This window comes from Gobius niger, assembly GCF_951799975.1.
Source record: "Gobius niger genome assembly, chromosome: 13".
In the NCBI taxonomy this organism is placed as follows: domain Eukaryota; kingdom Metazoa; phylum Chordata; class Actinopteri; order Gobiiformes; family Gobiidae; genus Gobius; species Gobius niger.
Window position 1 is genome coordinate 16315675 of NC_136864.1, and position 123648 is coordinate 16439322.

A 123648-nucleotide genomic window follows, 5' to 3' on the forward strand; every position below is an offset into this window, starting at 1 on the left:
AGTACTTGTGGTATCCCAAATGAATTGAAAGTGAGCTTAATGTCAGAGGCTGGTTCAGGTGAGGGGAGTGCGGGGAGTCAGGGTCTTATCTCCAGCTCAGGCATCCTCTTTTACTGGGCGCGTGCGTGGGAGTAGCCGAACGCTTGCGCGCACTTGTTGCTGCAGAGCCACGGCGCCTCCAAGTGGCCATGTTTGACACTGTCGTGCACGGTGCGCGTGCGGGAGGAGGGCTTTGAGCTTGTTGCTGGGGCTGAAGCGGGACGGCAGGGCGAACGGACGGTTCTTCTAAAGGCACATCCAGCGGCTTTATTTTCCTCTTTTATTTCCCGTGCCCCTCTTGTTCTCTGGGCCGTTTCTCTTCTTGAAATGCGGAGGTAGTTTACAGAGGACCAGTCACGCACCAAGGACTAAACTTACTGGAAAAAGTTTGGGTAAGCACCAATTTTACGCACAGCGGTGTGCAGTGTCTCCTAGTTTATACCACTTTTTGTTTTTTATGAATGTCTTTTTATAGACAAAACAGGGCCGTTTTATTCCAGAGCTTATTTTGTGTCGGAAATATTACATTAATTTGGGGGAAAAACATCTTTATGCTGTGTTTCACGCACTTTTCTGTGTAGATAAGTGCTTCATGTGTCTGGATTAGGTTTCCTTGAATTGGCCTCACATCATTGAAATCAGCTATTTGGATTAATCTACTAAAGACGTTTGTGCCATGAGGATCTAACCTACTGCTCTTTACCTTACAAAGCTGCCCCACTCCTCTGGCTGGATGCTCAAGCGACTTCCAGGCAGCATGTGCGCGCGCTAGAGGGAGACAGACATACCGTCATGTAACCATAGATTTAATGAGACTAATGTACTTGACTTACAATTCATGCAAAGTGATAGGCTTCTGAAATAGTTGTGGCTTTTGAGATGGTCCTTCATGACGCCTGTAGGTGCAAAGATGCCTCTTTACATACTGAGAGCATAGTATGGTTAAGCATTTTACATTGCCTTAATGCAGTGTTTTTAATTTAATTTAAATTAGCCCAAGCCCTTGCCTCAATCTTCCTTTTCTTTGCGCAGCAGCTCGTGCAGGGCCCTTAAACGTAAAGACTATCACTTTAATGTGCAAAAAGCCAAACATCATAAGACAACAGAAATCAATTGTCTGTCAAACAATAGGCCTCCCTAAATAAAAAAAAGTCACACTATTTACAGACAGAAATATCTGAACTTACCTCTACTTGCTCTGGTTGTCCATGGATCAGGGGTCTCTAGGGGGCAGCAGAGCTATCTTTTTCCCATGGCCCTTTACAGCTGTTGCTCTCTGCTGCCCCTCTGTGTAAACAATCTGCCACAACTCAAAGTGTTCAAGTTGGTGATTTATGACAGATTCATAGATCTAAATAATAGAGTATTGCACATATGTTTTGAAAACATATGTGCATGCATTTGTTTTAGCACTATAACCTGTTGGACACTTCAGTTTTAAATGTTGCATATTTGAACATTTGAGAAACCTGTTGCACAAAATTATCGGCGGCCATTTTACTCTAAATGCACTTATATACTAATATATGTATCATTCTCTTTTATCTGCTGCTTCTGAAGCTTGTGAACACAGATTGAGGCTATAGGGGTTGTATTCAGTTATATTAGCTCAAGTAAATGTACTTGAGTAACTTTTTGAAGTAATTCCTTTTATCAAACAGTGCATTTTACTTCTACTTTAATCATATGTTAATTAAGTATCTGCACTTTTACTTGAGTAAAAAAGTAGTTACTTTTTCCACCGTGACTAAATCTTTACTTGGTAAAAGCTTCTTGTGATATTTAAAATATATGTGTTTTGTGTTTCATGCACGTTATTGTTATTCAGTATTTCCTTGTTTATGTTTTATGGATTTTCTTTGGAAATACTTACATTTTCACATTATATTCATGTTTTGTGTCTCATACTTTTGTGCTCATAATTTGTCTTTTGTGTTCAAACAATTACAAATGACTCAGACTAATCAAGTAGACCTTTCTCCAACTGTTTTTTTTCACTTTTTCCAGAGTAAATTTGGCTACTCTACCCACCGCTGTATAGAAGTAGCTCAGTCACTTCAGTAGCTGTGCAACTGTATTGATAAATCCACAGTATACTGCTATATCTATGTCTAAATAATCAACAAACTCTGTCCTCAAATCAATAAATAGACATTGGCTTTACAATGGTTTATTCAATTATATTTTTAAAGGGGGAGAAATGTAAGTCTAAAGCTTCTGGGCCTAACATTCAGTTCCAAAACACCACATACTTTACAATGATGGATCAAAAACAGCATCCATTTTTGACTTGGAATGAAAAAATAAGATAATACAAACATCATTACAAACTCTGCTGGGGACCTGAGCCAAGTCTGACCCCTGGATCTTCAATAGACCTGGTCTTGATTTCTTTTGCATTTGTATGATTTGTTTACGGTCAAACAATTTCTTTTTGTGTTTCATTTGTAAATCAATAGTCATGCTTTTGGACTGGTTTGTTGGATCCAGGGAACAGGCCAAAACAGTTACCTGAACTGTTTTCTTTTATTACATACAATTATATCATCTAAAATGTTTACCAATGTCCTTTTCTTTAAAAGATTGAGAGAAAGAGTGTTTTTCTGAAGTTGAGCACCAACGTCACCTGAAACCCTGTAATGTTCAATGCGTCTTCACGTGTCTTACAGAGGAAGATGTTGGGCTTAGAGGTCATCGCTCTCTGTCTGCTTTTCGGAGCCTTGACACACGGCCAGGTTCCAGAGTGCACCAGTGAGTCACCACACAAGGCACAATGGAGGACAGCGCGTTGAATACGATATTGGACAAACTAAAATATGCTTTTGTGTGCTGCAGAGAAAAACGAATGCCCCATAGATGTTTACTTTACAATTGACACATCTGAGACCATCGCCCTGCAGGAGCCACCCCCCGGGTCACTGGTGGAGAGCATCAAGGTACGCCCATCTCTACCCCCATCTCCTTACAGTGTCCTGATTTGACCCTATGTTGTTTCATTTACGTATTGTGTGGTGTCTGCAGTCATTCACAGAGCAGTTTGCCCAGCGTCTGGAGGACCATGAGTTCAGAGGAGCGGTGAAGATCAACTGGAACCTGGGAGGACTTCACTTCTCTCAAAGGCAGGAGGTGTTCAGCCGCATCGCCTCCAAGAACGAGTTCATTGCTGTGAGTGAGGTCCCCGTCTCTTAACTAGTGTGCAGCAGTTTTACAGTCTATAAAGTCGCTGGTAAATGACTATGCACCTGTATGGTCCTGTGTAAGCTGACTTCAACAACATTTATCTGCCATTGAAACCACACTTTACATAATATACAATACATTATCAACTTTATTCATATATATATATTTTATGTCGATCAGGAAGTTATGAATACAATTTTATAATTTTAACTTTCATTTGACATATTTTAGCTCAGAAAGTTGCTGCTTCAAAGCCTTGGTGCATCAAACAGTAGTTGATATTATACATTGTGCAAAATCTATAATATTTGTACCCAGTAGAGGGCAGCAGAGTGTTCAGCTTCAAGGCTTTCCACACCCATTGGTTCATCCACAAGTCAGCCTTTCTCTTTGGTCCTCATGGCGGGGAGCTGACATTGCTGCAATACCACCCCCTGGTGGCCGGGGCGACTCCAAAAGAAACAGAGTAAAACGGATTCCAATGGAGTCTTTGCGCCTCCCTAGCACAGCTTAAAAGCCTGGCTCCAAAGAATTTGTAGTTAGCAAAATTCAGAGAGCGAGAACAAACTTTAGTAAACGATCAAGCTCCGTTTCCCTTCACCCTGATTGGACTTGACAGGCCGGTTCACAGGAAAGCTTGTCTCATTGGTCAAAGTGATGGCTTATGTCTGAGATCAGCAAACTGAGGGAAAAACATAATTTAAGAACAACACTGACTAAAACGAACGCTTCCTCTTCGCTCTCCTCTTCTACACAGTGACATCACCGACAACCTAGGTGCTAGCAGGACAAACTACAAACTATTTCTCCCACTGTGAGTCAAACACTGTCCATGCCCTGAATATATCGATGGTCAGTCGCCAGTATTAAAGGGTGCAGGACAAACTCCATGCTGCGGAAAATATTTATATCACGATCTTCAAGACAGTTTTTAAATATCACATTTTTTTTCTCATATCATGCAGCCAAAACTAAAGCAAGAAAACATAGCAACACGGTTCACTTATACTTTTACTCACAACAATAATAACTACACTACAACTACACTTAAAAAGTAGCCTTAAATTAAATGCATAAAGTCAGCTTTCCACCATATTAAATGAAAGCAATGCATTTTTATTTAATTATTGCTTATTCTGAACGTAAAACTTGATGACGTAACATTTTAAATATTATGTCGATCACATTGTAGATCATATTTGAGAAACATGTTTGATGACTGATGTTTCTTTTTGTCTTTTCTGTCAAAAGGGGGTTTCAAACATCCGTTATCTGGGGAAGGGCACCTACATCGACTGTGCCATCACCAACATGACCCAGGAGATGCTGCGCTCGCCCACATACCCCAGATCTCTTCGGTTCGCTGTGGTCATCACTGATGGACACGTGACCGGAAACCCGTGCGGGGGCATCAAAGTGGCAGCTGAGAAAGCTCGCGACGAGGGCATCCGCATTTTTGTCGTTGCCGCTTCAAAGAACGTGGATGAGAATGGGCTGAAGGAGATCGCCAACTCCCCGGCAGCCGTCTACAGGCGGGAATTCATGGCTGTGGACCTGAGCCAGGGGAGGCCGCTCATTCACACCGACACCATGGACCAGATCATCAAAACTATGGTACTACTACTTCATGGATACGACACGTACTGACTTATAAATCACCTTTATTCTCTGCTAACAAATGCTCTTGATTTTGTTTGCACAGAAACATATGGCCTATGTTGAGGTAAGACAATGCACTTCTAATGGTCAGTCTTTTCATCATCTCTGACTTATTAATCATGTGCTCTTCTCCTCACAACACAGTGCTACAGTGTGTCCTGTTTGGAAACGACCGGGCCTCCTGGTCCAAAAGGCCACAGAGGACAGAAAGTGAGTATTTCTACCTAAAGATTTTAACAGAAATCAATATAAAAACACTAAAGCCAATGAATGTGTTTACATACAATGGAATATCCTAATCATAATAAGACAACTGGATTACTCTGAGCTAATTCACATTAGTAAGCACTGTTGTCCATTTATTTCTCTCTCTTTACCTGTTCTATGATAGTTTAGTGAAACTCATTTTAAAACAGTCTTGATAAGAAAATGATTGGTCATGTACACTGGAATATGCCATTTACAGTGGTGCATTTAATCTTTTTATTTGAAATCAGTTTGCGCAAACCTATGTGAGGCAGCTGATGTCTGTGGTAATGCAGGACAGTCAGCGCCGTTCTGTTGTACAAAAGACGGCTTTTCATGGACCTATAGTGGACAGACAAAGGTAAATATCTAGCTCTACAATTTGAAAGGACAGGAGGACAAAATTAACTTTTGGGTCAGCATAACAACCATATGGACGGAAAGCTTCAAATACTGTATTTACACGTCATTTTTCAGTTGCTTTTCTATTAGTTAGTTGAATCTCAACGTCTGACACCAGTTACCTAAACACAGTTGCTAATAATTTGACAGCCTTTTAGGCAAGTTTGGCACTATATTTTGTTCAAGCGCACCCTGTGATAGGGCTGCACGGTTTATTGATATCGAATCGCAAATCGAGGTTTGATGACTGCAATAACCAAACCTCATGAGGATGAGGTTTGTTTTTCTGCTGTCTCTGTCTTGAGTGATAGATGTCACCGATCAGAATTGTGGAGCCTCTGAAGTGTTTAGATCAGGGGTCTCCAACAGGCGGCCCTTTGATTATTCAATCTGGCCCCTGACCTGTAGGGAAAGTAAGTCTCTAGCGGCTAGAGACTAGAGAATTCATAACTCCGCACAGGAATGGGCTAGAGTCTAGCCCATTCCTGTGCGGAGTTATGAATTTTTGAAGAAATAACTAGTATGCTCACTCTAGCCACTAGGGGGCAGCTTAAATAACGAAAGGAAAGAATGACCAGCAGAGGGCACTGACATAATAAGAGATCAGGATATAAACAACACATTATAGCCGCGTGGTAAATGGACTGTCTGGCTCTGGCTACATTAGTAGCAGAGTATGGAGTGAATAAATAATGACTACAGTGTAGCAGAAGGTGAAATACAAGTATAAGTCGTTTTTATGAGGCTTAAAGTCCTGTCAGGCTCATTATTATTCATTCAATGAAAAGGGTTTCCTCAATAGTATTAACCCAATCAAAACATATTTTGCTGGAGCTATTGATTATGGATCCCGGCAATACACTACCTATATATTTTAGTCTCCAGGGAAATTTCTATCTAGACCTCTGGTTTAGATAGATGCTATTTGATTCCATCCTGGACTTATTTTAGTCATGTGGCTGTCCCCCAGAGGTACTCTGAAAACTCTGAAACTAATCCAGAAGAGGGCATAAAACCAAATATTTTTTAAAGTAGATTTTTGCGTATTATTCTAATGTGGAGCAATTTGAGCAATATGTTGTTTGACTAAAGCCTAAAAGTAACACTAACAGTGAGCAGTTTAAACATTTCAATGGATCAAACATAAAAATCTAATCACAATCGGAATGTTTGTCCAAAAAATTGCAGTTAGGTTTTTTGTCAGAATCGTGCAGCCCTACCTTGTGGTTTGTTGAAGTCCCTGTCATCCCAATCGATTAAAAAATGGTGGCGTCACATTCAGGGACTGAAGGCATGCTCGCAATGGGACGGATGAGATGCAGCTACGCCACGCTGGATCAATCGCATGTATTGATAGGCTAAGATCGGCGTCACATAACCAGCATCCGCAATGGCGACTTAATTACAGTCATTTTATTTGATTGTCAGAGTGAGAAATGTAGGAGCGCAAAGCAGCTGGGAGTTATATTTCTTATCTTATTAATTTTTGCACAATACAAAAGAACAAAATAGCAAAAAATTGCACAGAATCATCACTCAATGGAACTGGTTTGACGTTTGTTTACATTGGCCACATCATCCAATATGGCATCGGGGAGAATTTTCGTCACGTGACCAATAAACCACCATGTAAATCTGTTTCCGTTACACAGGGAGCAAAAGGGGACAACGGTGAGCCAGGACTGAAGGGAGAGAGAGGTCGTCCCGGAGACCCAGGTATCGAAGGTCCCATTGGTCAGCCTGGTATCAAAGTAAGAAACACGTCTAAGTTATGAAGACAAACTGCTTTATATACTACTACTAACCTGTGTCATTTGCGCCTTTTATTTAGGGAGAACCTGGTCTAAAAGGGGAGAAGGTATGTGGGATTGATTTATTTATAAACACAATAGTAACTTAATGCTGTGATGTTGGAAAAAATATGTTTCTCTTGTTTTTTGCAGGGAGAGTTGGGCGCCCAGGGGAAAAAGGTTGGTCAGCCATTTTAATGTTAATTATTTTATTTTCATGATATTTGTACATTTTTGTAACCAGCTTGTGTATTTTTCCTGACTTCAGGGCGCAGGTGGTATTCCAGGTCGTGATGGAAGAGACGGACATAAGGTATAGCTCAATTTTCTATTCAGAAATGTTGTTATGTTGTTGACTCTTGATACTCATAATCAGCATGTAAATTCAGTATTTTTTATAGAGCTTCATTTTTGGTTTTAGGGTAAAATCGGCCGCATCGGTGCACCTGGCTGCAAAGGAGATCCGGGCGACAGAGTAAGGCCTTTTGCTCATTACTAACATGATATAATATAACATTTATCATTAAGTATTAAGGCGGTGATTTGTGTGCATGTTTAGGGCCCTGATGGTCATCCTGGAGACGTTGGTGAGCGTGGTCCTCCTGGAACTGGTGGAGAGAAGGTTTGCAGAGCTTCACACAAAAGAAATAATACTCTGGCTTTGGATACAGCGTTAATGTTATTGTTCTGCAGGGAGATGCGGGTCGCCCTGGCAGAGCCGGCTCACCTGGACCAGATGGAGATGGTGGACCAAAGGCAAAAACTAAAATATAATAATAATGTGTTCAAGTCTTTGATGCTGTAGTGCTAAATCTAATATTACACTATTTGGTGTTCAAAGGGGGAGAGGGGCAGTCCTGGTTCACCCGGTTCCCCTGGACTTAAAGGAAACGCTGTAAGTCTATTCAATACACTTTGTTAGCATGCACTTAACACAATGTCACTCTAACTAAGCAATGTTTTGTTTCAGGGGACTCCCGGACAATCTGGGCCCAGAGGAGAGCCAGTAAGACTGTTTTTCCTGTGCATAAAACGTTTTGATTTGATATTCATTCGGTGTTTGTTGTGACTATGTAGTTATTTACAACACTAAGCCATCCACTGTCTGGTAACATTGTCTCTGTAGGGAAGAAGAGGGGACTATGGACCAAAGGGCGCTCAGGGGCCATCGGGAGGTCCAGGTGAAAAGGTGAGTTTTGTTTCGCACTTAATGTATTAATTTTTTTATGTTTCAAAAGCTTTTACACATGACATTTCTATTGATTGCTGTTTCAGGGTGAAATGGGACCAGAAGGTTTGAGAGGACTTGCAGGTGAATCTGGAAGCAAAGGGGCGACGGTGAGTTTTTGTAACCTGTCCTGGTCGGGATATGTGTGCCTCATCATTATAGTTCGAAAGCGTCGATGAGTTGTCTTGTCTTAAGCCTTCTCCTTGTCCTCTTGCTGTTACACAGGGCGACTCAGGTTTGCCTGGCCCCAGAGGACCACCAGGGGCCTCCGGAGAAACTGGACGAAATGTAGGTCATGGAACAGTCTGTGTGTGTTTTTTGAAACTGTCAACATGTAACATTGGATTGATTGCAGGGCACCAGAGGTGATCCCGGTGATGCTGGACCACGAGGCGAGCCGGGCCTTGCGGGACCAAAAGTAAATGTGCTTTTATTTTATTTTACTTCTCTGTTTGATATCTGTGTTAACTATTTGTTTCGCATCCAGGGAGATGTTGGAAGACCTGGCTTTAGCTTTCCTGGATCAAGGGGTCCACCGGTAAGAAACACTGCACTGATCATTGGATAATTATTTTTTCAAAACTCACACAGATGTGCCCTGATTGTAGGGAGAAAAAGGTAACGCAGGAAACCGTGGACCTCGTGGGGGCAGAGGAGACTGTGGGCAGAAGGGCGGACCTGGTAACAAGGGCGGTCCAGGAGAAGCAGTGAGTGGTCCTTAGAGTTTCATGTAAAATGTGGTTTTACAATCTACAGTTGTACAGTTTCCTCTGATGTTTCCTAATAGGGCGAGCCAGGACCTAGCGGTGAACCTGGTCCAAGAGGTTCGCAAGGACAGGGGGGCCGTGATGTAAGTAAAGCATAAATCTGAATCACATACAATACATTGCACTCTGATAATATTAAATTTGAGTTGGTTCCACTGTAGGGAGATCCTGGTCCTGAAGGAGATCCCGGCCTCACTGTAAGAACATTTTGACTAAACTTATCATTGACAAATCATGAAACAATGCCTGATGGGTAATGTTTAATTTGACCAGGAATGTGATGTGATGAACTACATCAGAGAGACATGCGGCTGCTGCGGTGAGTTCAGAACCTTAGAAAAACTTCAGATTTGATATTCACTCATTCTTATTTATTATTTATTATTTTATCTGCAGACTGTGAGAAACGCTGCGGGGCCCTGGACATTGTGTTTGTGATCGACAGCTCAGAGTCGGTGGGACTGACCAACTTCACTCTGGAGAAAAACTTTGTCATCAACACCATAAATAGACTGGGATCTCTGGCCACAGACCCCAATGCCGAGTCAGGTACAGCATAGAGGGCCTTATTTAGCCTCTCTCAAAGTCATGAATGAATGGTATGAACGTTGTCTGCAGGCACTCGTGTGGGAGTCGTTCAGTACAGTCACAGCGGGACCTTCCAGGCCATCCGTCTCGACGACCCCAAGATTGATTCATTGTCGGCTTTCAAGGTCTGGTCTCCCACACAAACGCATGAAACAGAGCTTTGAACTCTCTTCTCATACCTCAGGCAGACAGTTCCCCCTCTGTAATTCATCCAGATGTTTTTAATTAGTCAAATCTGGTGCTCTTTCTCTCCCTAAGTGTCAGCACATTTCCCCCGTGATGAGTTTTCACAGCAACATTTTATCACATTTACTCATAGGGCAATACAAAGACTCCAAAGTCAGTATACTTTTTTAGGCAGCCCCAAGCCACAATAAATTGCATCAGGGGGCATCTGTCTTTATGTTTTCAAGCATTTGATACATTTATACTGTACCAAACGTATTTCTCTGTTTCTTGTTTGTAGGAAGCAGTGAAGAGGTTGGAGTGGATCGCTGGAGGAACCTGGACGCCATCTGCTCTAAAATACGCCTATGACAACCTGATCCGTGACAGTCGTAGAGCTAAAGCCAACGTGACTGTGGTAGTTATCACAGATGGCCGCTATGACCCCAGGGACAACGACACGCTGCTCACCTACCTCTGCAGGTGCCTAGGACTAGAGGGAAACACATCTGGCCTTTTGAGTGGCTGCTAAGTTTAACTGTGTGGTCCTTGTGACAGTGACCCTCGTGTTGACGTGAGTGCGATTGGTATTGGAGACATGTTTGATCAGATCGAGGAGAATGAGATTCTGAAGAGCATCGCGTGTCAGAAGGACGGCAGGGTCCTGGGCATGAGGCGGTTCGCAGACCTGGTGGCCGAGGAGTTCATCGACAAGATCGAGACAGTCCTCTGCCCGGGTACACATCAGAAATCCTTCATCACCTTACTCATGTTGAATATATTTTTTTTTGTGTGTGCCTGCTTTAATAATGAGTTTCTGTCTGTTTCAGATCCCATTGTGGTCTGTCCTGAACTGCCTTGCAAATCAGGTAGGATTAACACTTTAAAAATGAAAGTATCACCAACCACTGATTGGTTACAAAGGTTCAAATATGGTTAGAGTCTGTGCCCTGATCCATCTAATCTACCCTCTGCATCGTTAATGAGGTGTCTGTGGGACAACGCCCACAATGTTATTCGCCTGCTTCTTGCAGAAAGGGGCGTAACTTGGAAAGCCCCTCCCCTATGGAAACCCCAGGCAGTGGATGGCAGTCCCTCCTTTGTGCCCACCTCAGTGGAGGGCGTGTCCAGTCTGTTGGGCAGCCTGAGTGAGCAGCAGTATGGAGTGGGCGTGGCCACCATGGCGTATGCAGCGCAGAGAGCCAAACTCGCCCACGGCGCAGACAAACACCAGTGGACTCAGACGTTCATCGACTCCTTCAAATACGTCTATGCAGACATTATGGGCGACCCAGAGAAAGCCATAAATCTGTGTTAACTGCTAACCAAGTTACCTCACCATAGGAGACTGACCGAGACATGGGTCTCATCTAATACGCTTACTGAGACATTTGAACTAATATTAGCTTTGTATCAGACAGCTGAAAATGTGCTTTTCAACAGAGCTTATTATGCATGCTGCTGATCCTTTAGTGAAGTATTGTATTTATTGTACAGAACAGGACAGGCCAAAGGTCTAGATTATTACCTCTAAAGAAAACCTTTTTTTTAAAAATAATTTTGCTCTTAGTTTTACCAACCTGAAATAGCCTGCTTAGAAAACTGACTTTGTACTGTATTATTTATTAATTCAATTTGCTGCGTGATGAAAGCAGTGGCTGGTGAAGGTCATCACTCATATCAAACTTAATACATGTTAATAGCTGTCAATATCATTACTGTATCACTTTGGTCAGATGTTGTTTCTGCTGTGAAACCTTCATTCTATTATGTTGCTCCTTTGCACATACTGTATCCCTGCTTTGTGGTACTGGAAGTGGACTTTGTGTCCATCTGTATTTGTACATGTACTGAACATACTGGAGGCATGAACAATGCTGTTTTAATAAGGCTTTGACTGGCGCATGATTTGCATGCCAGCTGATTTATATCTGTATCCATGTAGTTGATTTGTTTTCAGTAGGAATTAAAAGTTTGAAAAAGGGAATTTCTCTTGATGGTCCTTAGACTAGACTAGAGTCCTGCATGTATAGCATGTGACTGCAGAGCTTCGATCTTTGTTCTCAGACCATCTGGGTGCAAGCTGCACATATGATCTGATATGAACCTCTGTCTCTTTTATTCAGAGCCGGCTGTTGCCAGTTGTGTCCAGAGGCCTGTGGATATTGTGTTCCTGCTGGACGGATCAGAACGGATGGGGCTGGAGAACCATCGCCGGGCTAAAGAATTTATTGAGAACGTAGCTGCACGCCTCACCTTGGCCAGTGGCCCTTCAGACGAGAAGAATGCCCGTCTCGCTTTGCTGCAGTATGGCAGCCCCACCGAGCATAATCAGGAGTTTGCACTCACACACAACCTCACAGTGATCTCTGACTCTCTCGGTGGAGTTAAGTACTTGGACTCCTCCTCTGCTCTGGGCAGTGCCATCATCTACGCTGTCAACAACATGGTCCTCTCGCAGGTAACTAACGTTCTGTTGTAGTTGCATTCCATTAGTGATACATACACTAAAAGATTAAACTCTACTAGCACCATACACCAACTCTCACCAAAACCGTCACTGTGTTGCAGCGAACCCGCGTGGCTCGGCGAAACGCAGAGGTGGCTTTCGTCTTCATCACTGATGGCATCACCTCCAGTGAGCAGCTGGACGAGGGCGTGTCCGCCATGAGAAGAGCAGAGGGCGTTCCCACGGTAATCGCAATGGGAACAGACACAGATGAGGAAGTGCTGAGGAAGGTGGCACTTGGAGACACGACAGCTATTTTCAGAGGAGCTGACTACACTATGCTGAACAAACCAGCATTTTTCGATCGCTTCTTCCGTTGGATTTGCTAATGAGGACCTTTAATGCTTTCAACCAGAGTAAACAAATCCATAGGACATGCGCAGCTCCAGTGTTAATTCAAAATAACAATTTTACCTGGTGGGACACACTGGGTGGCACAAGCTACTGCTGAAACAGGAGCTAATTTAAATCTAATAGTTCCAAGTAGATCAAACCCCACACACAAATTGCATGTAATTGTTCATTTAGTTTTCTGTTCGTTCTCATCCCACGGACACAAGAAGCAACTTCACCTAAAGACAATAATACTGTCCTCGAGGAGATCTATGATTATTGAATGTGTGACTTGAGGTTTTATTTTTGTTATCATTTTAGTTTTCAAAAGGTTTCAGTTTTCAAAAATGTTTTTCACTGTTTGTCATTTAAGTCAGTATATCATTCATTAAAGGTGCTAAACAAATGAGAGAGAGAGAGAGCCACATGACTGGTTTTGAAATGTTTACTCCATAAAGTAACTGTAATTACTGTTTACATGTTTATGATGAAGACATGTCATTCCCAGGGAGGAGAGCACACACACGCCCTGCACAAAACACAAACATCTCACAATCACACCCACATTCACTATTTTCAACATTCACAAACACAAGAAAATGTCGAATGTACAAAATGTCCAAATAAAAACAATCTTGGTAAACCCAGCACGGTCTGTATTTTAATTGTTGATAGTTATATTAAATAATTATTTATATTTACAGCATATATGTAAATTGTGTGGAGAGATAATGTGATTTGTCAAATTCATTGACTCATTTATATTGCACTTTACAAGTTTGACATGCTTCTCAAAACACCACAGTGAAGCCTGAATCCTTCACTCTCTCCTCAATGGTCTTGCACTTCTGACGTCACATTCATCCATGTACATCATTAAGTGTCTTGCCCAATGACACAGCTATAATATGCTGTGGTCAATATGCAGAACAGGGATTGGACAATCAACCCTATAGTTTTGCAACATCTGTTCAGCAGCCTGAGCCACTGTGAGAATGTAGGTTCGCAGCAACTTGAATGTATGGCTCCACTCACAAAATAAACAGCAACTGATGGGCATCGCTAAATGCGTCGAAAAAGCAATAGAGCGACAAAAAAGTGACAAATAAAGCGAGATAGATCAACAAAAAAGTGACGAAAGAGCGACAACAACAAAAAAGCGACGAAACAACAACAACAATACAACAAAAACTATTCAAATATGTGACAAAAACCTGATAACGCGACAAAAAAAAGTTTGGATCAGTTTTGTAGGTCCAAGGTTTCAAATGCGACATTACACTGTTGCTCTCCAATCAAAAGGCTTTTAGATTTGGGTAAAGCCGAACTGGTGAAAATGTGCACGGTTCGGGTGTGGGTAAGTTAAACCAGGGGTGTCAAACTCATTTTGGGTCGCGGGCCGAAATTCAGCTCCCATGGCGGGTCGCGGGCCACATATAATAGAGAAAATGTTTCCAATAAATGAATAATAATAAGCTGTGATTTGATCAAAGCCCCAACTTGACTGTAGCTTCATCAATGACAACGGCTTACACTTGTATTGCACCTTACAAGCCTGTGTCACAAGTTCCTGAAAGTGCAGTAGTCATTATTCATTCACTTGGTGGTGGTAAACTTTTATTGAAGCCACAGCCGCCCTGGGGCAGACTGTCCATTTACCACATGGCTATATAATGTGTTGTTTATATCCTGATCTCTTATTATGTCAGTGCCCTCTGCTGGACACGTGTGGAACTCTATCCTTTTTTTTTATTTATACGGCCCGCGGGCCTGATGTTTGACACCCCTGGGTTAAACTATCCTACACTCAACAAAGGTAAAGGAATGATATTGTAAGTTGTTTATGAAGTTTTCAACTGCACAATAGGCTGTTTGCTGTTTTTCCTCTGATCTTCATTTCTTTTTCAGATTCAGATCTCATTTGTTTTCCTGGAGCACTTTTAAGGGCGACATTTCCTGTATCGCATTCAAAGTCTAATGATCTGTCTCCCTCTGCTGGACTTTACGACAACATTAAATTTGGCCATATTGGATACCGTAGAAGTCACATGACAACTATGAACTTCACCCACTGCTGGCCTCTCCCTCTTTTCTAAGGTGAATGAGCAGTAAACAGGGGTAAGTTGAAGCTCTAAGTTCAGCTCAGTTTTAGTGGAGGCTTCAAAGGATATTTATTGCAACCACATAATTAAAATTTGCAAGTGACACTGGCAAATAGATGGATAACATGCAACTCTTTGAATTTCTATTCTAAATGTTACTTATGACAAACGGGCTTAGATTTGCAGTCTGTGGTAATTTTCTTTCACAACTCATGCATGATAATCTAATTACCTACATTATGTTTCTTTGTGTGTGTGTGCAGAGTGCTGTCATCATGGAGGGGGACCCCATCTCATCCTTATGTACCCCTGCTCTGGTTGTGGACATCAACAAAGTGAAGAATAATGCAAAGAAGATGATTGAACGCTACAAGGAGCTTGGAGTCCAACTCCGGCCACACATGAAGACGCACAAAACAATGTAGGACAATGTTTAAACTTTATGAAACACTCATGGACTAATCGTGGCTTTGTTTTTCAGTGAATGTGCGGATATAATGACTGCTGGATCACGCAGATGTGTTGTGGTTTCCACTTTGGCAGAGGCTTCGTTTTATGCCGATCATGGATTTGAGGACATCCTTTATGCATATTCTGTTCCTTTTGACAAGGCAAGAAACCAATAATACACTGGGACAAGCTTTTTATTTTGTCTATTGAGTTTACAATACAGTGTATATATATCTGTAGGTGGAGCGCTGTGCAGCCTTGTCAGAGAGGCTGGATCTATTCCAGGTTTTGTTGGATCATCCGGATGCTTTGGAGCAACTGAAAAAGAGGCCTCTCAGGGATGGTCGTCTCTGGCACGTCTGGATGAAACTCGACTGTGGCAATGGAAGAGGTATCATGGCAAAGGGTACCAGAGGAGTCAGAGGGTCTTTCACCAAAAGTATTTCTGCAAATCAAATGCTAAAAATTCCAGATAGTAAAATGGGGAATTGAATAATATAAGCTTTTCGAATACAAAGGGGAACCACTGTCATTTAAATTGTCAACATTCTTAAACAGAAGTGTGATGCTCTGTGTGGTCTGATCTCTTTGCTGTAGCTGGTGTTTTGCACTCACAGCCTGAGTCCCTTAAACTGGCACAGGCCATTGATGAAGCTGAAGGAGTTGAGCTGACGGGGATCTATGCACACTGTGGAAACACCTACAACTGCAGAGGCGCTGAGCAGATACAAGCAGTCGCTCAGGAGACCACAACATTAACACTGGAGTTCATGGAAAAGTTACTGCAACTGCCTTGTTTAATTCATAAAATAAAGTGTACAATATGTTTATTTTCAAAAACAAAAAAAACATTTTCTATTATTGTATTTCCATAGGCTGAAGGCTGTAGGCATTACTTGTAAGTCCAGTATTGGCTCCACACCCTCCTGCAGTCACCCAGTTAAAGACATGGCACGGCTCAGTGAAGTTCACCCCGGAAATTATGTATTTTATGGTATGTCTTGACCAGCTCGGATAACTCTGGTTTAATTATTTACCGTATTCAAGAGCTTTTGGTGTTTTATAGATGTGCAACAGTCTGTGATCGGCTCATGCAGCTTAGAGGATGTGGCTGTGAGGGTTTTGACACGAGTCATTGGTCATTGTCCTCACAGAAACCAACTCCTCATCGACTGTGGATGGGCTGGACTGAGGTAACAGGGCCAGTTAATGTGATGGACACCACAGGAAGATGTGCCTTACTAATTATGTCAAATGTAATATTCACAGTCTTGATGGAGCAGGGAAACTGCCAACTGGATATGCTATTGTGGATGGACATCCAAAATTAAAGTATTTATCAGTCACTTGTTGTTATCACATTCATTGTATCTATGCAATAAGTGGGGTTTTTTTGTATTCCTGTTAGGCTGCTGTCCATGACTCAGGAGCATGGACGAGTTGAGCCCATCTCTGGAAAACTAGACTACAGCAAATATCCATTAGGCACCATGCTCAGACTTATTCCTTACCATGTGAGTGGACTACTATTTAGTGCGAAACAGCATATTATTTCTAATTCCGTGATCAATTTAGAACATGGTTGTCTATGTTTTCAGTCCTGTGCAACAGCGGCAATGCACCCTACATACTATGTCCACTCTGAAGATCGACTGGTGGGAAAGTGGACACCAACACGCGGATGGTGAATTAGTAAAATGAAGTGAATTTTCTACAAACCGTTTTTTCTAACAATGTTTTGAATTGTAGACTAATGTAATACGCCTTTCTGTTTTATTGAATGCAATTTATACTTCATGAAGCATTAAACTGCTTGGCTGTCAAACGATTTGGTATCATCATCTAAAAACTAATTTCTTTATTAATATTTTAAGATAACAATGGAGAAATTCATTTGTTACATTCGGCATTCAATAAGATCGCTCAGGGTGTGCAAAATAGACAGGAAATGTGCAAACAGTTAAATAGTAAAAACCAAAAAAAAAAAAGGTATATTATATACAATAAGTAAAAATCTTAAGGGGCGGAATTACAACAATAAGGAAACAAGAAAAAAATAAAAATAGACAAAAAGTAGAATATTGAGGTGCAAAGTTTATGTTACAGTCCTAGGATGTCTGGACTGTACATACATATCTGTAGTGATTTAAATAAAAAGAACAGTGCCACAATTTGTCCTTTCATTCTTCCAAATCATAATAACTTTTGCATGAGAACGCAATTGTAGTTTTGCTCGCAATGCATCTTGGGACACGTAGTTTCTAAGAATGCTCGCCTGTCATTGGCTGCTACATGACCCTTCACTCCTCACGTGGTTTAAAAACTTTACGGAGGTGGCGCGGAAACTTGTCACCCACATGTGATGCTTTTATTTACATCTGTGTAGTTTATTCTTCTGTTTTGGATAAATCGCTGCCGCCTGGTATGTTCGTGATTTCATGTTTCCTTCTGTCATTGACTTTTAGTGACATTAGCATCGCCGTGTTCGCCATCTACGTCGGTTCTTACTGTGTAACAAGCTAATGCGCCGCACAAAGTTTATTTAGCTTACGTTTCTACTTTGAATGTTTGTTTGGTTTTTTTTTAGCTATGAGCGCATTAGAGGTGAAGTTCATTGGGGATAAAGATGTACTGGAGCACATCGTGGACAAACATGAGGGTATGAGCCTGCAGCATTATTGTTTTTAACGGTGCAAAAGTGTGTTCGTGACTGTTACTAGTGTTTCTGCATTAAAGGGACTCATAGCAGTGGTGGGGCTGTCCAGAAGATGGTCACTTTCAAGAGTCCCGCTGGAAGACGGGACAAAGGGCAGATCGGTGAAGAGAATGAAGAGAACGAGCATCTGAATGAGAAACATTACATACAAGCTTTGACCACAGAAGGTTCTTTTTTTTTTTATCTATTGATTGATACGCTTTTGTAGTTTTTTGGGATACATGCACATCTTACTGTTGAAAAAAGTTGGGGAAAACCCAGATATGTCTTGTATTATAACCTCTCTTGTGCTTTTGTTTTGCAGATGATGAACAGGGTTTATCCAGAGTTGCAGGATCCTCCATTTTCACATTTCAGAAAAGTAGGCGTGGCCACAGTATGGCTCAAACAGGTGGGAAAACATGTTATCATTACTCTTGCTTTCAAGTCCAGCCTGTTATTTAACCTTGTATTACTTTTTTTTTGCAGCTAGTGAATTGGCTCGAACTCCTGGAAAGAGTGTTACCTTCAACACAGCACCCACTGAGCCGTCTACTCCGACCAGAACAGGACGAAGTGAGTCTGTCCAACTGCAATCTGAGGTTGTTAATGTTATGCTGTACTAATATCTTGAACCATGTGTTTGTGGTATTTGTCTCTAGATGCAAAAGCAGAAGCTCATTCATTACAGAAGGTAAGAAGTACATTTTTGTAGTTTGGAGGTGTTTCCTTTTCTATATTTGTGTGTATTTTTGTTTGACAGAAGAAAAAGGGACAGTTTGTCTCCACCACACCCCATAGACTTAGGAAAAGAATGACCGGTGAGTTTATTTTACCTACAATTTCTAATCATGAATTGTATCACCTTTTTCCACATACAAGCATTAAAGGGACTAGATGCAAGTTGGTCATTTTTATACTCACTACTGCCGCCTCAGGTCTTAGTTGTAACTGCAGCTTCTATATTAAGCTCGTGCATGTCGGCACTTCAGACCTAGCCTGGCCTTGGCCACCCGTAAACTCCGGTCAATTATAACTTCCCTACATGTACGTCTGGTTCTGATCTCAGTGGCTGCGTTACATCGGTTGAATTTCTGCCTACCATTCAGCGAGCGGGGGAGGCGGGTGTTGTAGGTGACGTCAAACATTTGCACCGCATTTGCTAGTTGTTGTTTGGCTATGGCGGCGGATACGAAAGTAATGGAAGCTCTTGAAATTGTTCTGGCTCGGCTCCCAAATATCCAGAAATTGAAATTGAAGCCCTGTAATACGCAAGGAATGCTCTCAAGAGTTAGGAGAGCTGCTTCACTCACTCGGGTGTTGGGTGTTTTATCCCTCCACCACGCAAACTTGCCTACCCCTGATGTAGGGGGAGGAAAATACTTCATTTTAACATTTTTAAACTCCATATAGAATGTTTTGATATTGTCCTGACTTTTGGATACCTATTTCTTCACATAAAGCCCCGAGCCTGCGTTCAGACAGTGACAGTGAACTGTCACCCTCTGACTCCGGAGAGGAACAAGAGGAGGATGAAAGAATGGAGACGGAGCAAAGGTCAAAGAAAGAGGAAAAGGAGAACATGAAGGCACAGCGGACGCCGAGTCGAGGTTTATCTGGAGCACTGGACAAAACTCCTGCCAAAAAAGCCAAGAACATTCCTGAACCTGCCAGTATGGTGGAGGAGTACTTCGAAGCTCACGGGAGTTCAAAAGTGCTGACGTCAGATCGTACCCTTGAGAGACTGAACACCCCTAAACTTGATAGGGTTGGTTATGGACAATGAAATATTGTCAAAATGTATAGCAGTGATATTGTATACCAACTATTTTCCTGATTTGTATTTAAGGAGACATTAATTCGACTATTAGAAGGAAAAGCATCGTGTTATGCGAGAGAAATCCAGGAACTTTACAAGAAACATTGCCGGAATTTCAGTAAATGGATGTTACAGATACAGTGAGTATAATTGTATTTTTAATGAATGTCCTACACAATCTTTAAATCCATCTAAGCAGCATTTCTGACGTTTTTCAGGTTGGGGTTCAGTGTCCTGGTTTACGGATTGGGAAGTAAGAAAGCTCTGTTGGAAGATTTCAGAGTTTCTCAACTGTCTGAAGAAATTCATCTTGTGATCAATGGCTTTTTCCCGTCGATTACCCTCAAATCAGTAAGTGTAAAACTGATTATCAAAATTTATATAGCACTTTGCAAAACCTTTACATCTTAATTGACTTTGAGCATTATTAGGCAAGGTAAAGTGCTTTATGTTTCATTATACAATTGTCAAATGTAAAACATGAAGTGGAAAAGGAATATTCATTAAGTTCAATACGTACTTTAATAACTGATTCACAATTATTTCTTACTCAGATTTTAAATTCTCTAACAAGTGACGTACTTGAGCATCAAGGAAGTTTCCGAACTCCTGCGGACCAGATTCAGTTCATCTCTCAGACGCTTAAAGACAGTGAGTTTGCTTTTCATTTTAATTAATGTTCGTATATAGGCTAAATACTCAAAACCTTTTACATGTAATATAACGATTGACAGGTCCTGATCTCCATGTGTATATTATTATTCACAATATTGATGGGCCAATGTTACGAGGAGAAAAAACCCAGAGTGCACTTGCACAACTTGCTTCTCTACCCAACCTGCACCTTGTTGCTTCTATTGACCACATCAACGGTCCCCTCGGTGAGTGCTTTCTACTTTAACGCACTTTGCCATGGTGTGTTTGTATTGACAAGTTCTTCATCTTTTCAGTGTGGGACCAGTTTAAACAGAGTCAGTTTAACTGGTTGTGGTGGGAGTGCACAACATTTCAACATTACACAGAAGAGACTTCGTATGAAAACTCACTGTTGGTGCAGCAAACGGGGGCTTTGGCTTTGTCATCCCTCACTCATGTGCTGCGGAGCTTGACGCCAAACGCAAGGTAAAAAATAACTGACTAGGCTGGGTTACCAAAAAAAATACTTTTTGTGAGGTGTCTTAAAGGAATAGGCCATCGTTCTTCCATTCTGAGATATGTTCTTACCTGAGCTTAGACGAGTTGATACGTACCTGTCTAGTCTTTGTCCGTGCCCGTGGAAAAGCGTGGTAGCTTCCAACCTCACCTCTGTTTGGAGCTATAGGAATACTTTGGGAGAGGCCAAATGCTAACAACTGGTTGTTTTACGTGACTGAGGGCACACACAGACCAGACAGGGACGCATCAACTCGTCTAAGCTAAGAACATATCTCAGTATGTAAAAACGGTGGCCTGTTCCTTTAAGAGAATTTACCTTATTTTGAAACTTTTTGCAACAACCTAACAATTACATAATTTTTTTTGTGTCAGGTTTTTGTGTGAACATGGAATATTTTTTTTATATTAATATCATTAAAAATCTGTGTATTTTTTTATTTTTATTATTTATATTTTGTACACAAATGCAACCAAAACCTAGTCTCCCCCTAATTGTAAAATTTGGCCGAGGGGTAAAAAATTTACCTTTTAAAGCCAAACTAATGTGATTTTTGGATTCAGCACATCAAAATTGTCCAATATCATCTCACAAAACTTAGACACCAAATGTGATGTAAACTAGTGTTATCTGAACATCTACATGGATTTTTTTTTTCTAGAGGAATCTTCAAATTGCTGGTTAAATTTCAGCTGGAAAACAAAGAAAACCCGTCATATACAGGTGATTTTAGCTGCAAAGATGCAGTTATCGACTTGGACCTTACGTAACGGTCACTGTGTTTCCTTTTCAAGGATTGTCCTTCCAAGACTTTTATCAGCGCTGTCGAGAAGCATTCTTGGTGAACTCTGATTTGACATTGAGGACTCAACTGACCGAGTTCAGAGATCATAAACTGATCCGCACACGCAAGGTACACTTTGGGTTTTTTTGGTTTAATTTTACAGCATTAAAGTTATTAATTTCTTCCATAGGGTGCAGATGGAGTGGAGTATTTGATTGTCCCTGTTGAAGCAAACACTTTGGTGGATTTCCTGGAGAATGAACAAATGGACTAAAATGAGACAATTCGTAAAGCATAAATTGAAAGCCATTTTGAGAATAGCCTGTTAAACCTAAACAAATGATTATTTAAAGTGACATCTTTGCAGTGTTACATCCACTGCTTGGATTTGTGTATGGACATGAATTTGTGTAAATAAAAAAAGTTGATGCAATTGTGTTTTCCTTTTTTATTTGAATAAATACAATTTGTCAAACATACATTATTCTAATAAAGGCAGAAGGGAAAGCAAGTGACAATCATTCAGCTTGGTGACCATGAGTCATGCACTTTGTGTAAGTTGATTCAAATACAATAATTACATAGTGACAACATGCATAGAGACTTCTAGACATCAATGTCCTCATTCTTTTGTGTCTGAAGTGAATTAATCATCATTTCCGAGTTCAGTGTAAACATTTGCAGCCTGTTCTGTGTGGCTGTGTGCACAACTAGAAGTTCATCCCCCTCCAAATCTTTGAGCAGGAGCAGAATTGCATCAAGTGTGTGCGACTAAAAATAAAACAAAAACACCTTAGTAACCAAATTAGTAACTTATAACTGAGGAAAAAGACATGTACCTTTCTCATGAGCGGCTGATTTTCTCTGGTTGATGGAGAAGACAGAGATGGGAACTTGTCTCTTGGAAGTGGCTTCATTCCCAATTGTTCCCTAATTTTGCTGCAAGATTTTTATTATGATTACACATTAAGCTTATTTTTGAGTTAGTAAATTGCTCTTTTAACACATACTTTGTCTCGTCCATGCTATATTCCAGTGGGTCATTTTCTGTCTCCGTGTCTGCATGACCGTTGGTTGGAGGCTGGTTTTGGGCAGACTCTGTGGGTGTAGTCACCTCTTCTCCCTGGGTTAATGCAAGTGCAACCTCCTCCTCTGTCACCACTGCACACAATATGTTTATACTTCAGGAGATGTTTGATTTTTGTAAATGATACAGGTGGGATGGATGAATTGAATGGACGGATAGATGGATAAGATACATACCTTGGTTATCCAGCTTCTGAAGACATGGAAGGCACCGCAGCACTGTGAGTCTGTAATGATCAGGGTCATTCCCACAGCAGGGATTTTCCGCCAACCACAGTACCTTCAGTCTACTCAGTGGACGCAGGTGAGACAGCTCCGAGAGTGAGGGGATCATGTTCCTCCTCAGGTAGAGCTCACACAGGTTCAGACATCCAGCCAGAGGAGCTAAAGATGTGATGCTGTTGACACTGAAGATATTACCATAGAGTGGATGAGAAGCAGCATAATAATCGGGTGTACGTTAAAACGAACAAATATAACCTTAGCCAACCTCAGTGTCAGCACCTCAATGTTGGAAATTTGGGTGAAGATGGATATCTGTGGAAGAGAAAACACAATAGCGTGGCCCTACGTTTATATGCACACTTAGCATTCCAGGAATGGAGAGTGGTTTTGTCAAATATAAAATTAAATGTAAAAACTTACTTCTGTCAGATTGCATCCCCTGCAAAAGCAATAAGTCATGAGAGAAATCAAAAAGAGCCATAGCCTCACCAAAGCAAGCAGCTAAAAGTGTGCTGAAATACAATCCTTACCAACAATTGAGTTTCTTTACGCTTTCTAGGTCCGATGCTTTGGCCTTGGCGAGAACTAGCTTTCTTGTCAGCTTCATGTCAACGTAGTATACTTCAAAAACATTATATTGTTTCACACAGTCGAACAGTAGTTGGCGAATAAGCAATCATCTCAAGTCGGCTCACTCAGGGATGTTGTCGTTCGGTACTGCGCATGCGTATATCAGACGAAGCGTCCTTAGTAACATGTCAAATTTCCATCGAGAACAACCACCACAAACGTAATATTTGTAATGCTTTATTTATAGTATAATCATAATTTGCATTTTATGTGTTATTGTTCATTACACGTATAATTGTCTCTGGCCTCCTCGATAATGAACTCAATCTCCCATAATGCATCATTAAAAAGTTGGTAAAGCGCGCATGCGCCTGTTAGGCGTCCTCTTTGGACCTACGCCTCCACTGATACGATGGTGAGCCGAGAATGTCCCTTCCATAATCCATGATAATCTGCCTCTGTGGCTTTGTTTTATATGTCCACTCCTTGTTAAAAGTATAAACATAAGTCTAACGAATATCGTCTGACCATTTTTTAAATGATTGTCGCTTTTACTCGTTGTAAAAATGGGTATGGTTGATGGGTCACCCTACCAACAATAATGGCTGCCGCCAGTGTTGCAGCGTAGCTGTTAGCCGGGTTGCTGGTTGTGAAGTTGCCTTGTTGTTTTCTCAAACGTGTGTTCAGAATAAAGTAGACCATTGATAACGTAAACGTAATCTATTTCTCTTCGATCGTCAGACATCATCAAAGTTCACAGTATTCATTGCGAGCCATTATTGTGTCGTGAAACATGTGACATGTTCGGCTTTACACTGCATAGCATACACAAGCGGCTGATCCTATTTAATTGCATCTCTAATGTCATTCTGTGTTTGTTACAGGCCAAGCGCACGAAGAAGGTGGGGATCGTGGGTAAATATGGCACCCGTTATGGTGCGTCGCTGAGGAAGATGGTCAAGAAAATTGAAATCTCCCAGCATTCAAAATACACTTGCTCTTTCTGTGGAAAGGTATGGATTTGTTAGCAAGTAGTAGAGAACATACTATGATATGAAAAGAAATGTGAATGTCTAAAACGTGTTTTATAGACCAAGATGAAGAGGAGGGCTGTCGGAATCTGGCACTGTGGGTCCTGCAGAAAGACTGTCGCTGGAGGAGCCTGGACTTACAAGTATGTGGCCATTATTTATAAACGAAAAAAAAAAGATTCTATTTTAGGGAATGGACCAAGTCCATAAAACAGATAAAACTACCGTTTTATGACTTAGTCCATTCCCTAAAATAGAATATTTTTTATATTACATGTAATGTTATTTTAGTTGATTTTTTCACATATTTTAACAAGAGTCCCTGTTGGATTCATGTGGTTCATTTGTTGCTTTAGTTTTTGTCATGGAAGGAGTAATTGGCTCAAGACACTTTAATCACTTTTTTTTAAAATGCATCTTTTGCATGAATTGTCATAAATGCATGTTCACATTTTTTTATTTAGGTGAAGCATGTGCTACAATTCCTGCTTCAATAGAATTATAATAAATGCTTAAGTCTGCTATTTCAGTTAGTTTTTTTTGGTGTCAGTTTTGGACCTAAACATGCCTCAACTTTTCTCCCCAGCACAACTTCCGCTGTCACAGTGAAATCTGCAATCAGGAGGCTGAAGGAGTTGAAGGACCAGTAAACCAGTTCAATTGCTGGTTGATTTGGGACTGTTTTCTATAACCGTACTGGACATGGCCTCAATTTCCAAAATAAAGCGGTCTGGAGCGGAATCATTTGTCTGTCCATGTTTGGGGATAATAACAAGGGCACCTTTTTCCAGGGGCTTTCTTGCCAGTTGAGTTAGTTTTGCATGTTCATTGATGCATACAAGTCTTTAATTGGAAAGTGTAAGTGTCATATTGATTTTATGCACTAACGGGTTGAATCAGCTTCAAACACTACAGATCATTTCAAGTTTTTGATTCAATAGGTTAAAAGTAAAAAAGGACCCTAACCTTAAGTCCTATCCCTAGTGCCACCAATGGTATTAATGTGTTTGTATTGTCCTCTCTATACATCTAATATTTAGTGGAACGGTGACCAAGTAAACGTTGGGTTATGTGCTGGCATAGCCAATAAATGAGCGGTCAAAGGTGCTTTTTAAACATTTGTGTAACATACAAGTGAAGCTCGGAAAATATTGTGATTAAAAGTTCATTTATTTCTACTAATATATGATATAGACTCATGACACGCTAAGTATTTCATAGTTTTGATTATGGCTTACTGTCCGTTTTCAAAATATAAAAAAAATACTGAAGGTTTATTTGCGTATTTTACAAGCAGTGAGTCATTGTCAAATTCAAAATCTCAGTTTAGAATATTGTAAAAGGGGACTACGGTATATTTTCAGCTCAAAGTGTCACCCTTTCATCAAATAATTAATCCAAAACACCTGCAAAGGCTATTTAAAAGAATGGGGACCTTCACAAGGGGTGGACTGAGGCTGGAGTCCGTGCATCAAATCCCACCACACAGAGGAATCCTGGACATGGGTTTCAAATGTCTTATTCCTCTGGCTGAAGCGTCCTGGTCTTCCGTAACACCTCAGCAGTGCCAGGCTGATAGCATCCATGCCATGCCACATTAAGTACTAAGTACTTATGCATGATTATAGTTTTCAGAGGGTCGATATTCTGTTTAAAATTATGTTCTTATTCTTTGATATTTTGAATTTGGGGTTTTTACAAGGTGTAGGCCATAATAATAAAAGCAAACAAGGGCTTGACATATGTCACTTTGCATGTCATTACTCTATACATTTTACATATTTTAAATTGGATTACAGAATTACAGAAAATGAACATTTTCACAATATTCAAATTTTCCGAGTTTCATATACTTTATTCTATATACGTTTATTCCTGAACCAGGTGAAGCCTTTCTGTGAGGAGTTATCACGTTATTGTGTCTGCCTAGGTGTTTAACATGAACAAAAATCTCAATCTGAGACTAACCTGGTTAAATTAAGGTGAAAGAGAACAGCTCACATATTGTCTTTTTGGAGTACTAACAAATTCCATAAGATGGCACCAAATCCCTGTTTTGAAAACCTTTTCGCGACTGTCCAGCAGAGGCAGGCTGGCAATACTGGGGAAGAATGGCGGCTGCAAGTGTGTTCAGACCGGGACTGTTCAATCACAAAGTTGCAATTGTTACAGGAGGAGGCACCGGGATCGGTAAAGCCATTTCTGCAGAGCTGCTTGAACTGGGTGAGGTCTTGATCACCGCATGAACGTCTGGAATCAAACCATTGTTTTTCCGATACCAGACCTGCTGCTCTGCTCTCACTGGTGTGAACTTTGCTCTGCATCTAGCAAATGAGACAATGCGCTTAGTATCTTCATTAAAATGCGACCTTAACCTTCCGTACTGAAAATAACAAAACAAATAAAATTTAGTACTTATTTCGCATCTGTTACTATACTGTGACATCATCTTCATAACCCAATATTTCTCTATATTCCACCACCCATAACACTGGAGTCCACTTGACTTCTGTACCGAATTCTTACATCATTACACAGGCACATTTAAGGCTGCGCAATGGTTGGCTCGTAGGTCTACCTGCTATGTATTTGTGAAGGATTGTTTTGTCAAAGGTAATGTCATTTGTCAGGTTGCAATGTGGTGATCTCCAGCAGGAAGGCAGAGAAGCTAAACTCTGCTGTTGAGGAGTTGCAGACAAAAATCTCTCACTCTAACCCGGCCACTGTCACCTCTGTGCCCTGCAACATCCGCAACGAGGACGAGGTAAACCATCATACAGGCAAGGCAAGTTTATTTGTAGAGCACAATTCATACACAAGGCAATTCAAAGTGCTTCACAGTTAAAGCAGCATAAAATATAAGAAAAACAAATACAGTCAATAAAAACATCAACATAAAATTAATCAATTACAGCAAGAGGCTAGAATGTAGATAAAATACTTTCAGTTATATACATTTTTAAGTTTGGATTCACTCTGTCTTGAAAACTATTTTAAGTCTTGTTTTGACTCGTTCTGTCTTGAGCACTATTACAGCATGAGATCTTTTGTGCGTTACTGGCAATTTTTCTTTTTAGGTGAAGAGTCTTGTTTCCGAGGTAATCAAACAGTATGGACGCATAGATTTCCTTGTCAACAATGGTGGGGGGCAGTTTACAAGCCCCGTTGAAAATATGTCCTCAAAAGGCTGGAGGGCTGTGATCGACACTAACCTCAACGGCACATTTCACTGCTGCAAAGAAGGTAAAAAGAGTCCATTTGCCATGGTCCACATGAAGGAAAAAAGGCAATATTTGAATATTTTATTAAAGGCACACTGTGTAACATTTTGGATTTGACTGTTGTAAGCAAACATGCTCTTATCAAACAGCTCAACACAGAAAATGTTACGTTTTACAGTGGATAATAAAGGAATGGATATGGATGTGGCCCTGTTTGGCTGCCTTTAGTCAATGTCTCCATGTAGCTGAGCTGGAGATGTCCCTGCTCCCAATTTATTGATTGGGTGAAATGTTACACTGTGTGGCTTTAAATATACTATTTCAACACTGTGTTCAAATAAACTTAAACAAAAGCAAGTCTGTTAAATTTACCATGTGTTTTTGGCGTGTCCCTTATATTATGTTTACAATAATTTGGTTTCTTCTACAGCTCTATTCAGTTCAGAGCGCGACTAAGGGTTGAAGTAATGTTTTATTCATTTTCCTACAGTGTACACCGCATGGATGAAGCAACATGGAGGGGTGATCATTAACATCATCGCAGACATGTGGAAAGGGTTCCCTGGCATGGCGTAGGTTTACCTTGCCAAATTTGTCTACAAGTGTGATGAATATCTGTTGAAAACGATTGTTCACTGGACAGTCACACAGGAGCTGCAAGGGCAGGCGTGGACAACCTCACTAAGAGCTTGGCTATTGAGTGGGCTTCTTCAGGAGTCCGAGTGAACGCTGTCGCACCTGTATGTTTCAACAGAAAATGTAGAAGCGCGTTATGTATAACTTAAAAACAGTTTTGTTGTCTTTTAGGGTACAATATTTTCAAAAACTGCTATGGAAAACTATAAAGAATTGGGACCCTCTTTGTTCAAGATGTTCATCCCAAATAGTCCGGCAAAGAGATTGGGAATTCCAGAGGAGGTAACTTTTTATTCATTTGTGAGAGGCATAACTGAATGTATGTTTGGATTTATTCAGGGAAGTTGCACACAGAACTATGATGCATGATTAGGCCATGTTGGAGTTACTGAAAATAAGTGTAAATGTAATGGATGAACCAAAGTTCAGTCAAGAGTTCAGACTCAAACATGTATAGAGTATTCAAGTTGGGTCCATTTTGATTGAACTACTGTATCAGCTGATTTCTTGATTTCACTGTGTTTAGATCTCTTCAGCCGTCTGTTTCTTGTTGTCTCCTGGCGCATCCTTCATTTCAGGAGCCACATTGAGAGTAGATGCAGGACAGAGTCTGTACCACTCAGCCTGGACGATACCTGGTATGTTGATTTGGTGCTGTATGTAAGCTGTAAAAGGCATTTCAATAAAACAATGTATTGGTCTTTCTTTTTGGCAGATCATAGCGCATGGCCCGAGGCTCCTGAGGGAGAAAATCTTGAGGCTGTGAAAGAACTGCTCAACCAACCAAAAAGCAAACTTTAAGGATAATAACTGAGGAGTTATAATCAAATCAGCTGAAGAATTCAAGATTAACCACATATTGCACAAGGAAATGGCACATTAATGAATACCTCAATGAAGAACCTAGAGAAAACTTGTGACCTTTCTCAGCTGCCTTAAACATCTGCCCTTATAATGAGATGCTCTCAGTCTAATTCATTTAAACCAACTGTACTAACTATGAACTGTTTTACAATTGTTGAATTGTGTACTATATTTTTGTGTTTTCCACAGATTTGTCTGAGACTGTTGGCTATCCTCTATCCTTATTTAAATCATTTTTGAAAAGTCACTTGGTATTTCAAAGTAATTTTTGTCGTTGATTAAACGTTTATTAAAAAAAAAAATATATATATAATCCTAGTTGACTGTTTAGTCTACAGGAGGACCGCACATTATTTACATTTACATTATAAAGCTTACACATTGTTTGATTGTGACTTCAACTAATGCAGCATACAATATGTAAAGAGTAGCTCCAAACCATAGAATTAGATACAAAGCTATCAATGAAGTAAAAAATCGCAATTTGCAAAGAGCCTCTACAAACTGTATATGTCCTACATAACGTACCGTAGTTGCCGAAAAAGTGAAGGCACTGTCGCAAAGGCTGGTCGTCAAGCTCGAGCTGCAGAGGTCACAACAACATTCAGGTAAAGCTGATATTTTCATGTTTAATGTCATAATTGTTCACTTTGTGTGATTGTCACGCTTGCAAAATCATCCCACATGAAAGAATAAGGTTGCGTATGTATTAAATCGATTTCTTTTCACTAAATTGTTGCGAACGAAATGCAGTAGCTAACAATGCTAATAGATGTACAGTCAGTGCCTCGCATCTCATAATTACTACAATGCCTTGAATTTGACAACAGTGACATTTAGGACTGGTACGCCAGAACCTTTAGATCTATGGCCAATCCTATTCAATGTAGATTTGTTGATTGTTGGTCCATTAAAAGCTAGCAAATTAGCAGTGTGAGAAGAGCCGTCAACAAGAAGAGCGTTACATTCTGACATAAACGGCCATTGTCCTGACAATTTTACCACTATACATTAGTTCACACAGTAGTTGTAGTCTATATCTTTTGATTTATTATTTTCTATATATCTTTGGTAATTTAAGTGTTGTTTTTGTTAGTTTATAAGGGGCATAGTATAGTGCAAGTCTTATCAGCATGAAACGTAAATCATAAGCTTGAAACATCTAGAGGAGAAAATGTGGATGGGTTTGAGCTCGTTTATCAGTTGCTACTATCTGTCAAGGCCATATCAGGGCTCCTTCAGGGAGGCCGTGTATTGTACAGTATACCATTTGTGGCTTCCTTCAAGCTCGGGTACCGGATTTTTTGGTGTTGTAGAATACATTTATTTTTGCCACCTCAGAGTATGTTGTAAACACAGCAAAACACAGACCTAGTTGTATTGTCTTCACCTAAAATTGTATTGATCAATGGATGATAGAAGTCAAATCCAACTCACCACTCAATACTGTATATGGGTGTGAAATTTGCATATAATTACATGGAACAATTTGAATACACAGGAGGGACTGTGAGAGCTAGAAACAAGTTGGGCATCCAATTGAGTCACGTGATCAGTGGAGGGCCACACCTCACCATAAGACACCTTTAGTTAACTTAAATATCCTTAAGGTTAGATATAGGGTTAGTTTGGATCAGTTTAAGGTTACATTTTCCTTTTTTTTTCTTTTTTTCTTTTTTAAATTAAAATGTGGTCCAAACTCATTCCGAACTTTCCCAACATCTTCACTTTATAGGCACATTTCACAACTTGCAGAGTCAACTTTCAGGGTCACTTTCTCAGAGCAGGTGCTTCGCACATCTTTTAAAATAACAGGTGCGTTGGAGAGGTCGTGCATAATGCTCGCACCATGTGAAAAATGGGATCTTCCGCTCGCTGTAAATCCAGCAAAAAAGTAATATTTATTTACATTTTGGCAACTAAGAAGTAAGAAGGCCTAATTGTGAAACATTGTAAATAAATCTCACCTTTTACATCCACTGTTTGTGAACATGTGTTTTTGTCTGTCATAGCTTTATTATTGTTTATTTAAAATATAAAATTGCCTACAACAACCCGGACGTGACGATCTCTCATATACTGACTAATCTAAAATAAATCCACTCACCTCACATTTTGTTTGATTTTTGTGGGACTGTTGGTGAGATATATTTTTTTCTTTCTCAAACTTTTAAGTTAACATAAAAGTCCATGTTGTAAAATATTTTTTTTTTCTAAGCACTACCAAGACTATTTTATTTATACGTATGTGGCAATCCCGCTTTTGCTGTGCCCGATCCCGTCAGCTCTTGGAAGCTAAGCAGGGTCTTTGAGTGTCCAGAAAAGCGCTATATAAAACCAATTTTTTATTATCTATTTAGTCATTGTTTATTGATAAACACCCATTAAAAAGCATTATTGGAGGATAAATGAAATTGCATCTAAGTACTGCAGGTACAAAGGACTGCAAGTATAAACAGTGGTACATGGATCACAGTGAGGGTGACCAGTTCTACAGTGTGTGAAACATTAATGTAACATTAACTACTTACTTACAGAATGGGAGGGGACGGACACGGCAAAGTTCCTCTGCCCGACTTGAAACAGTGGAAAGTTGAGGGAACACCGCTGGAGTTCACACAACAGAGGCTGGCTGCCAGAGGTCTGAAGGACCCGTGGGCACGGTTAGTATCTTTTATACCAAAAATACTAATAACGTTTTCTGCCATTACACTGATGTTTTTTTTATTTTCTTGCCAGGAATGAAGCTTGGAGGTATATGGGTGGCTTTTCTCGTGCTGTGACGCTCTCGGAGGTTGTCTTTAGAGGATTCAAGTGGGGCTTTGCTGCATTTGCTGTTGCATTGGCTGTTGAATATGCTGTGTTCCCACCCAAAAAGGGAGACCACTAATGTTCATACCTGCCACAGATCGCATGGTGAAACATTAAATATATTCTGTAAATTTATGTTCATTAAATATTTTTGACCAACATTTGGAACTCCCATTTGTCATTACTTACGTCATAATTATTATACATTATTGATATACGTATTTATTATTCTTGCTTTCTTTTCAACTCAACTTTATGAAGCATTTTTTTAAAAACATGTCATTACAATCATTGAAAAAACTACAGTGACACAAGGAAAGCTATGATATCCAGGCAGAAGTGCTGAATCCAGTTAATTGCATGAACAGCTTTGAGATGATTCGTCCCTTTATGCTTCATCAAATGCTCTGTACAGTACACGGACAGCTCCAGCACGTCGTCAGGCTCGTCCCGGCCTGATGGGACCAACTGGTAAAAACATACGGACTGGAGCAGTTTGAGGGTGTTTCGACAGCCAAAGTGACCAGTCCAGTCCCGGACCACTTCACCCATGGGGTCAGGAGCAGTTTGCAGACTAGACCAGTTTGGGGGGAAAGGGGAGGGGGGCTTGTCACTGCTCTGATTGGTCAGGCCTGTGAAAGGCAATAGTCCCCTTGCATATTCAAAGTTCGCTTTCTCTTCACAAATTTAAACCAGGCTCTATCATGACTTGTTCACAGTTCTTAACTTCTGTATCAGCGTCTAAAAGTAAGAGTTCTACATGGCACAGCGGATTTTTACTTTCACTGTATGGATTGAGCCGAGAGGCCGATGAGAACTGGGCTATATTAAAGTCAATTTTATGAATTAGGAAAACATTCACATATGATTTTTCGTTTCGCTGTTCAATATAAAGGGCAGGGGCGGACTGGCCATAGGTCCATTCTGGAGGAGCACAGAAGGGCTGCTGGCTTGAGGGCCACCAGCCTGCAAGGGGGTGCTGCTACCTGGCCTTGCAATTGCACAGTGAAGCAGCAAAAAAAAACCAAAAAATCTCTATTCTATTTGTTTAACAGCTCTGGTGTTAATTGGTGACACAGCAATCGCACAACAAAAATTAGGCCTATTATAAATTGATGTCAAAATATGTCTTTGTGGACGCGTGTGTTTACACTAACTTGGGCCGGGCTGGTCAGAGTCCAGGGCCACTTTTTAGTCCCAGTCCGCCCCTGTAATATGACCCCTTCCCGGGCTCGAACCCGGGACCTTAGAGTCGGCGTGTTTTCCACAAAACTGGCCGCTAAAGAAAAGAGACGACCTGCTTCCTCCACGGAGGCACCACAACGCGTCTAGCGCGCGACACGCCATGATGACATCCGTGTAGTAGACATGGCTATGGGCAGCGCCGTCCCCGGTGGTGCGATGTGGATGAGGTCGAGGGACCTGCGCTATCCGCTCGGCCATCGCACCACCGAAGAAATAGAGACCAGAAGTTCTATTTAACATTAACAAATCAAAACACTATGGTGACCATGGAAACCTCAGTTTGCTAGCTGATGATGTCATCACGCTACTTCCGGGTAGCGCTCTGTTTGAACGTCTAATGCAAAGAAATATTACATTTACTCTGGCTTTTCGTTACTAATACTTTTCTGACATTAATTATCAAATAATTTCTTTTTCCATAAACAATGAAGGCTTTTTTTTTTTTTTTTTTTTTTTTTTTTTTTTAAATATCTTCATTTTGCCTGGAGAAATACTGCTATGTCATTCTAATTAGGAGAAAAACCTGAACCAAGAAAAATGTTCTCCAGTTTTGGCATTACCCAAATCTAAATGCGTCTGGGGGGAAATAAGTGACAAAACAAGGATTAAAATGGAGCAAAATGTTAAAAAAAAAAAAAAAAAAAAGAGGGACAAGACACAATGAAAAGTGATGAAAAAGAAAAAGATGAAGAGTGGAAAAAAACTGTTAAATTTCTTGCATCTTGATGTCAACAATAGATTTAGGCTATTTGTGACTCAGTATTTGTTTAAAAGCTTTTTAACTGGTAACCTTTGAACAACTTAATGCTGTTGAAGTAGTTGAGAATAGAACTACACGTTTTATTTTTTATTTAATCAATCTCGTGTCATTATGACCCAGGGGCGGACTGGCCATAGGTCCATTCTGGAGGAGCACAGAGGGGCTGCTGGCTTGAGGGCCACCAGCCTGCAAGGGGGTGCTGCTACCCGGCCTTGCAATTTCATAGTGAAGCAGCAAAAAAAACAAAAATCTCTATTCTATTTGTTTAACAGCTGTTTAACAAAAATTAGGCCTATTATACATTGAGGTCAAAATATGTCTTTGTGTACGCGTGTGTTTACACTAACTTGGGGCGGGCTGGTCAGAGTCCAGGGCCATTTTTTAGTCCCAGTCCGCCCCTGATAAAGGGCATAATATAGAATAATTACATAGTATTTTTTTGTTGTTGTTGATGACTCAAATTACCCAAATTTTGCATATATAAAGGTGTTTAGATGCAGGACTAAAGCACAGTGATATCAAGCTGTGGTTGTTGCCTGTCACATGCATATAAATGACCATGGCCACTCCCATAACGACCCAGACCACTTTACCCTAAAGACACTTGAAACACAAACTTGCGGGCGCTGCCCTTCCCTAAATTAACCAGTCTCATGTGAACCGAACTGGTCTAGTGATGTCGAAATAGACTTTAAGTGTAGACACACCACATAGAGATTACATCCATGAGTCTGTAATTAAGTTATTGGGTACTGTTTTTGTTCAAGAGTTTGATGGCTGTGGGGGAAAAACTGACACTACAAGGTAAAATACTCACAAATAAAACCATTATTTTTTCGCATAAAAAAGTTGCATAACGCACCTTTAAGACTGTGCAATGATTAATCAAAAATGATCACAAATCGACATAAAAAATAGCAGTTATTTAAAACAACATGAACTGTCTTTTATCTCAGAAAAAAACATTGTAAACGTGGGAAACTTCTGTGCCTTCTGTCCTCCTGGATTTTGGTCGTAGTTTTCATAAATATAAATAATTTATAATTTGTGTGTGATGCAGTTAAAGCTCCAGTCCGGTAGTTGGCCTCAGTGATCTTACTTCGCAAAGCAGAAGGAGAGAGAAGAGGAGAAGCGGGGGGCGCGAATCTCCATGGCGGCGGCGGCGGCGGCGGCTCTTCTTCTTCACGGACCCTCTGCCCGTTCCGTCCCGAGCAGCTTTGGACCCGGTACGCTGTCAACGTCTTGCTACGGCAGGCCAAATCTCAGGGATCGTCAAGTAAATGTAATTTTTAACATGTCCCAAAGCGACAGCAGTGAGTCAGACGAGGCAGAGTAAGTTTGGGACGACAGTGAGTTGACGCCGGTGTCAGGATTCGCGTTTTATCGTTTAAATTAAGTCGACTGTAATAACTCGTCGTTTAAATTAAGTCGACTGTGTAATAACTCGTCGGCTCATGGTTCTGTTAACTTTTTGGCTGATCCGTTCGCGATTTTAGTAGCATCGCTTGGCTCTTCGCTTTACCAACACCCCCTTTGTGATCAAAACAATGTTTACTAAACGGAAAATGCTCCGAACAGCGGGGATCTTTTAGAGTTCGGGAAATTCCACAGTTACCATGGAGATCCACCATCTTTTGCAGCTGTTAGCAAACATTTCCATAGATTACATTAGCTAAAAACAGTATATAAAGTGGAGAAAAGAGCCGTTAGCTGCTGAGTTACTGCTGGTAAATACATCTAACTCACTGTAGGGTCCAAGTGTTTTAATGTGAACAATAACAGTATTTTAACTTTTTAAATCTCCATTTGTTTACAATTGCTGCTAATCCCATAATGCTTAGCGATAGCGATATGACATCACATTCCCAAACTCTATTGGTGTCAGAGCCATATTCACCCTTATTTAAGTTATGACATTTTTGCCTTTAGACAACAAAAAACAGGGCTAGAATACGAGCATTATGTTGTCTTACTGTAAACAATGTCTAAATCTAAATATTCAGCACAACTGGGTGAAGTGATGTCGGGAATGTGTTGTCATATCGCTAAGCATTATGGGAATTGTAAACTAATGGAGATTTTAAACGTTAAAATACTGGTGTTATTGTTCACATTAAAACTTTAGGACACCACAGTGGTTCCACGGCTTTTTTCTCTACTTTTTATACTGTTTTTAGCTAATGTCACTCAATGGAAATGTATGCTAACAGCTGCAAAGATGGCGGATCTCCATGGTAACTGAGTAAACTTGGTTCCAGCCAAATTATTCCTAGATAGTTAGCAGGTGTTCACGTGAGGCTATTTATCTACATCTATATAGGCCTGTCACGATAGTTAAGTTTGATATATTGAGGCAGGAAAATATTGCAATAAACAATATTATTGACTTTAAAGATACTCGATTCTGTCAGCTCCAAAAATGACAGTACTGTAAACCTTTGTTCTAAAAGTGCATAGTCATATCCTAAAATACCGCATGAGCTGCAATAAACATTAAATATTCTGTAAATAAATTTTCTTAGGTTAAAAATTAAAGTTTACAATGAAAAAATAGGGGGGGGGGAATGTTTTTTTAATGTACAGGTGATAATTATTGAGCCCAAAAATCTATTGTACATCTCTTATTTATTGAATGATAAGTCGATATAGTAATTACTGTGACAGCCCTACATCTATATCCGAAAGTTGATCATAGTCTGGATTTACATATTTGTCGTGATGGTGTTTGATATGTTGCTGTTTTTCAGCCTGGGAAATGATGGGTCAAATAGTTTGGAGTCATTGAGGCAAGTGTTAACCATAAAAGTAGAATATTACAGGTGAGGTTGTGCTATTATTTTTTCTATGTGTTGTCAGACTTCGGCAAAAGTCAGCAAATCAGACTTGTTCTGTTTCTATTGTAGGTCATTTGAATATTCTGTGAAGTGGAAGACACCAATGAAACCCAAAAGCAAGTCTAAACGACCGAAGACCACAAAGTCTCAAAATGACTCTTGTGGTGGAGACTCCGTCCAGCACAGGGTACGGGGAAAGAGGCAGCAAAAAGGGCCCAAAAAAGCCCCATCTGGAGACGCAAACGTTGAAGTGGATAAACTATGCACACGTGACATCATAGACTTCATAGACAGAAGTCATGAGGACAAGCCTGAGGAGTGGGACTCGTTGGTGGAGGTGACTGATGAAGGTGTTGACCATTTGGACGAGGACCAGGTCTCAGTCACCAGCAGCGTCAAGTCTGGGCCGTCCTTCCCTGAGAAACACTCTGCCAAAATAACACAGACCCTATGTCCAGCATGTCATAAACTTTACCAGAAAGCAAAGAGGACGAAAGCACCTCTCAAAGACAAACTACTAGACACCAGTAAGTACACAGTTTACTTTGTATTTTTTGTTAACGAGTAAAGACTGCAGGACTAATGTCGTATTGAATTTAGATCCCAAATCACTTTCATGTGACCAGTGGATTCTTCTTAAACCATGGAGCAGCAAGGCTACGCCTGACAGCAGAGGGTAGGAAATACTATGAGACATTATAGAGTTCGGGATGGAAGCTTATTCAACATTACCATAGAGAACCACTATGTTGTGCGGTGCCAAAACAATATAATAAAATCAAAGAAAGTCGCAGCAGATCAGCTCCAATAGCTGCCTTGTCCAAATGCTTTCATGGGAACCACAAAACTTAAATATTTTACATTTCAACATTCATTGGTTTGGAATGCGCCAGAAATCTTACAGGTTTTGACGATACAATCCCAAGCTCTATAATGCGTTCTGTGCAGTGTAAAGCAACATCATGAACAAGGCATTGAATAATACAGTATGACATTTTCTTTTCTTTGTTTGTCAGGAGTCTTTCGCAATTTATTCACAAAGTACGTGTGGTTAAAGATGGCAGTAACAAAAATAATCCACTGAGAAAGGTGTGCTCACGACCACATCTGTTTTTGCTGAGGTGAGATTTTAGTAAAGGACCTAAATATGTAATCTGTATCAGTACATATTAAATACTTGTTTCATCAGAAGTCTCCGTCGTCGCATCCGAAAGCCGCTAAAGAGGGAGAAAAGGAAGAACAAGAAGAAGAGGGCTCGAGAGGAGTCCGAGAGTCCTCGTGTTGCTAAGCAGCAGCGTCTCCTCAACCACCACCACAGGCCAGTCAGCAACGACTTTTCTGACAACGACAATATTCAGCCAGTTAGAAACGGCCTTACTCACAACGGTCCTGATCTGATGAGCACCCACGGCAGCAGCACCTCGTCCTTGGAGTGTGCAGAGGACTCTGATCTGACCCTCGGACTGTGCACAGAGTCTGTCACCTCTGAAGCAGACAGTTTGAAGGCCTGCCCTAAACAAAGTGTCTCTAAAAGAGCAGGCGGATTCAAAGACTTGCTGGCACAGCTGCGCTGCAACAGCAGCATGATCATCCGAGAGCGCGTTGCTGAGGTGATTCCAAAATAACAGTTTCTTTTCACTGAATAGAAGAGGTCTTAGTTCTGTTGTTTTAATTTATTTGATGCAAGTTTTATATATACCACCGCTGGTGGTAATTAATTGATCTATTTACAAAGTTGCAGGTTCTTCTCCATATTTATTTGTGCAATCAACTTCACTTCCAATCTTTGAGAGGGTTTTTAAACGTAAGAACCATTTTATGTTGTTCCCCAAATTGTAGTGTTTTTGGTAGTAAGAGAATATTAATAATAAATAGGTTTGTCAATATTATATGTTGCCCAAATATAAAACACAGGAATAAGCCATGCTTAAGTTACACATGAAAGCAACAGTTTCTTTAATGTCCACATGATGGCACCACTAAAGTACAAGTCGCTTCCTAATCCAGATTGACTTAAGTTGAATGTTTTCCACAGCAAAAGCTCTGTTTGTCGAAATCTGTGTATTCCTACTTTATTGAGTGTTTATTCCGAATCAAAGCGTTTGAGTTATTTTTTTAACTGTGTTTGTCTTTTGATTCTTGCTTTGATAGAGAGTTTGCAGGAAGGGGTGGAGTAAATGGTCTGGAGATAAGAGAGTTGGGGTGCCACTTTGAGAACTTGACACTTTTTGTCTGTTTATTTTTGGGATAAGTGTAATTGAAGAGAATGGGGATTTACTGACACAAACGGAAGAAGCAATGCCAGGAAATCTGTTGACTTGGCACTGAACTGATAGACAATTACTTTATGTTTAAATTACATTTAAGTTGTTTAAGTTGTTAAGAGGCTATGCAGCTCAACAACCTGACCACATTCAATGAGATTGTTTGATGCCTTTGCCATCAGGACGTCTTGACAGTGTGAATACCTGACAGAAAATGAATCCACAACTTTTGATCGGGATTGTGTGAAGGCGTCAGATCACAAAGAGGTTTAAAAACAAAAAATAATAAAGTTTTAGCACTACCCACCAAGATGTTCAGATTTCGAAATTATATTTGAATTGATGTTGAAATTCAGCATTACTGAATAAAATCAACCAAGGACAAATTCATGACGATTACCAAACCAGAAATAAACCTGAAAATGACTTTAAAATAAAGATCATTCAAAATGTGTGAGACGCGACTTTATGAAGCATACATAATTTAAATGCTTTATTCTTGTATTTCAAAAGAAGAAAAAACATAAACTCACAGACACAAGATATTTGTGCTACCTGCCTGCAGCAACAACAGAAATATTTCATCATAGCCCATAAAGTCGCACATGTGAAAAAAAAAATGAAAAAAAAAGATATCTGCACGTAATGTGCCTGAGACTTAATCAATTCACTGCAAAGGGACAAAAGTTTTCACACCCCAGTGACTTCAGAAACTGCTTATACTTGTCCAGACTAAACCGTGTGTAGAGCCACAGACGGGTCTGCTGCCACTCTTCATGTCCTCATTCCTTGCCACTGTCCCATGCCGATTACCATCAAGCAAAAGGTCCCAGGGCCAAAACAATTCATGTACGCACACACTCGACATGGCATCCTGTGATAGGATCAGCACCTGACACCTCGAAAACAGGAAAAACATTTTGCAGGGGCACAGATGTGTGGTGGGAGGGGCCTGAAGACCTCTATTTAAGCCAGTCTGTAGAGGGGACCACTGCTTTCATTCAGAAAAAGTTCCAACAAGATTCACAATGTCGTACTATGAGGTAAGACAAAAGTAATAGGCTGGTTTCATGTGTGTGTGTTTGGCCTTAATTTGTTCCTTTTGTTCAGCACATTGTTTTGGACTATGACTACAATGACACAGGATCTGGCTCTGGATCAGGAGAACTCGGGGTGGACTTCGAGGAGCCCTGTGATGCGGAGCACTTCATCACGACTGAACTACAGCAGGTGTTTTTACCTGTGGTCTATGCGCTCATCTTCATTCTGGGCATCACCGGAAATGGGCTTGTGGTCATCGTGTTGGGCTGCCAGCGCCGGTAAGATGTCCATTTAATGTAATTAGAACTTGGATCAACAACCTTATCAATATAGTGCTAATCCAGTTGTTAATTAAATGTAATTTAACCAATTTATGTATGAATTGATCATAGAGCAAGCTATAATCATAACAACAGTTGTCTATAAACTGGAATGTAGTATTTTTTCCTGTATAGTCTTTATGGTGTAGTTTGATATGTTTACATTTGAGTAAATACTGAGGCTTAATATGGATATAATCTATGCATTTGAGGATTAATGATACCCATCAGAATAAGAAGATGAATATATCTGGCCTACATATGCAAGAAAAGATCATAATCAAATTGACACTGAACTCTTGCTCTCTTGCACAGGTCTAAGTGTAGCCTGACCGACCGGTACAGACTGCACCTCTCGGCTGCTGACCTCCTTTTTGTTCTGGCTCTTCCCTTCTGGGCGGTGGACGCAGCTCTGGCCGACTGGCGTTTTGGTGCGGCCACATGTGTCGCTGTTCACGTCATTTACACTGTGAATCTGTATGGCAGCGTCCTCATCCTCGCCTTCATCAGCCTGGATCGGTACTTGGCCGTGGTCCGAGCCACTGACACCAACACTGGGGCGCTGAGGCAGCTGCTGGCCCACAAACTCGTCTATGCTGGTGAGGGTTGAGCTTCATTTTTGTCATTTTATTTCGTGGTTACTTAACATTTGATTGTGTCTAAATTACAGACAATATATATTCTAAAATTGGCTGTAATTTAAAAAAAGAAAAACGCAGTGATTTGCGGTCTCTTAGATTTGCTCTCTCCACTTGTTCTCTCTAACAAACCTCTCCTATTGTCCAGGTGCGTGGTTGCCTGCTGCATTGCTGGCCATACCGGACCTGATCTTTGCCCGGACCCAGGAAGGGGGCGAGGGGGCCACACTTTGTCAACGCTTCTACCCAGAGAAAAATGCTCCTCTGTGGGTCTCTGTGTTCCACCTTCAGCTCGTCCTGGTCGGCCTGGTGGTCCCTGGCCTGGTGCTCTTGATTTGCTACTGCGTTATCGTCACAAGGCTGACTCGGGGTCCTCTTGGGGGACAGAGGCAGAAGAGGAGAGCGGTGCGGACTACTATCGCCCTCGTGCTGTGCTTTTTCGTGTGCTGGCTTCCCTACGGCGCGGGCATTACTGTGGATGCCATGCTGAGGTTGGAGGTCTTGCCCCGTAGCTGCAACCTCGAAGCTGTGTTAGGAGTCTGGCTGGCCGTGGCTGAACCAATGGCCTTCGCTCACTGTTGTTTGAACCCGATCCTTTATGCTTTCCTCGGGGCGGGGTTCAAAAGTTCAGCCCGGAGAGCCCTCACACTGAGCAGGGCGTCCAGTTTGAAGATTTTACCCCGAAGACGCACGGGACAGTCCACCACCACAGAGTCCGAATCATCCAGTCTACATTCAAGTTAGGGTTTACTCGCGCAGCCATGTTGTAAATACTGTATAGAGTGAGTTATAAGAAAGTTTACAACTGAGAAACTGAAGAAGCAGTCTGCTGGACCATGACCTGTCTTGAGTTTCTGATGTAAATATTGTCATAGTTTTGTTTCTATTTCTGACTGATTTGATACTTAATGTTTTTAATAAAATACTGAAACATGCATAATCCATGAACTGTTTTTTTTGTGTGTGTGTCACTATAAAGAGCATATCATAAGCCACATATTATCGGTATACCAAATATCAAAATAGACATCAACAGTAAGGTAATGAAAAGAGTTAAGACTAGAAAAAGCTAAATCCCTGTATTCTCCAGCATATCTAAGGATTCACTTTTGTTTGCATAAAAAATGGTGGCTAATTGACAAAAAGTCCATATAGTAGCCCATACCTTGCCAAGCATTGTTTTAACACAAGACTTGTTCAAGCTGCCTCTTCCATGGTCTATAAAACTTTCCACTTCTTATTTTGTGCACTTGAAGTTATAGACAATGACATATATGTGTTTAATGTCTCTAGTTGACTTTCCCTACATTGGCTTTCATTCAGCCCAGTGCCAGTCAGAGCTGCTCATCCGTGGTCTGAGCAGCTGTGTTTGCCAGGTGTCTCGTCTTATCTGCACTTGTAGTTGCAGTATGTGGCTTATGTTAATGATTTAAACAGTTGTCGGCTCCTACGTGAGAGCGATGGAGGTCAGGAGGTCTATTCTCCCAAACACACTTGGCCTCCTAGTGCTTCCCATATAGTTGACTTCCACTGGGAAGAGCAGCAAACAGAAGGTGGAAGTTTATTGTGTCCTGTTTCCTAAAGGAAGGAGGAGGATGACGATGAGAGGGTGAGAAAGAGAGTTTTGATTCAGCCACACAATAGGGATATGGATCAGTGATGATTATCAATGAAGTTTGCATCACAGACCTGTAGCTTCACAACTGAATCAAAGCCGTATCAACACCACATAAATAAAGCCCATTCACTCCGTCTGCCTTGACTCCCCCCTCTCACTCAAACTGCAACACAACCCTCTTCTATTCATAGTGGCCAAAACAGGAAAGACTTCCTGCTGCTCATTTTAGGAAAAACAAGCAGCTAAAACAATCAAATACACAAACCACTTCGCTCGGAGACACAGGTTTGACTCCAGCAGGAAGGCTCATGCAGGGCCTTCTCATCTGAGGTGACCACAGTGACACATTGTTTGAAAGCCCATGTATTCTCAAGATTCAAGATTTTTTGAAATTATGTTTCTCTCACCCTTGATTGTGGAGCGGGGGAAGAGGGTTGGGAGGGAGGTTAGGGGGTTCAGCTTCCCAATGGCCCTGTGTATGAAACTGTTCCTCAGTCGACTGGAACTGACCCGTAGATTCCGCAGTCTCCTCCCTGAAGGCATAACCTTGAAGAGATTGTGTGATGGGTGCGATTTTTGATGGCTTTGCGGGTGAGACGGGTCGAGTACATCTCTTTAATAGAGGGGAGAGGGGCCCCGCCAAGCAATCTAGTGCAATTGGTTAGGTTTCTCAGAGTTGAGATGATTCACCTTTCAACAACAGCCTCTTTAACCTCCAACAATCGATCAGTGAACTCATAAACTATCAATATGAGGGAGTGGGATTGACCAGCTGTTTTTTTTAACCTTCTCACCTATTGCCACTCTCTGCTTTCCTGTTGAACCTTTTATCTGAACAATCTCAGCAACTTAGCCTTCTTCCACTAATCCAAAGGTTACCCCCTTCCACCTCAGTAAACTGACATTGTGTCGTAAGGCAAGACATCCAGAGCCTGTGTGCACTCTGAGCATGTTTTAGGGGGTGGTTTCTTGCTGCACAGCACTTTTAGCTTAGATACAAGTGCCATGTGACCACCTGTCCTTTATTGTGTTTGAAAAATAACAATTTGAACACTCCTATCTATTAGGTGAACACAATTTAACAGCACCATTTATAATAACATAAAAGCCCAGTATTTTGTTGGTGCAAGTGTATCATAATGGCAAGTGCTTTGTGTGTGATGCTGCACAGATGTTCAGGTTCATCTTGAGCTTCCTGCAGTTGAACAATCGTGGGAAAATCAAAGGTCAAGACAAAGAGAGAAATATAGCGGCAGAGAAACACTGGTCTGCGTCCCAATGGTTCACAATAACTTCCTGCTCTGAGCCACTGGATTCACACAATGAGACAGGTGAAACCTATAGCCTTCTGTGAGTGTTTATGCACCACTGCAGATGAGTAATGTGGGAACAGATAGGTTGCAGGTTTTGTCCAGATAGAGAGATAGAAAAAGAAATACTTCATAATTCTTGTAGAAAACCATTCAACAGTGAAAGTAAGTTGGCAGCACCAGACTTGAACGAGCGGTTATACGACTTCAATTAATTTGGTAGAATATTAAAACAGCAGTTCCCAACCTTTTTTCCTTGATGTCAAGTCTGCCCTGATCACACTGGTGTTGGGTCGCACTCCCCCGAGTCCAAAAAAACATAAAATAATTTAAAGGGGCTTTTTATTTGTATAGAATCCTCCTAAAAGGGGCCAAAAGCATTTATTTCAATTGGTTTATTGAGATTTTTAAGCATCTCCAGGCAGAATTATTACCTGTTGGAAAAATAAAAAAAACAAAATACTGAGCCCATTGAAGGATCAGGATTTTTCAATGTGTTTTATTCTTCACGGTGTTCTACCTGCTATTGCTGGATTTCAGGTGATGTCACAACATTCTACCAGCCCATGTTATTTAAAGATGCATTATGCACCTTTTAATGTGGAAAAAAGTTGATAGTGCGTATTTGACCTTTCAGTGACCCATGGGTCAGTGTGGCGATATCCCAATGACCTCTGTGATGCTACAGAATCAGTTTTCTGGATGGAATGTATACGTAACCATGGACACAGATCCATCAGCAGTGAAAACCTACCAGAAACCTAGAAGATTATTGGTCTTGGAGCGTCCTAAAGGCCACCGCCGGGATGGAAAGCAAAGGCGCCATGCTGACCATCCATACAGCAGCTGGGTCACTGAAAGGTCAAATGTGCAATCAACTCTTACTTTGCATAAAAAGTTCCATAATGCACCTTTAACTGAGATTTAAAAACTAATAGCCTATTGTTAATGTGATAATGGGCAATGCACATCATGAGCCTAATCACGAATATGATTGCATTTGATCATTTTCCCCATGAAACTGTAATGCAACCATTGTTGAAAGCTATCTCTTCACAGCTAGAAGGTCCCTGGTTCAATTCCCACCTGGACCGGGCCTTTCTGTGTCGAGTTTACGCGTTCTCTCCATGTCTGTGTAGGTTTCTGACCATTAGCCTGGCTTTACATCTGGAGATGGTCCCCAAGCGCCGGCCTACACTGGCTGCCCACTGCTCCTACAGGTTGCCCCAGTGGCATCGAGGATGGTTCAAATGCAGAGAACTTAACAAAGTATGAGTAAATTTACATGCTCATGACAACGGCGGGTAGTACCATTGAATTATATAGATAGGTAGTACTCAGTATATATACATATATATATATATATTTCTATTTTATATACACTGCTCACAAAAACTTAGGGCACACTCAAAAAACACAATGTAACTCCAAGTCAGTCAAATTTCTGGGATGTCAGACTGTCCAGTTAGGAAGCCACGCTTATTGTGAATCAGTTTCACTTGGTGTTGTGGAAATTAAACAGACAACAGGTGGAAATGAGAGGCAATTAGCAAAATCACTCCAAAAGAGGAATGGTTGTGCAGGTGTTGACCACAGACCATTTCCCTGTCTTCATCCTTTGTACCGTATTTTTGGAACACTTTTGCATTTGTCCAGTGTTCTCACCACTAGAGGTATCATGAGGAGCATCTACAACCCACAGAAGCTGCTCAGGGAGTGATGCTCATCCAAAATGGCACGTCCATTCGTGCTGTGGCAAGAAGGTTTGCTGTGTCTCCCAGCGCAGTGTCCAGAGCATGGAGGAGATACCAGGAGACAGGCCAGTACACCAGGAGACCTGGGGGGGGCAACCGAGGTCAACAACCCAGCAGCAGGACCGCTACCTGCTCATTTGTGCACAGAGAAACAGGAGAAGCACTGCCCGAGCCCTACAAAATGACCTCCAGAGGGCCACAAATGTGCATGTTGGTCCTCAAACGGTCAGAAACCGACTCCATGAGGGTGGTATGAGGGCCCGACGTCCACAAGTTGGGCCGGTGCTTACTGCCCAACCCAGCCCGATTGGCATTTGCCCGAGAACACAGCGATTGGCAGATTGGCCAATGGTGCCCTGGGCTCTTCACGGATGAGAACAGGTTCACCCTGAGCACATGTGACAGACGTGACAGAGTCTGGAGACGCCCTGGAGAACGTTCTGCTGCTGCAACATCATCCAGCATGACCGGTTTGGTGGTGGGTCAGTGATGGTCTGGGGAGGCATTTCATTGGAGGCCGCACAGCCCTCCATGTGCGAGCCAGAGGTTCCCTGACTGGCACTGGGTACCGGGATGAGATCCTCAGACCTATTGTAAGACCATATGCTGGTGCTGTGGGCCCTGGGTTCCTTCTGATGCCTGATAATGCCAGGCCACATGTGGCAAGAGTGTGTCAGCAGGTCCTGCATGATGAAGGTATTGATGTTATGGACTGGCCTGCCCGTTCCCCAGACTTAAATCCAATAGAGCACATCTGGGACATCATGTCTGGGTCCATCCATCAACGCCACGTCGCACCACAGACTGTCCAGGAGCTGACTGATGCTCTAATCCAGGTCTGGGAGGAGATCCCTCAGGAGGACATCCGTGGTCTCATCAGGAGCATGCCCAGGCGTTGTAGGGAGTGCATTCAGGCACGTGGAGGCCACACACACGACTGAGGATGATACAGACTCGTTTGGAGGAATTTCTACAGAATTTGGATCAACCAGTGACCTGAGTTGTTACTTTGATTTTGACTATAATTTTGGATCCAGAACTCCAGGGGCTGAGAATTTGATTTCCATTTATCATTCTTATGTTATTTATTTCTCAACACATTGCCCTACACTATGACTAGTGTAGGGCAATGTAGGGCAAGATTTTCATCCGAAAAATCGAATTGATTGACATCTAGGATGTGTTTTTTGAGTGTGCCCTAAGTTTTTGTGAGCAGTGTACATATTTCTGACAATTCTTGGAAATAATAGGACTGTCATTTTAGTTTTAATTTAATTTCCTCAGTTCTCATAATCTAGATCACAGTACTCAAGTAGCATTTTCTGCAGGTGTATTATGCAACATTTTATGTGGAAAAGAAAGTTGATATTTGTGCGTATTTGACCTTGTAGTCACCCAGCGGCAGTATGAGTGGTCAGCATTTTACTTTCGATCACAGTGGTCTCTACAATGCTCCAGGTCCTGAATCAATATTTTTGTAGGTTTTCTGTTGTGAAGGAAAACCTTCCAGACCATTAATAGATCCATGCTTCCAAACCACTGTGATGGAAAGTAAAGGCGCCAGGCTGACCACAACTCATACAACCACATCCACATACAAAGTTGCATAATGCACCTTTAATATAAATAAGTAAGAGTAACTTAAAAGAAATAGTGAATATTTTAGCTACTCTACCATATACTCTACCCACCTCTGCTTTATCTGTGGTACAACTTTACAACCAACATCCCCCTCTAGCGGTCATCTTTGGCTTCTATTGTGGAGAAGACCGAGACATGTTTTACATTATTTTCAACTCCTTAACTGAGGTGTTGAAAATATGTTCGTCTCACTCAGCATCTTTAATCATGTCTATTGTTCTATCTATTCTGTCGGACATGATTTTATGGCTGCTAAAAACTTATGAGATAACTCTTCATGTCATTATAGAACCCGCTGTGATTGGTTCTGAGCGGGAGACATTTACATGTGCTCAACCATTGGTCAAAACCGGCGCGCCAAATGTCACGTGGTGCATCTTTTCGCGCGAAAGTGCTCTCTGTTGTCAGGAGCTGAGCGTGTGTCGGAGCGGTGTGTGGAGTATCGCTGCGTTTCGTTCCCCTTTTTTCCTGAGTTTTTGAAACCTGCTTGGACATTTCGCCGACATGGATGCAGCCACAGCCACCGCCGAGACTGCCGCAGAGCTCGTGAAGGACGAGTTGGCGGAGAAATGTCAGAAGTTATTCCAGGCTTTCCTTGAAGAGTACGTACCATCAGCTTATGGCTTCTGTTGTCAGTGTCTGTCCATGCGTGTATTCTTCTGTAAACGTATCGTAATTCAGTCTACAAGCCATACCATTATTGCTCGGGGACTACGGTGTACTTAGCTGTTTTTTCTCATGTTGTTTTGTTGCAGGTATCAGAGCGTAGACGGAGAGGAGAAGTATGTCCGTGAGGCCGAGGAGCTCATCCGGCCTGAGAGGAACACGCTGCTGGTGAGCTTCACGGACCTGGAGGGTTTCAACCAAGAGTTGGCCACGACCATTCAGGAAGAGTACTACAGGTGAGCCGCACTGTCAACCTGGATCCTTCTCTGATGTTCATGAAGTAGCAACACCTTTAACCTCTTACCCCCCGCCTGAACCGAGCACATTTTCACAGCTTTTGGACTGGAGCTCAAAGCCTAATGGCCAGAGAAACGTCTCATTTGAAAGCTAAGACCTACAAAAACTGATAGTGAATTATTTTTTTGCGTTTTTGCCCCTATTGTGTTGTTGTTGCTTTTCTGTCACGTTTTTGCTGATCTTTTGTTGCTTTTTTTGTTGTTGTTTCATCCTTATTTTTATGGCTGCTTTGTTCAATAAGCTTTTCCATTTAGGAAATTTGGGAGAAAATGTGATCAGTTCAGGTGGGGGTTAAGAGGTTAAGCCATTGCCCACCTAATGATGTTCGACGTGATTGTGTGGCATTGCATGACTCACAGCTTCATATTTAGACAGTTGCGAGGGATGTAGAATTAATCGTTCAACAAGTTTGACGCCCTCGCTTCCTGGTACCTGTACTTCACTTACAGACCATATCATTTGGTTCAGAATCAGCTGTGTGCCTATGGTAGTAAACACAAACACATTTCCCCCCTTCTGTTACAGGGTGTACCCTTTCCTGTGTCGTGCAGTCCGTAACGTCGCTCGGGATCACGGGAATGTCCCCCTCAACAAGGAGTTTTACGTGGCCATCCAGGACCTGCCAACTCGACACAAGTAAGAAGCGTTGTTACATTGTTACTGTTCAGAATTGACCTGCCATCCCTTTATCTTCATCTGAATTTTCTCTGTGTTTGTAGGATCCGTGAGCTGTCTTCTATGCGCATTGGCTCCTTGGTGAGGATCAGTGGGCAGGTCGTGAGGACTCACCCAGTGCACCCGGAACTGGTATGACGCACTTATAAGAAATACACGTGGCTCTACTCTAAATGGGTTAAGTGCATTTTGTCAGAGATTTACAGAACATTATTTTACAGGTGAGCGGGACTTTTATTTGCATGGACTGCCAGGCTGTGGTCAAAGATGTCCCACAGCAGTTTAAATACTCCCCACCTACAATCTGCAGAAACCCCGTCTGCAGCAACCGAGCACGTTTCCACCTCGACACACACAAGTCCAAATTCGTTGATTTCCAGAAGGTACAGTCGGTTACTTCTAAATAATACGACAATCTTGTATTGTGTGAAATGACCACATATTTTTTGGGGGCTCAGGTCCGTATTCAGGAGACTCAGGCGGAGCTGCCCCGTGGTTCTATCCCCCGCTCCCTGGAGATCGTTTTGAGGGCTGAGGCGGTGGAGACTGCACAGGCTGGAGACCGCTGCGACTTCACAGGAACCCTCATCGTTGTGCCAGATGTTTCACAGCTTAACACCCCAGGTACAATATCAACAATGGATGATTATAAGAGTTCTAATGTCCTTTTGGAAAGCCAGAAACAGTCAACTATGTACACACCTAACGCACAATCCACTCTGGGTAGATCTTCACAATGTACAATATGACTTGTCCAGGGGTTCGTGCAGAGACCAGCAACCGAGGAGCTGGAGGACGTCAGGGCTTTGAAGCAGAGGGTTTGAGGGGACTAAAGGCTCTGGGAGTGAGGGAACTGTCTTACAGACTGGCCTTCCTCGCCTGCAACGTGGCACCAACAAACCCTCGTGTAAGTTGCATAGCTGGATTTCACATTTTTTGTTTTTTTGCATGATTTTTCTTATTTTATGTGTTTCCAACTCATGTTTTTGATAGTTTGGAGGCAAGGAGTTACGTGAGGAGGAGCAGACTGCTGAAAGTATCAAGAGTCAGATGACTGAGAAAGAGTGGGAGAAAGTGTTTGAAATGAGCCAAGACAAGAACCTCTACCACAATCTGTGCACCAGTCTGTTCCCCACTATTCATGGTGGGCAAATCCACATGTTCTTTCATTTAGAATGAAAGGGTTTTAATAGCTAATGCTGTGATGTTTGTGCAGGTAACGATGAGGTTAAGCGAGGGGTCCTGCTCATGCTCTTTGGGGGTGTTCCTAAAACGACCATGGAGGGCACATCACTGAGGGGAGACATCAACGTTTGCATTGTCGGAGACCCAAGTACTGCAAAAAGCCAGTTCCTAAAGTATGAAGAAAATCGTAACTATTTGTTTTAGTGCTCCAGTCTTTGCCGTGGTGTTGATGTTTTTTCTGTGCCCAGGCATGTGGAGGAGTTCAGTCCCCGAGCTGTGTACACCAGCGGTAAAGCCAGCAGTGCAGCTGGTCTGACAGCTGCCGTGGTCAGAGATGAAGAGTCGCACGAGTTTGTGATTGAGGCTGGAGCCCTGATGTTGGCAGACAATGTGAGTGGTGCCACTTTGATCATTCACATGGAATATGCACATCACGGGTGGAAATGAATGCTACTTATTCCTGTTTTCTTTAGGGGGTGTGCTGCATTGATGAGTTTGACAAAATGGACTTGAAAGATCAAGTGGCCATTCATGAAGCCATGGAACAGCAGACTATCAGCATCACAAAAGCTGGAGTCAAGGTATTGCATTTGTATGTACTCTTATTGTAAGACAAAAATGTTTTTAATTCATCTTAAACAAAATGTATCTCTTGACAGGCCACACTTAATGCTCGTACGTCCATTTTGGCCGCTGCGAACCCAGTCAATGGACGCTACGACCGCAGCAAGAGTCTAAAGCAGAATGTTAATCTATCGGCACCCATCATGAGCCGCTTTGACCTGTTCTTCATCCTGGTTGACGACTGTAATGAGGTATAGTTTGTCTGGGTTAGTGAAGTTCAGTTTTGATTGAAATTAAATACATTTATAATGTTAATGCTGTAGGTGACAGATTATGCCATTGCTCGACGCATTGTGGACTTGCACTCTCGTGTGGAGGAATCTGTGGACAGACTGTATTCTCTGGATGAAATCCGCAGATATTTGCTATTTGCTCGTCAGTTCAAACCAAAGGTATGCACCTTTTTCCTGATGTTTATCTTCTCAGCGTATTTTAGTTTAAACGTTCTAACACTGCTTCTGTAGATCTCGAGTGAATCCGAGGAGTTCATTGTGGAGCAGTACAAGCGCCTGCGGCAGCGGGATGGCTCTGGGGGTGTGACCAAATCAGCCTGGAGGATCACAGTTCGACAGCTGGAGAGCATGATCCGCCTGTCAGAGTCCATGGCCCGCATGCACTGCTGTGATGAGGTGTGTAGAACCTCAGAATACAATTTCAAGAATTACATCATGTTATTTAATACATGTACTTTGTTCGTAGGTTCAGCCCAAACATGTAAAGGAAGCTTTCCGTCTCCTAAACAAGTCCATCATTCGAGTTGAGACGCCCGACATCAACCTGGAGCAGGAAGATCAGATGGAGGAGGAAGAGCAGCATGAAGAAGGTACACACATTTCAGCTAATGAGAACTAAACATTTTATTTCTTTTGCATCCTTAACGGTTTCTTTTCAATGATCTTCACAGGGAACGTTCCTAACGGAGTGGATGGGGTGAATGGTGTAAACGGCATCAATGGCCACGATGAAGTGAATGGACACGTGAACGGGGTCAACGGTCACGTGAATGGAGTGAACGGCCACACAGAGAGCCAGGTCAAACCCTCGCTCCGTCTGTCCTTCGCCGAGTACAGGCGCATCTCCAACCTCCTCGTTCTGCACCTGCGTAAAGCTGAAGAAGGTCAGGCTCTAACAATATACTGATGTTGTGTAAACTGTCACATTTTAATTTGACTATTCAATCTGTTTAAACTCCAGTTGAGGAAGAGGAGGAGCTGAGGAAGAGCGCTGTCGTGAACTGGTATCTGAAGGAGATCGAAGCAGATATAGAGTCAGAAGAGGATCTGATAAATAAAAAAGCACTTGTGGAGAAAGTCATCCACAGGCTTGTTCACTATGTAAGTGTTTACCTTTGGATATTTCCGTAATCCAAACTTTCAGATCCGTTTTACAAAGTTCACACAATCTCTTTTCCCAGGATCACATTCTTATTGAGCTGTCACAAGCCGGACTGAAGGGGTCAGAGCCTGCGAGCACAGAGGGAGAGGCGGTGTTGGTTGTAAACCCGAACTACATCCTTGACGATTAAACTCTTCCGAAAACTATGTTGCAATATGGATATACTTGTGTAACTTCATATTGGTTTCAAATGTTTTTTTATGTAAAGAATACGTAACTGTAGCATTTAAGATTTGAATGAGGAAATCCTTTTACTGTCAGATCTTCTGCAGACTTGTAAATATTGTCTTTTCCACACAGTTTTGCTTAATCCTGTATAGGCCTTTGAGGCTTCAAAATAAACTCTTGTTTGTTCCTATGGGTCATGAATTGCAGCTTTTTTTCTTTTGATAAAATAAAATGACTTGCATCTAATTGAGAACTTGTCAGGCGTCGTAATGACCGCTGGGTGGCAGTGTGGCAGTGTTTTTCAAGACATGGTGACTGCGCATGCGCCTGAAATGCCTCAACATGGCGGCCTTCAGGACAGCAGCTACACGGATATTAGGGAAAGGTAAATTTGATAACGAGGTCGCCGTTCAATGTCAAAAATGCCTATCTGCTTTTAAAGTGCCAGTATCATTTGTTTGTTAGCTGTTTCAATTACAGTCAAATTGTCGCTTATTTATCTGATTCTATTTATCTTTGGCAGTTGCACAAGTTGTTTATGGATTTTTGCAGATCTTAAAGCTCTTGTTAACCACCAGCTGATGTCATGAGGTGTTCCCCTTTCTGTTCTGAAAGCTTCACGGGACTCCCTTTTACTCATTTCAACAGTCAAATGGCCTCCACTATAAATGAAGCATTGCATGCAACTATTGGCTTAGGCCTTTTAAACTGCTTCAGTAATATATCAGCCTGCAAAATATGAGATGTTTTATTACAGGAGGGGCACTAATCTCCCACCAAACCATGAGACATTTCATTAAAGCATGTTCTCTATTCTTTCCAGGTGTGCATCTTACTCCTGGACGATGCCTCCTCACTCACTGTGCCCAGCCCCACAGCCAGGTTTCCCTGCCAGCAGCTGCTCAATCCCGGCCTCTGTATCTGTCCCCTGTGTCCTCCATGTGCAGCTCCAGGCCAGCTCAACAGAAGACCCCTCCTAAACAGGACCCTAAAGCCACTGTGGAGGAGGAAGAGGAAGAGGACGACGAGGAGGAGGGGCCGGAGTATATCCCAAAGAAGAAAGCAAAGAATCCAATGATTAAGATTGGATATGCATGGTTAGTATCACAAAGTCCCATTTGTTTCAGTTGTCACCTAGTCAATCTGATGCTGAATGAATGAAACTTGTGCTGAGCTCCAGAACATTTTCCCAAATGTTCATCAGTTTGAAAAGGGTGAACAGAGATTCTCGTCATTAAATTACATTGTGAGGCAACTAAAACTGAGGGTGCACCATTTTAGAATGAGGTTGCAATGAGCCCTTTTGCAGCCCTGTAGAACCGGGCCTGCTCTGGGCACTCAGTGCAGCCACATCTGCCAACAAACAGACAACACAATAGAGCAAAAGGCTATGAAATTGTTGTTCCAAATGTAAATAAGTAATGCTGTGAATAACATGCTCAAATTGTTCAGGAAGAAGATATTTTACATACCCTTTAATAACTTATATCCTAGTTTACATTACATCAGCCAAAGACTGTTATTGTGAAAAAGTGGCCTTGGACAAAGGTGACAAAACAAGGTCTAAACTTAGCCTGAATCCGACCGAAACTAGGGCTACAATATAATTAAATTATGACTTAAGTGTTTCTTTTGTAGATTAAACTACTTAAGTAGATAAAGGCTGGCTTAGTATGGCAAGCAGCCTGTGAGACCATATTAACCAGTGTTAGGCCTATCTACCATTTTGTAAACCTGACCAATTTTGTAACAAGACTGTAGCACAACATGTTGAATAACTTCATTGCCAACTAAGGAACATCACCACTGCCCGAGAAAAGCCAGGACTTGTCAATGGGTGTGTCAATTGTGTGCCACAGCGTTGCTGCCCAAGATTTTTTAACTATTACGTTAACATGCCACTTGCAGGATGATTGGTCTGCCAACGGGAATCCTCACCTTCATTTTGACCAAGAGACAAGTGGATAAGAACAGACTGAAGCAGCTGAAGGTCCGACAGAGGATTAGTCAGTCAAATGATGGAGAATATGATGGAAGTCGTTACCAGCGGCATACTGGAACCTAAGCTGGACTGATGAGGACTATTTATGATGTAAATATTGTGCAAAATATGACAGTCTAAATAAAAATCTTTATTTGTTATGAACATGCAATCCATGCCATTGGTGTTTTTGTATGTACACAAAGCAGAATTTATGTAATACAGAAAAAAGGCTAATGCTGATTAAAAAAAAAAAAAAAAAGCAAAATTATGAACAGAACTATTAACAATGTCATTGACAACAACCACACAACTATATGGTTATTGAAATGTATAAAGTGAATACATTAACAGCAGCAATACTGTGCCAAGAACAGTCAGATAAAGACACATTCCTTCCGAAGACTTCATTTACATCAAACAGAACAAATTTACAGTCAGCCGCTACATGAAACTTCAAAGCTATAGATGATACAAATCTGCTGCAGTTTTACAAATGTGTGTCGTATAGTCACTACTAGAGGAAAAGTTAGAAAAGATGATCTCTTATTATTGAGACTTGTTGATTATAAATCCCTTAAAGCGTGGAATGGTTTGGAAGCGGCAACAGATCTGTAACAGTAGCACATTTTTATCGGTTCGAGGAGCCAATAATTTGCAGCAGGAAAAGGAAGATCTGGATGACGTCGACATAGATGGAGAGAGCACCAAAAATATACTCATCGGGGCCAATGGAGTACTTCCTGTTTCCAATCAGCAACTGAGTGTCGTACGCCAAGAACTGCAAGACAATACAAGACATCATTCAAATCAGTTCCTTTTTGTGACAAAAACTGAATAAATACTTTTAATACACACCATAGTGAAGACAATAGCTCCAATGGCGGCGTAGAGCATGTGTAGCCAATAGATCTGATGGAGCATAAGTGCAGATTTCAGCCTGACGTATGCTCAGTCATTAAATGTATATTGCGAGCACTTACGTATTTAAAGGACAGGACGATGACAGAAATGATGCTGGTCACAAACATAACGATCCCAAGGACACAGAACAAGCCCCGGCACTTGGTGAAGTCAACCTTAAAGAGAAACCACAGCTAAATACATCCATATGACCTCAACATACACTTCCCCCGTTTGATAAAATATACAGGCATTTTTGTACCTTTGTCTGGAAACAGAAGACTGTGACCGAGATGCAGACGAGAGCGGTGATGCCCAGAGCCAGGAACACAGCTTTTGTGCTATAGAAACTGAAAGGCACACAGGTAAACCATTATTTATGTAAAATGTCTTTGGTTGAGGTTGACTTAAATCCTTTAATTTTTACCTGGATATGGTTCCAGTCATGTAGGACAAGGCCAGAGTCTATAAATAGAAAACAGGTTGAGCAACAGGTTGATGTCATTGTAATAAATGGCATGAAAACGTTCTAGTCGGTTGATTAAATGTCTGGAGTTGGAAAAAGGAAAAAGAATGGAAAGCACTCACAAAGATAGAAAGCAGAATGAAGTTCCATGGATGCTTCCTCCTAAGAAGACAGCAAGTTGAGTTGTCAATACTGACTGTAATATAACAGCAATTATTGTTAACGTAGGGCTGGGCGATATGGACCAAATGTCATATCCCGATATTTTTCCCTCAAAGTGAAATGTTAAGTCAAAGTCAAAGCCAAACACACCCAGATAGCAAAATTGGTATGGCCCAGATGTGGCCCACATCAGACACGTTGATTTGGCCCACATACCGCGTGGATTATCGGCCATAACGCGGTCCACACCCGGTTACCACATCTGGCCCACAATAAACCCAGAACAGGTCCAACTCTTAGCCAGTAGTAAACCAGATTATTCAAAGGTGGTCCAGACATGGCCCACTGATGGTACACATGTGGTCGTCATTTGGCCCAGTGGAGTACCACACGTGGACACATTTTTTGGCCCACGTCTGGCCTACATATCTTACTTTTGGCTCACGTTTGGCTCACATACCGCGTGGATTATCGGCCATAACGTGGTCCATATCCGGTTACCACATCTGGCCCACAATAAACCCAGAACAGGGCCAACTAGTAGTAAACTAGTAGTAAACTAGTAGTAAACCAGATTATTCAAAGGTGGTCCAGACATGGCCCACTGATGGTACACACACTGAGAAAAGTAAAACATTGGCTTAATCTGAAAAATGTATAGAAATCATTTACATCTGCATTTTACTAGTTGTTCATAATGATATATATTCATTAGTCCAACTATAAATGTTTCATCTGTAACTGTGAATATTTTAAATTGGTTCAACAAAAAAAATGTCCTGACTTGAATGTTCATTGAGTCAATTTAAAACTCTTCATTGAGCCAATGTACTTTTAAGATATGACTCCTACATGCAGCAGAAATCTGAAGTTCTGGCTAAAGCAGAAGCTCCGTGACTTCCTTCTTCACTTCTCAGTCAGTGACTGAAGAGCAACGAAGTCTCAGCCTTTTTACTGCAAACAAAGAGCTCACTGTATTTAGCGTCATGTTACTGTCACTCATGGTGTCTGACCTAAAGTCTCATTCTGAAGAAAGTCAACTCACATTTATACTGAGAAGGTTGGAAGGGCGCCCCCTTGTGTCAGAGTGAGACTTTCGGTCAGACACCATGAGTGACAGTAACATGACGCTAAATACAGTGAGCTCTTTGTTTGCAGTAAAAAGGCTGAGGCCTCATTGCTCTTCAGTCACAGACTGAAAAGTGAAGAAGGACGTTTCTGCTTTAGACAGAACTTCAGACTTCTGCTGCATGTAGCGGTCATATTACATCATATCAAATGTTGCAATCTGTGAAGCACTTTGTGATACCTTTCGGTATGAAAAGCACTTTATAAATAAAGTTTGATTGATTGATCATATTCTCAAACACTGTAGGAAAAACATAATATATGGAAAATAATTACAATTACAAAAATGCTGTATCTAATCTATTTATTTAATTTTTTTCTTTTTTAATTTACTCTCATTTTAAAAACAAACCCTACCCATTTGTATCTGCTGTAAAGTCATGTTTGTCCCAGTTCCTCTGAGTCATGGTGGGTCATGGTGGACCATGACAGATGTGGACAGGACTGTGGTAGATCTACTTTTACTTTGGAGAAAATAGTTACTATAGTAACTGTTGAAGAAATGAACCTCATGAGCTTCTCCTGTAACATCTGTCCACATCAGTCCTGCTGCACCACGACTCAGAGGAACTGGGACAAACATGACTTTACAGCAGATACAAATGACCTGGGTTTGTTTGGGTTTTTTTTTTTTTTGAATGAGAGTAAATAAAAAAACTTTAATAGACACAGGATTTTCATCTGGTTTTAATCTTTTTGTAATTGTAATAATAATTTTCCATATATTATCTTTATACTACATAATTGAGTTTCAGAATATGATATGACTCTTGCATGACATGCAGTAGAAGTCTGAAGTTCTGGCTAAAGCAGAAGCTCCACGACTTGCTTCTTCACTTCTCAGTCTGTGACTGAAGAGCAATGAGGCCTCAACCTTTTCTCTGCAAAAAAGAGCTCACTGTATTTAGCGTCATGTTACTGTCACTCATGGTGTCTGGCCTAAAGTCTAAGTCTGAAGAAAGTCAACTCACATTTACACTGAGAAGGTTGGAAGGGCGCCCCCTTGTGTCACCTTGCATCCAAATGCCCAGAACATTGGGTCAAAATGACCCGCGAAGGCAACACGAGGGCTAAAAGTACATTGGTTCAATGGACATTTTTAAATTAGCTCATATCTGCTAATGAAGAGTTTTAAATTGACTCAATGAACCTTTGAACATTCAAGTCAGGAACATTTTTTTGTTGAACCAATTTAAAATATTCACAGTTACAGATGAAACATTTATAGTTGGACTAATGAATATATATCATTATGAACAACTAGCAAAATGCAGATGTAAATGATTTCTATACATTTTTCAGATTAAGCCAATGTTTTACTTTTCTCAGTGTATGTTTGCCACCATTGGCCCACAGATGTTTTTGTATTTTGTATATGGGCCATATTTGGTTTGCCTCTGGTTATTCCGGTTTAAACTATCCTGGAACTGCCATGTATTTGCCATAAGTGGCCCATATATGTGTTTTCATTAATGGGCCATAGTTGGTCATTTGCATGTGGGCCACATTTGGTTAACTGCTGGTTTATCTGGAGATATTGAGGCCACACGTGCCATGTCTTTGCCATAAGTGGCCCATAAACGTTATTCCATTAATGGGCCATGTGTAGTTATGTTTTACATGGCCCACTTCTGGTTTACATCTGTTTCCCGCAGCCACACCAATGCCACAAGTGCCACATCGTTTCCTGATGTGGGCCACATCGGCTTGCTATCTGGGCATACACTACAATACGCAATATATATATAATAGTAGTTTTATTGAAAACTCACTATAAAATGTTAACAAATACTGTAACAAAGGTAAGGTGCACATTTAAATAAAAATAGCCTATGAAATAAAATAGGTCAATCTTTTTCTGAAGTCAGCGTTTATATATGAAAAGAAAACAAAATAAAGTGCTCAGTTTAAGATGAACTTTTTATAAATCAGCTTGAGATGACCTGTTTCTTTTTGTTAACTTTATAGCTTATCTGAATTTGAAATATCCCAATATACGCAATATGGTCTAATTCCATATCTTATTTAAAAATATATCGATATATCTTAAATATTGATATATCGCCCAGCCCTATGTCAACGGTCATCATGATCAATAGCTCACCTGGGACCTGTGCAGCAGACCAGCACCATGTGGATGACGAAGTACACAGCACTGGAGACCAGAAGCTCATGAGTTATCATAATATGAATCAAAACCACTTCATTTAAAAAATAATACCACAAAAGTATTTCCTACTATGAAGCCCAGTAGAGCGCTTGGTTTTCCTGGACAAATGTCTTGACAGAATCCCTTTAAAAAAAAGAAACAAAGTAAAACACATGTAAAGATTATAAAACAGAATCATTCTCCAGACACTCACACAAAAGTGAAAACGGCCACAATGCTTGTGGTGACCAGGAGCTGTGCGGCCAGAATCATATAGACCTGAAAATAGAACATTACAGATTTGTCAGAACTGTATGGTGATGCCACTGACCGTGTGCAGGAGCAAAAAGAAAACACTTTTTAATTGCCAAAAGAAATAAGGGTAACACTTTATTTTACACTACCCTTGATGCACTGCACCACATTTAGTACAATGTAATGGGCTTTGTAACAATGTGTAATAACTTGTACCTAAGGGTTAGATACACACTGGAACAATGTGCATTAGTACTTTGTAGGTACCGTACATAATGTAATAAGACCCCAACTCTAACCCTAACCTTAAGTACTAACCCTAAAGATCATATGTCTTATTACATTATGTACCTGCAAAGTACAAATACACATTATTCCATTGTCTATGTACTACATAGATACAACTTATTACAGATTGCACATTACATTGTACAACATTTTTTTAGGTACAATGTTTCAAGGTAGAGTAAAATAAAGTGCTACATATTTTAATCTCCTACTAAGAAAATACATTTCACCCTGGCTGTTCCAATTTTAATTATATATATATATATTATTATCTTCTACAATCATAAAATATACAAATCGGAACAGCCAGGGTGAAATGTTTTCAGTTCAATGGTAAATGTAATTTGCAAAGTTAAATGCAGTGTATAACGTATTCTGTAAGGTTTTACTGTATATATTTGTCTGACTGGGAACTAAACTATAAGTGGGGTTGAATGCTGGTGGAAGTGCATTGTTATAGTTGTTTTAATGTTGAATGTACAAAGGCATGTGGATGTAAACTAGCTATTTAGCAACAATCTGGAGCACTACATCTCTGTCTCTAAAAACTTAATCTCTCTGTGCTTTGTCCCTTAAATACAGACTAAAACAAGTTTAGAGCAAGGTTACATTACACTTTACCTTCCTGATGAAAGCATGTCGAAGGCTTACAGTATCAAATCCTCCGCTTGCTGCAAACCCATCATCTGCCCCAGGACAAAGATATTCAAGTTGATTTGAGTCAAAATAAAGACTTGAGTTTACCCTCAAAAGCCTATCTGCAAGATGACCTTACCGTGACCAGACTCTAAAACATCATCTGGGATGATGTGTGGCATTACTGGAGGCATGGGAGGCATGGGAGGCATCCCACCGGCATGAGGCTGTCCTGGGAAAGAGCCCCCCGGACCCGGGAACATATGGGCATTTGGGCCAGGAGGGTAAGGAGCATTGGGCTGTGGACCACCGTAGGATGGGAACCCATAAGGTGGGGGTGGAGGGTAATTCCCCCCTTGAGGATACAGCGGCTTGTTTGGATCATCATACGCTGGAGGATAGTTGGACATGACCTGTGAAGAGGGAACATCAGGGTGAACCAGAAGCCCATTGCTGAAGTATGTTGCTATTCATCAAAATGGGAAAAATAGAGTGTCAACTCCTGATGAATCATCATGTTTCTGTTGAGGTTAATCCTCAGAGCTGTGTAATCACAGTCAAGTTTATGGAAACATCAACACACAACAGCTCATGAGCTGACTCCACCTAGTAATGCATTACATCACAGAGTTCCTCTAGTAACAGGGCAGTAATGCTTCATGGAAAAAACTGCTTCAGATTCTGGTACAGTCGGTGAAGTTGCCTTCGTGACGCAGAATATTTAAAACCAGTAGACAGTTCTTACAAAACCACTGTCACAAGTCACTGTCACGTGATAACCAGTGGGGTGGTTTGTTGTGACTTTGTGTTCCATTTCACCCAGATAAGTCAGCCATAGAAATGGAATACACCAGAAACAAGTTTTAGCGAGTATCCAGAGGAATAAACAAAGTCGAATATCTTGATTACATCGTTACATCTTATATTATATAGAGAGGAGTTCACATCAGTCATAAAGCAAGATGAAGACCAAAACAACGTTGACATACCAGCACACGAACCATCTGTTAGCCATCTTTATCAGTATGAGAAAACCAATTAGCATTCTTGCTAATTGGTTAGAGTTGAGTTGGAGGCCGAAAACTTTCAGCTCTAACTTTGGTCTATGGCCTCTAACAAAAAAGCCTTTTCAGGTGAGTCGAGCACCTCCACGCGTCAGCAGCGCGTGAACAACACAAACTGTTTTCAACGTTTGAGCTGTATTAAACATACATTAGGGATACTTAAAGTTTACTGCCTTATTTGTAACAATTGTATCCATTTTGAACCACTAAATGGCAAATGAAGATTCACTTACCACTTACAATCGTCTCCAAATCGAAATTCCCAGAGGGCTAGTTCAACTCGGGCTGTTAGCCACTCTCGAAGTTACAAAACGCCTTAAAACTTAGTTATTTCAAGTAAGTATATGAATGTTATCCTTTTCTTTGAGTGTTTTGAGGCTCTTTCGGCTTGAGAAACTCCGTCAATGGGCTGAGCAGTCAGTCAGATGTCAACGCAAACGGGGAAGAGCATTTCCTGGAAAAGCGGACAACAGGGTGGAGTACAGAGGAATCCGACTGCAGCAGCTGTGTGAAATGAGTGCTCTCAGCTAACAGGCCCTCGCGCTGATGGAAGCTGGCGCTAGGGGGCGACAAATGCAACATTGGGATGCGTTGCCAGCCGCCATTAAAAGTCAAAAGAAGAAGAAGAAGAAGCGACTGGAGCGGATCTGGAGCGGATCGATCAGGGGTAATTCAGGGGTTCCCAATATACAAAGTTTTTTGACTAGGACCCCAAAAATTGGCATGAAACCAACTCGGGACCCATTGTATAAGTTATTGCGCGTTATGCTACTGTAGGGGACAAAGACATTTTAAAATCAAGTTAATTATGTAGCTATTTAATCCGCTTGTTTTGAATATTTTAATGGATTTCACAAATTCTATCCTGTTTTACACACACAAAAATGAACTAAAAACAGTGGTATTTTTCTTTTAATTTCATCTTGAAATCATCTGGGGACCCCCACCCAAGGCCTTGCGACCCCCCGAGGGGTCCCGACCCCCACTTTGGGAACCATTGAGACAGCTCATCGGGATAGATCCATTGACTTGATGGGATTTAAAAGCACAAAAACCCATAATTTGTAGTAATGATTGTTTACAGTTTATGTTTTACGACAAATCACTCCAATCTTTCCTGTTGCTAAGTGGTGGTTAAAATGTGTATGTTAAAGTTTTATTTGATCAACTGTGCAAAATAGACCACCTGGTTTTGCATTTTGATATAAAGTAAGTAATAATATATAACCTATATATATATTTTTTTATGAAGTCTTGCCTTCTTGGATCTCAGCAACTAATAAGCCTATAGTGTCCTCCAGCGTCGACCAATGAGACAAGCTTTTCCTATGAACCAGCCTGTCAGGTCCAATTCCTGCTCTCCTCATTTTGCAAACTACACGGCTTTCTAGTAAAATAGGGGATTGTGTGATTGTTTACTTTCAAATTTCAATATCACTCCACTTTTGTAAACTTTCGGACTATCACTTTAAACTAGCAAGCATTTCACCAACTCTCCACTCATCTAGGCTCACCTTATTATTGAAGTTCATTAGCCAAACTTAGATCTCGATCATAGTCCCGATCTTTGATTCAAAGTTAGCCAAAAGTGCAAGCTTGGATGAAAAGCTAAAAAAGGTTATTTGGTACAGTGGGACCACTGTACCAAACCACTGAGAAACAAATCTTTGTTTACAAACTACCATAGCAATTGTAAATGGTCTCAACTTATATAGTGCTTTTCTACCTTCATCAGGACCAAAGCGCTTTACAGGAAGGAACCAGTCACACGTTCATTCTCATCACCAATGTGCGCAGACACTAGAGGCAATTGAGTTTATTGTCCTGCCCAAGGACGCAACAACAGTGTGCATCATCAGGAGCTGGGATTCGAACCTCTGACCTTCCGATTATGAGACGACCCACTCTACCAACTGCGTCACTTTTTTAAAACATTTGTTCACCTAATTGTCCAAATGCTAAATTGGCTATAGGATAAGTCTATTATTATAAAGGCTGGTATTAGTAATAGGATCACACACTACATTGTCATACAATTTTATTGCTATGAATTAGAAAAATATACAATTTTCTTTTGGGTTTTGAGGGATCAAAATGTGATAGTCTATTAAAGGCAGGCAATCAATTTCCTCACACATATCGCAGAACGACTTTCTTTGTGAGAGTGTATTTAGGCTCTGGCATCTGTTTGTAATTCAAAAACACGCCTTTGCTGACATTCCTGTTAACTCTTGTTAAAACGGTGAGGAGATCAGCCATGTCCTTGCTGCAAGAAAGAAAAACAGTAGAAAATATCAGAAGTGTTTGCAATTCTCCTAAAGCATTGTGTTAAGTACAAAATCTAAGCAATGCCTTTACCTTTGTGCTGATTCATTGAGTTGCTTGCACAGCTCTTGGATGTAAATGGACCCTGTTTTGGTGCTTCTAAAGGACTTGCATTCCGGGACAGTGGCCATGCCCAGCAGAAAGTCTGCACCCCAAGGAACAGTCTCTCCTTGCACTGGACCAGCATCCTCCTCTAAATGTGGTGGTTCGTTGGCTTCTTCTGGCTTTGGGATGTAGGGCAGAGATCCCCTTTGGTAGCCAGAGCCCTGACACGCTTGAATGAAGAACAACTTGGGCTTTCCAGCCAATGACGGTGCATTGAGACTAGTGAAGGGCTGGGTAAGGTCTCGCAGAGAAACCTGAACATCATCTGAGCCATAGACGCAGTCTTTTAGTCCATGAGACAAAACACAAACCACCTAAAGCCAATTAATCAGTGATCATTAACATTTTATAAGACATTTGAATTTTTATTTTAGTTTAATGTGAAACATATTTGATTATACAATGTATCACCATACCAAGGCATCTTCATTGTTGAAATTCCTCCTGCTCCGCTCTATTAATAGGCTCTTCATTTGAGCACTCTCCAGATTTTTGTGCATGTCAACATTGAAACCAAGAGCAGTAAATGTTTCACGAAGAGCTCCTTTGGTACAATAGAAAATGAAATATGTTTTCATCCATGCATATGTTTGAATTTGTTTTTTGAAAACACATTACATACTTTCATCCTCGTGGCTTCCACCTCTTCTGCTATTCAGTTTAAAGTCCTCATTATTGATGATGACACACAGACCGTGGGGCTTATGAGTGAGAGAGTAGAAGTCCGTCTGAACTCAACCACATGACAATGGTAAGAATACAGTCTTTTAGTATGCGTTATAAAATGACTCATGCACTTACTTCATCATCTGAAGTGCGTTTAGCTGATGGCTCCGCGTCTGAGAATACATTATCACCTGGGTCTGTAAAAATAAATACAAATAAAAAACAATTACATTTTATTCTAGAAGGTATTCATTGGAAACAGGTGAACTTACAGCTTGGTTGAGATTCAGTTACTGACAAACAAGGTTGTAACCTGGGATTTGTGTTCTGAAAGAAGTCAAGAAAATCAAATACAGAATACAACATGATGGCATTAAACCTATAAGAAAAAACAGAACTTTTAACACACCTGTTCATTTATGATGGGCTGTGGAGATGGACGAGACTGTAGCCCTAAAAACATAGTGTTACTATGGGTTTGTTTATAATATAATGTGTTCTACTTACTCTCAACAAACGTATGGACGGTCTCTGCCAGCTGCAGATCGAATTCCTTCAGAACACCACAAAGCTCATTCAAGTTTGTGTTTGACAGGAGACCTTTCTTTTCCATCGCAGCAAACACATCCAAGGATGTCTTTTGTGAAAAAATAATAATAAAAAGACTGGTTAATCAAAATGTACAACCGATGAATTAAAGAAATACTTTGTCACCATTGACATAGTAATTATTACTCTACTTACAAAACACTTTTCTGTTTGTGCTCTGCCCAGCTTGTTTTCCAATAAAAACTTCATCTTGTCAAGATTTTCCTGAGTAATGTCATCATGTATTTCATAAAGCATCACCCTGTTAAATCGAAAACACATTAATATCAAATAGCCCACAATGTTTTTATTCACTAACCAAAGCTGTACCTGTAATCTGACAGCAGAGGGTTGGCATCTGTTTCTGTGAACTGACGGTGGCCTGTCCTTAAGAGATTGACCAGGTCATTTCGGCCGATGGTTTGAAGCAGCTGAGAAAGGAAAGCAGCATTGTCCAGGAGACCCCTTTCTTCAAGTCTCACAAACAGCCCTTTACCATCCACTACCTGTTGACAAAATACTTGATCTGAGAACTATTTTAAGAGTAAGATTCTTTTTAGATGATAGGAAAATTCACATTTTCTAGACGCTTTCTGTTGACCACATCTCGGCAGAGGAAGCACAGAGCAGACACTTCTGAGGACTCCAGCTCCTCATCTATTTTGGACAAGGTGAGCCGGTCCATTGGCATCTGCGGAGACCTGAAGACAAAGCCATTGAGCAAGTGTAAGAACAAGCACTGTCTTCTTCCTTTATCAAGGATTTATATCTAGTTGCACCTAATGCTTCAAACAGTTAACAGTTAACATGCAGTATCTCAGCCGTACAGTCATCTATCCTAGACGAAGGTTTAGATGAACAACCAAGTACAGATGACGGCGTAAAACCCATACATCTGCAGCATTAAACCTGAGCAGAATAGAAGACTTTATCGAAGACTCGGGTGTGCCAGGCTATGTATTACCATGACGCAATGGTGTCAGTGTAAAATATCAGGACTTTCCTGGTCTCATGGAAAGTGAAACTATTTGTTTAATGGCATTTACTGTTGATGTTTATGTTCAATGTGGATCCACCAGAATGGATGAGTTGGGGGACGCGATAACATTATACATTTACCTAGAGTTTATTTATTTCACACATATATCTTCGAAGAAATCGTGCTGAAGTTAAAAACTTACCGCTTAGTGTGGTGCTCACCAAGTGTCTGAACAAATGAAGAATCTTTCAGAATCTCTCTTGAAATTGGAAAAAGCACATTACCAATAATACCAATATAACAGATGTTAAACGACCATAAAAACAGCAGGACAAACTTCTCAACTCTACTGTGGTAGTTTCGCTTTTCCAGACAGGAAATTAGAACATCACTTCCGTGGAAACTGGAAGCTTAGTAACACAAGATAAACAATAACTGCTTTTAAAGAGCTTTATTTCACATTTTATAAATTATGCTAAATAAACGATTTATTAGTTAAAATAGTTTAAAATAATTACATTTCTAGTTTCCTACATTTTACAAGAGTTTTGGCGCCATCAAGCGACTGAACAATGTCACGTTCTTTACTCCACTCGTCATTTTCATTGTTTCATTAAAGTAATAATAATCACAACAACAAATAATATAAATCATTAAGTGCCAAACATGTAATTACACTCTTCTGTTTTGATGACGTAAGGCTTTATTTTCTAGTGCTTCAGAGACAAAAATCACAGCAGTTATTAAGGTGTCTTGCACAAAATGTGTCTTGTTATAACTGAGAACAGAATATAACACATTTTGTATCTAAGAATCCGCAGCTTCAGAGATTTCCCTCTGACGATGCTGAGAGGCAAATGGGAGGAAGTACTCTCTGGCAAAATGAAAAACATCACCTGGTTTTCTCAGGAGCAGAAACTGCAGAAAGTCAGATATTAGAGCTGGGATCTCTGGATGGCGTCTCAGATAAGAGGCATGGTCTGCTTTCAGTTCCTCCTGTCCCAACATAAAAATGCAAATCAACATTTTGCATGATCATCTATGAATAAAATAATACTTAAAAAAAAATATATATATATATATATATGTAAAAACTTTGCCTTTCGATCCATAAATTTTGATCGCATCTGCATGTCTTCCTCCCAGGAGAGGGACATCCTCTCAAACTCTCCCACTATTACATATGGAATAAAAATTACCAACAAACAATTGGAATATCATGGCAAATAAAACTGAGTTTGTGAGTACCTCTCTCCTGACGAGATGGAAGCTGCAGAATCTTCATAACCGTTGGGGACCCAAGTTGCACTCTGGTGACCATGTGCCTAAATAGGAAATCATAAAAGTTTCAAAGCATTGTAGTTTAATTTGAATGTGCACTAATTGTTGACATATTGCCTTCAGGCTTACCCATCAGACAGGAAGGAACAGTGCCATGTTTGGGGATTGTCCTCTGAAAAGTGAAGGGTCTTTCTTATACCAAATACCTCCACACACTCTTCACCAATCTCTTGCTGCTCCACACCTAACTCTCCCTGAAGTGTTGACAAATTATGTGAGGACTATTAAATAATTGTATAAAAAATACTTTTATATAAATAAATAGAAGTTACATACAAAGGTGGCACTGATGATGTGTAAGGTTTGGTCAGTGGAGATGAAGGTCATGTTCTCTGGCACTTTTTTCTTTAGAGCAAATAAACGCATCAGCAGTAAGTTGGATCCCTCTGTGATAAAGCCCTTTGCAAAAGACATGGGATATGAAACACTTTGCCTTGTCACATCCTGAAACAAAATAAAGACCATATGCAAAATTCAGGTCGAGTACATTAAGAGGCTCAGCACTTTTTATGGTGAAAGTTCTCACCAGTCCCTCCGTTGTAACTTTGGTGATACAAATATTCCCATCACGCTGAACAATGTGACATCTGTTCTCCAAACTGCGGTCCTCAAGCTGAATAATGAATCAAAAAAGTCAAGTTAAGTTTATGCTCTTAGGACACCTCAGAAGACAGAAAAAAATACTGTTGTATATTCATGGTGAAATAGGGCTGCTGTGGCTTATAGGTTCTACAGAACATCCAAGACAGTAAAAACTATTGTAAAACGTTTAACAATTTATATAAACCGAAACTGCAGTGCCAATGTGCCTCCCAATTTAACCCCCTATTCTGACTTCCCTTACTTTATTAGACTGATGGATAATCCATTTTTAAACAATTAGTCTGCAAAAAGTGACTGCTGTGATTGCTCAAACATTTGTTGCAGGGTGAGTTGGGCTGATTTAATAGAATAGCAGCGTATATTATTGAAGATTATTATATTGATTGTAGATTATTATCGTGAATACCCTTGTCCTCTATTCTTTATATGGCTTATGTGTGTGATGTCATCAGAAGATTGAGTGGCTATCTCTTGTGTTATTCTTTGACAGTCCATCTTATGAAATATGAAATAGTATCTGCATAACCTGATAATAGGCCTAAATAGATTTTTCAAAAACCTAAACGTTTGTCAAGAGGCCAAAAATAGATATTCACATAGTATTACTTTCTTTAAAACATTTATTCAGCATTTCTTAACTTTAGAAAGTTATATCATTGAAACCGATAATGATGCCAAAAAACATGAAAGTAGATGGGAAGTTCTCAAATGCTTATTTTGAAAATGTAATTTTGATTATACATTATATGCAATCTGTTGTTGTGTTTCCTAATTTGAGTGTACATAAATGAAGGTTTGTTTTGCTGAGCCCGACCTGGACATAATCTGGACTGGACCTGGTTTTAAGAACCCTTTAAACCATCTAATTTCATTGACAACCTGGTCTTTTGAAGATAGTCCTTTATTTTAAAATAAATAAATAAATAATAATAATAATAATAATAATAATAATAATAATAATGATAATTTGAACAAAAAATAAAATAAAATAAAAACAGTTGCATATAAATATGTAATTAATGAAAATGAGTGAAATTAAGTGTTAAAGGTTAGTACTATCAGTGGACCAGCAGCACACACAATCCTATGTGCTTCACAGACTGTATCCCTTGCAGACTGCATTGATATATATTGTAGGAACCAGAATATTAATATGGAAGGAAACAACCCTTTTGTGTGAATGAGTGTGAATGGGGGTGGAGGGGGGGTTGGGTTGGTACACAAACTGTAAGTGTATCTATCTTGTGTTCTTATGTTGATTTAATAAATAAAAAAATAAAAATGTTTGTCAAGACCTGAGTGACTTCTTGTCTCACCTTTATGTACTCATAGTAGTCCTCCTCCAGCACCTCCAGGTCGCATGTAATGTAAGCTGAAAAAAGCTATGGGTTTACATACATTGGCAATGGGGGGTGCTTATTCTGATAGCACTGTGTTGGCCTCACCTGTCACTGTGGTCCCACACTGGGAGTTTACAATCACTCCTTGACTTTGTGCATGCACCAACATACATGGACGCTGGGCTCTGCAGGCAAACTCCACACTCACACTAAACTTCCCCAGGTCTCGACCGCTTTTTGACAAACTGACTAAGTTGTCTGTGAAAACACACCTTTGCAGATCTGTTGGATCTAAGGGGAAACACACACAAAAGACACATTCTAAACACAAATGAGTGACTCCTTACAGATGACAACAGCAGACCTACTCATTACTCAAAACATATTATTGAGGTCAAATTAACCTTCACAATAGTAGGAGGAAGAGGAAAACATGACATCAGATTTGGACCCATTTTGCAACTTTAGAAATATGGCCTTGATGCATCCAGGAAAACAAACAACATGACAGCAATGCAAAGTATGATATTATAGGGTCACAATTACACCATCCAGTGTTAATTTCTAAAATATTTAGTCATAATAAAGCTCAATAAAGTATTTTTTTCCTACTAAAATTGGACTAAAACTAAATGAAACGTTTTAAATGAGACTAAAACTATGGCTAAAATGTCCAGACATTTTTGTAGACTAAAATAAGACTAAATAAAAATGAAAAGAGACTCAAATCATCCAAAGTCTACTGACAGTCTGAAAGAGCCTCATGTCATGTAAATTCTCAAAGGATCAGCTAAGCTTTGTTCATGTGGAAGACGCTCCATGAAGCAGAGGACCTTGATTAATTATGATGATAATAAATGTTATTAATGTAAAGTCTACTACATTTGTCTAAATTTTCATGCAATTTTAGTCGACTGAAGCTAGACCAAAATGTAAGAGAAATCTTGACTAAACTTCGACTAAAATTAGATTACATTTTTGTCAAAAGACTAAGACTAAAACCTAATTAAATTAAACCTAATGTCAAAATGAACATATGCCACCAACTAACCCCAGAGCATGATTTTGGTCGGAAGATGTGCCAAACCCAGACGACGCTACTTTTCTCGATCTCACTCACCAATGCTGTCGGCGAAAGCTACCGCTTCTTTAGAGGCGCGTAAGTCTTTAGTATGTTGTGGATCTTCGAGGCCCGCTGAGTGCCCGCCACGAGAGAGGTTTTCCATTTCCAAATCGCCCGATCACCAATTGTTGATATATTTTTCAGTTTTCGAGGTTAACGAGTGTGTTTAGAGGCACTTGTTTGAGCGGTCTCCTTTTAGCAGCAGAGTATGCCTAGTTGTCATGGCAACGACGCTTTTTTCCTTTTACCGTAAATACTCAATTTACGTGCAGTAAGAAAAGTTGCGCACATGAATTTTGCGTAACACAAAAAATAAAAAATGACGTCACAATCCTAGGCACTGTTTCATGAATTGCTTATTGAAATTCTAAATAAGACAAAAATGAAAGAAAACAGTAATCATGCAATCTAAAACACATAAAATAATCAATAAGATTGAAAGTATACATTTTATGGACCTAAGGTATAAAGTATTCATTGCACTTGTCAATGGCGGAATGATGCAAACATAAAACATAGATAAACAAAAAATAGGATGGACATTCAAATAAAGAGGTATAAAAGATAATAAAATGAAATAACATGTAGAGATAAAAACAATGTCCATTAGGTTGTGCATCTAAAGAAAATAGAAAGCACTTTATGCTTCAGTGTGTAACGGTGACAGTAGTAGTTTCTTTCTCAAAGTGTAACGGATCTCAGGCATTTGTTTTATTTGTCCTGGTAGGTTACTGCCCTCTTTCTCACTTACATCACTGTTGACACACTGGAGGATGGAGTGGATGTCGTCACCCCTAAAATGAAATAAAGCACAACTGCTATTATTTCCGTTACATATCAAATAGCTTGTATGAATATATGGATGCAGAATTACCTTTCACACCCCTCCTTGAGCTGCTGACATAGAGACTGAATGAACCAGCTGCCTTTTACTCTGCTTCTAAATGAAACATAATTTTCAACAGTGGCTACGGCGATCAGGAAATCAGCTTCTTCAGGAACAGATACTACAGAGCCCTCGTCAGTCTCTAGGCCTTTTTCTACTACCCCACGGTGAGTACTTCCACCTTGACAGGCCTGGATCAGAAATATCTTGGGCTTTCCAGTGAGGGGTGAATTGTTGGACGCTTTAAAAGTCCTTGTCACATCTTTAATAGGTATTGTCTTCATGTCTGTCCCACAGACCACTTCTTTCTTTCCGTGAGATAAAATACAACATATGAAGACATCTCCATGCTTCGGCAGAGGCTCCTGAAGATCACCAAATCCCTTGGACCACTCCTTCAAACGCAACTTCTGCAGCTCAGAAATGTTACTCAGTGTGGAAAAGCATGTGAGAATATGAGACATCTCTGCCTCTGTTTGGTCTTCACACATCAGCACTCTGAAACCAAGCCGGCTGAAGACTTCTCCTAAACTTTCTGTAAGTCAAGGAAATAGAGTTTTCCATGAGGAGAATAGTAGACTAAAAATGACATCATTCAGATTTTTCCTTTTTTGTTATTCCCCATAATGCCGTACCAGCATCTTTTTCACTTCCAGGTCTATTCAAGTCTTCATTTTCAAAGTTGATGTTGTTCAAAATCAAGCAGATGCCTCTGGGAATGCTGTTAACCGGATAGGGCTCATCCTTCAGAGTAGAAAAAAAAAAGTTGACACATCCGTGCAGTCAAGACAATTTTGATATATTTAGTAACTGAATGTAAGTTTCAGTAAGTTACTCATTCAGTTACTCATAATGATATACATTTATATACATTTTGTGCCAAAGTTGAAAATATTTTGTGAGCAGTTAATGGATGACAATGAGAGTAATTAAAATGTTAAAACATTATAACGATTACCAGTTTTGTCTTTTTACATCTTGGACCCCCGTCATCTGTAATTGAAAAAGTAGCACAATGTTAGAGCTATAATGTTAAGCTCATCCATTAACCACAATACCAATATAAGTACCTCTGTTGTCCATTACACATGTCTCCTGTACAGGTGCAGTGATGGGGCTTGTGTGGCTCAAGTGTAATGACTTCAAATCGGGAAAAGTGCCTTTAATCTCGCTGTCTGTTTCCAGGAGGTCGAGGAAACGCTGGCATGTTTCATCCCCTTTGCCCATGAGCTTGTCCAACAGCTGGATAATGTGCCCTTCCACATTTTCATTGTTAATGCTTTTAAGATTACGGTACTCGCGGTCAGTGATTAGCTTGTGCTCGTGAACCTTCTGGAGGATCAGCTTATGGTCTTCAGACAGAGTACTCAGAAGTGATGTTTTATTGCCTCTGATGATGTCTTTTGGAAGCATGGTTACCCTAAAACAAAAAACACAATGAGTCTGCAAGAAAATCATGATGTGTTCAATATCTATAGAAGAAATGTAGTATTCAAATTAGTCCCGGAGACTCAACTCAGGCGTGTGAGTTGCGGGATAGTGAGAACTAGGACTTGAGAGATTTGGCCTGAAACCAATCACTGAAATAAAGAGGTGGGCAATATATCGTTTACAAGAAAATATCAAAATAGCTATTTGAAAGATATGTAAATGTATAATATCGAGTGTATTTCCAATGTCAAGAAACCAACAAAAAGTTAATAAATAAAAAATACTAGACATGTTTTTTTCAGCACTTTTGTAGTGCTTTTGTAGTTTAAATTAAGAATGTCGCCCACCCCTACTCTGAATATACACTTTTTTTAAGCTAATTCAAAATATTACTGAAGTAGAAGTGAAAAGAACTGATGATAAAACACGCTTTTCTCTGTGCCTGTCAGTGGTTTTGCTGGTGAGAAGGTTAGCCTTACCTGGGATCTGCGGGTGCAGGAGAAGCTTTTGGCACCACCTCAGCTTTGTCAGCTTGGGGCTCCACTTGCTTTGCTTTTTGGAGCTGCTTTGGCACGTTGCTGGCCTGATTGTCAAGGGGTTCAGGTGAAGGTCTAGATTCACTCACAATGGAGGATATCCCCTAAACACAAACATGAACATTATCACCATGACTGCTGGTGTTCCACGAGTATATCTCAATTAGAAGAGGCCTAATCTCCCCTAGTGGCCCATAGTGGGCTAGGCACAAGCATCAGTGCTCCCTCTCTGGACCTCAGGCTGGAGTATAAGGCTCAACATGGTCAGACAGATAAATGCCAGTCCATTTATACAATTAAAAGTTAACATGTATGTATGTATGGGCAGCACGGTGACTGTTAGCGCTCATGCTTCACAGCAAGAAGATCTCGGGACCTTTTTGCTAACATGCAAACTCGACACTTCCCGTGTCTGCGTAGTTCTCCTTCAGGTACTCCGGTTTCCCCGATCAAAGGCCATACCGCCTTTGCTCAGCCTGATCCCGTCAGATCTTGGAAGCCAAGCATGGGTAAGGCATGGTTGGCCCTTGGAGATGGAATGTAGTGAGTAAATGGTTGGTGGTGGTTGGAGGGGCCGATGGTGCAAATTGGCAGCCTCGCTTCCATCAATCTGCACCAGGGCAGCTGTAGCTACAATTGTAGGTTACCGCCACCAAGTATGCAGTGAATGAATAATTCACTCGCGCTATATAAAACCAATGCATTATTACTATGATTTAATAATAATAATGTATTGGTTTTAAGTAATAATTATCACTAAAACCGTGTACATTAGGGTGTGCAAGTGAAAGAAAATAAATAAATAAAGTAATTTCCTTTCCAATAAACTCAACATGCCAAAGTGGCCAATGGGCGTAAAAAAGTAGTCAAAAAAGTCAGTACCCGTGACAGGATATTTCACATAGGCTACTTACTTTTGATGGTGTTGTCTGGGTTCTGGATTCTGCAACAGTGAAAACAGAAACGTTCATTAAAAACAACAAATTAGTCGTGTTTTATTAAATGTATGTCATTCACTGTGGCAACTTTCATGGACCCGCGAATGTACTCACTGCTCCATGGAGGCGGCTCCTTTTACGCACGCACAATGGCACACATGTTTTCACCTATTCAAGCCAGTGACCTGACTGACGAAGTAACCGCGGACTTTAAAGCAGTTTAAATCGCCCATCTCACCCAGATGCATCGCCTCGTTGTTGCAGCCGATGTCCCTCAAAACAGTTACAGTTCTGCCCAGAGCTCCGGCCTCAGTGCAGCGCGACACCAAAAGGTTCCTGATTTCGCGCCGGCTGGACTTGTGCTCCACGTCTGCAGCTCTGATGCGAGGCTCATCATCAGGATCGGTCAGTTTGGAGCAAAACTCCTTAAAATCATCGTTGCCCAAATCTTTGAGAGTATTCAGGATTTCGTCCCGTACGCTTTGAAGAGGCATGTGGAGACTGTGTGTACGCGCTTCAAACTTCGAACTGCAAAGAGCTTTCGTTTTCACCGCCTGCCTGGAGAGTGAGATCATGTGAGGTGAGATCGGTGAGATATAGACCCATAGGCCATAAGGGGAGAGAGAGAGAGCGAGAGAGAGAGAGAGAGAGAGAGAGAGAGAGAGAGAGAGAGAGAGAGAGAGAGAGAGAGAGAGAGAGAGAGAGAGAGAGAGAGAAGTAGTAGTAGTAGTAGTTAGACCCATAGGCCATAAGGGGAGAGAGAGAGAGCGAGAGAGAGCGAGAGAGAGAAGTAGTAGTAGTAGTAGTTAGACCCATAGGCCATAAGGGGAGAGAGAGAGAGAGAGAGAGAGAGAGAGAGAGAGAGAGAGAGAGAGAGAGAGAGAGAGAGAGAGAGAGAGAGAGAGAGAGAGAGAGTAGTAGTAGTAGTAGTACTAGTTGTTGTTGTTTAATGATAAATGTTCATAGGGTGTTATGTTTTGCTGTTTGTTTTCGTTAATAAACTTGATTAAAGTAATGGTCACATGAGCATAATGCAGATCGTGGTAGAAAAGGCGCGAGTCCTGCACCCATCACATTATTTTGCACCAATAACCCGAAAGCAAAACTGATTATTGCGCCTGTTTTCAAATGCATTACTTCTCGTATCGCGTAAACTGGAATCCCTACTGTGGTTACAGATCCCATGGACTTACCAGCGATGTTGCCCGGAAGTAGCTTTGTTAATAATGTTGGTTGTCCTTTTTTTTTTTTACGGCGATCTGAATCCCGAGTCCAAGGTAAATGCACACCTTTACACTTGATATAGGCTTGTTGATGTTGTAACGCGAAAATCTCAATATTACTTTGGTTTTCAAAAACGTGAGCGGCTCGCCATCAACTTGTTGGAGCTACACGAGTGGTGCGCCCTCTAGTGGTAACCAAGATGAATACATGTATATCAATATCAATATAGAGGTAATGCGTGTGTTAAATGGTGTGATGTCATAGCAACAAGTGGACACTGAGGGGACAGTTTGCATTGTTATTCATTCATTTTCCACTTTATTTTCAATGTCGTAGGCACATGTAGGTAATATTTCTGTTGAGATTCAAAATGTACATACCCTTTATTGTTAAGCTTGTGTTTTACATTAAAACTTTTATACAGCCTATTTTGAAATAAGTTATGTCCAGGCCCCGTTTAGAAAACATCCTTCATGTCTCCCTTAATGCAATAACACAGTAATAATACAGAACTATGACATTGTTCAATAGTGTCTGTTCATCGTCCATCAAAGCATGGTTAATAAAAAATAAGATAAAAATCAGATAACCCCAATTAGAGCCTATTCGGCATGCACAAGATCATTTAGGAAGAAATTTGGAAGAAAGAAAAAACTTTGCTGCTTAAAGGTTTATTGGAAACAGGCATGAGAAGATATTGACATTTTTCTTAACAAAATAATTGCGATTTACGATGTTATCACAATATTTATTAAACAAGTTCTTATGGTGAAATGTTTTACCTGGTATGTGCTTTGTGAGGATATATATTTCACTAAATATCTGCAGATTATAGGGGCAATGTGTTCGGAAATTTAATCATTTGGTGCAAAATGTGAAAAGAAATATACACTTTAAAAATATAATTTGTTTCACCAAAATTCGATCGTACTGTGGAGCAAAGGGGAAGGGGCTGACGAGGGACTCTAGCTCCCAAGCTACAGGTGGAAGATGCCTGTAATGCACTGCTGTATCACTGTCTAGCAGAGCCACCTTATCAAACGGGCTGGCAGGGGCTGGAGCCCAGGGGCCTACCATAGTCAAGGGCCTATCAGAATTAAGGGTGTACCTGGAGTCGGCCCGCATACCTGGCCCAGAGGGATGCATGTAGGAGCAGCAGGGTTAGGGTTGTTGTGGGATCTAGGGTTAGGGTTATAGGTTAGAGTTAGGGCTAGGGTTTGCGCTGAGGGGGGGTGGAGGCCTACAATTCTGTTTAAGCCCCGAGGCCTATGGGTACATTAAGGCGGACCTGCTGTCTAGTCTCAGTTAAATTACTCACACAAAAAAGGACGGTTCCACTAAAGCGTTATGATGCTCTTAATCAAGCCGATTATCCGTGATTTTGTTTCCACCAGCACGATGATCTGCACAACGATCTGGATGTGCCACAAACATCAAGAATTCCTCCAACAAACAGGGCTGATGCTGACTTTCAGAAGGCTGCTATGTTGTGCACTGTTGTCAATGATGTTGCTGAAAGTGTAGTTTAACAAAGAATGGAGTTCAGAAACAGTACTTACTCCCACAGATGCAGTCATTGGGTTTATGTGGTGTGTGAGTGAGAGATTTGTTGGTGCTGCTGATCTGTTGGTGGTGGTCGGAGGGGCAGATGGCGCAGATTGGAAGCCTCACTTCCATCAGTCTACCCCAGGGCAGTTGTGACTATGTAGCTTACCACCACCTATAGTGAATGTGTCATGACTACAGTGTAGGGCTTTGAGAGACAACACAGGCTTACAAGATATGGGCATTTTCTGTCCCCAAAAATATAAATAATAAAGTGCAACATTTTCACATAAAAATCACCAGAACATGTTCAATATCCTCTTAGCATTACAATCAGTCATAAAGGACAGCTTGGGTATTTTTCCACTTTCTTATAGGCTAATTTAAGATTTTTGTTGTGTTAAAACTATTTTAATGACAAACATAAGGCAATAATGCAAACAATTTTGCATTTAGGAAATTAAACAATAGCCATTTTGTCTAAGAAAAGTATTTTATTAGAATAAGGGAGAATTATACATTAAATTAAGCTGAATGAGTGGACAGTTAGCATTGTTATGCAAACTGTCCACTCATTGACCAGTGACAAAAGTGTAACGCCTGTAACTTTGCATCAGATGCCTCCATTCATGGCCTTAACACCAGTGACGAATTTCTATCAATGGTTCCTTTTTCTTTAGTATTTCTATGTAATTCCTGAACAAAGCTGGTGTATCACAGTAAAGTTGTATAGTTTTAGCTGTGAGCCTGTTTCTTCCCCAAGAAAAATTGTATGCAAACAGCCAAAAATTGATGCAAACAGCCATGACACCAATGACATTTCAAAATGACCCTCAGTATAAAGTTACATTTTAAAGTCACTTTTTTGCTCTTAGTGATTAAGGGGCTGTTGAACCACTTTGCTCCTCTCCATGTCTTTGTATCTTTATTTAGTAGAAAACTATATTCATATTTCAGCTTTTGTTAAAGTAGTTTTTGAATAATTAGACAAAGTTTAGATTTTTCTCCAAATTGTTTTCCCCCTTAACTGTTTTCAAACATGACCATAAATGGGCAATTCCATAGATGCCGTCTGTATCTATATGACATCATCACATTATAGAACCTGAAAGCATCGTCGCGGCAACAGTACATATACGGAACATAAGGGGACAGTGATGTCATGACGACCATTTCACCATTTTGTCACATTCAGGCGTCCCTCACTGACGCAGGCAGCTGTGAGCTCAAGACTCACGACGGAAACAGCTTTTAACTTGGTTTAAAGGCTGTAAATCCATCTTTGTTCTTTAATTTCACGTTACAGGGTGCGCTTTGCTTAAAACAAAGGCAAAATGAGCAAAGAAGGCACCGCTCAGACCCATCGAGTCATGAATAACTCTGAAGTTATGGATTATTTGCGATACCAAGCTTCCCGGGAAGACCTCCTACAGCAAATCGATATGTTGATGACAAAGGTAAATGAACAACACAAGAAGATTGTTCAAAAAGACTCAATCATTGAAATCCATGAACATGTGAATGGTCCTGGGGTCAGTACACAGGTGAAAACATACGCAGAGCGCCAGGAAGAGGCCGCATCGATCCTACAGTCAACCCACAGTGACGCAGAAAACGAGGATTTGTGTATGCGGATGGCGCAGTTAACTCTTTCTGAACAAAAGCAGATCACTGACGCTGCGATGAGCAGAGTGGCAGAGCTGGAGAAAGCAGGGCCCAGTGGCTCCAACAGCCAGTACCAAATAAATGGGCTTCAGAGGAAAGTGTGGAAGCTTCAGTCTGCGCTCTGTAAAAGGAACAAGGCTTTGCAAGAAGCCGGGAGCAGAGTACAAAGTTTGGAAGCTGAGAAAGGTCACCTACAGTCCTCAGTGAAAAGTCTGCAAACGTCTTTAAGCAAACAACAAAAAGGTGCAGATGTCCAGAGCCGAGAGGAGGAGCTGAAGAAGGCAGGCATCGCCTTCGAGACTCTAGGACAAACCAATGCCCTGCAGGAAGGTGCATGTGGCCTCCAGTTGGAGGTGGATAGATTAAATGCTGAGAATAAGGGAAATGCAGAGGCTCAGAGCAAAGTCATCAGTCTGAATGGTGAGATAAATGGGCTGAAGACGGAAATTGAGAACCTAAAAATTGCCCTCAACGAGGAAAGAAGAAACCGAGTGCCCCAGAACCAATTCACTGACCTGCAAAAAAAGATGACTGAATTACAGAAAGAAAAGGACAAACTAAGCTTGCAGAACAGCACCCTTAAATCTGTGATCCGTGACAAAACCATCACGGATAAAAGTCTAAAGGACGAGAGTAGTCATATGCAGCAGGAAGTGATGAAGCTGCAGCGGGACGTGTTGAAGCTTCATGTGGAGAAGGCTGGGCTGGAAGCAGAAAGGGACCAACTACACTCGCAGATCAGCAGACAAAAATCTCTTCTCCGTGAAAATACTTTGGCAGCATATGAGGGTCTGAGAAAAGTTACATCTCTGGAGGAGGAGAGAGCGAAACTACAAGCAGAACGCGATGGCCTATGCTTGCAGGTTGGCAACCTAGAATCTGCCCTCTGTGAGAAGAACTTGGCGCTGCAAAAGGCCCAGACCAAAGATAAACATCTGGAAGGGGAGAAGGGTGGATTACAGGCGGAAAGAGATGGCCTACGGTTGCAGGTGGGCAACCTTGAATCTGCCCACTTAGAAAATAAAACAGCCCTGCAAAAGGCCCAGAGCAGAGTCAAATCTCTGGAGAAGGAAAAAGGCGGTCTGCAGTCCTCAGTGGAAAATCTAAAAACTGCCTTAACCAAACAGCAAAAAGCCACAGAAGATGCTCGCTCCAAAGTGACTGAGAAGGAGCAGGAGCTAAGAAACCAGAGGGTCACAGCCCAGGCCTTAGAGCAGAACCTCATGGCAGCGCGGGACATGTTTAAGACCATGGTTGAGAACGCCAGCACCAAAGTGTCTGCAGCCCGGGCAGACAAACAGGACATGAAGAAGAAGGCGCAGGACCTCAGACAGGAAACTGAGCGTCTAACAGCCGTCCACAGAAACCAGGTGAGCGCGTTGCGAAGCTCAGAAGAACAAAGGGTAGTTCTGCAGTGTGAGATACAGAAGCTTTCTGACGCACTGAAGGCTTCACAGGAGAACAACTCTGCTCTGCTCACGAAGAACCATGAGCTTCAGGAAACTCTCAGGACCAGAGAGGAGAAGATTCAGGAGCCTGAGAATCGGCGCAAACAGAAGTGGAAGTGGTTTGGCCGCCGCTAAACCCAATCCTACAAAGGACATCAGTAGAACTCGGCATTGAAGGCTGACATTAACACCACATGGCTCCCAAGAATCAGCCCTTAAAAATAATACCCACACCCACACGCACACACATATACCCACACATATACACAACAAAACCCATGCAAAATGGTTACTCTATTCACTTAAATTGAAAATGTTAGCTTTCCAGATGTTTCTGCACCTGCTCTGTGTGTTTCTACAGCTAGCACCAGAGGTAACAATGCTCCTGGTGATGTGGTTGTTACCTCTGGTGTTAGCTGTAGAAACACGCAAAGCAGGTGCACAAACATCTGGAACGAGGCAGAGGTCAGGAGGACGGACATAACAGGTCTGTCCGACTGACCACAGCTCAGAAACACCCCATGTCAACAGGAGCGGTGAAACTTCTGAGCGTGGCGTGCAGGTAGCAGGGAAAGAAGTGTCCATAAGTTGTATAACAGATTAAAAGGGCTCCAAACGCAACAAGACAATTGATAAGACAATAGCAATTGTATTGTGGCTCACAGGCATCACTATTAATTTGATAAATAATTTCAGTGACACAAAAATCAGATTGGCAGATTCATGTTGTGGTGATCAATTGAATCAATCAATCAATCAAAACATTATTTATAAAGCACTTTTCATACAAAGCTGTAGTGCAAAGAGCTTTACAGATTAAAACAATGCCCACCCACCCCTGCAAAGACAAGCAGACACGCACGTATAAAAACAAATGCAGAAAGGTTACTCTAAGCTACATGCCAACTCGTCTCTTCACTTAAATTGAAAATGTTAGCATTACAGATGTTTCTGCACCTGCTCTGCGTGTTTCTACAGCTAACACCAGAGGTAACAATGCTCCTGGTGATGTGGTGACGAGGCAGAGGTCAGGCGGATGGACATAACAGGTCTGTCCGACTGACCACAGCTGAGAAACACACCATGTCAACAGGAGCGGTGAAACTTCTGAGTGTGGCATGCAGTTAGCAGGGAAAGAAATGTCCATAATTAGTGTGAACAAATAATTTGGCAACAAACTAATCACTGTTAATTCGATAAATGATTTTCTAAACGTCAGATTTAATGTGTCACTGAACAAAACACATGCAAAAAAGTAACTCTAAGCTGCACTGCTCATGGCAGGTTTTAAAGCAGTACTTAGAAACTTGTTTACCTTAATAAATCCTTAATAGAAGTGTTGATGGCAGGGCTGGACTGGCATAAAAAATCAGCCCGGGACTTTTGGGTCAAGGCCGGCCCTCTAAAAAAAACAAAAACAGTCATATTCAATACAATAGTCGAGGTGATGAGCAAAACAATAAGCCTTTTGCTTGAACTAAAACAGTATAAGCTACGAATTGAGGCAATGGCTTCATGTTGTTTCTGCCAAATTCAAGCTAACCCCTCATTATTTGTTTTATTATTGAACTTAATTTAACCAGGATAGTCCAGATAGGGGAAACCGGAGTACCTGGAGGAAACCTACGCAGACACGGGGAGAACATGCAAACTCCACACAGAAAGGCCCCGTCCAGGTGGGAATCGAACCCGGGACCTTCTTGCTGTGAGGCGTGAGTGCTAACCGCTGCGCCACCGTGCCGCCTCACAGCACTCAACACTTTAATCTGGTCATTTATAACTTGAAGGAACTTTCGTAAAATTACTTAACAATCTTAAAATGTGCGCTCCGTTAATGAGGTTCCTCTCGCGACTGCAACACAAATACACTTCTCAAAACCAACCACATGATCCCACTGCAGATTGAAGATGAAATGGTAAAACTCACCACACAGTTAGAGAGGTGTGGGGTGAGAATAGAAGTCTCAAAAAGGCCACACATTGTAAATCCTTTCAATGGAAACTAGAAGATTTCCAAACTGCGCGCACAGATGACGAGGGGCAAGACAGAGTCACCTGACAACTCCCAGCATGCACTTCTTTGCAAACATTTGTCTAAAATGTATTTAAAAAAAATAGAGGTCTAAGGTTCTGTGGGTCCTGGAGGGAGGTGCAATAAACTATTTCCGCTTATTGCTGGGTTGCAGGTGACATCACAGCGTTCTAAAGGCCAATGCTATTGTATGGAGGAAAAATCATTTTGTTTTTGAGGAAATTTTTGGTCTTGTACAGAGAGATCATGGACCCAGTGATTGATATTAATGATCATTTTTCTAATTCATACATTTTCTTTTGAGCTACGACTTGTGAAAGTGTAATGCTGTTAATAGGAAAAACTGGCTCCTGCCCCCCGCTGGGCCCGATGACATCATCACATTCTAGAACCTGCAACCCAGCAATATTCGCAATTTGAGGGGCATGAGTGTTATGTCGGAGAGGCCCATTGCTCATTATACGCAATTATTATAGGCTCTTCACAACGTAAGTAGAACGCTCCGTTGATTTGAATGGGATTTCCCAATGTTCTACTGGTCATTATTTTCTGATAAAGGACCTCTGAAAAAAATAATGACCGCTGCCAATGGCAACAGAGTTCGTGCTTTCATATCACTTCGCGTGAACGTAGTAGCGGACACGATCTGTCCCCGTCACTGAGAGAGAAGTTGGGGGAATTGCTCGTAAAGTTAGCGTGAGTCTGACTTTCAACCGATGGGCGCTGGCTTCTCTGCTTTTTGACCACGAACGTGGGGGCCGCCATTGCTGTAGTACCTCCATATCGCCACTAGGCCCCCATTGAAAATCATTGGAGTTTAGACACCTTAAAAACCACTTTAACTTTATTAGACTAGGCTAGATATTCCTCCTGAGATAACGCTGGGTTAATCACAATTTAAGATAAGATAAGATGACACTTTATTGATCTTCTTATGAAACCAGGCTGTTTCTCTTTCAACATTCGTTTCGGTATCTCACTATGGGAACGCTGTTCCCCCAGAAGCCCAATTACATTACGCCAGTCTGCTGACTGGCTGTCAGACGTGACGTCGCTCAGCAGAGGAGGAGGGACTTCCTCCTACTATAAGAGCGTCATAGCACGTCATAACATTAGTCTAAAACCTCTTCTCGCTCCCAGAGGCCTCTCTCAGACGGTGAGTGGTGAACGGGATAGCATATTGTTCATAGGAAGAGCTAATCACTCTGACGCCGAACGCTACCTATTACCACGTCGTCATTTGTGAGTTTTTTGTGTGTAGCAAGTCTGTCCCCAAACAGGTGCTATTTTAGCCGCTAGTCGCAATACTAGTTGCTTGCTTCACATTAGCGAGAGATTACGGCACTACGCTTCTTCCTCACCATGGAAAAAGACGTGCTGCCACCAAAGCCGTGCAAATGTGGGAATAAAATTTCCGGGGCAGACAACCATGCTGTTTTTTGATGCGCTAGCCGACCCGGTAACCTGTGACCACTGTGCACGCCTTTCTCTGAAAACCCGCCGTCGGAGACTTGCGCGCCAAGCGAGCTTGTCGGGGGAAGATCCTGTACTGGGGGCAACCATTCCCCCTCTACAGGTGGAGCTGAAGGAGAGGCCCCGTGGAGTCACCTCCGCGGGACCTAGCTGGGCCGAGCAGGTTGATGCTGCGGACCCTCTCCTGGACTCGGACGAGCTGGACTTGGACCTAGCGGCCGCGGAGGACAGCCTCGCCGAGTTTTCTGACTCCGGTGATGAGCCCATAAGTCTCCCCTCTGACGAGGACGACGATTATATGGAGTAATTCATCCTAACACAGGCCGCAAGGCCCGGGAAGCGCTGCGGTCACCGGCAGTAGCGGATCACCAGCCCGCCTGCCACACAGGACTTGCATGAGGTTTGCCGTAGAGCAGCTGCAAAGCTAGGCATCACGTGGCCGGAGGCCCCTCTCGAGACTGCGAGGTCCCGTTACGAGGGTCGACGACTACCGAAGGCCAAAACCTCCACAAAGCAGCTCCTACCAGCCTTCCCAGAGTGCCTGGAGGAGGCCATTCGGTCCTGGAGCAATCCTTTCACCGCGAAAGCCCCCGCCCTGGGAGGGGCTGCGCTGGACTGGGATGGCATGAAGGGAAATGGTTTCACTCGCCTTCCCCCCATCGAACCTCTAGTGGCAGCTCATCTCAACCCAACACAGAGGTCCACCATGACCACTGCGGGCCCGGCTATGCCCTCCAAAGCTGATTGTTTCCAAACGACGCTGACGGAGAGAGGCTACAAAGCCGTGGCTACATCAGTGAGAGCCCTCAATGCGTCCTCCCTGCTTTTAGCCTACCAGGCTGATCTACAGGACGACATGGCGGCCTCACCCAGCCCAGAGATGTGGGACGAGTTGTGCGTGGTCATTGACCTCTGCCTCCGCCTGCACAGATGCGCTGTACAAGCATGTGGCCGAGCTATGGGAGTCATGGTTACACAGGAGAGGGCTAGATGGCTCAGTCTCTCCAGCCTCTCCCATAGAGAAAAAACTGAACTCCTGGATGTCCCTGTGGACCCCAAAGGCCTGTTCGGTTCTGCGGTTGCCACCATGCAGAAGAGATGCGAGGAGAAGAAGCGTGAGGGTGAAGCGCTGCAGCTGTGTCTCCCCAGGGAAGCGCCACCACCTAAAGCCACGCCTCAACTCCCTCCACGGCCTACAAGTGGACAGGCCTATCGCATCCCCAAACGCCCACCACAACCTCAACCACAGAGCAGTGGGACTCCAGAGCTCAAGGGTGCGTGGGCCAGAAAACAGTTTGTCCCCAAGGTGAAGCCAGGGACCCCACAAGGCCAGCCTGCCACCCAGGGTGCAAAGAAAAAGGAGCGGGCTGCCTAACGTGCACCTTCTGAGGAGGGGGAGCAGGTCAGGCCAGACGCCTCTCCCCACCCCACAGTCCAGTGTTCAAGTGGTGCATTCGAGACCAGGGAAGCGACGTGCAGAGACTGTTGCATCAGCGCTCGACGTTCACGGCCCAAAGAGGAGGACTTTTTCTGCAGAGAGCTCAGTGGAGCCACAGCAGTTGTTTACAAGCACACACCAGTGCCTTTGTCCTCTCTCTCAAAAATGTTCAATAAAAATGTGTTCTTGCAAAGAAATAAACGCCTGTTCCTTTGCACACCCAGGCCCCAGGGGGGCGCAGCCACACATGTTGCAAAACATACACATAGTGGACACAGACAGATTGAACAATACAGCGTCTCCATTAGCTCTGCGGGACCCTCTAAATCCACTAGAGGGAGCTATTACACCACTAGTGAAGCAGCCTCCACTCTCCAGGCAAGCAGACACGGGGATCAAGCCCCTCGGTCCGCTAGCGTCACACGCATCACAATGGCTGGAGTGTGGAGCGCCGAATTGGGTGCTGAAGACCATCACCAAAGGCTACAGGCTCCAGTTCGCGGCGACCCCTCCCTGTTTCAGGAGCGTGCTGTTTTCACAACCGCGAGAAAAAGAGGCTTTGATCCTACAGGAGGAAATAAAAGCTCTTTTGAACAAGGGAGCTATCCAAATACTGCCACCAGGGCAGTGCCAGGCAGGCTTCTATTCGAGATATTTCCTTGTTCCCAAAAAAGGAGGGGGTTTGCGTTCAATACTGGCTCTGCGCGCTCTGAACAAGTACATGAGAACATACACGTTCAGGATGCTGACACAAACGGCTCTAGTGCGCTTCGTACGGCAGGGCGATTGGTTTGTGTCCATAGATCTGAAAGACGCATACTTTCACATCCCTATATACCCCCCTCATCGAATGTATCTGAGATTTGCTTTCCAAGGGGTGGTTTACGAATACACAGTGCTCTCATTCGGCCTCTCTCTGAGCCCACGGGTATTTGTGAAATGCACAGAGGCTGCAATAGCACCTCTGCGGAAAAGAGGACTGCGTTTAGCCACGTATCTGGACGACTGGCTACTTGCGGCTCAGTCTCCACACCAACTCCAGGTCCACGCCAGGCTGCTCCTGTCACACCTGTCTTCCCTGGGATTCGTGGTGAACTGGGACAAAAGCGTCCTCGTCCCGTGTCAGAGCATAGAGTTTATAGGACTACACCTGGACTCTGTCACGTCCAAAGCACGACTGTCGGCGGACAGGATAAAAGCTTTTTCAGCTTGTTTGGCCACTTTCCGCCGAGGCGCGCTGCTACGTTTCAGGATGTGCCTCAGGCTTTTGGGTCTGATGGCATCAGCCCTGGTCGTTGTGCCGCTGGGCCGCCTGTACATGCGGCCTTTTCAGAGATGGGTTGCAGCGCTGTGCTTGAATCTGTCGCGTCACGGCCACCGCAGCGTTTTGGTGACTGCGGAATGTGTCCGCGCGCTGCGCCCCTGGAGACAGGAGGTTTTCTTGACCACGGGCGTGGCCACAGGCACGGTCACGGCAAGAAAACCTATTACGACGGATGCCTCTCTGCATGGCTGGGGCGCCACGCACGAGGGCAGAATAGTGAATGGAAAGTGGAGTTCACAGATGCAGCTGTGCCACATAAACTACCTGGAGCTCCAAGCCGTGTGGCTGGCGTTACAACACTTTCTCCCTCTAATCAGAGGACAGCATGTGTTGGTCGGTACGGACAATACTACGGTAGTGGCGTACGTCAACAAACAAGGGGGACTACGTTCACATCAGCTGCACACGTTGGCACACAGACTGATTGTATGGGCCAATTCCCATCTACTGTCACTGAGAGCCACACACGTTCCCGGTGTTTTGAACCGAGGAGCGGATCTCCTCTCATGGGGAAACCCTCGCTACAGAGATTGGAAACTCCACAGCGTGGATATGGGAGAAATACGGCAAAGCCGACGTGGACCTGTTCGCGTCACAAGAGGACGCTCAGTGCCACTTATATTATTCCCTGATGGATCGGAGCGCACCACTGGGGGTGGACGCACTGGCACACGAGTGGCCACGCACCCTCCTGTATGCGTTTCCCCCGTTAGAGCTGATCACTGCTATTCTCTCCCGCGTCCGGGAGAAGAAACACTCCCTAATCCTCGTGGCCCCATATTGGCCAGCGATGTTTTGGATGGCGGAGATATTCCAGCTTCTGTGCAGCCACTCATGGCCTCGGCCTCTACGCAGGGATCTTGTGACGCAGGCGCGCGGGGAAATATTCCATCCTCATCCGGAGCGACTGGCTTTATGGGCTTGGCCCGTGAGAGGTTGAACTTATCCTCTACGGGTCTCCCGGAGAACGTCATTGCAACCATACAGAGCGCCAGAGCAGCGTCTACTCGCAGTGCATATGACGGCAAATGGCGTGCTTTCGAGGAGTGGTGCGTAAACTCGGGACACGTCGCTTTTCAGAGCCCCATGCCTGTTATTTTGACTTTCCTCCAGAGTCTGTTGGATAAAGGGCTTGCTTTCTCCACCATTAAAGTGTACTTGGCCGCTATATCGGCCTGCCACATTGGTTTTGGAGATAAGACAGCTGGTCAGCATCCTCTTATATGCCAGTTTATGAAAGGAGCACGACGCCTAAAACCGGTTTCAAGGAACCTGGTCGCTCCATGGGACTTGACGACAGTGCTAAGCGCTCTGTCTCGACCACCATTTGAGCCGTTGCTTGAAGTGGAGTTAAAACTACTCTCTTTTAAGACGGTTTTGCTACTGGCGCTGTCATCAGCCAAACGTGTGAGTGACATACACGCGCTGTCTGTTAATGCGTCATGTATGCAGTTTCTATGGGGGATTCTAAGTTTTTATTGAAACCTAACCCACCAGCGGCTCCATGCGCTCTGTCCAGTGCGCGCGTTACGCACGTACGTGGATAGGACTTCTGCTTTTCGGAAATCTGAGCAGCTGTTTGTATCATGGGCTCAACCCCATAGGGATAAACCTCTTTCCAAACAGCGTTTGTCTCACTGGATGGTGGAAGCTATTGTAGCGGCCTACAACAGCAGTGGGCTTCAACCCCCTGCTGGTCTACGCGCTCATTCCACTCGTGGCATGGCTACCTCATGGGCACTCTTCCAGGGCACCTCGGTAGAGGAAATTTGTGCAGCAGCCAGTTGGGCTACGCCTCACACCTTTGCCAGGTTTTATAGACTGGATTTCACAGGCCCCTCACTGTCTCAGAATGTCCTGAGCGTGGGGGCTTCACACTGAGTGTCTCTGTAGGTTTTTCTTTCGGTCTTCGAGTAAGCTTGTCTGGCAATACGGGAGTCTCGACATCCCATAGTGAGATACCGAAACGAATGTTGAAAGAGAACGCAAGGTTAAGAAATTAACCCCGGTTCTCTGAGACATGAGTGAGGTATCTCACCAGACCGCCCTTCTTGCCTGGAGCGAGAAGAGCAGTGCTTAATTTGATCCCCCGTTTGGGGGAACGCATTTCCCCAATTAAATTTTTTTCAGGGTAAAGGATCCGGGAAATATTTTGGGGGATCCTGCAAAAAATGTATCTGATATAATGGTGTCTAACGAGAGTGTTCCGGCAAATGTTTTGGCCTGTTCCCCCAATCCATCACATCAGACCAAAAGTGTTCCTGAAAATACTAATTTACAAATTAAGCACTGGAGAAGAGGTGCGCTTGCTTAGACTAATGTTATGACGTGCTATGACGCTCTTATAGTAGGAGGAAGTCCCTCCTCCTCTGCTGAGCGACGTCACGTCTGACAGCCAGTCAGCAGACTGCCGTAATGTAATTGGGCTTCTGGGGGAACAGCGTGAGAGCGTTCCCATAGTGAGATACCTCACTCATGTCTCAGAGAACCGGGATTAATTTCTTAACCTTGCGTTTTCGTAATATGAATTTTTGAAATCTCGTACTTAATGAGGGTCGGACTGTTAGCATTGGAGCAGCGCGAGCTACACGTCACGCAAGGGCCGAGTCTACAGTGAAGATCCCGCCCGTATTGTGTTTGACGCCAAGCCATGAGGCCCGAAACAGCTTTCAGCTAACGAACACTGCTGAATATCCGACCATATATGCCTCAGATGAAGTAACGAAATATGGATTAAGGTACCAAAACTTTTCCCCATCACAAAGACGTGCGCACGGCATACTCCTCTGTGCATGCTATCTAACCCATGCGCAGAGCTCGAACAAGAGGGCACGGACGGGGTAGAGGTCGCCCTAGAATGACGGACAAGAGAAGTCGGGATAAACTGAACATGGATAAAGAAAATGAGCCGTCTGCTCAATTTACACAGTTTAACAGCGGGAATCCAGACCCTAACGTGAACTTTCACCCACGCTCAGGGGCTATCGGGGTACAAGTTGAAATGCATTCGGAATCTTTGCTCTCTACCCCGAGCCCTGCAAATAAAAAGGGAAGGACGGAACCCTCCACATTATTTGAACTTCAAGAAAACTTGTTCATGAAAATAAACGAAAGCACTGATTCTCTTAAAAGTTTGATTGCAACCAACAAAGCAGAGATAGGGGAACTAAAACGCACCTCAGAGTTCCTCTATGAAGAACTCAGAGATATGAAATCATCAGTGAAAACTATAGAATCTGTCTCTGCGGGATATGAGAAGAGAATCGCCAAGCTAGAAGAAAAACTCAATGAGCAAGAAAGACGGCAACAAGCTCACAATCTACGCTTATATGGACTACCAGAAGAAAAGGGAGAAGATTTGAGGAAGAAGATCGTCGACGTATGCCTGTCTGTGGCCGCGGAGATCAACAACAAGCTCCATTTGTTCCTGGATGTTTGTCACAGAGTGGGCCAGCTGAGAGATGGAGGACATCGGCCCGTGGTGATCCGATTCATCTCCAGATCACTGCGGGATACAATCTGGAACAACGCCAGGGAGTCCGAGTTTCTGAATAGGCGGAAACTTCACTTCAAGCTTGATCTGACTGACAAAGACAGAGAGGACCGGAATACCCTCTGGTCGACAGTGGACGCTGCACGAAAAGAAGGGAAAAGAGCCTTCTTCACGGGAGGCAAGGCAATCATCGATGGGAAAGTAGTCAGAGCTTGCGATGTGGTAAAGTAACCATTTTGAAAATTAAGAATCTTAACTCATTGGAAGTCGAGTAAGGTAGTGGTACGTCATTATATGATGGAGGTTATAGGTGTTGGAGGTTCGGCACTCTTTCTTGGTTGATTACATTTTTTTTTTCTTCTTACAACTTTTTTTTTTTTTTTTTTTTATTTTTTTTAATTTTTTTTTTAATTTTATAGGTTTATTTTTTTCTCTGTGTTGCTTTGTTTGTTTGTTTTGTTTTTCCTAATAAATGACCAACAATTTCCATAGCGCGCTAAAGATTGTTTCATTAAATGTCAGAGGTTTACGTGACAATGCAAAAAGAAAAGCTATATTTTTGTTTTGTAGAAGAAAAAAGGCAGACATTATCATGTTACAGGAAACTCACTCAGTTAAAAATGATGAGAAGTTTTGGAAATCCCAATGGGGGGATAGATGTTTTTTTAGCCATGGGACAAATCTGTCAGCAGGGGTCGCTATTTTGTTCAATAATTTTCAAGGAGTTGTTAAGGAATCGATTTACTCCAGTGAGGGGAGATATATAATTTTAAACTGTGAGGTGGATGATAAAAAGTTCATTGTATGTAATATTTACAACTTTAATAATGCAACGTTAGCCAAAGCAATGATCACACAATTTGAGGCAAAGGTAAGGGAAATGAGAAGTAGCATTTCAGATTCTCACTCTCTAATTATAGGGGGAGACTATAATGATGCACCAAGTGATTCAATGGATAGGATACCATCTAAAACAGCATTGGCCAAAAAATTCAAAAGTACAGCTTGGTTGACTGAGAAATTAAAAGTTATTGATGTTTGGAGGTTTCTAAATCCCAATTCCTTTGAATATACGTGGTCCAATACTAGTAGATCTTTACGGTCAAGAATTGATTTATGGCTGGTGTCCCCAGAATGTATTCAGTATGCTATAGAGGTGTCTCACACATATGCTCCCTTGTCAGACCATCAACTAATTACATTATACCTCTCAGGAAAAAGGGGAAACAACCATAAGACTCGAGGTTATTGGAAATTAAATATTAATCTACTTAATGATGATATTTTTTGTGAACAAGTTACCAATTTATCGCAGAATATTTTGAATGAGGATACCTTAAATTATATTCAAAAATGGGAATACTTTAAATTTAAGACTCGAGAATCAGCAATAAATCGCAGTAAGGACATTAGAAGGGACACTTTGTCCAAGGAAGATAAAATTATGGATAAATTAAAAACCCTGTTAGCTAAACCGTCTCTTGGTGAAGATGAAGAAATAGAAATAAAAAGATTGAGAGAAGAAATTGATAATTCATATGTTGAAATGGCTAAGGGCGCATTTGTAAGATCACGTAGCAAATGGTTAGAGCATGGGGAACGGAATTCAAGTTACTTTCTGTCGTTAGAAAAAAGGAACCAGAAACGAAATAACATCACTAACCTTAAAGTCAATGGGATCATGCTATCTGAAGCTGGGGATATATCTAAACATGTACAACAGTTTTATAAGAACATTTATTGTACTGCCTCCCAACCTGATATATGCGATTCATATTTGGACTCAATGAAGGATAACATACCTAATATCTCTGCTAGTTTTAAATACCAATGTGATAGTCCAATAACAAGAACAGAACTGAAAATGGCGGCTGACTCCTTACAAAAAGGAAAATCCCCAGGATGTGATGGGCTTCCTGTGGATTTTTATATCAAGTTTTGGGAAGTGATTGAAAAACCCTTATTCAATGCACTAAATCAGTGCATATCAATGGAAGAAATGTCATCATCAATGAAGCAAGGATTGATATGCCTTATTCCCAAACCTGATAAGGATCCGGTGATAATAGAAAATTGGCGCCCAATTACACTGCTTAATGCTGATTATAAAATTCTTGCAACAATTTTTGCTTTGCGTTTAAAAAAGGGCCTCTCAAGTATCATTAGTGAAACCCAAACAGGATTTATGAAAAATCGCCATATAAGCTCAAATATAAGATTAGTATTAGATTTAATAGACTATAAAGATAATATTTCTTCCCAAGCTCTGATTATGTTTCTGGACTTTTATAAAGCTTTTGACACAATAGAACATTATTTTTTGTTTAAGACCTTAGAACATTTTGGTTTTGGCTCATCTTTTATTTCATTGATTAAAACGTTGTATAAGGATATTAATAGCAGTGTGCTGTTATATCCGTATACAACATCTCGCTTCTCAATAACACGATCTGTCCGTCAGGGATGCCCGATTTCACCCTTTTTGTTCCTGTTAGCTGTGGAAATTTTATCCATTTGCGTTAAAAATGCAGATAACATCAAAGGATTAACGATATTCCAAAAAGAAATTCGAATAACACAACTGGCAGATGACACTGCTCTCTTTTTGAGCGATAGGCATCAGGTTGGGAGTGCCATTGCACTGATACACAAATTCTCAGCTGCATCCGGCCTTAAACTAAACACTAAAAAATGTGAAATTATGTGTTTGTATGATTGCAATGAAAATACAATGTATGATATCTCTGTAAAACAAAATGTAAAATACCTTGGCATAACAATCACTAAAGACAAAAAGGAAAGGGAAAGGACAAACTTCCAGCCAAAAATAGAGAAAACCAAAATGATATTGAATTTATGGAAACAGAGAGATATCTCTATATGGGGTAGGACACTTCTGACCAAAGTAGAAGGGATATCCAGATTTGTTTATCCTGCACTGTCCCTAGAGGTAAGTGAAGCTACATGCAAGGATATAAATAACTTGTTCATAGATTTTGCATGGAAAGGTCGACAACGCCAAGTTAAAAAATCTATATTAACACAGCCCAAGGGTGCAGGAGGTCTTGAGCTGCTGAACTTTATAGATTTAAATAATACTTTGAAGATCAAATGGATCCAAGCATGTCTTAGAAACTCCGACTCTTTATGGTATCTTATCCCCATTAACATCTTTAAGCAAGTCGGAGGCTTACAGTTTTTGTTAAAATGTAATTATAATCTAACTAATCTACCGCTAAAATTGTCTACTTTTTACCAACAGGCTTTGCTGGCATGGAAGCTGTGTCATACGCATAATTTCTCCCCCCATAAAAGCATAATGTGGAACAATGAATATATATTAAAACGGAATAAATCACTGTATATTAAGAAATGGGTCGAAAAAAAAATTATTCTCATCGAAGATTTGTGTGAGAATGGGGGAAATATTATGGAGTATGGAAGTTTTATAAATCACTATAATTTTCCTGTAACTCCCCAAGAATATAATCACGTGATCAAAAGTATTCCCACAGGAATCAAACAGTTAATGAAAGGGCATAACAAAACCGCCAAAGACACCGCTGTAGGTAAAGTTTTTTTAAATGGAATTGATATTAGAGATAAAAAATGCTCTAACAAACACATTAGGAATACATTTCAATGTCTTAATGCACCAATACCTGCCTGCAAGGCCTACTGGTCTGCTCAATTTTTAGAAGTATGTTGGGACGCAGCATGGCTTATGCCATTCACGTACTGTATTTACAACAAAGTTAGAGAGGTCCATTGGAAGGTACTACATAATGTGTACCCGACTAATCTGAGAGTCGCAAAGTACTCGGATAAATCATCACGTTGTACTTTCTGTGAGACAAGCGAAGAAAACCTCAAACATCTATTCTTTGACTGCAGGTACAGTCAGAAATTTTGGAAAGACCTTGAATCATACGTGCGACAGAAAACATCATTTAATATTAAATTGAATTACCAAAACATAATAACTTATTATAACCACCCCAATTGGAAAATAAAATTTATGGTGAACTTATTTATTGTCTTAGGTAAATTCCATATTCATAAAGTAAAATTTAGTGAAAACTGTAGTTATCCCCTCCTTAAAATATTCCTAAATGAAATTGAAATGTACATAAGATCTCTAAACAAAGGTTGGAATAAGAACTCGATCAAAATACTAAATATATATAACGAACTTTTTACATAATCTGTGCAGCAGCTCATATGTCGTATGGGTTGGAGTTCTGCGCTAGAAGCACTCAGGTTAGGCTCACCCCCTCTATTTGTGCCCAAGGCACACTCGCTCTATGGGACACATCCTTAGTTACTTATTGTTTTCTATATTCTTAAAACTACTTAATGCCTCTCTCTTCTGTTTGTCACTGTCTGTGTTATCAGTTTGTATTTACTTAATATTTTGTTTTGTTTTGTTCGTCTTATTACTGTCTTGTCTTTTTCTGTTGAATTGTTTGCTGTGAGTTTGTCTGGCTTGGTGTGCAACAGCAATGTGCTATGTTGAAAGGCCTCGTGCCATGTATCACCTCTGGCTGTTTTAAAATAAAATCAATAATAAAAAAAACAAAACAAAAAAAACAAAAAAACAAAAAAAAGATCCCGCCCGTATGTCCTTTTTAGGAACATGCTTCGTCAGAGCTGGGGAGGAGGAGTCTGTAAATCCGCCATGAATTCCCCCATGACCGTGGTCATTATGGTAAACGGGGAGGAGTGAGCATAAGACGTCCATTTTTTTTTACAGTCTATGCTTTCAACTTACCCAGAGATTCACCACCATTCCTCCTCTCCAACTGCACCTTCAACTAAGTAGCTAGGCTAGCTACTAGTACTGTAAGAAACTTGATTTCCGCAAATCTGTATCAAAACAAGACTTAAAAAAACGCTGAATCAGGACCAAACAGAGGCTGAAAACAAAAATCCTAACTGAAACTGAACTTTTGCTCATTTTTAAGTTTCATATGTTTTCAGTTTAAGTTTGTCGATCGCGTAATGAATGATTTTGCCATATAATTATTGTTGCTTAAAATCTAAAGGTCATGACTCCCTTCTCTTGTAAGATGGTGTGTGTGTATTTCATTCTGTTTCCTTTGTTTCTCCATCATCTGTCTAAAAACATGACAAAGATCGACATATGCAGTGGTGACCGCTCCTGAAAATCCATCTATGGCACAAATGTCCTTGTGTTTCAGGGGCTGACGATCAAACCTCTGGTGAAGTGGCTCAAAGTTCCGCGCTCCACAAGCAGAAAACCCACCATCAACGAGGAGATCCACGAGAGAGTGAGGCATCGTGTTGTTCACATGCCGTCATCAACATACTCATAATTCATTTCACATTTTCTATTCCTTTCAGGCTTTTGACCACATCCTGACCGCCGTAGAGGACATCGCTGGACTCCAGGGCTACCACCACTGGAGAGACAAGTCAGTGCTAAGATGTAGTAAGACTGAAGGGCACTAGATGGAGCTCTTGTCGTGTGTTAAACTGTGTGCAAGCATTTTTTGTGAACCATTTATGTTTGCCTTGATAATATAGACCAGTGGTTCTCCACCTTTTAGAGCCGCGCCCCCATTATAACAGTTAATTAGGGTCGTGGGTCAGACCATGGGATAAACAGGGACATTAACCCCTTAACTCCCACCTGAACCGAGCACATATTCTCCAGTTTGGCTTTACCCCAGTCCAAAAGCTTCTGGAAAAAAGCTGTGACAATAGCAACAAAACTGAGACGAAAACAATGATGGAAATGTGACAAAAAAGTGACGAAAAATTTATGAAAAAGTGGCAAAAATGTCACAAGAAATTGACAAAAAATTTACCAAAAAATTGACAAAAAAATGACAAAAATCGGACAAAAAAATGACAAAAAAATGATAAAAAATTGACAAAAAAATTACAAAAATGTGACAAAAAATGACCAAATGTTTTTTTTTTTGGGTTTTTTTTTTTTTTTTTTAAATTTGACAATAACAGACATAAAAGACAAACTTATACATTCCACAAACAAAAATGACACAATGACAATGGACAACATAGGGAGGGAAAGGAGGGGTAGGTTGGCAGACAGAGTACAACTTACAAATGCCCTACAAAGACAAAACACACCTTCCCACATATTGATGCCATACCTGTCAACAAGACAAGACAAGACAGACACATCATCATGCAAACATTCATAATTTGTTTAACTCAGACAGTTATTTTCACATTTTCCATAAAGGCCATTGATTCTATATATTTGTTTGTTTTAGTGCAGACCATACTAAGTTAAATATGTTAGGGTGCTCTTCACTCAAGTCTCCGAGTGCTAGAGCTGCTTGTTCCATGGAGAGAAGATCCAAGTATTCTCATTTATCAAGATCCAGCCATTTATCAAGCTGAAAACAATTTTGTTTCCGCACCTTCCAATTAATAAGGATAGTGCGCTTTGCTGAGAGAAACGCTGAAGAAATTATCTTTTGTGTTATTCTGGAGTCCACACCCTCCACATTTTTCCCCAAAATGGCTACTAGTGGGCATAACTGGAAATTTACTTTGAGTTTTTGACATAAAACATCTTTAATTTTTCCCCAAAAGTTTTTCACTTCAGGGCATTCCCAAAGTAGATGGATAAGAGTCCCAGTCATGCCACAGCCGTGCCAACATAAATCTGAGGCACTACTATTCATTTTATGTATTTTCTGTGGCGTGATGTATGATCTGAATAGAATCTTGAGTTGTATCAGTTTGTATCTCACGCATTTTGAGCTGTAATTTAACTGTCTTAGTATGGTCTCCCACCCTTCTTTGGTTATATTTGTCTCTAGATCCTTCTCCCATTGTTCCATAGTAGCCCCGCAACATTCAAAAAAGTCATGACTTAATAACTTATACAGTCTTGAAACTGTGTTGCGGCCATTTACTGCAGTTTGGAGTTGGTGATCCAGGTATTCATTTGTATTAGTAAATTGGAAACTAGAGAGAATAGCTTTAAGCTGCATATATTGAAAGCCATGCCTGTCGCTTAAATTAAATATTGTTTTAAGTTGTTGGAATGGCATAATTTCCTCCCCATGCAATATTTGTCCCAATGTCCTTATATTTTTATTTTTCCATGAATCATTAACAAGGGGTTGTCCACCAGCTGTAAAGAGCGGATTATTCCAAATGGGACAAGATGGAAGGGAGGGGGCATTAATTTTGAGGCGTTTGTGAATGGCTTGTGCAATTTCACATGAGAACTTGATTATAGGGTTTTGGATTCTTTTGTCACATTTTGGTTTATACCAAAGGGATGCAGTTGAGATATTTTTACAAGTATCTAATACTGTTTTCTGTTCCAACCAGTTCCAGCTGCCTATTTCACATGGCTCTTTTTTATAGGCCCAGGTTAAAGGGTATTGAGCATTGAGGGCTAGGTAGTATGTATACATATCAGGGACTCCCAATCCCCCGCTTTTACGAGGGATGGACAGTTTCCTTAGACTGATCCTTGATCTTTTTTCTTTCCATAAGAATGTTGTGAATTGTTCATTTATTGCTCTAAACCATTTCTGAGGAAATTTCAATGGGATTGAAGAAAGAAGAAAGATCAATCTTGGAAGTATGTTCATTTTAAGAACCTCTGCCCTCCCCCATAAAGACAAAGGTAGATTTGTCCATCTCCTTAAGTCCTCCTTGACATTTTGTAGAAGCTTTGGTCCATTCATTTCAAAAATATTACTTATTGGGTGTTTAATAACAATACCCAAGTATTTCATACCATTGTTTCCACACTAGGGGAGTTGAAGCTAAGATTCTTGGATGTGAATATTGATTTAATGGGATAGTTTCACTTTTGGACCAATTGATTTTGTACCCCGAGAATGAACCAAAGTCATTGATTAATTTAAGGAGATGAACAATTGACTGCTCGGGTCTTGTCAAAGTCAGAAGTATGTCATCGGCAAACAAGTTTATCTTAAACATATGCTGAAAAAGTGTGATGCCTATAATACTATCATGGGCCCTAATGGCACATGCCAGGGGTTCAAGGGCCAAAAGGAAAATGATGGGTGATACAGGACATCCTTGTCTAGTTGATCTAGATAGTTTGAAAGGCTGTGATACAAGACCATTTGTTTTTACAGAGGCTGTAGGATTATTGTACAAAGCTTTGATCCATTGTAGACATGACTTCCCAAAACCATACTTTCCTAGGATGTGAAACAAGTAAGACCACTCTATACGGTCAAATGCTTTTTCAGCGTCAAGCGAAATCGCAATCGCTGGATTGTTGAGAGTAGCAGCCTCAGAAAAAATATGGAACAGCCTCCTCATATTTTGGGATGCATTACGCCCCGCTATAAATCCTACTTGATCAAGATGTACAAGTGAGGAGATGACCTTCCCAAGACGTCCTGCCAAAGCTTTTGCAAAAATTTGATAGTCATTATTCAACAGGCTGAGTGGGCGGTAGTTACCCATTTGTTTTTGGTCTTTGCCTTGCTTTGGGATGACAGAAATAACCGCTCTGTTCATTGTGGCAGGCATAGTTTGTGTATCAATAACATCTATATATAGTTTAGTTAATATGGGAGATAATATGTCTTGAAAAGTTTTATAGAATTCAATACTATAGCCATCCTGCCCTGGTGCTTTATTTACAGATAGAGCTTTTATAGCCGCTCGGACTTCAGTCTCTTGCAGGTCAGTATCTAAAACATTTTTTTGCTGCTCACTTAGCTGAGGCAGGGGGGCATTCTTGAGAAAGTCATCGATAACTTTGGGGTTATATGTGCATTCAGTATTATATAATAAAAGGTTTGAAATGCCTCATTTACCTGCTTTGCACCACTAATAAGTGTTCCATCAGGACCACATATAGCAGCAATTGAGGAATTATTTTCAGTTTGTTTCAATTTGAGTGCCAATATTTTCCCTGCTTTGTCGCCTGATTCAAAATGTTTTTTTCTTAGTTTGTACAAGGCAGATGAGGTTTCCTCGTGGATAATTGCTTGTAATTTTGCACGAGTGAGTGCTACGTCATCTTTCAACTTTACATCATTAGGGTTACTCATGCTGAATTTCAAGCCTTTTTAATTCCGTTTCAAGACTCATTTTCTTTTGGCTTTCCTCTTTATATTTTGCTCCTCCATAGCTCAAGCACCACCCTCTACATGTAGCTTTAGAAAAGCCTTTAGGAAAATGACCAAATGTAACAAAAAAATGACAAAAAAGAATGATAAAAAATGTGACCCAAAAATGTGACAAAAATGTGATACAAATTTGACCAAAAAAGTTACAAAAATGAGTTGAATACCCAACAAAAAAATGATGGGGAAAAAAATCTGATGACGTGAGGAAAAAGATCCTCTCGGTTCAGACGGGAGTTAAGAGGTTAAACTATAAAACTCTTAAAAAACAAAGAAAAAACAATGGCTAAAACAAAAATGAATTAAATTTAGAACAAATAATGGCACCCTGGTAAAATAGCATGTATGCTACGACACTGTAATAATAATATTAAAATATATATTTTATCTATATGCTCTGGCGACCCCCCAAATTTGTCTCGCGACCCCCTAGAAGAGAACCCCTGATATAGACAGATGATCCAGAAAGTCCTAAAAAAAAACATTTAAATAAGGTCTAATAAAGATCAGAATCGGGAAGAAACCAAGTTCTAAGATATCTCTGTGTGTCCCGTTGAGGTGGGAGCAGTTTGATAAGAAGTACCTGAGTAAGCTGCTGCTGAGGAAGTCTGTGTACAGGAAGAGTGAGCTGTGGGAGGCCTACCAGAAAATCAACATCCGCGACGCCATCAGTGTCATTGACCAGGTAATATTATCATACTGGAGGCTAATGTTTGGTACAAATTGCACTTATACAACAGCATATTATCCCAAAATATAGATATCAAGAAGACTTGTGAAGCATGTGATACTGAATACACTCTAGACTAGTATTCATTTTCCTCTTTATTCAAATTGAATGATGATTTTTGTGGTGATTCTAGGGCGGTAATGTCCTGACTTCTGCGCGCCTCTCCCTCCCGTCGATGGCCTCAAGGGCTTCATTCCCGGAGTTCACCAACGTCACCAACTACCTGTGAGTCACATGATCAGCAGCAGGCTTTATGTTAAAGGTGCATAATGGAATATCTTTATGCAGAGAAAAAAAAACCTTGATATTTGTTTGTCATTTACCTCAATGACCCAATTGCTGCATGGGAGGCTAACACGGCCTCTACTTTCCTTTACAGTGTTCTCTACAAAGCTCCAGGATCAAACTTTTGTAGGTCTTTTGGTGAGAGGGTTCGTCAGCGGTCAAAACCTTCTAAACAATTGATCCTGGAGCGACAAAATAGCGACAAAAAAAGAGACCACTGTGATGGAAAGTAAAGGTGCCATAAGCTCATACAGCCCCCGCTCAGTCACTGCAAGGTCAAACAGGCAACAATATTAAATAGTTTAGTTTTTTATTAAACTTTTGAACCACATAGAATTTTGCATTAGAGGTCGACCGATATGGGTTTTTCTAAGGCTTTAAGAAACACCTAAGGCTTTTCTAAGGATTTTTTTTTCGATATTTTTGGAGTTTTTGCAAATTTGTAGCTAACCGAATTTCATCACAATGTTTCTCAGTTCCCCTGAGGACTAGGAAATTGTGGGAGGACTCGTTTTAAAGCACTCATTTTAATCTTTCCAATCCAATATTTATTTTGCTTGATAGAAAGATGCCAATAGCAGTAATTCAAAGTGTTTTCACAAAGCCCTTTTCCACCAAACTGGTGCTGGTTCTGGGCCAGTTCCAGTTTCAGAACCGGTTCTTTCGTTTTCCACTGAAAATAACGCTGGCTCTTGGTTCCAAAATCTGGTGCCGGTTGGGAACCAGTTAAAAGCTGGACCAAGAAACGAGCACCAGTGATGTCAGCGGCTGGGGGCGTGGCAAACAATCAATATTAGTTAGTGTCCTGGAGAAGCCAAAACAGTCTCTGTGGAGGAAACTAACTGTTGCTTTGCTTTATGCTCTTCAGCTAAAACAAGAGGGAACAGTTAGAAAGAAGAAATCATAATGTTAACGGCTGCTGTGACGGGAATATAAACTTATCTTTCTGTAACCAGAAGTGGCTGTAGTAAGATGTTGCTATCCATATTTTATGTTGACTTCCCAAAGCGTTGGTATGACAATAGGCACAGCTCTCATTTTGGTGGGAAACCAAGTCAGTATGCAACCAACCCGGCACCAGAACCAGCTCTGAACCAGCCCAGAACCAGCCCAGAACCAGCCCAGAACCAGCCCAGAACCAGCCCAGAACCAGCCCAGAACCAGCCCAGAACCAGCCCAGAACCAGCCCAGAACCAGCACCTTGGTGGAAAAGCCCTAACAGTGCCACCTGCTAGCATGCCCTTCAGTGAAAGCTTGTTTACTGGCTGCAGAAGCCAATATTAAGTGCATATCGACCCTCCAAAATAATGTTTTTGCTCCTATGCTGTATCTCCACTTTAAAGACTGGAGTATTATGCAAAATGTTGCAATGTTGTTCTCCCATTCAAACCCAACCTGGAGCTGTAATTGAACCCAGTCGCGCACCTTTGAGTAATCTTTGAATCTTACAGCGTCCGCGTAGTAACTCCTAAAGACTTCCCCCGCTCACTTCCGTCAATAACCTTTAGGAGTTACTGCGTGGACGTTTTACTCCTCGTATCATTACGCCTCACAATATAGTCCCCCTTTTTATCTGCTTATAAAATCGACATGTTACATTTCTGTGTAAATATACTTCGCATGAAAACACTTCACGTAACTTTATTTAAATAGGGAACACGTGGAAGAGCTTGGTAGCTTCTATCGTGAGCTTTTTTGGAGCTATATGACATGTGGGAGAGGCTGCGTATGTGCTCCGTTTGCCTGGCAGAGCGCGCGGACAAAGACCAGACGGGGATATATTAACTCGACTAAAGTGAGGTAAGAACATATCTTAGTATATAAAAACGGTGGCCTATTCCTTTAAAATTAACCCCTTAACTCCCACCTGAACCGAGCACATTTTCTCCAGTTTGGCTTTACCCCAGTCCAAAAGCTTCTGGAAAAAAGGTGTGAAAATAGCAACAAAACTGAGACGAAAACAATGATGGAAATGTGACAAAAAAGTGACGAAAAATTGACGAAAAAATGACAAAAATGTAACAAAAAATGGATGAAAAAATGACAAAAATGTGACAAAAAAATGATTAAAAATGGACGAAAAAATGACAAAAATGTGACAAAAAATTGACAAAAATGTACAAAAAATTGACAAAAAAGTGACGAAAAATTGATGAAAAAGTGGCAAAAATGTCACAAGAAATTGACCTTAAATTGACGAAAAATTGACAAAAATGTCACACAAAAATTACAAAAAATTGACAAAAAAATGACAAAAATTACAAAAAATTGATTAAAAATTGACGAAAAAATGACAAAAATGTGACAAAAAAGTGACAAAAATGTCACAAAAAAATTACAAAAAATGTATTTAAAAAAGGACAAAAATGTGACAAAAAATGGATTAAAAATTGACGAAAAAATGACCAAAATGGGACCAAAAAAAAATTACAAAAATGTGATTAAAAAAAAAAGTTACAAAATGAGTTGAATCCCCACAAAAAAATGTTGGAAAAAAAAATCTGATGACGTGAGGAAAAAGATCCTCTCGGTTCAGGCGGGAGTTAAGAGGTTAACCATTTCCCTGGCCCTAACTTTAATTTGTGTCATGATATCTCACGTTTTCACAGCAGACCGTCCCTCCCGAGCATACGATCTAGCACTAACCATCTACAACTATCCTAGGAAAAATACACTCGCTCTCTGTCAAGCCCAGAGTTTATAACACATTTCCGTTTCCGCAGAGTAAAAACGAAAGTGAAACTATGACGGGAGGTGAAGTCGTCATTGAGAAGTGGTAAGAATTTTACTTTGGCTATTTTTTTGTTTTTTTTAATAGCCTACATCTCTTGAATGACAAGCATAGGTGAGTTAAATACTAATCTGTTGAGTTTATGACTGTTGTTGCCACCAGACTGTTAAGATGTGGTGGCGATGTGTGTAGCCTTATAGCCACATAGCCACACACACCAGTCCAACAAACAGCTACAAACTAACCACTCCAGCTTTTGGTGCTTACATCAGACATTTCGACACATGCAAAGGTTAAAAATGATCTGACTGCAAATTATAGCCCATTTGGTGGTTGTTATCAGAGGTGGGAGACAGACTCGAGTCGCATTTTTTGGGACTTGAGACTTGACCAAAGCTCCGAAAAGACTTGACTTGACTTGGGACCAGTGTTAATTTCGTCGACTAAAATATTTAGTCTTAATTTTAGTCAAAGTGATATTTTTGACGACTAAAATTGGACTAAAACTAAATCAAAAGTTGTTCATGAGACTAAAACTATGACTAAAATGTCCAGATATTTTAGTCGATTAAAATAGGACTAAATAAAAATGAAAAGGAGAGACTAAAATCATCCAAACTTCTATTGACCGTCTGAAAGAGCCTCAGATCATTTAAATTCACTGTAAAAAGGATCAGCTCTGAGCTTTGTTCATGTGGAGCAGCTCCATGAAGTCGAGGAACAAGATTAAATATGATTATAATGAATATTATAAATGCAAAGTCGACTAAATTCGTCTTAATTTTAGTCGACTAAAACTAGACTAAAATTGAAGATATTTTTTTGACTAAAACTAGACTAAAATCGAACTACATTTTCGTCAAAAGACTAAAACTAAATTAAAATATGTTGTCAAAATTAACACTGCTTGGGACTTGCTGTTTGTGACTCGAGACTTAGCTTGGACTTGAGGCCAGTGACTCTCAATGACTTGCTGAGACTTTATAGTTATTATTTATTTGAGTGAAACTGTCGAAAGATCAGGATTCATTGCGTAAAAGCGGCGCATCTATGTTTACATTATGGTTAATTATTAGCCACGTGCGTCTAATCAATAACAGCGCGAAAAGGCAGGAGGAAATATTTCTTTGGATGCGTTAAAAGTTTTCTAAAGACAGTGAAGAGGAGGAGATTTATGGACAGGAAAACGTTTGAAACAATGGGCTGGACCTACAGCGCAGACGGAGCCTCCAGAACCACGATGCGTAAGAGCTGATTGATCAACAGAAATCTTGGGGCTTTTCGATGTTTTAATTCGTTCACACAAAGTTTACAGCATTTAGTGACTAGTTTACGCATCCGCACACAGCCCAGTGACAGCGGGACTGAAGGCTGCGCGGAATCTATTTTGAGCAGGGGCGAATCCGAGTATACAGGGGCTGGGGCATTACAGGGGAACCACTGACAGAAAAACTAACAGAAACCACCAGAAACCAACAAAATACTTAAAATACTGTCCCGGTAATTTTGTACATAGACTGTTTATTTAAAATATATATAGTTTGAATTTTTTGGCAATTAAATATTAATTACACTTTAAATCCAAATCCATGAGATTTTAAAAAGTTTGATTTTAGCCTAAATTCAAAATTACTATATCTTGAGAAAGCACTTGTAATTTTCAAGATTAAACACATGAAAAGTAGACACGCTGGCGTTTGTGACTTAAGGTGACTCGCCGGCTTAAGCAAGACTTGACTTGACTTGACTTGACAAAAGCTATGACTTGACTTGACTTGACAAAAGCTATGACTTGACTTGACTTGACTTGAGCCCATGACCGATTGACTTGGACTTACTTGGGACTTGGACCTTCACGACTTGGACTTGACTCGAGACTTGCATTTAGTGACTTACTCCCACCTCTGGTTATTATGTAACACAGTGTAGCCTAGTATATAAAATTGTGCTATTTACATACATTATTGGGAGGTTTTCTATGTGTTTGCATCTTTAAAAATCGTCTGGAATATATAGTTTTAAAGATGTTGGTCTTTAAAAAATAAATTAAAAAAATGACAGTGATCTTGTGGTGTAGCCTAGTATTTCTTTTTTATTTGCTTGTCCCATTTCCCCATTTTTCCTTCTTTGAAAACATCGATAGTTTATTTAAGAAGGAATGTGCCTTATGTATTGATCTGCTTTCATATCTCACAATATGACCAACCAACATCGGGGGGGAAATAAAAAGATGTATGCCACCCTCGCCTGAACCATGGCAGGCAGGGTGAAGTTTATGATTATTATTTTTGCTCATTTAAATATATTTTGTTAATCAATTGTAATTTGTCATATTTTGGATCGTAATTCCCAATTTAGTTAAGTTACATGTTGCTTAATGTCCCATGTTTGTCTTGTCACCCCTTTTTGTCCCTCTTTTGTTAGGGCAGTTGTCTTGTGCTTTGTTGAGTTTTTCCTTTGTTCTGTTATATTGATTTGTCCTCTGTTACAGGCCCAATAATTCTTGATTTTTGATTTTTGATGGTAAAATAAAACAGGCTTAACCTTGGACGTGACTCTGTGTCCTTTTGTCAGACCATTGGTCCCTAATGACAGGGGCGGACTGGGACTGAAAAACAGCCCTGGACTCTGGTCAGCCTGGCCCAAATTAGCTAATCTCTGTGAGACCCAGGAGCAGTTCAATCGTCTGACCACCCAGGACCTGTGGGCAAAGATCTCCAATAATGAGCGCTGCACTCAAGGTATGATCCATCCTGAGTCAAGAGTTTGTTGGATCAATTCTAAACCAGGAAAATCCCACTGAGATTTCAGAATCACATTTGTTTCTTTGAACTGAACAGTGCATGTTAATGTTCACAAATGTGTAAACCATGCCAGATCTAAACTCTGAGCTCAGGTTTATAATCTGGCATGGCCTGTTTACATGCATTTCCATTTGTTGTCCCACTTTCACACTCTCGACACACTCTCATTCATCCTGGCCTGTTGTACATGTTTTTAGTACACGGGGAGAACATGCAAAATCTCTCGTCCCAGGATCAAACCAAGGCATGTACCAGAACGGCATGGCAGTGTCTGGTGCTCTAGTATCATATCACGAGAATGTCTTTCTGTGTGTGCATGTGCTCCCTGTGTCTGCTCAGGTTTCCCCCATCAACCCAAAACATGCACAATAGATTCATCCTCCAGCCTTGTGATTCTGATTTTCTTTAATAATTATATCCACTATTAATTAGGGCTGAAATAACAAATCGATTATTCGACAACTAATCAATAATTGAAATAGCTGACAACTATTTTACTCCTCGATGAATCGTAAACACTCAAATAAAGCAATAATGACGTAAGAATGTTGTAATTTTGATTAATAGATGTCCTTCTTTATATTTCCCAGGATTAGGCTTTTAACCTGGTCTCATCAGACCAGAAAAATATTTCTTCACATCTTTTTTTAACCTTACAAATAAGACCAATGACACAAAACACACAAGGGACAGAGAGTTAAAAAAAATATATATTTTAACAAATAGTTGTAATTTTTCATATAAGATCTGCAGATTATTGAAGTCTATTCTCTGTTTCTTTGGAATTTGCAAGTAAATTATTTATAGATATATTGGAAATATTCTTTTTAATTGCACAAAGGTGTGAATATAGGGTCGGGGACAATGGTGTAAAAACTCCAAAAATATGATCTGAAATGACCTGTCTCTTATCATGTAGCACTTGATTTACTCATTTTTTTGGTTTCACAGCATTATTTTTTATATATATATTTTATTTTCAGGGGTGGGAAGTGCAGGAACAGGTTATTGCCCATAATTTGAAAATGCCTATATTATTCATATTATTGTCTCTGTAATGGTTTCACACATGGAGAGTATGAGTGAAGTATAGATTTGATTTGAATAAACAGCTTGGTGGGCGATTGCTCCCTCTTCCTTCCCCAAACTTACTTCACTTTACTCCTCCTCTTTCTAAGAAACAAAGAGTAATCATGACATCATGCTTCGTCTTTCCACTGAAATGGATAACTTGCCTTACACATATATAAGTCTAGCACAGTCAGTGACAGAAAGCAGGGGAAGCCGCAGGTAAGCTTAACGAAAGTGTTTTCTACATCTACGACACATGGCAAACTACAGCCTAATATTGATTTTGTAATAGTTCAGTTCACACATGCGACATTTAAAGTTGTTTGTTATAAATCTAAATATTAGTTCATGTTTAATAATGCATTGTTGTCATTTCTAATTCTTAATAATCTATCATTGTACATTAGTGTTTGATGTTATAATGAATAAAACAGTCCTGCTTTCTAAAACTCGTTCAACTTCATTTCATAAAAAGGGGAAGTTAAGGCAGGAAATATATTTTCTTATTGCTTTTTGTCTGTTTTTTTTGTGTCAGACGTTTCAAGGATGAAAATGACAAAGTCGTGTTTCCTTCGACTCATATTATTCTGTTTGCCGTTTTTTGGGTGCACATACAAAGGTAGGTAACATCTCACATAGGTTTATAAGCACAACAACATGAGCAAACTACAAAGATGGTCAAAGCTTGGAGTGCATATATTGTAAGCTTACGGCAAGTGAATTTAATACTTTTCAATCCCACAGAAAATTGTAAGCAACTTCAGAGAATATACAAAATGGCAGGTCTTGATCCAAGGAAGGAACAGTGAAAAATTACTGACTGGTGTTGGAGGGAATGGAGTAGCTGAATTTATAGGATGCCCCATTTCATCCCACATATGGATGCACGTTCTTGATGATACTGAATCATCACTATTCCGTTTAGGGCTGGACGCTGCCATTACGGACGCCCCTGCAGAGGAACGCAAGGATCCTAAAGTAAGAGTCGAGACCGTTGTAAGATATTTCTACTGAGGCTATGGTGGCACAGACAAAACTGTGTTCACCTTTTTTTAATGCAATTTTGGAGTGAAATGTCTCTTATACCTTACCTTGTGTGTGTGCGTGTGCGTGTGCGTGTGCGTGTGCGTGTGTGTGTGTGTTAGTTTTTTTTACAGAAATCCTTAGAAATCCTTCCTCCACCACCAAACGTCCAAGCATCATTCAATGGCACTAACTTGCATATTACGTGGGACCGGCCTCAGTGTCGAAACAAGTGCCCAGATCATTGCTTGGAATATGAAGTAAAAATAAGAGACCAGGTATAATTTCACTTATTTACTTAATATTAATAATAATAATAATAATAATAATAATAATAATAATAATAATAATAATAATTATTATTATTATTATTATTATTATTATTATTATTATTATTATTATTATAATCAAACTTGTATAGCACTTTTTTAGACACTCAAAGACGCTTTTTGAGTGCCCAAAAAAATATAAATATTTACTGTAGATGTATTTTCATAGGCCTATCAGTTTTTATGATATTTATCATTATTTTCATGACAACAGGAAGCAGAGCCTAAGCATGTTGAAGAGGACCGGTTCTACACTGAGCAGAATGCAGACCTCACACAAAGCTACACAGTGAGAATAAGAACTAAGATCACACATGACTATTGTGTGGGGTCAGACATCTGGAGTGACTGGAGTCAAGCTGTCTGTAAGTCTCTAATTACACACATTTTTCACTTCAAGGTTCTATTTCATTGATTGATAATAATAATAAGTGAAGAACTTTATTATTATTGATTTATCTATATATCTAAAAAACCTAACACAAATGCGAATAATACACATCATGAACCAACAGAACTCAAAACTTAAGATCAAACAAGCTAATACACATACATTTAACACTGCAGACAGAGGGCTTTAAACTTTTAGCTCAGTATTTGGTGTTGTAATACCTAAACTATTAAAGGTTTTTTAACATTCTTTTGTAAACCTTAAGATTGGTTGTATAGGTTTAAGTGTTTGTAGGAGAAACTGAAAGTAATTCTGCCCCATAATGTTTGACAACAATAAATAATAAGCTTTGAGACATTTAACAAAAAATGGCTGAAAAACAATGAATTTATTTACCATGACAAGGAGAGATGGATGATACATTTCAAAGGACAGGACTGAAACAAAGCCAAGCCATGAGTCTAGACTGTAGAGCTACTTAGAATCCTGATGTCTGTGTATCTCCACAGACAATGTATTTCAAACAGACGAGGTGTGACACAGATCGCGATTAAACTGCAAATGCAGAGGTGTAAAAGAGAGTTGTGTGTCTGGGGGGGGGGGGGGGGGGGGTATTTTCAATACCTAAAAAAAATACACAAACTTTATGAAAGGGAACATGAACGTAACATGGTTAAAGGCATTTTAGTAATTTGGGTCCTTTGACACATCGTCGTTTCTGTGCCTGTGCAAAGTAAGGCCTTCATCCCCACTGTTGTCAGACTGTACCACAAGACTCTCAAGCAGGGGTAGGCAAATTTGCTTGGTGAAGGATGATTTTCTTCATTGCAAAAAGACCAAGGGCTGGACCTGCCAATGTTAGCCCAAAGTAAAGCACCATTTTCTACAAATGGCAGCATTGTCTGTACATGATTATGGCCATACCGTTAAACAATACCACTCTGGTACCGGGAAAACAAGTTTAGATTCTACTGATATCTAAAAAAAAGGGGGGAAAAAGCACTTCCATTAAAGGAAGCGACTTTGTTGTTTCAGCTCAAATCAAATTATTTGTTTTTCCCATTTTCTTTCATTTTTTTCAATTTCTTGCCCAATGTTTGCCCCATTTAACCCAGTCTTTTTTTCTTATTATTTTTCCCAAATTTTTCCTTATTTTTAGCCACATTTCCCCCAAAATTATTCTCCATGTTTCACACATTTCCTGTAATTGGAGATGAACCCGATATTGTAAATGTGCAGATCTTCCACACATTATTGTTCTGTTTTCTGGTTCAACACATATTTTAGTATAGATATCGGATAAAGATACCCAGCCCTATACATGACCTAATTAGGTGTTTTTAGAAATTGTGAAAGATTTCCCTGTATTTTGCACATTTTTATTCAAACAGGCATTTGACCTCTGATTTGTGTAATAATATCATCCTCAAAAGCACTCAAAAAATCCTGAGGGCCAGAGCATCGATGCTAGAGGGCCGCATTTGGCCCTCGGGCCTGACGTTGCCTACCCCTGCTCGAAAGTAACACGTGCAATAACCCCTTGCGGAATACATGCAATAATCCCTGCATATACGTCACTTATCTGCGTCACTTTATCAACCACTTGCACTACGATGTAAACCTGCACTGCTAACACTGACTGTAACATTTTATAGTTTACTTATTATTTACTGTTTTTTGTCCTCTCAAAGTCCTTGGTAGTTATTGTATATAAGATATCACTATTCACTATTTCCTCACATTTCCTACTTATTTGCTAAGAGCTGAATGTAATATTTTTTGTGAGATCAATAAAGGCTATCTTATCTTATCTTAACACATCTGTGGTAACATGTTATTTATTCTTTCATACAGCATTATCGGCAACACAGCCAGTGCACCAAAAAATTGACATAATTAAAGTCATTTTCGTGGGAATACCTCTGGTCGTCCTGCTTCTACTGCTGCCAGTTTGTCTCAGGTACTGTACAAAGGAGCTACTGTTGGGCTACTGCATATTTACAGCTAAAAGGGAAGAAATTGCCTTTTTCTGTGTAATGCTCACAAAATGTAACCACAAACTGAAGTGAAGACAGACTTCCTGGGAGGAGGTGTCATATTCAGTGTGTGTGAGTCACAAAACATGAACAGAGAAAGACAAATCAAGTTGTGAGTCATGCCATTGTTAGAAGGTTATTTTGGAGTTATTTCAGGACAGGGCAGGTCGATTACTCAATGAACCGTGATGCTTTTTGTAAACTGCTCTTTTTCCTTTTGTCTTTCGTTTTTAATACTTGCCAACGTTGTAGTTTAGAGAAGACCACGGCAATCAGGTTTTGAAATGCATGTGATTCTTGCATTAATTTAAGCGGTTTATTCTGTATTTGAGCCGTCTTTTAACTGTGCAGGGAACTGAATCTTGATTTTAAGGTGTAATCACATGCAAATATAATAAAAATTGTTGTACTTCACACATGCAATTTGATAATCATGTCGCTCGAACCTGTGAGAAATTTGCCACCAGATGTCACCAAAGACTGCAACTTGCACTGTGGTGGATGTTGGACAATGCTTCTCTGGGTCTTTCATAGAGATGGGTCCCCAGGCATCGCATTCCTCTTGCCCTCTGTCCTTGAGATGTTGCCCCAGTCCCATTGAACAGCCCAGTCCCCAAATTTTAATTTTAAATCAAATCAAAGCTGCAGAACATTGTTATGCGGGTCTTCGTTTTGTCTTTCATTAAGCTTCTTTATATTGTTGATTGTAGAGCCCTTTGAGCAGCTATGCGTATGTGTAATTTGTGCTTTATATATGAATCTGACAGCAAAAAGGTTGTTTGTTTTTTAAATGGAAAGGCATTAATTTTAACATGACATATTTTTGTGTCTAAGGGTGTCTAAGCGCTTGTTTCCACCTATTCCCAGCCCTCCTCAAAGGTATTTGCTTGTGTTGGAGAACACTGATGTCGTAAGTACAAACAAAGTTAAAGTTATTTTAAAAGATACATTATTTATTCCCTGTTGTTTTTCACAGTTTGTCTCTCCTGACCTTATGGCAAACCCTGATGAGGAGATCACATTGGTGTTTGAAAACTCATAGAAAACATAATTATGTCGGCTTAGGCTGTGCATACTAATTTTGGATTGGTTTCTCAGCTTTTGAGGTCTAAAAAAGAGGAAGGATATCAGTCTAAATGATGAACATTATCACTAAAATCTTGCTGCATTCACAAAGGAAACCCCCGAAACAAATGGTGTCAGATCGACAGCATTTACAAGAAGCAGTGCTTTGACCTTTAAGCCTCTTTATATTTATCGTCTATTATTTATCGTCCGAGTCTTTACCACAGAAACAGGAAACCGTGCCACTTTCCATTTTAGACTCATGTTGAGATGTCTTGGTTATGTGGACATTTCAAGGTACTCTGTAAATAAGAAAAGTAATTAACTGTATGTAAAATTAAGTGTTTGCCTATTGATGAACCTGATGCCCTACCTGGTCCGATGCTTAAAGGTGACAGCTGTGTTTTGTCCAGGGGGTGTGTGAGGGGGACTATCTCAGTGCTAGACAATCTTCTGCAGGTTTCAATCAATGTTTCCAGTTTGTGAAAGATTTGTCTGCTAAAACCTTGGCTCTTTTAACAGAAATAAAAACTTAAATACGTTTTTTTTTGGTGTGCATTTGTTAACTCACCTGAAAATTACCCTGAAGAGACCAGCCGTCCATAGCATGCACAAGTCGGTAGGTGTGAACAAAAGGGGCTTTTCTAGGGGAAAAACCAAAACATTATCACAAAGTAGCACTGTACTTTGCAAATAATTTAAATTCATGTAGAGCTTTCCCAACGTTGCTGGGAGCAGGACAGACACAGAGGGGTCTTCTCACCTGACACAGAGGCAGTACGCGCCTGGTAAAGTTTCACTGTCCCGGAGCAGAAAGCTGCCGTCCTGCCCATACCTCCCCAGCAGCTGCTCTGTGGCCCGGCTGCTGATGTGGCCATAGTAAATGCAGGTAATAAAGTCTCCTTCCTGCTCCATGTCCCTCAGACTCTACAGCAATGTGCTGCGAGAAGTGAAGGTGCACGACGACTGCAGCAGCACCAAACTGTGTGAAAGGATATGATCACCTCAATGGTTTTCACACCTTGTGTTCTGTGCAACCGGCAGTCACGTACTTTGTCCAACGTAACTCCTTTGCACAATGCCAAATGCAGACCAAAAATGCTGTAAGCTGTTTATGTGAATTTAACAGAAAAACCCAAACACTTTTAGAGGTCAACCTTTTTGGTTCTACACATGATCAAACAGTATTCAGGGTGAAATATAAATATGGTATTTGTATTTTTGTTGAGAAGTGATCATTACAAACCTCAAGTACAGGATGTGGCGTAAACAATTCTTTTATCAAATGAAACTAAACTCCAGAAGACATAAAAAGCACACAACACAAAGCTGTAAATAAAAATATAATTTATACTGAAATGTGCAATTGCAATAGAGAGACATCCAAAAAAAAAGAACCAGACAAATGTAATTAAGTAGTAATATTACTAATAATGTAAATGGCAATATAATTAAAAACATTATTATAAGATCAAATCAGGAGGTTGGAAATCAGGTTTGGATATCAAAGGGTCACGAAGCAAACCAACACCACTGTAGGTATCCACATTACCTACTTTAACAGGCAGACGCTGAATAGAGTTCAACAGTCCCTTACAGTCACTCAGGTCAGGCTGTAAAAATGTAATTACTTACTGTCATGGTAATTTAGGGAAAAAAATGCCAACCTTTTATGTGGTAATAATCATAAAGAACACATTTTTAGCCTTTTAAATTATCTGTGTTATGGTCAGGAGTTAGCACATAGCTGATTAAAAGTATTGTTTCTTCTTTATTTAACACTATTAACATTGTATGAATTTCATTGAAGACATTAAACTGTGAATGAGCACATGGAGTTATGTAGGAAACAAAAATATATAAATATAGTTTCCCAATAACAAAAGAGAATGGGAAAAGCAGTGGCCGGGACTGTCGAGCTCCATACACAGAGTGACGGTGACTCCATATAACACACAAATACAAAGACACACAAATTTTACAATAAATAACATTTGATGCTCCAAGATCCATAGGTTGTCTGACTTACAGTAAAACACAGCACTCAGTCCTGTGCTGATGATCTTCACTGTCTTTTCATTCCTGTTTCCTTGACAAATTCACATTTTGTAGCTCTGAAGAAAAGCGCTCACTCAAATCCTTGTTTGTCTCAAAGAAACCGCCAAGATCCTTCAACTCCTCAGCACTCTGAAAAACACAGTTTTTTAAAGTTCCTAAACTGGAGTACATTTTTATACTGAAGGGCATATTGTTGAAGCTTTACCAAAGCGCGGGCGTCATCCATCTCCTCCATCTCCTCCTTCAGCTCTTGCAGTCTCTTTTGGAGCAGCTCAGCCTCCCATTGGACAATCGAGTCAGCACTGATCTCACCAAGAACAAGATCAGTGACTATATGATCCGAATCCATTTCATCCACGCCGTTTATGTGGATAGACAAATCTGCTCTGAGCATCTAAGGACATTTGACAAAGGTTAATACACTTGCAGATGTCGGCTACTCTTGAAGACAATCAGCAAATGCACCTGTTTAATCTGTTGTCCAGCTGTGGCCATGGGAGGAACCTTTCCAAACTGTAGCATTAGGTTCCTCAGAGCCTTGTCGTAATGATTCATCCACTCGTCCCTCACAAGAAAGTCAGATGAATGCATTAACTCGTTCCTGTATCGAATCACCTAAAAAAACAACAATAAAAATGTGAAAGTGTAGAAATGCACCATTTAAATAAAATATTCCTACAATTGTTATACAGGTGCAACTCGGAAAATGAGAATATCTTTCAAAAGTTCATTTATTTCTGTAGTTCAACTTAAAATGTGAAACTGATAAAGACTCATTACATGCAAAGCGAGAAATGTTGTATAGCCTTTATTTGTTATAATTTTGATAATTATGGCTCAGCTTGTAAAAACCCCAAATTAAAATTAGAATATTTTGATGATGGACTTTAAGCCATAATCATGGAAATGATACCAAACAAAGGCATAAGTCACTTTGCATGTAATGAGTCTATATCATATATTAGTTTCACATTTTAAGTTGAATTACAGAAATAAAAAATGAACCTTTTAATAATAATCTGATTTTCCGAGTTTCACCTATATATTTCCTTTATATGTGCACTTGTTTCTAACCTTCAAATATGCAGACCCAGGCTAAATATGGATTAGGAAGCTACTGCTACAAGGTATTAACAGCACAAACCACTGAGGATCTCTGCTATATTCTTGGATTGAGTTTGACAATGCTTTCTGTTCAGAACACACATACTTTGAAATTACAGTCAATACAGTAATTTAATTTTCAGTTCTATATAGGCTACAACTGTCACCACATGGATGCAAGCAGCAATGAGTTTTGGAACAGCCTGCAGATATAAGAGAATGCCCAACTTAAATCTCTTTTAAAAACAACTTAAACATCACCTTAAAGTAAATCAGACCTGCACTCATTTGTGTAGCTTTTATAATGTGTTTTGTATTCATGTATACACTGTATTGCTTGTGTGACCTGCCTCGGGACTACAGATGTAAATTAGCAGTTTTGCTATAATCTGGCACATTTACAATTTGTGTACAACATGTTTATGCTTTTCATGAATGCGCGTTGTCCCGATCAAATAAAAATAAAAAAATGTAAAAAGCATTTGCTACATCCTTTTTAAGGTCACACAGCACACACTGCTGACTTTATTCAACCCACTGCAAGTTAAAGCCACACCGTGTAGAATTTTACCCAGTAAAAAAACACAAGCATTTATTTTATGACAGATATTTTCATAATTGAAAAGTACCTCATAAATGTACAAACAAACATGAGCCTTTGCTGTGAGCGGCTCAGCTCTCCTAAGACATGTCTGACATGTCTCACCGGGAGTGGGGACGTCTCCAGCTCGTCTCCATGGAGAGACTTAAACAGGTTAAGTTCTCATCTAAATCCATTCTTTGATTACCCACTGCAGTAATGTGTCGAGCTGGTCATTAGAAGCATAGTTTTTACTGATGGCAACAGTATAGTCCAAAATGTTACGCATTGTCCCTTTAAACACTGGCCCTGCTTTGACTTTGATTTAACCAGGAAATTCCCACTGAAATCAAGGATCCTGGCCCCATACGGGAACCTATTGTACATATTTTTAGTGATAGGGGAAACCGGAGCACCCGGAGGAAACTAGTGCAGACACGGGAAGAACATGCAAATTCAAAACGTAAAGGCCCCTGTGTGGTCCAGGGATCAAACCCAAGACCTTCTTTCTGCGAGGCACGAGCCCCTACCGCTGCCGAGAGAAAGAGAACATGCGCTGGTCCTGCTCTGGCACTAGTACCAAAGAGCATAGGGTTCCCCATGCGGCAGAAACGTGATCCAAACAAAAGCATGTGTCAAAATGATTAGATGATGTACCTCTCTCACAGGTTTGGGGTCCACGGAGTGAAACCGGCCACAGGAGTTGATGAGGTTGAGCAGAGCAGAGGCATCAAACTGATCCGCCCCTCTGACCCTTCCCTGACCCCGAGGCATGAAAGCCTGCAGCAGACGGAAGACACATCACACATCACAGGAACCAAATTTGGCATGTTTTTTTGTTTATGAAAGATCAGACAACCTTTTATTGTCTCAAAAGTTTCATAAACATCACAGGGCCCATAAGTAACCCCCACAGTGCATCCCTCCAAAGCTATAGATATCAATTCATGTTACAAATACATTAAAGCCACAGTACAGAACAAGAAAACTGGCGCTATCCCTGAATGGCCTTAAGTTTACAGACAGTACCTTGGCCACTTCCCAGTGACTGGTTCTCCAGGACGCAGGCGAACAGTTGTCCCAGTTGATAGTGTTTTGGGGCTGCCTCTGATGTGTCTGGATCACCCTCTGCCACTCTGAGCAAACCCTACAAGCTCCTAAAAGCTGGATACACAAATAAAACACATAAAAACGGTCAATGATACTAGTTCAGTCCTTATTTTAACTTTAACTTGAATAACTATTTGGGTCAATCCTTTTTACTTGAACAGTAAAACCCCAGGCCAGGACTAGGAGGAGATTATTGCTATTACTTGGCATTTGCATTATATTGTATGTACAGTATGTTTCAGGAATGAGATGTTGGACCTCCAGACCTTATTCCCACTCGGTCTGCAGGATTTCTCGCAGGGTCTTCGCAGCATTGAGTTTTGATTGATCAGATCCTCGTGGAAATACCTCATCTCGGTATCTATAAAAGGCTGCAGACCCTGGGCCAGTATCCGCAGACACTGTCCCGCCTTTATCCAGTTTGTGTACTCTCTGTTACTCAAACGGAGCAGCAAATCTTCGTGGAAAATCGTCGCAGACATTTTTTCGCCCTGACTTGACAACAACAACAAAAGAAAAAGTTGACAACAAAAAGGCACTTCCTTGTTAAGCCCCGCCCTGCTCCGCCCAAGTTGTCCTGGCGCTTTCCGACCTCTAGATGGCACTGTCTTCTTTGCAAACGGCGTGTCTAGAAAATGTACTTTTTCCAACCAAAACTGTGATGAAGGTGACCAAATGCTAATCGCCTACTATTGTATTCATGAAGGTGAGAACTAGGGCCTGTTTTAATGCATCAAATGTGTTTCCTCGACTATACAAATTACCTACATGCTCGGAGGATGTAGCACGAACAAAAGCTACAACAACTAGCAGCATGGGTAAAATTTTGTTAGGCCTAAAAATAATTTAATGTATACACCCATCTAATACATTGAGTTTATTTTGAATTATTATTACTTTTATTGAGACTGTGATCTGACATAGAGATGGACTTGCCAAGACCATCCATAACCTGTGAAGGGCCATTCAGGCGCCAAGAATCCTGCAGAGGGGAGTAATATATGGAGAGGGGGACCTGGACATGTTTCTCCTTAAAGGTGCACTTTACATCTTTTTATGCAGAAAAAAATGATAATATTAGTGGGTATTTGAACTTTCAGTGACCCAGCGGCTGTATGGGTAGTTTTTTTAGGTTTCTGGTAGGTTTTTCTGGATGGATCGTGTACGTAACTATGGAGACAGTTTAATCATCTTGAAAACCCTACCAGAAACCCCCCAAAATCCTGTTATCCTGGAGCATCCTGCAGGCTTTGGGATGGAGAGTAAATGCGCCATGTTCATCATCCGTGCTGCTGCTGGGTTATTGAAAGGTAACATAGGAACTAATATGAACTTGTTTCTGCATAAAAAGTTGCATAATCCACCTTTAGCATCTGCTTTGAGAGATTAATCTTGATTCATAAATAAAACATAAGATCTAATCATAAAACCTGTTAGCCTGGCCAGCCAGCTACTCTTGCCATCACAGAGAAGACTGTAGGTGTAGTGTCTCGATCCTCCCTGACCCAACTGACTGAAGGACAGCTTCATCCAGCAGGCAGTCAGGAAGCTGAACTCTCCCCTTCCTAATCTGGAAATACTTCATCAGTTACATTTGCATGAGTGGGGCCACCCTACACGATTAAAAGACGTACTCAAAGGTCACTCTTGTTAATTTCATATAATTTCGCCAAATGTTGGCCATTTATTCAGTGTTTTCATGTATGACTTTGTCTTTTGCATAATTTGACTTGTATGCTTCCACATTTTATCAGAGTAATGTGCTATTAGCGTCTGGTAAGTGAATGCCAATAGCACTGTTGTCTGTTGAAAAGCGTGACTTTACATTTCCACAACATGTCAGCCTTCAGCTGCACAGCTGGTCACATGTTTAAATATGACCGACTTTTTGCCAAATTAGTTCAACCCCTTAGTCTGAAATGTATGATCTATTTATTAGAGTTGCACCGATCCAGCTTTTTTGCCTCCGATAACGATCCTGGTACTGCGGGTTTGAGTATCTGCCCAAATCCAATATTAACCGATACCAAGAGACTTTCTTAAAAGTGGTTGCTGTGAGTAAAAAAAGTGAATGTTCTTTTTTCTCTAGTGTGAGATCAATAAAGTCTGATCCTTGGGACAGGCTATTTTATATTGATATGAACAGATAAGATAAGATAGCCTTTATTGATCTCACAATGGAGAAATGTACTTGTTTACATACAGCTCTTAGAAACACTCAGATAAAGTGATCTGATCAGTACAAATATCAGATATTCTTTAACAGCATTTCATAAACTAAAACACAAACACTTGGCCACTCGAGCAGTGGCTGATTACACGACTTTAGGTATTTCTAACAAAGTTTCTGACCCAGCCTTGATTAGTTGCCGCTAGCATTAGCATGCTCCCACTAGCATTAGCATGCTCCCACTAGCTTTAGTATGCTCCCACTAGCTTTAGCATGCTGTTGCAAGCCGCAAAAATACATTTGCAGAGGTTAAAACTAACTCAGCGATTGAACATGTCCAATTGTCCGTTATTCACTCAGATTTATTTGGTGAAAGTTGTGTTTATAAGACAGTCAGAGCCAAAACAGGTATCGTATTTATTTCAGTATCGGCTCCGATTTCCGATGCCAGTATCGGATCCGGGCATCCCTATTTTTTATTCTTATGACCACAAAATTGATAGACTTAGTATTTATAAAGGCCTCTCTGCTGCAGCTCATTGTGAGGATGAACAAACTGCTGTGTGCCAAAGCTGCCGGGACATTGGAGCTCTGAGCCCGACCAGCCGGCGCTCAAGTCCCTGAGGCTGAAGCTGGAGGTGCTCATCGGGGAAGAGCTGCACAGTCTGACAGATACCATGGATCAACAGATACTCAGAGGAGCCCTGGCGGACTCCCCTGTGCCCGACACTACGCTACAGACAGCCAACAGTGGGTAAGGAGAAACCCACACGTACTTGCAGTTTAATTTTATATTCAGCAATTAGCTAGTAATGCAATTCAGGTGTGGTGCTCGGAGTGCACTATTGCATCAGATAAAAAATACAGTCAGGCCTACTATACCAGTTTGACTGTCTAGTACATGTATCAACAAAACTGTTCAACTGGTAAAAAAAAGTGATGAAATGTGTTATTATAGAAGAACTACACTTCAGCTACCTGCTTCCAGCAAGTATCAGTGTTTTCAAATACTACATGACTGAGAAAACTGCTCTCGACTTAGGCTGAAATTGAGTCAAATCAGCTGTCAATGTAAATTTAATATTTGTCTTGTTCTCTTGCTCAGTGTGTGGCGTCCATAGGAGTCCAGAGTGTCCAGAGTGTTTGTTTGTTCCGGGTTTATAAAGTTGTTAAAAACTTAATTCCAAGACAATGAGTTTTAGTGGAATGTGGTTTGTCTCCTAAATGAACAAACATTGATCAACCTCAGCTTTCGCGTAGAACATTCACCCCGTGTTTACTTTACAAACCACTCAGCAGGATTCTCTATTTACTGTGGGTATAAAGTGAGTGTTTGTCTGTCTGTGTCTTTGTTGGCTCCATGATTGACTACCTTCTGCCTATGCCACGCTGAGATTTGCTCTGACCTCCGTGACCTGACGTGGCACAACAACAATGCAACGAGACGAGGTAAAAAGGACGTGTGGGCATTTTTTTTCCCGATGTATTCTACAATGTAGAAAGCACCACTGAAATAAAAGAATAATTGCTGAAGCAGTCAGAACAGGAGCCCCAATTAAAGCACTTGACGTTACAATTATGAAAATGAAAAGACATTTGTGTGGTATCAAATGAATCCATCTTTACATGAAAATTTAATTAGCCTTTTAGGATGCAGAGCGAAAAACAAATATGCCTCTATCTTTGTAATTGGATCTCTATGGATTTGAGGATAGTTAAAGTAGATTAGACGGCCTGGAGTGTAGGAGTGTGCATAAATGAGTGCTGCTCTGTCGAAGGGGACACAACAATATTAATGTGCCGTGCTGCTAGGTATGCGTGAGTGTGCTCCATATATAAATACACACACATATATACAGTATATCTGTGTACCCACAATCCCAGCAGGGTGTTTTTTTAAGCAGGGCAGATCAAAGCGACATTAGTATTCTGAAATAAATCACATGCTCTGGCCTCGCCGTGTGCGTCCCCAATCACATCCACAAGAGACACACACGCTCCGTCTCATTCCCCCTTCAGCCCCCACACACCCACCCCATCCCCTCGCTCCCCTCACCCCATCCCCTAGCGGCCTTCACAGCGATCTGCTTACTGCCTCCGAATCCTTTGTTACACACTTTCAGTTTCTCACGTTCCGACTTGAGCCTGTCTCCTCCTTCCGTCTGCAAATAAGCAGGAAAATGCTTTGTCAGAGAAAACTGTTGTTCATCGCCGAAGAAGTCAGAAACGCAAAGTAGGGGTTTTTGACAAGTCTATCCTTAGGGAGCGCCCTCTTATTCTCTTCTGCTCTCTCCATCTTTCTCCTTCAACACCTCGCTCCCCATCAGTCCTCCTCCTGCTCTATTTTGGGCCCAGCAATGGGGCGGCTCTGAATTTTGGCAAGATACAAGTTGGACAAAAGCTCTCGCAACTCTTTTTAAAAGCTAAAATTTGCTCAGCCCAGTCCATGGCAAGTTTTATCATTTTGTCAGGATTTTAAGTAAATAGGTGTATTATGAAAGCAGGTGGTCACAAGATCACTCAAGTTGCATCACAAAGAAAATCTGACATAAGAAGAAGGCTGCTATATTCTAATTAGGGCCCGACTGATATGGATTTCTGGGGTCCGATACCGATACCAATATGAAGGGGGTTGGCATGGCCGACAGCCGATATATTCCTTTATAAGTAATTAAATTTGATGGCGTTTTTATATGGGTTTTCCTAAGGACGATGTCGATTTGCGCCCCTGGTATTTTTGGACAAGCCATTAAAAATGTCTGGTTCATAAGTCTGTGTATGATGCTTAAACATGTCAGTGTTGAACTGTGACAGCATTATCGTTATACCGGTATCATTTTTTCATTGTCATTTTTTACATTGTTGTGGACATGATATAATTTGCATGTGCACTCCAGCTGATCTGGACAGAAGTCATGACCAGACGCAGGTGGAGATGTAGCTAAAGTTACGCTCAGCTCCACTCAGAGCAGCATAAACACACAGACTGTGTAGGACACGGGGCAGGTGTTTAAAAAGTCAAATGAAATGGATGTAAATTGCTTGACTAGATCATATATCCGAGGAAATTAGCATGGCGCTAAAAAAAAAGATAAAGTATCTTTGAATTAATCTTCCCAATAGGCGTAAGGCTGGGATTTGGAAGTATCTTGTCCGTTGTCATTTATATTATCAAATATATCATGAAGATATTTCTTTTTCCATATTGTGATGTACATTTTAGGCCCTATCGCCCTGCCCTAGGGTGCGCTATATATTCTTGTTTACTAGGTACTTTAGAGGAAGCTTGTTTGAAAGACAAAAATCAATAGATTCCAGAACAAATAATGGTAAGTCTCAATCCCTTATGGCTCTGAAATTATTCGCAAAAGTCTGCAACATAAAATATATGAAATTGACCGATTTTCACTGCGATGTGTTCTCTGCTCCCCTGAGGCCTAGGAAGTTGTTGGCGGGCTCATTTTATAGCTTTGACTGAGCTTTAAACTGAAAATCCCAACCAAAACCCCCAAATATCAGTCCGGTATATCAGCCCGTCGGGCCCTGATTCAAATAATTAAGTGACCCCAATGCGAGAGAGACAAGACAGGTTTGAATACTGGCTAATGTTGTCATTGTGTCCTTGGGAAAGACACTACACTCACCTTGGGCCTGTGCATAGTGTCATGAGTGAGTGACTGCTGGGGGTGACAGGGGCCGTTGGTGCAGATTGGCAGCCACACCATAGTCAGTCTACCCCAGGGCAGTCGTGGCTACAATAATAGCTGACCACCACCGAGTATGGAGTAATATTAGAACCATATAGGCCTTCGTAAATCATTCTGTATCTGGATTTTAAAAGGTCTTTTGTTTTGAAAGTTAAGTGCTTTGTAGTTGTGGGTCACTGGATTAATTGAGAACCCTTTTGAGATTGGCATTTTGATTTCTAACTCCACAGTTTTCAAACTTTAGGCATTATTAAAGGCCATTAACTGTCAAGTCAGTTGAAAACATACTAACCACAAAGGGTGAACATTGTGGTATGCTGCGATGGTGGAAAAAAACTTAAACAGACAACAGTGTTTGACATTTAAGCTGCCAGAAATCGTGAACTGGACCAATGGTATCCTGACAGCAGCCGGGCTACCCCTATTAACTGTCACTATCATTTTCTTCCAAATCAGAGATGCCCCAGAGGAAGCACACAGCATCTTGCATCAACTTGTATCCTCATCTCCCACAGCTCTTTTCCTGGTCAGAGAAAGCCGTCAGTTGTAGTAGAGGAAGCAGAGAGAAGTGCATAAAATGATTGGCACGGTGCTTGCGCGGAGTGGAGGATGCTCATTTTGAACCAAGAGAATTAAAATGAGTTGCACATAGCTGCCCCCTGTAGCGCTCTGACAGATACAATATCCGTGAGATCCGTGCTCCCTTTGTGCTTTGTTGTCCGTCTGCGGCGAGTGTGCATGTGGGCACGCGTGTGGGATGGCTAAGTTCGGGCCGCAGCGAACGTGCATGTAGTTTTTTCTTTTCTTTTTTTTTTTTATGTGTGCGCTTGTTTCTTTGAGCGTTAACTCGTGAGCCCGTGTTTGTTGTGTGTGTGTGTGTGTGTGTGCCTGTGTGTCGTTTTGATAGCCACCCACATGAATATGCAGATCAGTTTTAGAGAGCGTATGTGTTCAGCATTAAAGCCCACTCTCCACCGCTGACCCAATTTCACACTGCGGTCTATCT

At 41.0% G+C, this 123648-nt stretch overlaps 17 protein-coding genes across 18 annotated transcripts; 10 read left to right on the forward strand and 7 right to left on the reverse strand.

Annotated features, from left to right (window-relative positions):
- Positions 1 to 210: 210 nt before the first annotated feature.
- Positions 211 to 13546, forward strand: col6a2 (collagen, type VI, alpha 2). The gene is made up of 32 exons (XM_079568736.1): positions 211 to 431; positions 2709 to 2790; positions 2875 to 2975; positions 3061 to 3204; positions 4471 to 4833; positions 4922 to 4942; positions 5023 to 5088; positions 7179 to 7277; positions 7358 to 7384; positions 7470 to 7496; positions 7585 to 7629; positions 7738 to 7791; positions 7876 to 7938; positions 8010 to 8072; positions 8158 to 8211; positions 8287 to 8322; positions 8443 to 8505; positions 8592 to 8654; positions 8770 to 8832; positions 8900 to 8962; positions 9032 to 9082; positions 9153 to 9251; positions 9332 to 9394; positions 9473 to 9508; positions 9585 to 9630; positions 9708 to 9860; positions 9930 to 10024; positions 10366 to 10547; positions 10623 to 10801; positions 10895 to 10933; positions 12191 to 12525; positions 12636 to 13546. The coding sequence occupies exons 2-32, from the start codon at positions 2715 to 2717 to the stop codon at positions 12900 to 12902; spliced, it is 3036 nt and encodes a 1011-aa protein (XP_079424862.1). The 5' UTR covers positions 211 to 431; positions 2709 to 2714; the 3' UTR covers positions 12903 to 13546.
- Positions 13547 to 14930: 1384 nt separating this feature from the next.
- LOC306972117 (D-serine dehydratase) lies at positions 14931 to 17327 on the forward strand. The gene is made up of 10 exons (XM_079568599.1): positions 14931 to 15024; positions 15272 to 15429; positions 15490 to 15619; positions 15699 to 15849; positions 16056 to 16236; positions 16334 to 16452; positions 16525 to 16651; positions 16728 to 16790; positions 16867 to 16972; positions 17057 to 17327. Exons 2-10 carry the CDS (start codon positions 15284 to 15286, stop codon positions 17144 to 17146), a joined length of 1113 nt encoding a protein of 370 aa, XP_079424725.1. The 5' UTR covers positions 14931 to 15024; positions 15272 to 15283; the 3' UTR covers positions 17147 to 17327.
- Positions 17328 to 17777: 450 nt separating this feature from the next.
- orc2 (origin recognition complex, subunit 2) lies at positions 17778 to 22306 on the forward strand. The gene is made up of 16 exons (XM_079568894.1): positions 17778 to 17880; positions 18046 to 18117; positions 18195 to 18341; positions 18479 to 18565; positions 18643 to 18729; positions 18816 to 18847; positions 18917 to 18974; positions 19617 to 19921; positions 20003 to 20112; positions 20191 to 20323; positions 20527 to 20623; positions 20707 to 20853; positions 20923 to 21094; positions 21787 to 21848; positions 21920 to 22038; positions 22100 to 22306. Exons 2-16 carry the CDS (start codon positions 18048 to 18050, stop codon positions 22181 to 22183), a joined length of 1710 nt encoding a protein of 569 aa, XP_079425020.1. The 5' UTR covers positions 17778 to 17880; positions 18046 to 18047; the 3' UTR covers positions 22184 to 22306.
- An 82-nt stretch (positions 22307 to 22388) lies between these two features.
- cfap410 (cilia and flagella associated protein 410) lies at positions 22389 to 23929 on the reverse strand. Its single transcript, XM_079568960.1, has 7 exons — positions 23751 to 23929; positions 23641 to 23659; positions 23486 to 23532; positions 23173 to 23402; positions 22920 to 23070; positions 22749 to 22848; positions 22389 to 22680 (listed from the first exon to the last, which is right to left on the reverse strand). Exons 1-7 carry the CDS (start codon positions 23825 to 23827, stop codon positions 22516 to 22518), a joined length of 789 nt encoding a protein of 262 aa, XP_079425086.1. The 5' UTR covers positions 23828 to 23929; the 3' UTR covers positions 22389 to 22515.
- A 227-nt stretch (positions 23930 to 24156) lies between these two features.
- rpl37a (ribosomal protein L37a) lies at positions 24157 to 25562 on the forward strand. The gene is made up of 4 exons (XM_079568976.1): positions 24157 to 24205; positions 24675 to 24803; positions 24882 to 24964; positions 25408 to 25562. The coding sequence occupies exons 1-4, from the start codon at positions 24203 to 24205 to the stop codon at positions 25469 to 25471; spliced, it is 279 nt and encodes a 92-aa protein (XP_079425102.1). The 5' UTR covers positions 24157 to 24202; the 3' UTR covers positions 25472 to 25562.
- Positions 25563 to 26920: 1358 nt separating this feature from the next.
- pecr (peroxisomal trans-2-enoyl-CoA reductase) lies at positions 26921 to 29727 on the forward strand. Its single transcript, XM_079569030.1, has 8 exons — positions 26921 to 27044; positions 27452 to 27585; positions 27899 to 28064; positions 28533 to 28614; positions 28686 to 28782; positions 28850 to 28960; positions 29205 to 29316; positions 29394 to 29727. Exons 1-8 carry the CDS (start codon positions 26933 to 26935, stop codon positions 29477 to 29479), a joined length of 900 nt encoding a protein of 299 aa, XP_079425156.1. The 5' UTR covers positions 26921 to 26932; the 3' UTR covers positions 29480 to 29727.
- A 359-nt stretch (positions 29728 to 30086) lies between these two features.
- ndufb3 (NADH:ubiquinone oxidoreductase subunit B3) lies at positions 30087 to 32518 on the forward strand. The gene is made up of 3 exons (XM_079569258.1): positions 30087 to 30150; positions 32080 to 32205; positions 32282 to 32518. The coding sequence occupies exons 2-3, from the start codon at positions 32081 to 32083 to the stop codon at positions 32430 to 32432; spliced, it is 276 nt and encodes a 91-aa protein (XP_079425384.1). The 5' UTR covers positions 30087 to 30150; position 32080; the 3' UTR covers positions 32433 to 32518.
- A 2945-nt stretch (positions 32519 to 35463) lies between these two features.
- Positions 35464 to 38998, forward strand: LOC306972914 (uncharacterized protein). Its single transcript, XM_079569621.1, has 6 exons — positions 35464 to 35690; positions 37106 to 37177; positions 37262 to 37719; positions 37793 to 37868; positions 38209 to 38313; positions 38382 to 38998. The coding sequence occupies exons 1-6, from the start codon at positions 35509 to 35511 to the stop codon at positions 38815 to 38817; spliced, it is 1329 nt and encodes a 442-aa protein (XP_079425747.1). The 5' UTR covers positions 35464 to 35508; the 3' UTR covers positions 38818 to 38998.
- A 1146-nt stretch (positions 38999 to 40144) lies between these two features.
- On the forward strand, positions 40145 to 42259 carry LOC306973300 (C-X-C chemokine receptor type 4-like). Its single transcript, XM_079570206.1, has 4 exons — positions 40145 to 40499; positions 40567 to 40775; positions 41133 to 41416; positions 41604 to 42259. Exons 1-4 carry the CDS (start codon positions 40485 to 40487, stop codon positions 42197 to 42199), a joined length of 1104 nt encoding a protein of 367 aa, XP_079426332.1. The 5' UTR covers positions 40145 to 40484; the 3' UTR covers positions 42200 to 42259.
- A 5930-nt stretch (positions 42260 to 48189) lies between these two features.
- mcm6 (minichromosome maintenance complex component 6) lies at positions 48190 to 52908 on the forward strand. The gene is made up of 18 exons (XM_079570232.1): positions 48190 to 48380; positions 48534 to 48680; positions 49267 to 49377; positions 49461 to 49548; positions 49638 to 49799; positions 49875 to 50040; positions 50175 to 50323; positions 50410 to 50560; positions 50633 to 50774; positions 50850 to 50991; positions 51075 to 51182; positions 51261 to 51416; positions 51489 to 51617; positions 51690 to 51854; positions 51925 to 52048; positions 52130 to 52342; positions 52420 to 52559; positions 52640 to 52908. The coding sequence occupies exons 1-18, from the start codon at positions 48283 to 48285 to the stop codon at positions 52748 to 52750; spliced, it is 2502 nt and encodes an 833-aa protein (XP_079426358.1). The 5' UTR covers positions 48190 to 48282; the 3' UTR covers positions 52751 to 52908.
- Positions 52909 to 53116: 208 nt separating this feature from the next.
- On the forward strand, positions 53117 to 54941 carry LOC306972641 (uncharacterized protein). The gene is made up of 3 exons (XM_079569310.1): positions 53117 to 53173; positions 53612 to 53885; positions 54697 to 54941. Exons 1-3 carry the CDS (start codon positions 53131 to 53133, stop codon positions 54851 to 54853), a joined length of 474 nt encoding a protein of 157 aa, XP_079425436.1. The 5' UTR covers positions 53117 to 53130; the 3' UTR covers positions 54854 to 54941.
- A 59-nt stretch (positions 54942 to 55000) lies between these two features.
- Positions 55001 to 62334, reverse strand: LOC306972638 (protein lifeguard 3-like). Of its 2 annotated transcripts, none has more exons than XM_079569305.1 (12): positions 62061 to 62334; positions 60896 to 61169; positions 60742 to 60806; positions 59792 to 59856; positions 59668 to 59721; positions 59533 to 59583; positions 56261 to 56300; positions 56100 to 56137; positions 55935 to 56022; positions 55753 to 55848; positions 55628 to 55681; positions 55001 to 55550 (listed from the first exon to the last, which is right to left on the reverse strand). In XM_079569305.1, exons 2-12 carry the CDS (start codon positions 61164 to 61166, stop codon positions 55401 to 55403), a joined length of 972 nt encoding a protein of 323 aa, XP_079425431.1. In that variant the 5' UTR covers positions 61167 to 61169; positions 62061 to 62334; the 3' UTR covers positions 55001 to 55400. The 2 variants fall into 2 exon arrangements, with proteins under 2 accessions (XP_079425431.1, XP_079425430.1); XM_079569304.1 differs by having other exon boundaries at positions 55002 to 55550; positions 62054 to 62333.
- Positions 62335 to 63857: 1523 nt separating this feature from the next.
- On the reverse strand, positions 63858 to 66841 carry casp8 (caspase 8, apoptosis-related cysteine peptidase). The gene is made up of 12 exons (XM_079569594.1): positions 66686 to 66841; positions 66082 to 66205; positions 65835 to 66010; positions 65661 to 65766; positions 65420 to 65553; positions 65326 to 65386; positions 65189 to 65243; positions 65052 to 65113; positions 64873 to 64978; positions 64667 to 64794; positions 64179 to 64564; positions 63858 to 64086 (listed from the first exon to the last, which is right to left on the reverse strand). Exons 2-12 carry the CDS (start codon positions 66193 to 66195, stop codon positions 63951 to 63953), a joined length of 1464 nt encoding a protein of 487 aa, XP_079425720.1. The 5' UTR covers positions 66196 to 66205; positions 66686 to 66841; the 3' UTR covers positions 63858 to 63950.
- A 170-nt stretch (positions 66842 to 67011) lies between these two features.
- On the reverse strand, positions 67012 to 71096 carry catip (ciliogenesis associated TTC17 interacting protein). The gene is given in 9 exon segments (XM_079568600.1): positions 67012 to 67479; positions 67584 to 67696; positions 67699 to 67808; positions 67894 to 68018; positions 68101 to 68268; positions 68351 to 68437; positions 69744 to 69799; positions 69873 to 70058; positions 70888 to 71096. Coding segments are annotated over 9 exon segments (1140 nt in total). The 5' UTR covers positions 70994 to 71096; the 3' UTR covers positions 67012 to 67290.
- Positions 71097 to 71530: 434 nt separating this feature from the next.
- On the reverse strand, positions 71531 to 73842 carry LOC306972888 (caspase-8-like; the record flags this gene model as incomplete). Its single annotated transcript, XM_079569595.1, has 6 exons — positions 73687 to 73842; positions 72835 to 73196; positions 72735 to 72769; positions 72412 to 72520; positions 71765 to 72311; positions 71531 to 71684 (listed from the first exon to the last, which is right to left on the reverse strand). Exons 2-6 carry the CDS (start codon positions 73187 to 73189, stop codon positions 71531 to 71533), a joined length of 1200 nt encoding a protein of 399 aa, XP_079425721.1. The 5' UTR covers positions 73190 to 73196; positions 73687 to 73842.
- A 37854-nt stretch (positions 73843 to 111696) lies between these two features.
- Positions 111697 to 112872, reverse strand: LOC306972416 (SH2 domain-containing protein 1A-like). Its single transcript, XM_079569013.1, has 4 exons — positions 112677 to 112872; positions 112485 to 112557; positions 112287 to 112425; positions 111697 to 112215 (listed from the first exon to the last, which is right to left on the reverse strand). The coding sequence occupies exons 1-4, from the start codon at positions 112826 to 112828 to the stop codon at positions 112193 to 112195; spliced, it is 387 nt and encodes a 128-aa protein (XP_079425139.1). The 5' UTR covers positions 112829 to 112872; the 3' UTR covers positions 111697 to 112192.
- Positions 112873 to 113912: 1040 nt separating this feature from the next.
- On the reverse strand, positions 113913 to 117276 carry LOC306972567 (uncharacterized protein CXorf38 homolog). The gene is made up of 6 exons (XM_079569231.1): positions 117032 to 117276; positions 116685 to 116819; positions 116313 to 116435; positions 114437 to 114586; positions 114177 to 114365; positions 113913 to 114100 (listed from the first exon to the last, which is right to left on the reverse strand). Exons 1-6 carry the CDS (start codon positions 117245 to 117247, stop codon positions 113990 to 113992), a joined length of 924 nt encoding a protein of 307 aa, XP_079425357.1. The 5' UTR covers positions 117248 to 117276; the 3' UTR covers positions 113913 to 113989.
- Positions 117277 to 123648: the final 6372 nt, after the last annotated feature.

What these genes read in the sequence shown, in the direction of transcription:
- LOC306972416 (XM_079569013.1), bottom strand. Translation starts at nt 112,828, where the DNA reads ATGGAGCAGGAAGGAGACTTTATTACCTGCATTTACTATGGCCACATC. An exon ending in GCGTACTGCCTCTGTGTCAG is followed by an intron (nt 112,558 to 112,676) that starts GTGAGAAGACCC and finishes TTTTTCCCCTAG; the next exon opens with AAAAGCCCCTTTTGTTCACA. An exon ending in CTCTTCAGGGTAATTTTCAG is followed by an intron (nt 112,426 to 112,484) that starts GTGAGTTAACAA and finishes TTCTGTTAAAAG; the next exon opens with AGCCAAGGTTTTAGCAGACA.
- LOC306972567 (XM_079569231.1), bottom strand. Translation starts at nt 117,247, where the DNA reads ATGTCTGCGACGATTTTCCACGAAGATTTGCTGCTCCGTTTGAGTAAC. An exon ending in GCAGACCGAGTGGGAATAAG is followed by an intron (nt 116,820 to 117,031) that starts GTCTGGAGGTCC and finishes TTGTGTATCCAG; the next exon opens with CTTTTAGGAGCTTGTAGGGT. An exon ending in ACCCCAAACCTGTGAGAGAG is followed by an intron (nt 114,587 to 116,312) that starts GTACATCATCTA and finishes TTGTTTTTTTAG; the next exon opens with GTGATTCGATACAGGAACGA.
- mcm6 (XM_079570232.1), top strand. Translation starts at nt 48,283, where the DNA reads ATGGATGCAGCCACAGCCACCGCCGAGACTGCCGCAGAGCTCGTGAAG. An exon ending in GACCTGCCAACTCGACACAA is followed by an intron (nt 49,378 to 49,460) that starts GTAAGAAGCGTT and finishes CTGTGTTTGTAG; the next exon opens with GATCCGTGAGCTGTCTTCTA. An exon ending in GCAAAAAGCCAGTTCCTAAA is followed by an intron (nt 50,775 to 50,849) that starts GTATGAAGAAAA and finishes TTCTGTGCCCAG; the next exon opens with GCATGTGGAGGAGTTCAGTC.
- ndufb3 (XM_079569258.1), top strand. Translation starts at nt 32,081, where the DNA reads ATGGGAGGGGACGGACACGGCAAAGTTCCTCTGCCCGACTTGAAACAG. An exon ending in CTGAAGGACCCGTGGGCACG is followed by an intron (nt 32,206 to 32,281) that starts GTTAGTATCTTT and finishes TTTTCTTGCCAG; the next exon opens with GAATGAAGCTTGGAGGTATA.
- rpl37a (XM_079568976.1), top strand. An exon ending in CTTGCTCTTTCTGTGGAAAG is followed by an intron (nt 24,804 to 24,881) that starts GTATGGATTTGT and finishes CGTGTTTTATAG; the next exon opens with ACCAAGATGAAGAGGAGGGC. An exon ending in GGAGGAGCCTGGACTTACAA is followed by an intron (nt 24,965 to 25,407) that starts GTATGTGGCCAT and finishes TTTTCTCCCCAG; the next exon opens with CACAACTTCCGCTGTCACAG.
- orc2 (XM_079568894.1), top strand. Translation starts at nt 18,048, where the DNA reads ATGAGCGCATTAGAGGTGAAGTTCATTGGGGATAAAGATGTACTGGAG. An exon ending in AAGCTCATTCATTACAGAAG is followed by an intron (nt 18,848 to 18,916) that starts GTAAGAAGTACA and finishes TTTGTTTGACAG; the next exon opens with AAGAAAAAGGGACAGTTTGT. An exon ending in ACTTAGGAAAAGAATGACCG is followed by an intron (nt 18,975 to 19,616) that starts GTGAGTTTATTT and finishes CTTCACATAAAG; the next exon opens with CCCCGAGCCTGCGTTCAGAC.
- pecr (XM_079569030.1), top strand. Translation starts at nt 26,933, where the DNA reads ATGGCGGCTGCAAGTGTGTTCAGACCGGGACTGTTCAATCACAAAGTT. An exon ending in AAAGGGTTCCCTGGCATGGC is followed by an intron (nt 28,615 to 28,685) that starts GTAGGTTTACCT and finishes TTCACTGGACAG; the next exon opens with TCACACAGGAGCTGCAAGGG. An exon ending in CTCAGCCTGGACGATACCTG is followed by an intron (nt 29,317 to 29,393) that starts GTATGTTGATTT and finishes TCTTTTTGGCAG; the next exon opens with ATCATAGCGCATGGCCCGAG.
- casp8 (XM_079569594.1), bottom strand. Translation starts at nt 66,195, where the DNA reads ATGCCAATGGACCGGCTCACCTTGTCCAAAATAGATGAGGAGCTGGAG. An exon ending in AACTGAATCTCAACCAAGCT is followed by an intron (nt 65,114 to 65,188) that starts GTAAGTTCACCT and finishes TTATTTTTACAG; the next exon opens with ACCCAGGTGATAATGTATTC. An exon ending in CTCAATGAATCAGCACAAAG is followed by an intron (nt 64,087 to 64,178) that starts GTAAAGGCATTG and finishes TCTTTCTTGCAG; the next exon opens with CAAGGACATGGCTGATCTCC.
- LOC306972638 (XM_079569305.1), bottom strand. Translation starts at nt 61,166, where the DNA reads ATGTCCAACTATCCTCCAGCGTATGATGATCCAAACAAGCCGCTGTAT. An exon ending in GCGCTCTACTGGGCTTCATA is followed by an intron (nt 59,584 to 59,667) that starts GTAGGAAATACT and finishes TCTGGTCTCCAG; the next exon opens with TGCTGTGTACTTCGTCATCC. An exon ending in GAGCTATTGTCTTCACTATG is followed by an intron (nt 55,551 to 55,627) that starts GTGTGTATTAAA and finishes ATTGTCTTGCAG; the next exon opens with TTCTTGGCGTACGACACTCA.
- cfap410 (XM_079568960.1), bottom strand. Translation starts at nt 23,827, where the DNA reads ATGAAGCTGACAAGAAAGCTAGTTCTCGCCAAGGCCAAAGCATCGGAC. An exon ending in TCAGAAGCTGGATAACCAAG is followed by an intron (nt 23,071 to 23,172) that starts GTATGTATCTTA and finishes TATTGTGTGCAG; the next exon opens with TGGTGACAGAGGAGGAGGTT. An exon ending in ATCAGCCGCTCATGAGAAAG is followed by an intron (nt 22,681 to 22,748) that starts GTACATGTCTTT and finishes TTTTATTTTTAG; the next exon opens with TCGCACACACTTGATGCAAT.
- LOC306972641 (XM_079569310.1), top strand. Translation starts at nt 53,131, where the DNA reads ATGGCGGCCTTCAGGACAGCAGCTACACGGATATTAGGGAAAG. An exon ending in TACACGGATATTAGGGAAAG is followed by an intron (nt 53,174 to 53,611) that starts GTAAATTTGATA and finishes TATTCTTTCCAG; the next exon opens with GTGTGCATCTTACTCCTGGA. An exon ending in ATTAAGATTGGATATGCATG is followed by an intron (nt 53,886 to 54,696) that starts GTTAGTATCACA and finishes TGCCACTTGCAG; the next exon opens with GATGATTGGTCTGCCAACGG.
- LOC306972914 (XM_079569621.1), top strand. Translation starts at nt 35,509, where the DNA reads ATGGCGGCGGCGGCGGCGGCGGCTCTTCTTCTTCACGGACCCTCTGCC. An exon ending in AGTGAGTCAGACGAGGCAGA is followed by an intron (nt 35,691 to 37,105) that starts GTAAGTTTGGGA and finishes GCTGTTTTTCAG; the next exon opens with CCTGGGAAATGATGGGTCAA. An exon ending in GCTACGCCTGACAGCAGAGG is followed by an intron (nt 37,869 to 38,208) that starts GTAGGAAATACT and finishes TTTGTTTGTCAG; the next exon opens with GAGTCTTTCGCAATTTATTC.
- col6a2 (XM_079568736.1), top strand. Translation starts at nt 2,715, where the DNA reads ATGTTGGGCTTAGAGGTCATCGCTCTCTGTCTGCTTTTCGGAGCCTTG. An exon ending in AAGGACAGGGGGGCCGTGAT is followed by an intron (nt 9,395 to 9,472) that starts GTAAGTAAAGCA and finishes GTTCCACTGTAG; the next exon opens with GGAGATCCTGGTCCTGAAGG. An exon ending in TGAACTGCCTTGCAAATCAG is followed by an intron (nt 10,934 to 12,190) that starts GTAGGATTAACA and finishes TCTTTTATTCAG; the next exon opens with AGCCGGCTGTTGCCAGTTGT.
- LOC306972117 (XM_079568599.1), top strand. Translation starts at nt 15,284, where the DNA reads ATGGAGGGGGACCCCATCTCATCCTTATGTACCCCTGCTCTGGTTGTG. An exon ending in ACACTGGAGTTCATGGAAAA is followed by an intron (nt 16,237 to 16,333) that starts GTTACTGCAACT and finishes GTATTTCCATAG; the next exon opens with GCTGAAGGCTGTAGGCATTA. An exon ending in GATGGACATCCAAAATTAAA is followed by an intron (nt 16,791 to 16,866) that starts GTATTTATCAGT and finishes TATTCCTGTTAG; the next exon opens with GCTGCTGTCCATGACTCAGG.
- LOC306973300 (XM_079570206.1), top strand. An exon ending in GTGTTGGGCTGCCAGCGCCG is followed by an intron (nt 40,776 to 41,132) that starts GTAAGATGTCCA and finishes TCTCTTGCACAG; the next exon opens with GTCTAAGTGTAGCCTGACCG. An exon ending in CCACAAACTCGTCTATGCTG is followed by an intron (nt 41,417 to 41,603) that starts GTGAGGGTTGAG and finishes CCTATTGTCCAG; the next exon opens with GTGCGTGGTTGCCTGCTGCA.